At 43.5% G+C, this 144,179-nt stretch overlaps 1 protein-coding gene across 2 annotated transcripts; it reads left to right on the forward strand.

The window, feature by feature from the left end:
- Positions 1-1,458: 1,458 nt before the first annotated feature.
- On the forward strand, positions 1,459-117,216 carry Adcy9 (adenylate cyclase 9). 2 transcript variants are annotated; one of them, XM_076839765.2, is made up of 11 exons: positions 1,459-2,198; positions 2,398-4,132; positions 79,161-79,351; positions 89,057-89,161; positions 90,227-90,444; positions 94,812-94,914; positions 98,355-98,563; positions 102,273-102,432; positions 103,576-103,724; positions 106,799-106,840; positions 112,934-117,216. In XM_076839765.2, exons 2-11 carry the CDS (start codon positions 2,440-2,442, stop codon positions 114,123-114,125), a joined length of 4,062 nt encoding a protein of 1,353 aa, XP_076695880.1. In that variant the 5' UTR covers positions 1,459-2,198; positions 2,398-2,439; the 3' UTR covers positions 114,126-117,216. The 2 variants fall into 2 exon arrangements, with proteins under 2 accessions (XP_076695880.1, XP_076695881.1); XM_076839766.2 differs by having other exon boundaries at positions 1,490-1,556.
- Positions 117,217-144,179: the final 26,963 nt, after the last annotated feature.

Consider the following 144,179-nt stretch of genomic DNA (forward strand, 5'->3'; position numbering starts at 1 on the left):
CTAGTTTCCGCTATTGTTAACATGGTCTTACATAACTGCAGGACAAAGATCCAAACCAGAAAGTTGGCAGCAGCAGGGTGCCCAAACTGCAGACCTGTAGGGGCTCCACCCTCTCCCTTTACTACCCTCTTCTGTTCCCATGTTCCACTTAGTTGTTATATCTCCTTAGTAACAGTTTCTCAGTTTCTGTGTCTCATGACCTTGACAATTTTGATGAGTACGGGTTAATTCCTTGTAGAATATTTGTTAATTTGGGACTGTCTGATGTTTTCTCATGATTAGATTGAGAGTAGGCACTTTTAGCAGGACTACCACAACAATGATGTGTTACTTGTAGTGCCCTCCCCCCATATTGTGGTAAAATACACATAAGATTTACCATTTAAATCATTTTAAAGTGTGTAATTCAAGGCATTAAATATATTCATAATGTTGTCCAACATTTACGAATTCATAATGTTGTGTTACTTCTACTTCCACATTTTTCATCACCCCAAAGGAAATAGCAGTCCCATTAGTAGTCACTCCCCAATTCCTCCTCCAACACTGGCATCTACCAATCTGTGTTCTATCTCTATGGATTTACCTGTTCTGGTCATTTCTATGAATAAAATCAACATGCGACCTTTTGTTTCTGGCTTCTTTCACTTAGCATGTTTTCAAAGTTCATCCACCTTGTAGCATGGGTCACAGCTTCATTTCTTTTTATGGCCAAATAATATTCCATTGTATGAATAGTTCACATTTTACTTTTGTATCCTCTAATTTTTAGTGAGACTTGGTGTGGGCCCTTGGGATGGCCTGGGGGGGTGGGGGAGGGCAAGAAGAGACCCCTGTGACTGGCAGGAAGTGCTGTATAGTATGTGGAAGAAAGGGTCAGGATAGTTCTGGGGAGTACAGGATTGTATTTACACGTGGCAGACAGTGTTTACCTTTGAAAATTTCACTTGTGTAAAGGGAAAAACAGTTCTTCAGGAGGAGCGAGAGAGGCGCCCAACGATGGGAGGCAAGCTCTCTTTGGGACAGTTCTCGGTGGCGGTCACGCGGTGAGCACCAGGTTCAGGGAGGATCTATTGCCACCCGGAGCACGCATTCATGTCTTGTAGAAGGGGAGCCTCCCTTTAGGCAAATTTAGTGAAAACTTCGATGTATCAGAAGGTGACTTCCCCTACGTGGCACCCCCGCAGCTCTCGTCCTCTTCTGGGCAGGTGGTCTCCAGGCATTCTGGGCAGCCCGCAATGGGTGGCCGGGCCGCAACGCCAGCAGCGGGCGGCCTGGGGGCGGTGAGGCCCCGGGCGGGGGGCGGAGCCGAGCGTGCTCCGCCCCGCAGCCCCGAGCCCCGCGCGCGCTCCAAGGCGGGGCGGCGCGCGGCCCGTGCGCGTGCCCGGAGCGGAGGCGTGCGTGGGTCGCGCGTGCGCGCTGCGGCGGGGCGAGGGGCGGCGCGGGCGCGCGTCTGTCAGTGACAGCGGGAGGGGGAGGGGGCCGGAGATGGTGGCGACAGCGGCAGCGGCCGCTCTTCCGACATGAGGCAGCCGCCGCGGGAGGGCTGGAGGCGGGTGCGGCCGCGGCGGCATCTCTAGCTCGGGCAGGGGCCCCCGGGGCGTAGGCGCGGCGGGCGGGCGGGCGTCCTGACCGGCGTCGCGGGAGCTGGGCTCTGCGGCAGCCGCGCCGCTGCCCGCTGAGGGGCCGGTGCGGCGCCCTGTGCTCAGCCCGGCGGCTTGGCCCGGGTCGTTGTCGGCCCCCAAGTGGGGGCCAGGCGCTCTCGGCTGCGGGCAGCAGGCCCGGCTAGACCGGCCGCTCCGACGGGGGCAGCCTGCCTGCCTCCGGCTCCGCAAATTCGCGGGCCGGGACTCGTCCCCTGCCGCGGGCAGAACCCGGAGGAGCGCGGGGGTGGCCACCAGGGGCACGAGACGGGGTCGCCCGCTCGGGCTCGGCCGCTCCGGGAGGGGACGCGGTCTGCGCCGCAGGTCCGGCCCGCGCGCCTTTGACGCACCGGGCGCCGCTGCTGCAGGATGAAGCGCTGTTCGCCGCCGGCGGAGTTGTTTTTGCGAAAGCCGGTCGCCGAGCCGTGAGCGCTCAAGGTCTGAACTTCCCTTCGGAGCCGCAGTTGGAGGCGTACGGCGCGGAGGCCACCAGCTGGCGAGGGCGCCCGAGGGGAGCGCACTGTGTCCGGGACCTGAGACCCTCGGGAGCACCAGGTCCGTCCCGGGCAGTTCTTGCTTCCCGAAGGTGGGGCGGGGGGGCATTGACTGTCCGATAAATCGGCAGTTTTTGTGAGCATATGGTGGCTTCCCCGAGTCGCTTGTTGGAGGCCGCACCCAGGACACGCACAGGTCGCGTGGCCCTCCGGACGTTTGTGTAGTAGGGTCACTCTAACTCTCGTCGTTTTGCCCTCAGGTACCCCTGACCCGGCCAGGGAGGTTCTGAGAACTCGGCAACATGGCTTCCCCGCCCCACCAGCAGCTGCTGCATCACCACAGCACCGAGGTGAGCTGCGACTCGAGCGGAGACAGCAATAGCGTGAGGGTGAAGATCAATCCCAAGCAGCTGTCCTGCAACAGCCACCCCAAGCACTGCAAGTACAGCATTTCATCCAGTTGCAGCAGCTCCGGGGACTCCGGGGGCCTTCCCCGGCGAGTGGGTGGCGGGGGCCGCCTGCGCAGGCAGAAGAAGCTGCCCCAGCTGTTCGAGAGGGCCTCCAGCCGGTGGTGGAACCCCAAGTTCGACTCGGTGAACCTGGAGGAGGCCTGCCTGGAGCGCTGCTTCCCACAGACCCAGCGCCGCTTCCGGTATGCGCTCTTCTATGTTGGCTTCGCCTGCCTTCTCTGGAGCATCTATTTCGCTGTCCACATGAGATCCAAACTGTTCGTCATGGTGGCCCCCACTCTGTGCTTCTTGGTGGTGTGCGTGGGCTTTTTTCTGTTTACCTTCACCAAACTGTACACCCAACATTACCCGTGGACCTCGCTGGCTCTCACCCTGCTGGTATTTGCCCTGACTCTGGCTGCCCAGTTTCAGGTTTTGACACCCCTCTCAGGACGCGTAGACAGCTACAATCATACTCCTGCAACCAAGCCCACAGACACCTGCCTATCCCAAGTGGGGAGCTTTTCAATGTGCGTGGAAGTGCTCCTTTTACTCTACACCGTCATGCACTTACCTTTGTACTTGAGCTTGTTTTTGGGGGTGGCCTATTCAGTCCTTTTTGAGACATTTGGCTATCACTTCCGAGATGAAGACTGCTTCCCCTCCCCCGCAGCCCAGGCCCTGCACTGGGAGCTACTGAGCCGAGCTCTGCTCCACGTCTGCATCCATGCCATTGGGATCCACCTGTTTGTCATGTCTCAGGTGAGGTCCAGGAGCACCTTCCTCAAGGTAGGACAATCCATCATGCACGGAAAAGATCTGGAAGTAGAAAAGGCCCTCAAAGAGAGGATGATTCATTCTGTGATGCCAAGAATCATAGCCGATGACTTAATGAAACAGGGGGATGAGGAAAGTGAGAATTCCATCAAGAGGCATGCTACCTCTAGCCCCAAGAACAGGAAGAAAAAGTTCTCCATACAGAAAGCTCCTATAGCATTCCGCCCTTTTAAAATGCAGCAGATTGAAGAAGTTAGTATTTTATTTGCAGATATTGTAGGCTTCACCAAGATGAGTGCCAACAAGTCTGCTCATGCCTTGGTGGGGCTCCTCAATGACCTGTTTGGTCGCTTTGACCGACTGTGTGAGGAGACCAAGTGTGAGAAGATCAGTACTCTGGGAGACTGTTACTATTGTGTGGCAGGGTGTCCCGAGCCTCGGGCAGACCATGCCTACTGTTGTATTGAAATGGGCCTAGGCATGATAAAAGCTATTGAGCAGTTCTGCCAGGAGAAGAAGGAAATGGTGAACATGCGCGTTGGGGTTCACACCGGGACTGTCTTGTGTGGCATCTTGGGCATGAGGAGGTTCAAGTTTGATGTATGGTCCAATGATGTGAACTTGGCCAATCTCATGGAGCAGCTGGGAGTGGCTGGCAAAGTTCACATTTCTGAGGCCACTGCAAAATACTTAGATGACCGGTACGAAATGGAAGATGGGAAAGTTATTGAACGCCTTGGCCAGAGTGTGGTTGCTGACCAGTTGAAAGGTATGTGCATTTCTTTACTCTGTCATCTTCCTCCCCATCCTGTTTGTATTAAATAATTTTTAAAAAATCTCTTTGCAGCATCAGTGTCTGGAGGCAGCTCAACTGTCTCAGGATACCAACCATGGGGGAATCTCAGGATCAGTGTGACTTTTTCTCCAGTGAGTCAAATATCACAGACCTAGTCATGCTGTGGACATGGACACTGAGACAGTGCTGACCTAGATGAGACCTTTAGAAGGAGGGAGGACCTTGAAAGTGCCTTTACTGCCAGTCAGCTGTTGACATTTCTAAAATTCCAGGGGCCTGTCCCAAGAATATAAGGATTTGGGAGCCCTTTAGCAGTCAGAACTTTTTAGCACTTCTAGAGATTGCCTTTGCAATCTCTAGTCACCTTAATGTCCCATGCCCATCTATATGTTCCTCTATCCCTTTTGACAAAACTATGAAGACTAAAACCTCTCTCCCCTCGAGGTCTTACTTCGCTTATTGTCAAAATAGAGATGGGAAGTCAGCTGTGCCCTTCAAGAATTAGGTGGAATTGCACACCTCTCAGTGCACACCGCTTTTGCCCGCATCTCTTAAAACATTTTTTTCATTTTCAGCTTTCAACTTTTGTTTGTTGAACAATGCTTTGTTATTATGGTACTTGTCTTATCACATAGACCCCAGCATTTTAGACTGTTGAACTTTACCAGCCATCAGATGATTTGAAAGTGAAAAAGGTACCAAGAAGCTCCAGTGCCCCCTCCCTCAGCCCTCAGATTTGTATCTGGTCCCTGTCCCTGGTCCCTGGTCTTATGTTCCTAACTACTGTTCTTATTGTTTTTACTGGGCTGCTTATTTTATTATTTTTTAAAATTTTCTCTGAGGTCTGGGAAGTAGCATATAAATAAGTAGGACCAAAAACAAGAATTCTAAGTCATCTGCTGTGTTTCTTACCCTTACCCTTTCTTGCTCTTTGAAATAGTTCTTATGTTTTACTAAAAGTCTTCTGGATTGAAGGGAACTTCTGTTTTACAAGTATGTAGAGAAAATAACATTGATTTCTAAAAGCCTACATCTGTGAAGCTGTATTATACTTTGTGGTGCCCACATGCTGCATAATTACACAGCTAAAAGCCCCAGGAGAGGGAATCCTCAGAAGGAGAAGGAATATTTCTCAATCATGGGAGAAGCGAGAGTTTAAACCAGAGGCAGCGAAGTGGCTGGGTTGGTCTTGTATAGGTTGTGGGCCTTGCAACACTGCCGTGTGCTGGATGAGCATTTTCCTTCTCTAGTTTGTGATCTGAGCTCCACATTTATTTGTTATCTGGAAAGGTGCTTTATCTTTCTCCTGAAATTTTTTATTGCATTTGTTTTGTTGTTGAAGAATTTATGGGTATAGCAGCAAAATATTTTCACCTGAGAATTGCCTTTGACCTGAAGAGCTTTAATTGTTGTGTTGTTGAGGTCAGAAATGACACTTTCAGTTCACTTGAATGCTTCTGCCATGACAAGTGTCTTTCTGATTATGAGGGTGGCATCTGCTCTTGAGTCCAAAAGTGTCAGTGGAGTTGGGTGTGGATGTAATCCCTCCTTGACATTTTGGCATCTGTAGGATCTAAGAGTTACAGGCTCTGTCGTCAGGGATTATGAGACAGATTCTACACAGGGATGCTGGACTGTATTGCATTGTGGTAATAATCAGATATGTTGGGCCAAAGGACAACAATATCAGTTTTGTAAGTTGTACTTTGTATGGTCTATTTCTGGAATTTCAGAAATAAAAAACAGGTGCAATTATCAAGTGTCAAGCTTGGAAAATTGCCAAGTCCTCAAACCTTTGGTAATATCTACTTTTCTTAATTTATTGGTAATTTTTATTTTCAATGTGTAGACCAAAGACACTGACCAAAGAGTAAAAAAAATTAAAAAGTCTGGAAGGGTTTGCTGACTTAAAAAAAATATCTCAAATAGGGTAAATTAGCTTTTTCTTTAAATTTGTGTACATTGTATATTTATAAAGGAAAAGTTTTAGTACTGTGTGGAGGTAGGAAAACATAGAAGGCTTAGCTAACCCACTGATTTTTTAAATTTAGTATTCCTCCTTTAACTGTTTCCTTGAGACTGTGATTTTTGCTTTCTTCGGCTCATTTTGAAACCTTTGTGGACAGGCCTCCAGTAATAGAATATGTCTACACAACTTCCTGACGCTGATGACTGTCCTGATGTACAAATCTGTTATGTGACATGAGAGCATAACCTATAGAAGCCCTTTCATGTACATGGCTAAACTTAGTGTGTAAGATTTTTCTTAGCATTCCATCTTTGAACTTGTGGCAGGTTTCTCTGTGTAATGTAGGGTGTTATTTTTTATCTCTTACCCCTTTCCTGATAAAAGTCTTGGTAGAGAACTCTAGAAATGAGCACCAGTGGGCCGTGCAGGGATTCTAGAATTGGCCTGGCAGCATGAAGGGAAGCTGCTCCATGCCCTTGATGTGAGAAGGCTGTATGGAAGGTCATTGCATTACTTCTGTGTGCTCACTCACTCTCTCTAAAATCCATGCAGTGCTTCTGCCATATGTGCCTGGCACTGAGGATGTGGAGATGGACCTATGACAGCTCTTGACCTTGGGGAGCTCCAGATTATCAGTCTTATTGTAGACTAGGTCCTTGAGTCAGGGACACTTTAGAGAGGGTCCTGAGATCAAGGTGTGGCTCTCCAGGAGGACAAAGAAGAACCTTAAGTGTGGAATGGACAGTCCTGGGCAGTGGCTTGGAGTGGTGTTTCTTGTTGGCACAGGGCATTTGTCCATATTCATCAGAACAAAGAAGTGTATAGCTTGAGGGGGTTTGGATTTGATTCTGTAGTTGAGGGAAGTCACTGGTCATCACTGAAGCACAAAACAGGTTTAGAAAATTTGCTCTTTCATTTCTAAGGACTGTAGCATGGAAAGGTATGAGATTGAGGATTAATGAGCTGTTTGAGCAAATCCCAGATGGGGTCATGGCCTGAATGAAGGTAACTGACGTGGCATTGGAGATGATGGGGCAGATGTGAGCAATGTGAAGATCAACTGGATGGGACTCCATGCCAGACTTAAACTGGCTGGCAGGAGGAGGGGAGGAGCCTGATGGTCTCAATGGGAGACGGTCTTTTCAGTTTTTGGAGTTGACCTGGAGGTGGTCTGGAGTCAGGAAGGGTTGAGATGCCTTTGGCCATGCCCATGGTGTGAATGGAGCCTGCAGGATAGATTTGCAGAAGGTGAAACAGGCTTGGAACCTCTGTCTTGTTCATTTATTCATTCAACAAATTATTCCATGCTAGGTACAGTGCTAAGTTCTAGGGTACAGCGGTGAACAAAACTGATAAAAATTCCAATAGCAATAAGGAAAAGGAATTTTGAATTAATTGGTCTTCTGTAGAGAATTTCTAATAGTGGAGTTGTTAGGGGAGTCCAACAATGAATAATAAAAATATAGCATTTGTCTTATGATCATTTCTAAGGAGAAAACATAAAGCAGGAAGGGAGCTGTAGAATGCGTGTGTGAAATCCAAGACAGGGAGGCTAGTCACCGAGAGAGAAAGCTGAAGGAATTTTTTGGCACAGAGATAGGGTTTTGGAAATGACCTACAAAGCGAGGAGATAAGGAGGAGCAGGCTGATCTGAGTGATGGAATAAGGGCCCTTTTGCAGCATTTGGGATGAACCCTGAGGCCTGTGGGGGACCTGGCCATTCTTTTCTGCTGTGGGCAGAGACAAGAAAGATGAGTAGTATTATCCAGAGCTGTTGGCTTTTCCTGTTGATGTAGAGTCACAGTGACAGAAAGTGAAACTTAGGAAGCTTCTCCAGCCTTCTTCTCCCTGCATGGATATGAGGGAGCTGGAACCAGGATGCTCAGTTCCTCTGAGTCCACACCACTGATTACATCCTTGTAGAAAGGAGTGTCTGGCAAATTGCATTGTTAGATGTAGAGATTAGAAAAGACAAGACTACCCAGGCCAAATTCTGGGCTATTGGATCCCTTAGGGGAGAGATTTGTATGTATCGTTACCTTTTGCCACCTCAGTGACTAAGGCCTTCGCCTTTTCTGAAGTGGGTACTTAGAAGACTTCCTGCTTAGTTGCTGCCTGGGTGGATTGAAGCACTCTGCTTCATCTTTGGTGGTACCTGTCCCATACTGGGAGTCTGGGCTCCTTGTTGTTTCTTTTTCTTTTTTAGTTGTTGATGGACCTTTATTTAATTTATTTATTTATATGTGGTACTGAGAATTGAACCCAGTGCCTCTCACATGAGAGGCAAGCGCTCTACCACTGAGCTACAACCCCAGCCCATCCTTGTTTCTGACAGCTAAGAGCCCTACCAAGGTCCCAGTTTTGGGTGCCCTTGCATGCGCAGGGCTTTCCTTCCCTCCCTCCAATGTGGGTGGGTGTCTTGTCTCCTCCTAAGCATGTAAGCCTTGTAGCTGTGGTGCGGGCTCCTTAGCTGATGGCTCCACCTTCCCTCTTGGAAATTCTGTGCTTACCCACATTCTTGTTCTGGGTCTCTTGTGCATGTTGAAACACAGTCTCTTAGGCAGCAAGTGGCAGAGATAAGATGAAGCAGAAAATGTAACTCAGTGACTGGGGATGGGGAGATGACAACCACCTGTAGAGTCTATGCTCAAGCAGTACCCATGAGAGCTTTTTCCAGGTCTTTGGGACCAAGTTATATGGCTTCCAGTAAGTTGCATACAGCTTTTGATTCTGAATGCCAGATTTTAAATAGACTCAACGTTTGACAAAGTTAAGGATAAGATTTGCCAAACCGCTGGTGTAATGCAAAAGGAAGGAAAGTCATTTTTTCAAGTAGAGTTATTAAGAAAGGGAAAAGTATAAAAGGAGAAATAGAGTAAGTAAAGAAGTTTCAGGGTTCTCATCTACTAGTTAGCCTGTTTCAAATAGTAATTGTTTCTACATACTGGACAGTATCACCTATCTACTTTGTTGAAGGGAATAATAATCTTGGAAAAAATCCCATCATATTGAATTTTCCCTGTATGAGTGTGATTAAGCCGTACCTGAATTCTCTTTCTGTGAGTTAATGGTCTCAGTATTTTTGTTTCTTTGGGATTTGATGTAGTAATATGATTAAAATTCTGCAGATCCCCTCTCTTGGTGGTGGTAGGAATCTGCTGACCACTGGAAGACCTGGACTGAGTGACATTTCACTCATGTGGCTCTGGCCGCTATTTGTACTTGGTACATGAGACTCCTAAAGACCCATTCCAACAGGCTCTAGCATCATGGAGGGAACTTTATAAGGGGATGTATATTTTTTGAACAGGAAAGAATCTGACATGTGACTTCTAGACTCAGGTGTTGTTCAGAATGGAGGGAAGGAACTGAGTGGCATCAGAGGGAGCCTTCACTTCAGCAGTGGTCAGGCCTGCACAGATAGGGAGACGGGCTTTAGGAAGACTGGTGAAGTCAATGACATTACAGCCAGTTTGCTGATGAACCTAGTGAACTGAGCCATGTGCTAGCCATGCCAACCCAGTCCATGGCTAAGCGGGTCATTTTTTAAAAACATGTTTATTTAGTTGTAGATGAACACACAGTATCTTTATTTATTTTTTATGTGTTGCTGAGGATCGAACCCAGGGCCGCACACGTGAGGCAAGTGCTCTACCGCTGAGCCACAACCCCAGCCCATAAGTGGGTCATTTTTTTGGTGAACAAAGCCATACTTTCTAAAACTTGCTTGCTTTTGGAGGTCAGTTTTTTTTTTTTTTTTTTAGTTTCTCTAGCATTCTCCAGCCTCCTCTCCACAGTTGAGCTCAGTCCCTTAGAACTGGTGGGAACATCAGCTTTGACCCTGAGTCTGGAGCTGGCAGTGGAGGCAGAAGCAGTCCAGGTAGCAATAGTGATGGCAGCAGCTATGGCCTAGAGGGTGGGGTGCTGGAGAGTGGGAAGGGATTTGAAGATCAGGGTCCCAGGCTTATAAGCCTCTTTGTAAGCCAGTGGTTCTCAAACTTTTTGATCTCAGTACTCTTTTGTACTCCTAAAAATTACTAGGGACATGAAAGAGATTTTGTTTGTATAACTTTTCTCTTGATATTTATTATATTAGAAACTGAAACAATCTGAGAAGTTTAAATAAATATTTCTTTAATTCTTTTCAAAATAATAATAAGTGTGTTATATCCATTGCATGTTAATATAAATAACATTTTGATAAAAATGAATGTATATTTCAAAAAGTAACTTATTTCCAAAAAAAAAAAAAATTGGCAAGAAGGGGAAACCACTTTATATTTTTGCATGTTGGTTTAATGTCTGTTTGGATTAATAAAAAACTGAATTAAAAAAATGTAAAATATATATAACAAAAATATCATTTAAACCATTTTTCAGTGGGTAAGCTGGATTTTCTTAGCTGCTTTGGCATTCAGTCTGTACCTGGATGTTGAAAGATGTGAGGAAAATCTGGCTTCATATAGGTGTGTAGCTGGAAAATGGAGGTGCATTTTCATAGCATTTTAGATAATTGTGGGTATATATAATTTTGATACTGCACCAATATTCAACAAGAGGTAGTTTCTTAAAAGATGAGCTGCAACATGGAACCTGAGCACCCGACCATGAGTTTTGGGTCAGCTGAGTTTTGAACAAATCTTCTTCCCAGGTGTGATTTTGTACCATTATGCACTGGTCATTTGGAAATGCTGGTTTCTTGAGTTATGCAGATGTTCCAAGTGCTGATATCAGGAAAGACTTTAGAATACTGGGTGGGTGCCAACTTTAAAGTAGCTGGTATGTTTTCCAAATTCTAGTTTTCATTGACGGTTTGAATTTTATCACTAGCAACAAGTACTGTCAGTACTTTACTTGAAGCGATAGACTTGTTTCGTTCATTTCTCAGGCACAGTCTGCCAGTACTTCAGTCTGAATGACCACATAGGTCAAGTATAGATGATGTCCCATGACAGTGATGCTAGTTCAGCTTGTAGCCCCAGCTGGTTTTCCTGACAGCCATGAGGCTTTGCTGTGCAACCCAACTGCTATGGCCTGTTTCACACTTTATCACAGACTGTTAGAAAGGCACATGCTCAAGGATGAGATATAGCATAGTCATGAATTTATACTGCTTCACTGGGACATACTTTCTTCCTGCAAGCCTACAGTGGTCAAGAACACAGGGCTGGTAAAGTTTGGTGCCTCTTTTTTGACTCACATTCAGGCATTAGCAGTCTCTTCCCGTCCCCTTACACACACACACACACACACACACACACACACACACAAACGTAGCTTTCCTGCCATCATTATGAAAGTCAACCCTGAAAAAAGGAAAATAAGGCCTTAATGTTATTGTGAAAATAGTTTAGACCTCACAGATGCTCTGCAAAGGTGTTAGGGACCCCTAAGGGTCCAGGGATGCCCCTTTGAGAACTGCCTCCCTAAGCTGTGAGATAGGAAGATGGGACACAGTGTATGTGCCACATAGATATGCTGCCTTGGATATGAATCAGCTGAAATTGGGAGTTATGACAGGCATTTTCCATTTATTGTGAAAGTAACAAGTGACTCTAGTTAAAAAATTTGCTTTTTCTTACCTGGTTCCTAAAACTCTTTTGTGAGCCTGCCATACTTTTGTTGCTGGTGTTCAGGGTTTGTGATAAAAAAATGTTGAACCTCAACTTTGTTTTGTAAAGTTTTTTGGAGGGCTCATCCCTTGGCAGTATAACTTGGTGATTAGGTACATGGGGCTTTTTTTCTGACACATTTGGACTAAAATCTCAGTTCTTCAGTTTCTGAGCTGTGGACCTTAGGCTGCCTGGTGGAGGCTCCATGGTTTTAGGAGTGACAGAACCTCTGGCAGAGGGTTGTGGGGAGAATCAAATGAGGTGATTCAAGCAGGGCTCTTGCAGCCACTGCAGTTAGTAAGAACTGACCCAGCCCAGGCAAGCTGCGGTCTGTGCCGCAGGGTGCTTCTTTTCTCCTACCCTCTGTGTGGTGCACCTATTGTATAATGTAGTGTGAAACCCAGAGCACACCAGGGACTGTGATTGTGTCAGTTTCTCAAATTAAGAAGGGCAAGTGTCCAAAATCTGAAACACTGATAGGTTGCCCTGGTTAAACTCTCGCTACTGAGTTTGGCAGCTTCTTTATTGAAACCCTGGAGAGCCCAGGCAGTATTGTTCTTGGGTTGCTTCAGGTCCCCAGAGCTTTGAGGTACTTATGATGATGAGGCCTTTAATAGTTGAGGGATTATGGGAAAATCCCCAGCTTTGTGACCCTGGAGGTATTGGCTGCGGTTTGAACTAGAGCAGTTATTACAATACATACTCACTTATTTATTTATTAAATACTGAAAGAGTTCCTACACTTGGGAGGCCTGGACGAGGTGCTAGAGACAGAGCCGTGGCCCTTCCCCTTGGAATGTATTGCCTAGGAAGGTAAGGAGACACCAGCCAAATCAAAAAATCTAAATGAATATGCACCCACTTTGCTGTATTATGGATACAGCTGGCAGGAAGGCACTCTTATCACCTCCAGTTTATAGGTGAGGAAACTGAGGCACAAAGAGAATCAGTAACTTATGATGGTCTCACAGCCAGAAAAAGATATTAAAGGTGGAACTAGTATTTAAACCCAAAGGACTATATTAGAAAACACTGGTACCCACCTCAAGGAATTTTTGTAGGGATTAAATATTAAGTACATGTTAAGTAGTTGGCACATAGAAACTCTCAACAGAGAATAGATTTACTAGCTAGTGTTATTGAAAATGGGGTGATTTTCTTTGCAGCAGTAGCAGCCAAAAACAACCACACTTTTTTCCAATTCACATGGCACAGTCCTGCACACATCATCATCTCAGCCACTGGGAGATCTTAGGATAGGGACATGTGTGTGCTCAGAGGTTTATATTTCATTGGCTTCTTTGCTTTATAGATCAATTTTCAGACTGGGTTGGTTTCTTAATACCCTCAAACTGACCAGAGCCTTTCTTCAACAGTTAATGTAGACTCTTGAATCTTAGCTTTCCTCCTATGACAGATATTTTACTTTTGATACCAAAATTGCCCTATTTTGGGCCCCTGCAGGCCCCTGCAAGTTGCCCCCTGAGTTCATTTCATATGACCCCAGTGGTCTTCAATAGCTTTTGTACTCAGTAGCATTTTTAAGGAGCAGAGAAATTATAGGTATTAAAATCTCATTAATTCTGTTTTTCTGATATGTTTATTCAGAGACCAAGCTAAAGTTTACCCTCTCCTGTTTTGAAAAGAAAATTAATAGGATATGCTTGTTTATGTGAAAAAAATAAGACATAGAAGCGAGGCTATGTGCATCTTCAAGCTCTCTAGAGGCTTTAATTTTGCATTCTTACAGATTGCAATTATAGAGCAATGTGGTGTTTTTTTCTGTGGTATCTTCCCACTAATCCTGTTGAGTAACAGGTGCCTGTGACTGTAGGTAAATAGTGATAAAGAACAATAAAGGGAAAGAACCCCTAAACCAAAATATAGACGACCTGTGTGCAGACTGAGGAGTGCCCCCAGCCCAGCAAGCTCCATCTCCAGGACAGATGTGGAAGGTATCAGAGGCCCAACTCCAGGATTCTCTTCTGGTAGTCTTGCTTTGAAAATGTCCTTCTGGAAGGAAGGGCTGACCACTCTCCCCTCAGGTACTGTGTGTGTTTGACTGACTGGTTTTTTTCATGTTTTTTCTCCACTCCATTGCAGTGTGTTTTGGGTGGTAATTTCCATGTTTTATGTATGGCTGTATTCCTAGTGCCAGGAATATAAGCTGGCATGTAGTAGATGCTCAGTAATACAATTAGCCCTTCATCTGTGATCTCCACATCTGCAGAACTCAGCCAAATGTAGAGGGAGACATTTAGGAAAAAAAAAATTGTCTCTGTATTGAACCTGTATAGTCTTATCATTATTCCTTAAATAATATAGTTTAACAACTATTTATATAGCACTTTCATTGTATGCAGTATTCAGGGTAGCCTATGGATGATTTGAGATATACAGAAGGGTATGCTCAGGTTATATATAAACATTGATGGCATTTTACACAAGGAATTGGAGTGTCCCTGGATGTTGGTGTCCATTGGGGCTCCTAAAGTCAGTCCCCGCTAAATACTGAGGGAGGTTGGAGTTGGTATGGAATTGATGAAAGAGTGAATCTTCCTTCTCACACTCTATGTTGGGCACTCTGGGATGGGAGACCACACCCCAGACATTGGCACAGAGTAAACTGAAGGTAGAAGATGATGAAGCTTTGCCAGGAATGGTTGAGTGGTTGACTGAGTGGAGCCTGCGGGTCCTGAAAGGAGCTAGGGAAGGCTGTGGAGGAGAGCATTTGGGGACCTGAGGTGGGGCCTGGGCACAGCGAGTTTGCGCTGCAGGGCAAGAAAGCGCAGTCTGAAAACCCCAGCTCACTGAGGGCCCAGAGAGTGTGGGTTGAATGGCTTAGTTTAGGCAATTATTTTTAAGCTTTTTAAAATGGATATTTAGAGAAGTGTATTTATCTTTAATAATAATTCTGGTAATTCTTATTTGATTATCATTTATGCACATTAAAAACCAGCATACCCTTTGTGGGCAAAGCTCCAGGATGGTCTTTGTGCATAATTTCCAGGATTTTTATGTAATGCCATTAAATCCTGTTCAGTTTTTTTCCCCTTCCAGAGAAAAATGTAGTACAGAAAGCAGCTTTTGAATTATTTATTTTCGTGTTTGAATTGTTTGGAAAATTTTAATTTCATTTTTTAACAATATGGTGTGGAGAGAGGAAGAAAATCTACAGGCCTGTGATTCATTTTCTTGTGTGTGGATGTTAAAATACAGCATTCCACTCTGCAGTTTTAAATAAAAGGGGCTTTTGCATATTGATTCAGTTAGTTTTGCCCCAGTAAGTGTTGCTATTTAAAGTATGGATGGCCTGTGTTTTGTAACTTCCAAACTGAATTCTTTTCCCCAAGAGAAAATGCTGCTACTGCTTATGGCCATTAATGTTGATTTTTGTCTTGTAAATGAGCTGTCTAAAAATTGAGGGGAGGGGAGGTTTCTAAAATTTCTGTTATTCTCATAGACTAGCATTCTCTGTTTTCTTCACTGACAAGTTTAGCACACTTGGGCAAAAATCTCTCTGGTTCTGCTAGATCTTGCTGGTTCCCAATTTCCTCATATTTGTAGAATGTGAACTTTGAACTGAATGTGCCTTAAGACCCTACCATTCTCTAAGAAGAGCTGAGATTCTCTCACTACTGAGAAGTAGTACTTTCCTTAAGATGAAGAAGTGGTTTCTCCTGTGTCCATTTGTTTAAACTGCAAACCCTCATTTAGACAAATTTAGCATAGAGAAACTCGGATTTACAGAACCACTAAATTGCAGGGTATGTGTGAGATTCTTTATAAAGGGTTCTTTACTTCCTTTGAATATAAATAAGATTGAATTCTAGAAGTATAATTCTAGAAGTGTGGTTTTTCAGGATCACTGTGTTGTACAAAATATGGTATTGCTAGAGGAACCCCACTTGGTTTTGAAAGTTTGAGAAACACTATTGTAATGGAGAAAATGTGAAGCAAGTTAATTTGTTTAACAAGTGTACTTCAGTTCCTACCTGAACATTACATTGCAGAGAGCAGATGAGGTTAGTTTTCAATACGGTGGGTTTTACTAGTGGGCCTGAACAGGTACTGGACTACTGACATTCTTCCCAGTTACTCTATCAATGGAGGACATACTCGCTCTGGTGGCTGGGGAGCTTTGGGGTCTGCCTACTGTCTGTAGAGCTGGGAGAGGGAACTCAGTGCCCTCTGGTGTCATAAAGGCTTGGTATGGCTTTCTTTGTTTTTCTTTATTAAGATCTCTGATGCAGAACATTTGATTCCCTGTCATTTTCTTCTTATTTGTCGTTGTCTTCTTCTTCTTCTTCTTCTTCTTTTTTTTTTTTTTTTGGTACTAGATTGCACCTAGGAGTACAATGGCTATGCCCCTGCCCGTTTTTGTTTTTCATTTTGGTCAGTGTCTCACTAAGTTGCGCAGGCTGGCCTTGAACTTGGGATCCTCCTGCCTCAGCCTGCCGAGTTTGCTAGGATTACAAGCATGTGCCACCATGCCCAGGTAGCTTTTTTTTTTTTTTTTTTTTTTTTTTTTTTTTAATAGCACTGGGGACAGACTTCCAAGGCCTGCAGGCTGCCCTCATTTCCATTTCCTTTGAGTTTCTCTGTGAGTTCTGTCCATTCTGCTCAAATGATGAACACACAAAAGTGTTTCCTCCTTGAGTCACTTGTGGCCTGGGCGAGAAGGTATCTGGGCATTGTCTGGCTATTGGATTAGATATCTGTCTCCCCATTTTATTTTCTGGTTTGGGTACATATTCCTTCTTCTTCCTTCTCCTCCTTCTTCCTCCTCCTCCTCCTTCTTTTTTTTTTTTTTTAATATGGAGTCTTGCTCAATGGTAGGCTGGCCTCAAACTCATATAATTCTTCTTTGTGAGCCTCCCAAGCAGCTGGGATCACAGACATACATCACTGAGCTGAATTTTCCTCTTTATGATAATTTGAGCATGATCTTTTTTCCTCAGTGGATTCCTTATCTTTTTCTAAAGGAACAATAAAGAGGCTCATGGCAAGTGATGGAACATTTGCTGTGGTTGCAGGGCTGGCAAAATGAAGTAGAAAGGGGAGAAGCTCTACTTGGTCCTGAAAGATGGTGTTGTCATTGGGTATCTGTGTCAACTGACCTGTGTAACTTTCACCTCCACAAAGGCCTAGATCACGAAATGGTAGCTCCCTGGAGAGAATCTGTTACCCAGAGTCTGCTTGCCTGAGCCATGTTTTCCAAGACTAAAGTGACTGACTTGGGGCACACTTAATTGTGGAAGGTTAAAAGCTTTTAGGATGACCATGCAAACAACAACAACAATAGAAAACATTTCAAGGGGCTGGGGTTGTGGCTAAGTGGTAGAGTGCTCGCCTAGCATGTGTGAGGCACTAGGTTCCATTCTCAGCACTGCATATAAATAAATGAATAAAATTAAGGTCCATCAACATTTAAAAGTATATTTAAAAAAATTTCAAGACTTTCCTTGTCTCTCCCACACATACCACAGGGAATTTCTTATCCTGAATAACTTAACATGGTGTTCTCTCTGGTTCCTGAAAGAAAACTGATCATGAGCACTCAGAGAGTTGATGGTTCTAGGATGTCAATTTTGTCCCTCTGCCACTGGAACTTCAAGTGGAAATGTTGGCTTTCCCAGCTCTGGTCATGCTGCTACTTTATTTAGTAGCTATTAAATTTCCAGTTTGTATACCCCCCTTGGAGGTGCTCCAGCTTGCACTGGGGTTTCTGTTTCTTCCAACAGCTCTGTCTGTGGTGTGCAGCGCTTTCTTGAGTAAGAAATATCAGCAAGGTTCTTAGCCTAGGTGAAAATTTTAAGCTATTTTTTGGTTTATTTTATTTCTAGAGCAATGTACTCACTTAAGTTATACAGTTCAGTGGCTTGAAATAGAATGATAGACCTGTGTAAGCATCCTGATGTCAGTTTAGAGCATTTTAATCACCGTTGAAGAAACCCTGTACCCATCAGCAGTCTCTCAATTTCCTCCAAAACATCCAGCTCCTGGCAGCCACTGACGGCCCTGTTTCTGTGGTTGCCTGTTCTGGATAATCCACACTGTGGACTGTGCACCAGGCTTGGCTTCTTTCACTTGCACTGTGTTGTTGTGGTTTCTCCGTGTTGTAGTGTGCGATAGCGCTTCATTCCTCTCTGTGGTCATCTGTTGTGTGGATGGACCACGTTTTATGAATCCGTTCATTGGTTATTGGAAAAGGAACTCTCTTATTGAAACCAAGAATCAAGCAGATTGAAAAGAAGTTGTAATGATATAAAATCCAATTATTTAATAATATACATTATTTAATAATGTATAATATTGTAACAATTTAATAATATACATTAACTAAAATTTAGCCTAGTGTTTATGAGTTTTCCTGAAAGAACTAATGAAATGAGATTTAGTACTGAATTACAATTTGATGTAAAATGTTTCAAGTAACCAGTATAGTTTTCTTTTCTTTCTTTCTTTTTTTTAAATAAAGTATGATTTTTTTTAAAAATATTTATTTTCCACCCATGCTAGGGGAGTGCTCTACCGCTGAGCTATAATCCCAGCCCCTCTTTTCTTTCTTTTTTAAAGAGCTAGGCTCTTTTCTAGGCTTGTTCCAGGTTGATTAAATATTAAATTACCTGATTTTTCCACTTTTCCTAGCCAGTTCCATACTAGAGGGCTTTAGGGGAAGCACATTATTGAATAGGAAACTATGCTTAATAATATGCTGTTATCTATGAACACCAATTCAGTCCTTCTGGATGGCCTAGGATTCGAAGACCTGGGTCCCCTCTAGTAATTAAAGCTGTCCTGTTGTAACTAGTTTTACATATTTGGGTTCACATTTCTGCAATTTATGAAATACTTTCGTACTCTCATAAAAATGAAATATGACAGATAAAATGTAATTTTCTTGATGACTCAGTTACTTTTACTACTGTTATTTGGCTTTTACTAATACAGCAATTTTCCTGTAAAAATAGATTGTTTTTTACTTTGCTTTAAGTAAACCTTGATTGCTCTGTTTTTCCAGTTCTTTTTTAAAAAAATTTTTCAAATTTTTATTCTAATTTGTTATATATGACAGCAGAATGCATCATAATTCATTTTACACATATAGAGCACAATTTTTCATATCTCTGCTTGTATACAAAATATATTCACACCATTCATGTCCTCTTCATACATGTACTTAGGGTAGTGATGTTCATCTCATTCCACCATCTTTTTTTTTTTTTTTTTTAACCCCCTTGCCCCCCTCCCTCCCACTCCCTCTTCTTTGCCCTGTCTAGAGTTTGTCTAATCTTCCCATGCTCCCCCTCCCAACCCCACTAAGAGAAAACATTCAGCGTTTGTTTTTTGGGGATTGGCTAACTTCACTTAGCATTATATTCTCCAACTCCATATACTTACCTGCAAAACTATGATTTTATTTTCTTTTTTTAAAAAATATTTATTTTTTAGTTGTACACAATACCTTTATTTTGTTTATTTATTTTTATGTGGTGCTAAGGATTGTACCAAGGCCTCGCACATGCTAGGCAAGCACTCTGCCACTGAGCCACAACCCCAGCCCATTTTATTCTCTCTTATTGCTGAGTAATAATCCTTTGTGTATATATACCACATTTTCTTTATCCATTCATCTACTGAAGGGTATCTATGTTGGTTCCACAGTTTAGCTATTGTGAATTGTGCTGCAGTAAGCATTGATTTGGCTGTGACCCTGTAGTATTCTGTCCTTTGGGTATAGACCAAGGAGTGGGATAGCTGGGTCAAAAGGTGGTTCCATTCCCAGTTTTCCAAGGAATCTCCACACTGCTTTCCATATTGGCTACACCATTTTGCAGTCCTACCAGCAATGTATGAGTGTTTTTCCAGTTCTTACATTGAAAAAATTAAATTTTCTGCTTGTCCTCTTGCTATTAGCTTATGTAGCTACAAATAGCTACATAAGCTAATCCTAGAATGGATTTGCCTTTGGTTTTTACTTTGTTCCATAAAAACACAACAAAAACAAATAATCAAGAGCATTAACCCTGCAGATACAGTTTGATTGAAAGGACTAAGAATTCAGTCTTTATGAAATATTTTTTGGTTGTTAGCTATGTTCTGAATAAATGAGGTAAATGCTAGTGAGTTCAGGATGAGTAAGATATTATTACAGTTATTTTTTTAAACATGTTTGTAAAGGAGAGAAGGATAAAGAAAAATTTGAATCAAATTTGTGTCTTAGCAAATAGAGTATGTTTTCCACAAGACCAAAATGTTGATTTCTTTTGTGTATGTAGAAATAGAAAATGGGACTGGTAGGTTGGATTCCATAATTGGTAATTAATTAGAATTAATCAATTTCATAATTAGTTATAAAACTAAGATGTGAAGGTTAAATTAGAGAAGTATTGATTTTTATTAAATTATACCAGAATTTTGGGAAAGTACTTTGTGGAGTTTTCCAAGAAACATCTGGAGAACTCTAAAACTCTTCCAGGTCTAGAAATTCGGTGTATTTTTCAATACACTGCAAAGGAAGGACTGGTTATCTTTTTTCCTCTTTGGTTTAAACTGAAAAGGTGAATGTGGATTTTCATCTCAGAAATGTGGTAATCTTTTTTTATTTTTTAAAAAAATTTTGTAGTTGTGTATGGACAGAATCCCTTTATTTTGTTTATTTTATGTGGTGCTGAAGAGCAAACCCAGTTCCTCACACATGCTAGGCAAGTGCGTGGTTACTGAGCTGCAACCCCAGCCCAGAAATTTGGTAATCTGACCTTCAGTAGTGCTAAAATAGTGCTAGTGTGTTGTCAGTGTTTTAGGAAGGCTTGTTCTGCCTGGTGTGGTTGTCAGTGTCTTGATTTTCAAAGTAATCAATATGTAGTTACTTGAAAATGCCATGTAATTTATTTTAAAAATGGCAATTGGAGTCTTTTCTCTTTGGAGAAGTGTCACCCAGTCTGCAGGGTGTGGGTGGGGCGAAATGAGATGTGCACACAAGGGCACCAGGTAGGTGGGCAGTTGTGTTGGTGTTGCTCTGTGGCCTCCCTTCAAGCCTCTTTTCATCAGCACTGAAACCCACATATTTGATGTCACCCATGAGCAGTACTCCATGGAGATGGGGCTTAGACATGTGCTGGCAAAAGGCAGTGTGGAGGCCCCCAGTCTGGCGCTCAGGGGAATGGGAGGGAGGCAGCCCCAACTCGAGTGGAGCTGGCCTCTGTGTCTTTGGCACTCACCTTGCCCTTTGCAGGTGCTTCCTCCAGCCGTGGTCTCAGTGTGTTAGTGTCCAGGACCTCCCTCAGGCTGTGACCCACAGGCACAGGGCTGTTTGCTCTGACTAGCTCAGAGCAAGCACTAAACAGGCGCCACTGGGTTCAGCCTTTTGTTTACAGAATGCACACCAGGTCACATTCTCAGTCCTGGGACAGATGGTGACAAAAGCCCCTGCCCTAGGGAACTTGCCCTGCGGTAAGGGAGGCAGATAAAAAACAGATACACGAGAAGCTGGACACAGTGTCCCTTGGTGATGCCAGCTGTGCAGAAAAATAAAGCAGGACGAGGACTTGGATCCTGCAGTTAATGACTTTGTATCTAGTGGGCAAAAGCTGAGCTAGTCTCTCTCCATAGATGCTGGCTAATGTTATGCAGCACCAGCCCTTGCCTCTCTGCTTTGACACACAGAGATGCCTCCTCAGGTGCCAGGTGATCAGTGCCTTCTTTTCCATGGAGAATCCCTGCTGTTGGGTCAGTCCCCACCCAAGAGGTGGACGCTTCTCAAGCCAGTCTCTGTAGTGCTGTTGGGAAGGCCTGGGCCAGAGCTCCCAGGGCGTCTCCCGCCTTGCCAGCCTGCAGGTGTTCCTTTTTGCTTCCTTAATCTTCCTCTGTTGCTGGACATCTGAAGTCAGGATTTCTGGTGCTATATATAGGTAGAAACTTTTTCAGGGATCATATTCTGCTGCTTCCCCCCTCCCACCCCCGTATTGATATCCTACAGATTCCTGGTGCTCTGTTGCCTTTTTAAAACAAGGAAGGGAAACTCAAATAACATAAATTTAGCTATATAGAAGCAAACACTTCAGTGCCATTAAATACATTCACAGTATTGTGCAACCATCACTTCTCTCTGGTTCCAAAACATTTTCATCATCCCCAAAGAAAAACTCCATCCCATTCCTCATTCTCCAGAGTTCTGTACCTGGCAACCCTAATCTGCTTTCTGTCTGTAGGATTCCCCTGTTCTGGACATCACACAATAGATGTCCTCTAGTGCCTGGCTACTTTAACTTAGCATAATGTTTGAAGATTTTTCTCTGTTGTAGCATCTATCAGTGCTTCCTTTTAAAAAAAAAAACAAAAACTTATTTTTTAGTTTTAGGTCAACACAATATCTTTATTTATTTATTTTTTTATTTGGTGCGGAAGATCGAACCAGTGCTTCATGCATGCTAGGCGAGCACTCTACCACTGAGCCACACCCCAGCCTGCTTCCTTCCTTTTTATGTGTGTATAATACTCCATAATTGCTTTGTTCACTTATGTTGGAATGATGTTGTGATTAGGTTAAAATTTTAACATAGATCTAACAGCTTAGAGATTTTTTGGGTCAACATGGGTTCTGATTGTGTCCTTCAACTTGGCATTGGATTTGACCACTTTGGAATTGTGTATTAGATAAACAGTTTATATCTAGGACAAACTTTTTAAAAAATACTATTAAAATATTGACAGAAAACATCCCAAGCAACTCTAGGAACTTTCTCAGACTGTCTAAATAAGTGTGGTAACACTGGGCTTCCCTTCTGGGAAGGCAGGTCAAGCAGCCCATGAGCCTCTAATGCCCAGTTGGGCGGTCCTCCACTTGCCAGCTGTCTTGGGAGTTGGGATGTGGGATGCTTTCCATGCGGCAGTGTTCCCACACCCTTCCTTAATATAGAATGTTTTCAAAAGAAACATTGGCTAGTGAGACAGCTTCACTCCCAAACATGGTCATTGGTTCATAGTTCATTTTTATTTTGTTTTCATGTAGCTAAAACAAGGAATAATGTGTAAACTTGTCAGTGTAACCAAGTGTCAGTATGGTTTAGGGTAGAAGAGGAGAAAATGGAGGTTCTGATCAGCAGAGGGCTGCAGAGCAAAGGTGTGCCAGACTCCCCTCCTAGCCAGGAGCTTGGCTGCCCACTGGTGTGTCTTGGTCCACCTGCAGATGCGCTCTGGTGGGGCTCTTCAGAGTGGCCAGTAGGGCAACTTGGAGGACGGCTGAAGCTGAAGCTTTTACGTAGCCCTAGGCCTATAGTGGCCCAGTGAAGGCTGGTTAGGAGAGTCGAGCCTGAAGGCAGATAAAGGTGTTCTGGGTAAATGGGAGGAACATGTCCAGGAGAGAGAGGAGTGCGTGATGGACATCAGGCAGAGAATTGTTCTGGAAGGTGACCTGTGACTTTGTGGTCAGGCCTCATTTTGCTGCTTCTTTTAAAGCCACTTTCTTACGCATCCATCAACTGAGCAGAGTTTCTGAGTACATATTAAAGATGAGAACATGAGGATGGACAAACCACAGAACTTGTGTCAAAACCTCCCAGACTTCCCAGCACTGCTGATGGGTGTGAGATGGCATAGCTGCTATGGAAGAGGAGGTCAAGCACAGTTACCACAGTTACCTTTGACTTAGCAGTTTCCCTCCCAGGTGCTTATCCAAGAACACTGAAGACACGTTTACACAGTGACAGAAATGTAGAAACCTCCTAAAGGTTCATTGATGGATGAATGGATAACAATTATGGTGTGTCTGCGTAATAGGACGTGATCCAGCCACAGAAGGGAGGGGAGCACTGACCTGTGCTGGGGCACGATTGACTTCCAGAACTTTATGCTGAGTAAAGCAGGCAGACACAGGCCATCTGTCGGAGACCAGATTATGGTGGGTGGGTGTGGGGTTTGGGGAGAATGGATATGACTGCTTACTGGGGACGGGGTTTTCTTTTGGGGTGGTGAAAAAGTTCTGAAATTAGTTTTGGTGATGGTTGCACAATTCTGAATATACAAAAACCCCACTGAATATATACTTTAAATGAGTGATTGCATGGTTTATGAATTATATTTCAATGGAGTCGTAAAAAACCAAATCTACCATTCTAATGGTAACCATTGATTAGAATTTACTGTAGGACAAGGCAATTATAAAGTTTTTTTTTAATTTTTTTTTTTTTTGTAGCAGCGATTGAACTCATGGGCATTTGACCACTGAGCCACATCCTCAGAAATTATAAAATTTAAAATAAGACTAGAAATAGAGATTCTGAAGATTGTGGTGTGGAGAGGGATGAAGTGCATGGTGCAATTGCAGCTTCCTGGGAGACAGACGTCCTTCAGGGATCAGGCTCACAATTTTGGAGATTCAGACTCTTCATTTCTGTCAGAGTTCAGAGTTGTACAGTTTAGGAGGACTGATTCCTGCCAACCAGAAGAGTAGGTACCAGTGTATTAGGTTACCTTAAGGAATAGGATGTACTTTTCCAGTGGTAAAAAAATATTCCTATCTGCTGCAGGGCAGTTTCTCCATGATGTCAAGGCATCTGGGAGGCCTAATTAATATCAGCATGATTGTTAAGAAGTGTCTTAGGATCTTAATATATTCAGACATGGGGATGTCACAGTCAGCATGTCTCATCAGGGACTGAGAACTGATGCCCACCATGTTGAGTGTCCTGAAGTATGCAGAGAAGCCCTGCCCAGCTCTTACCTGTTTTTTTCCTTAAAGAAGAGATGTTACAGAACAAACAAATCCACATAAAAAACAAAACGTCACCATAAAAGACAAAACTCCCTCCTTCATATGGCACATAAATATATGTGGAAATTTTCACAAATAAAGCCAAGGTGGTTTCGAACCAACAGTGTACAAGTGAAGGTGGTCCCATAATGGAATGTAAGGCAGACAGACCAGACTAGAATGGGGCTGAGCCGTCCAGTTCTTAGGCCTTGAAAGGGGAGAGGCAAGTGGGTTGGGGGAGGATGAGGAAGCATGGAGAGGAACCCCTGTAGAGATGGTGGAGCAGGTGGTGGGTAACTATTGCATCCTGCAGATCTGATCTCCTATTCATGTGGCACAGACATACAGCCATCTGGGTGTAGAGACCGGAGGTGATCTCAGCGAGGAAGTGCTCAGCAGGTGGCTGGCAGTGTTATCTGTCATAGGTACAGAAAAATGATAAAGACGAGTCTTCAAGTTTGGTCAGTCGCCCCTAGAGAGAAAGTTTTGGCTGAGTGATCAGGTGATCAGGTAGATGACAGTGGACAGATAAAACAGGACAGGCCCTGGTGGTTACTATGACCTGGTTGAGAAAGGCAGAACCCCGGAAGGGATGGGCTGTGTAGACAGGGGCATGTCTCCTGGTGCCCCTTTTAAGAATGAACTAGTCCCTTCACTGAGCTTTGGAGAAGGAGACTCCAAGGAGCCCTCTAAGCTCTTCATCCTACCAGGCAGGATCTCTCTCCCGGATTTTCCCTGTCGCTTCCTGGCTGTATTTCTAAACATGGCGCATCACCAGAACCTAACAGATTGATGATATTAAAGAATTATTGCTTATTTACTTTTGATGTAATAAATGGTATTGGCCTATTTTTTAGATATATGTATGGAAATATCAGTGAATAAAATCTGCATCTTGCCCTGGTGCTAAGAATGAGACCTTCTCCCCGGGCGGGCGTGGTGGCACATGCCTATAATCCCAGTGGAATGGGTGTGGCTAGGGCCCCCTTTGGATCTGAGCTTGGGAGGCTGAGGCAGGAGGATCACAAATTCAAAGCCAGCCTTAGAAACTCAGTGAGATCCTGTATCTAAAAGAAATACAAAAAGGAGTAGGAATGTGGCTCCTGGCTTCAACCCTTGGTGCAAAAAAAACCAAAACCAAAACCAAACAAACACACACACACACAAACACACACACAACAAAACAAAACAAAAAAAATGAGACCTTCTCTTAAGTAGATTGAATGTTGTCATTCTAGGAAACTCCCCCTCTCGGCTGATGGGCTTCCTGTGGACCCTAATGTGTCTTTACATACCTTTCTGGGTGTGTCATTCTCAAATGTTGTCTGAGGCAAGCCTTCTTGTTCTCATTAAAATCCTGGCAGTGTGTGGACTCTCAGCCCTGGGGTCTTGAAGCAGCCTTGGTGTGTGTCGTCTTCTGTAGGTTCTTTGACCTCAAGGTTTGCTTCTCTCTCACTCACCTGCCCTTTCCTTGCTCTGAAGCACACAGGGTGCCACTGACTGTTCCTCTGGAAAACACTCCCCTCCCCGAATGTCTGCAGCCTTTAGAATGGAGTGGCTGTCCCCTGCTGCCTCCCGGTGCCTCTTTCAGCTCTTACCCGACATGCTGAGTCCCTTGTCCTCCCCACTCAGCCCTGGATTCCCAGAAGGTGCTGTGACAGTGAGCATGTGGGTGTGGATGAAAGGAAGGGGAGACCTTTGCACTTGATGTGGTGGGGGGCAGAGTCCCTTGAAGGGTTCCGGTGGAGCTGGCAATGTGGAGATGAATGCAGGTTTTAGCACTGGAGAGATCTGTTCCTTGGATAGCCACCTGTACAGTGTCTTTGGTTTCACTGGTGTGTCCTTGTGTAGACATATTTCTTCAGCTTTCACGTGGAGCACTGAGAAGCACCAGCCCTTCTGTAGGAATGGGTGTGGCCAGGGTCCCCTCTGGATCTGAGGAGGCCACAGTGGCAGGGGCCTGGCTTCAGGGTGGGGTGAGCAGTACACAGCTTTTTCTTTTCTTTCTTTCTTCTTCTTCTTCTTCTTTTTTTTTAAAGAGAGAGAGAGAGAGAGAGAGAGAATTTTTTAATATTTATCGGCAGACACAACATCTTTGTTTGTAAGTGGTGCTGAGGATCGAACCCGGGCCGCACGCATGCCAGGCGAGCGCGCTACCGCTTGAGCCACATCCCCAGCCCTACAGCTTTTTCTTTAATGAGCAGTGGAGGGTTTTTTCAGGTGTTCTAGTTCTAATGTGTGTCCCACACGAGGTGACATTCTAGGTGCCCATGGTTTGGGGCAGTGGGAGGCTGTCTCCACTGTTCGGCCCTCCCCAGCCATGCCACCTGCATATGTTCCTTGGTACCCCTGCCTGCCTTCTGCATAAAGCACAGGCCTGTAAATGTTCCTCAGTTTAAAAATAACATTTTCCCTACCAAGAGCAAGACTCCGTTCTTGTCCATCTAATTTTAGTCCCTTGTTTTTATGAACTTGGAAATGTTTTCTTTAAGCAAAAAACAGAAGAGAGCACACAGATGCAGCAGACTCTTGGCCATGTTTCTCAGGAGCTCGGGAGTTTCTGTGTGAGATTTTCTTTCTTGTTGAACAGGTTGCTAAAAAACAAAATTGTGAATCAAGACAGTATAAAAGACACAAAGAGGAAAGCATGACCTTGACTGGTTTGTTACCCTGTGGAATGTTTTCTGAGGGCAAAATTGAAACATAAGACAACGAGAGTTCATGACAGAGGCCAGTGGGGCTCTGATGATTCTGCCTCTGTTCAAACCAGCTTCCCATGAAAAGCTATTGAGAAGGTTGAAATACACGGTTCTGTGAATCCTCTTGCCATAAGTAACCTCTGGCTATAAGACCTTTTACGTTCTTCATATTCTGAGTACAGACATTATTTTTTTCTTGGTTAAAATTGATGTCAACCTCTTTATCTCTAAATTTTTTATTACTATTTTATGTAGATATTTCTGTACGTCTACAGAACTCACAAGTTTTTATTTTTAATGGTTAAACTTTAGTTAAACTAAAGTTTAACCATTTCCTTTGTGAGACTTTAGATTGTTTCAAGGACTTAACATTTTCCCTTGTAAATAGAGTAGCTTTGGGGAATGTAAGACTTTTGAAGCTTTCTATTTAGGAAGGGGCAAGGAAGTGAACACCTAATTTTTACTTATTTTTATTGTAAGAATAAAACAGCTGTATGGTCTAACATTTAGAAAAGACAAGATAAATAAAAACATTTTTAAACAATGTTTACTACTCAGGCCCGGTGCAGTGGCACACGCCTGTAATCCCAGCACCTCGGGAGGCTGAAGTAGGAGTATGGTGAGTTCTAAACCAGCCTCAACAATTCAACAAGGGCTTAAGCAACTTAGACATATCCTTTCTCTATAAAATATAAAAATGGACTGAGTATGAGGCTCAGTGTTAAGTGCCCCTGGGTTCAATCCCCGGTATCAAAAAAAAAAAAAAAAAAAGAAAGAAAAAAGTTTACTTGCTGGGTGCAGTGGTGCCCTGAAATCCCAGAACCTCGGGAGGCTGAGGCAGGAGGATTGTGAGTTCAAAAGTGAGGTGCTAAGCAATTCAGTGAGAACCTGTCTCTAAATAAAATACAAAATAGGGCTGGGGATGTGGCTTAGTACTTGAGTGCTCCTGAGTTCAATGCCCAGTACCAAAAAAACAAACAAACAAACAAAAAACCCCAAAACAAAAAAAGTTCACCACTCAGATAGTCATTATGAATTTTTTTAATGTACATATATATCAATAATTATCTTTTGACAATAGTGTTGTATTAAAGGCACTGTTTTATAATCCTATTTTAACCTAAATAGATTATAATTTTCTTTTACTGTTAATGTATGTATATTTCCATGTCAACATTTATAGAGTCTCCTATTTTTTATAGGGAAATACTACAGTTTATTCAGGAAAGATGCCTTATAGAAGTTTAGATCATTTCCAAATTGTATTTCCATACGTCATCATATATGTTGTCAGATTTCTCCATTTTGCAATTTGCCTTTCAGCCATGAAATTTTTTGATATATGGATATGTAAGAACTTTATATTAGGTTTATTGTCATTGTTTTCTTTTATGGTTTCTACCCTTTTGTAACCTGATTAGAAAAGCCTTCCTGATTCCAGTATTATGTAAAATATTAACTTGTTTTTGTTTTTCTAATACTTCTGGTTTTTTTTCCTGTATTTTGGTATTTTTAATTTTAAACCCATCTAACATTACATTAGTGTGGGGTATGGGTGGTCCAAGAGACTATGCCAATATTATGTACCATTTATTGATAGACTTTGACATATGCTGCTTATGAATATATAGAATTCTGATTTATGTGAGTCTTTTTGTGGTCCTTTTTTTCTGTTTGTATATATTTATTCCTCTGGATTAAAGTCAGGCTTCTTATTTTTTTACCAGCTCCCATTGGCATTTTGATTCAGGTCTGTCAGGTCATGTAGGTTAATGTGACATCTTGACAATCTGGAATCCTGACGTTCAGCAAGCTGGCATACCTCTCCATTTGTGCAAATCTCTCAACATTACTCAGTAAAGATTTGTAGTTTTTATCCTGAGCTTTCACATTTTCTTAAACTTAGGTTTTACTATTTTTCATTGGTGAATATGATCCTTTTTCTATTTTATTTTATATTGTTGATGTTTAGGAACTTTACCAGTTTCCATCAATTGTAGATAATATAATTCACACATAAGTGCACAGTTCTATGAGTTTTAACAAAAGTATGCAATTGTGTAACCACTAGCACATGGGAGATATGCAGCAAGAGGTCCCTTGTGACTGCTGCCATCAGTCCCTCCCCTCCCCTCAGCTCTTAATGACAAAGGTGTGTTTTCTGTTGCTGTAGTTTTGCCTTTTGCAAAATGTCATCGAATTGGAATCACAGTAAATCATCTTTTTTGACTAGTTCCTTTCACTGGGAATGATTCTTTTGAAGCTCATCCTCATTGTTGCTTGTACCAATAGTTTATTCCTTTTATTGCTAAATACTATTCCTTTGTTTAGATATACCACAATTTAGAAAGTCCATTTATCAGTGATGGACATTGGTTGTTCCCAGTTCTTGGCTATTAGGAATAAAGCTGCTGTGAATATCCACAAATCTTTGGTTGACATGTTTTTTCATTTCTTTTGGTTAAATACAGAGGAGTGGTGTGGGTGGGTGTGTTATATGGTGAGCGTATTTTACTTTATAAGAAGTCGTAGGCCAAAAATGGTATTTTTCTTTGTGATTGGCCACTTAATGGAATGCTTATTGGGTCTGATTTTTTAAAAATCGGGTAGTCTAGATTTTCTTGATAGAAAAATCTTAAAAATTTAAAATGCCTTCCTATTTCATTCTTTATATTTCATTAAAAAAAAACAACAACTGAGCTGAAGTGTAAAGGCCCCAAAATACCTTTTCTCTTTAGAGATATAGTGATATTAGGCGTGTGTGCATGTGTTTTTTTTTTCCTTCCAGATGGCTCGCCATTGAATTTTGGGGGAGGGTGTTTGATTTCTCTACAGCTAAAAACGCTACACAGAAATGGGCCTGTGCACCAGTTCTCTCTGTACCCTGTGGCCCAAGGAACTATTCCAGGATGGAATGAGACCATGCTATTCCACTCAGCCTCTTGATCTTGAGCCATTCCCCATGTGACTTTCTTTTTCTCTTTTCTTTTTAAAAACAAAACAGTAACTTCCCTGAAATAGGCTCAGATTTTGGCCTCATTTCATGCCCCTTTATCCAGTCTTTGAAATGGCTTGTTTGCCCCCTAGCCATGGAAAACACGTGCAACAGGAGGTGTGCAGGCTCATTGTCAATGGAATTTGTGTCTCTTTGAATTTTTACTAGTGAACATCTAATTTGTTAATGCAGCTTCTGTCAGTCAAGTGGATGGCAGGCCTCTTGGAGATGGCAGCTGCCAGTTGGGTGCTTGTCTCATTTTCTGGTAACCACTTCAGGTATGCACAAGCTCCCCGGTGCCTCACCTCCTGTCCATCATCACCTGAGGCACTTAGACCCCAGGGCTTGAAAACACTTCATCTGCAAGGGGAGTCATCCATCCCTCTGTGTAAAAAGAATTAGAAGATATAAACAGAACGGGAGATTAAAAGTGAGCGTTTGTTTTTGAACACAAGAGATTCAAAGCCTAACTTTTGTTTTGTTAATTTTTAAAGGTAAGGATATATAGACTTACCACCTTGAATCCTGGATCTGACTTGGATTTTTCTTTTGAGCTCTACCTAGTTTTTCTGGGAGAGATGCTACAGATTAGCAGCTAAACACAAACCCGAGGCACTGGCTTTGATTCTGTTTTGCATTCAATTTGTCATCTGCTGGTGCTTTTGTGCCTTCCTTTTCTCCTCATTAACTGTCCCTTACGAGATGGCATCAATGCATTTTGCAATGAAAGGACCCCAGCCAATGGTTCTAGACTTGGAATTCATCACTTCTTCTCAGATCCCTCCTTGCACTTCTCCCTAGGAGATTGGGCCCTTCTGGGATGCAGTGTCTAGTGCTCCACTCTCTGTTGCTCTCCTCCGCCCCAGTGATTTCACCGTCCCTGACTCTCTTTGCTTCTGTTGCTTTGATGGGTTTCTGGCATTGTCTCTTCTCTGAGCTGGAGTGTGAGCTCATAAGGACACATTTTATGGCCTTTTGTGTCCTTGTTATAGTAGCACCTGCTCTGTACTCACATGTCCACAGGTTGCATGTGGCCAGGTAAATACATCCAGTTTTCCCTCATCACTTTTGCCATAAATCAATGTTCTTCTAGAGTTCAAAAAATTTAGGGATTAAAATGAAGTATTAACAATAGCAAAATATTATAACATTTGCTTTCTTTGAACTCTATGAATAATAAAACAGGTGACAGTATTGCATACCTCTCATGTCTCAATGTGGGCTACTTCCTCACCATTCTGCATAAAATGGCCCTTAAAAGTGTAACAGTGCTACTTGAGTCCTTGTTAGTTTCAAAATAACCTTTTGAATTTTCATATAAAGAAATACTGAATGGGTTTTTTTCCTCTGTCACTTTTTAATTTTCTTCTTTGCAGTTTGCTGCCAGGTCTTCGTGTGTCCTTGGGCAGGCCAGGGTGGTGCACAAGGCAGGGGATCAGCGCCACTCCTTGGTAGGGAGGAGGGGCACCTTCCTTTGTGTCTGGGATTCTGGAGTTGTCCATCTGGCAGGAATTACCCACATGTGCCTGTGTTGACTGTTCCTAATTTCATGTCTTGTTTGTTGAGCTGATAGTAGGGCACCCATTAGGAGGACCAATGCACCAAAAGTGTTGCATTTGGCAAAGTACTCATCGTACCAGCATCTCCAGTGCCAAAAATGGGGCAAAGAATTGTACGAGACCTCTGCCCTATTTTATCAAGAACTGGATCTTAAAGTACACCTGTGATTCAATTCATAAACTTAAATTCAGCACTGTATTTGGATTTAGCATAGTGATGGAAAGGTGGACTCTGGGATAGACACATCAAGTCTTAAACTGCATCTTTATCTCACTGTGCATGAGCCATATGAGCACTAGCCTTGTGGGACTTGCTATCAGTAAGGTAGCCAGTGGCCAGCATTGCTCAGGTCTACAATGCTCATATAGATTGCAAGAAGAAGCTTCAAGTCCTATATGCCTGCTTTGGGCCTGAATTTAACTAGCAGGGTGAATACTCCTTACTTTTTTTTCTGTCATTAAAAATGATGTCAGGGCTGGGATTGTGGCTCAATGGTAGAGCACTCACCTAGCATGTGTGAGGCCTGGGTTCGATTCTCAGCACCACATAAAGATAAATAAAGTTATTTAAAAAATGATGTCAGGTTGTGTGAGGCATGATTGACATACACTAAGATTCAGCCTTGGACTGGTTGTGGCTCAGTGGTAGAGTGCTTGCCTAGCATGTGTAAGACATGGGTTCCATTCTCAGCACTGCATGTAAATAAGCAAAATAAAGGCCCTTTGACAACTAAAACAATATTTTAAAAAAAGTTTTCAGCCTTTTCAGGTGTATATTCTGTGGGGGAACAGGTGTTTTTTTTTTCCTGAACTTTCTGTTCTTTGTTCCTTCTCCTTCCTTTTGGATTTTTAAATTTTCTACCTTTATCTCCTCCTCTTATTATACCATTTTCTAACCTATTCTATCTAGTGATTGACCAAATTTGCAGTGTATGTTTGGCTTTCACAGTCTGCTTCCAATACTGTATCAGTTATTCCATTGTGTAAGAATCTTATAGGAATTCTTTGGGCTACTGTCCTAATGCTGCATTTTATATATGTTACAAACCTCATAATACATTATTTTCACATTAATTTACCTCTGAGAGCAGTGTGGTCCACTTAAACTCCTGAAAGGATGGAAATAGATCTGCACTGTAAAATATGGTAGCCACCAGCCACCTATGGCCAAGGAGTACTTGAAGGGGGATATACTGGGGACTGAAGTGGAGCAAATTATATCCTATCCTGACATGGTTATGTCAAAATGAACCTCAATATTATGTATTATTATAATGCACTAATAAAAACATAAACAAAGAGAAGTGGCTAGTTATGACTGGATAGTTGAGTTTTTTATTTTGTGATACTAGACGTTGAATGCAGGAGTGCGCTACCACTGAACTACATCCCCAGCCCTTATAATTTTTTGTTTTTTTAAGCAGGTTCTTGCTAAGTTGTCTGGGCTGGCCTTGAATTTGTGATCCTCCTGCCTCAGCCCCTTGAGTTGCTGGGATAACAGGTGTGCACCACCATGCCTGGTTTGAATAGCTGAATTTTTTTTTTTTTTTTTTTTTAAAGAAAGAGTGAGAGAGAGAGGGGGAGAGAGAGAGAATTTTTTAACATTTATTTTTTTTTAGTACTTGGCAGACACAACATCTTTCTTTGTACGTGGTGCTGAGGATCGAACCCGGGCCGCATGCATGCCAGGCGAGCGCACTACCACTTGAACCACATCCCCAGCCCCATGAATTTTATATAATTTAAGTAGTTACATGTGAATATTAGACCAGTGTAATTTTAGAACGATTCAAGATTTTAGAAAATAATTTTGTACATACCTTCTTTTCAAACTATTTCAGGAACTCTTAGTTCCGTTATGAAGAGTTTGCTCTGTCTCATCACCTTCTGACTAATGAGCATCCTTTAACATCTCTTAGGTTGCACTTCTCTGGAAGTGAATGCTCTCAGATGTTGCCAGTCTGAAAAAGTCTTACTTGCCAAAGGTATTTTTTCAGGTACATGTAGAATTCTGTGTGGAAACATTTCCATTCCATACTTTGAAGCTGTCATACTACTGCCTCTGGCTGGTGTTATAATGATAAATCTGCCAGGATCTTACCCTTTGTTACCCTGACTGCTTTGTGTCCTCCCATCATACTTCCACCCTGGCAGCTCTTTAAGATTTTTCTTTATTTTAGTTTTAAGCAATTTGAACTTGGTGTGATTTTGGTATATCTCTTATCTGGAGTCTTCTACACTTCTTGGATCTGTGGTTTTATGTCTTTAATCATGTCTGAAATATTTGTGGTTTTTATCTCTTCAAATGGTTCCCACTATTTCATTCTTTCTTTCTCCTGGGATTCTATTGATCCATCTATTCACAACTTCACTGATTATTACTTTGGCTGTGGCAAGTCTATTGTTAAATCTGTTGGATACCATGTTTATTATTTCTGTCATTTCCATTTGATTCTTCCTTGTATTTTCCGTCACCATGCTATAATTTTCAGTCTGTGCATGCATGTTGTCCACCTTTCCCAGTAGGTCCCATCTGTGTGGTGGCCATGTCTTGCCCCTGGGCTTTGCCCCAATTGGGATGGTCAGTGGTTCCTCTTCTCCTGATATGACAGGGATCTAGAACTTCAGGTTGCTTGGTTGCCTTGGAACCCCAGCTCTCTGTTGATTCAAAAAACGTTATTCTATGTCTATCTTGTTGTTAATTTATATGAGGGAAGGTGGTTCTCCAGCTTTCTAAAAATAACTTTGCTTAGTTATTTTCTAAAAACTTGGTGGAGCTTAAACAGTATATGAGATTTATAATATTCTTTTAAATTATTTATTTCCTGTTCTTTACTGGTGAAGAAGAGTCACATAGAAGAAATATGTGTGTCCTTATTCTCTTATAAACATATGTTACCTAGCTTTTTAATTTCTATCAACAACATTTTTTTTCAGGTCATAATTTGGTGAAAATATATATGCAAAATTACACTGATATAGCTTATTATTTCCCAAAGTTTACAAATAGTGATGATATTGAAAATGAATATTCTTGCTAGAAGCTTAAAAAGAACAAATGCAAATGCTTTAAAGGACCACTGTAGCCTTCACACTTGGCCATGTTTTCACATTAGTGCGTCTTCTCAGTTGTTCTGCCATATATGCGCCCTTTTTCTTTCCTGCTTGAAAGCTTTGGCTTTCCGTTCAAGGAACTTTTTGGGATCCTCCTCCAATGATGCCCATTTGCAGGGGCCACCCCTACATGGATGGTTGAGCCATTAACCTCTTCCTGCGGCACCCATTCCATGTGCATGACGCAGCTCTTCCTGTAAGCCAGGACGGCTTTGCCAGCTGCTGACCTTTGCAATGTCCTCATGTCACCTGAACTGCATCATCCCCTTGGATGGGCATGAATCAAGCCTTGTGCTTCTGCTCTTTTGAAAGAGGGGAGGACATACCTTCCTGTGAATTCGAGAAAGTGCGTTGAAATGACTTTTATGGTTCCATCGAAAGTCACGAAGGTATTGAACTTCATTTTGGCCACTGCTGCTTCAGTGATGTCTGCAAAAGGAAAGAGCTGTATTTTTTAAAACCAGAAAAAGAACTGTAAAATTTGGTGGATGGCAGGTTGCTGGATCATTTAAAAACAAACAAACAAACAAACAAACAAAAAACAGAGGAGGAAGAACTATAACATGCTTCAGACAGTGGGAGAAAAGCCTCGGGATATGACCCTGTGGATAGGGATGTGCTTGATAACACTAATTGAACAGCATCCAAAGTCCCATCAGCAGGTGATGAGGTAACAAGAAAGTCACCTTGATGGGGTATTATGCACATTCCTGTTCACAAACCTTTGTTGCATACCTACTGTGTGTCAGCCTTGTACTAGGTGTCCCAGATGCCTTATCTCATCTTACAGTTCCCTCAGGTGGTACCAGATACCCTTGTCCCATTTCACAAAGGAGGGAAGCAAGACACAGAAGATTAAATAACCCCCCTAGGCCATACAGCTACTAAATAGAGAGCTAAAAGGACAGTTATACAATAATAATGATTCTGATAACACAGGTTGAAATAAAAATGAAGAAAACCTTAAACATCTTTGATTTACAAAGATGAAAAAGATGGATTACAGGCAGGCGCAGGGATCCAGGAACTCTGAAACACAATTGGTAAGAATACAAATTGAGAAAGGTTTCTTGGAGGTCTTGAGGCCATCTCTTTCAGAATTTAGCATTTGACCAAGCCATTTGGCTTTTAGGAATTTACCAATGGTAAGGCTTCATAGCGTGCAAAAATGTACTCATAAAGGTCTTCGTTACTATTTTACTTGTAATGGCAGCAAATTGGAAACCATATGAATAACTGAGTAAATGATGGTCTATCCAGAAAGTAGAATTGTAAACATTTGTAAGAGTGGGGTAGGTCCTTTTGTGCTGACATGGGCAAAGCTGCCACCATGAATCGTTAACTGGAAAAACTGTACCACGTGTAAAACAACCTCATTTCCATGAAAAGACACATTTGAAGAGTGTGCATACAGAGATGTTAATGCATTGTTGGGAGGAGTACATAGATCTGTATACAGTGCTTGTCATTGAAAGTAGGATTGGAGGAACATTTACTCTGTATTTTCTACTTTTTGTTGTTTCAGGTTTTGGGGGTTTTTTTCTATTTTTTTCTCACCTCCCCTGCCCTGTCTCATTACTCTAATGGTTTTTAAAACTATCATTTCAGTTCTTAAAACTCTCTCATAAGAGCTGAGCATTAGCAGCAATTTTCTCTAAATCTGTCTCAGATTATGACTTGTGTTTTCATTATGTAAAAGGTAAGGAAATTGAATATGAAACTGCATTTGCTTTGATGTAAGGGGTAGTGAGTGTTCCCTTCATCTAGAAAAAAAAACTGAAACAACATGTGTGTACTACTTTTATTAGTAGAAAAGCAGCTATGTTCTTTGAAAAAAAACATTATAGGAGCTAACCTAATTAATGGAAATGTGTGATTGAAAACTGGTTTAAAGTATGGGCTTTGGATTGTAGCTCAGTGGTAGAGTGCTTCACCAGAAGGTGTGAGGCACTGGATTTGATCCTCAGCACCACAAATAAACAAACAAACAAACAAAAATAAATAAAAATAAAGGTATTATGTCCATCCACAACTAAATATATTAAAAACAACAACAACAATTAAAAAAAAAAAGGTGTAAAATAAATTCAGGATTATACTGGGGGCAGATCAGGTGTGAACCTGTCTTGGTATGAGAGCATAATATTCTATGTATTTGTAATTTCCTAATCTGCTTACATTTTACATCATAACATTAGGGCTGAGGATGTGGCTCAAGTGGTAACGTGCTCACCTGGCATGCTCGGGGCGCTAGGTTCGATCCTCAGCACCACATAAAAATAAAGATGTTGTGTCCACCAAAAACTGAAAAATAAATACTAAAAAAATTCTCTCTCTACCTCCTCTCTCTCTCTTAAAAAAAAAAATCCAAAAATAAAGATATTGTGTCAAAGAAAACAGACCCAAAAAATTAAAAAATAAAATAAATAAATCATAACATTAAAAGACTCTGTTTTCCCCATAGAAAAATTCTTCTTAAAGACCTTCAAACCCAGAAGCAAAAGTTGAAAGAAAAGGTTTCTGCTAGTTTTTTCCCCCTAGCCTGTTAAACTAACAAAGGAATTACTTTTCACCAAAAGTTAAACTATGGAGTTAGTTAAACTGTGGATTTAGTTCAGTCACCAAAAGAGGTTCAGAGATTTGCTTCTGGTGACTTGGTAATGACACACAAATTCATGAAGCAAATATTTGCATACCTGGCTCACAGTAGAAGGTGTGCTGGAGGGGGGCGTGCCACTGCCTTTGGTGAGGGTTCTGGGTCCCCTTGGGTGTGAAAGCCCTGAACTAACCTGCTGCAAGAGTCACCTGGAGGCTGTGCTGGTTTTAGGACTTATCTGTTCAGGACAAACTCTAAAATACAGCCATCTGGATTGTGCAGGGTTACCCCAGAGCAGGCCTTCATTTTTGAAGTTAACTCAGCTGCCTGTGTAGAGTGATTCCATTGAGCTAGAACTATCTTAATTTGATAAGTATCCTAATTGAACGGGGAGTTTTGGGTTTGACCCAGAACCATCCTGGTCTACTGTGGAGCTGTGGGTGTGTAATGCTGTCAGATCATGTTCATTGTTAGAAGCCCAGTAATAGGAAACAACTCACTGGCCAACACAAAACAGCCATAGTATGAGGAAGGAGTCCAAGAATTTGTATTTTACTGTGCTTATGAAGTGAAGTTGGTTATAAATATTATTTCAATCTGTTCCACAAATCCATTTAAAAAAACCTTACACTTTGGGCAGGAGTTCATATTTATAAATTGGTATGAATTTTTTGTCACCTCTTCTGCCCTATCTCATTACTCTAATGGTTTTTAAAACTATCATTTCATTTCTTAAAACTCTCTCATAAGAGCTGGGCATTAGCAGAAATTTTCTCTAAATCTGTCTCAGATGATGACTTGTGGTTTAATTGTATAAAAGGTAAGGAAATTGAATATGAAACTGCATTTGCTTTGATGTAAGGGGTAGTGTTCCCTTCATCTAAAGAACATCTGACATTTATGAAACAGTAAACCCTCTTTAAAAAAAATTCTGTGTAAATGAGAAGGTGGGGATGGGCAAGATTATATTTCACTGGGCATCTTTTAAATCCCAATAGCTCCTACAAGAAGGAATCTCTTAAAGCTAAGCTTTTGGTATGAATTACTCATTATTATAAATAATTATATTCATTTTTCATAGATCTCATGGAACTCTAATCAGGTCATCTGGCCTGTGACATTAAAAAGTAACATTGTTGTTCTGTAGCAGGAGAAAAAAGTAAAGAGAGCTAAGGAGTGGAAGGAATCTTGAAGAGTAGATCAGAAGGATAAGACCAAGTGTGTGTGTGTTGTTTTTTTTAATATTTATTTTTTAGTTATAGTTGGACATAATACCTTTATTTTATTTATTTATTTTTATGTGGTGCTAAGGATCGAACCCAGGGCCTCGCATGTGCTAGGCAAGTGCTCTGAGCCACAACCCCAGCTTCCAAGTGTATTTTTTTAAAATGGAATTCTTTTTTTTATACCTTTATTTATTTATTATTTTTTATTTATTTATTTTTATGTGGTGCTGAGGATCAAACCCAGCACCTTGCACATGCTAGATGAGCGTTCTGCCACTGAGCCACAACCGAGCCCCTCCAAGTGTATTTTTTTTTAAATATTTTGTAGTTGTAGATGGACAGAATGCCTTTATTTTATTTGTTTATTTTTATGTGGTGCTGAGGATCAAACCCAGTGCCTCATGCATGCTAGACAAGCTCTCTGCCACAGAGCTACAGCCCTAGCCCTCTCTCCAAGTATATTTTTAACAAAGATTTACCAGGAAATACACCTTTTTTTTTGAAAAAAAAAATTACTTAGTTTTTAGTTTTAGGTGGACACAATAGCTTTATTTTATTTCTAAGTGATGCTGAGAATCGAACCCAGTGCCTCATGCATGCTAGGTGAGAACTCTACTGCTAAGCCACAACCCCAGCCCCAGGGAAATATATCTTAGGACTATTTAACACTTCTTAAAATTTCAGGACTATATGGTTTTGTAAGGATCTTTGGGGGGAATATTTCATAATGAGATATAGATGTAATTTCCTAATTGCCCATCATAGACAAAATAATTTGTACTAATTTGCATTTTATACCCATTCCTAGAATTTTATACCAGAAAGTACCCCTTGTCTTAAGAGGCAGCAGCAAGAAGTGGGAAACACTCCACTTATTAATGAAGTCATGGGCCTGAGGAGTAGGTTGGATGCTGCCATGTGACATTATTTCAGATTTAACACCTGTCCTAGCTACATCAAGGTGTTGCAATGTAAAGTCTAATTCCACTAGAGAAGAAAAAGTAAAATTGGAAAGTACCAAATATTTAGCAGGAAACAAAAACAGGGCTTCCTTTCCCTCTCAACCTAAGTTGGGAATTGTGCACTTGGGAATTAAAAGTGAAAGAAACGTGCATGCAGGTGTTTGGGACAGGATGGGCAGGGAGTGCTAGGGAGTAAAAATGGCAAATTTAAAGACGTGGGTGCTTTGATCTTAGAACACCACTAAACTGTACTCAGCCTAGATCCCAAAAAATTACTGTACAGATGACATAACAATAAGGGCATTTTCTTAATTCTTTGGCAGTTTCCAGTCTGGCACGTGGTCTGAGATTGACATGTGTAATATGGAGTTGCTGTGTGATGCTATATTAGAGGAACAGCTGTGTCTGGTACCTGAGACCATTTATTCTTCTCCACTTATCTCTGGGTCTTTGCTTTCTTTTATGGGGAGTACTGGAGATTGAACTCAGGTACACTCAACCACTGAGCCACATCCCCAGCCCTATTTTGTATTTTATTTAGAGACAGGGTCTCAGTGAATTGCTTAGCACCTTGCTTTTGCTGAGGCTGGCTTTGAACTCAAGATCCTCCTGCTTCGGCCTCCCAAGCTGCTGGGATTACAGGTGTGCCACCACACCTGGCTCTGCTCTCTTAATTTCCCCTTCCCACCCATTCACTAGCTGTATGTGCAAATGAATTCATGAAGTGGGTTTGGAGTAAGGATCAGTTGGGGGTAAGTGATGTAGGTTGAGGATAAAGAGTGAGGAATAAATATCAAGGCAGCCCTTAAATTGGCTTTTTATTTCCCCTATACTTTCTAAAACAAACAAACAGTAAAAACCCACTTTATTATGGGAAATTTCAAACATATATGAAAGTATAGATGCTGGTAACTGCCCAAGCTTCCAACAGTTACCTCTTCACGGCTTTTCTTGTTATTTCTTTAAAAAGCTTGCTGGATTGTGTTGAATTTGCAGATCAATTTAAGGAGCAATGCCATCTTAACAATATTGGGTCCTTCACACCAAGAACAAAGTATCTCCTTCCATTTATTTAGATGGTATTCAATATCTCAACAGTGTTTTATAATTTTTAGTGTATATCTTTGCATTTCTTTTATTAAATCTGCTCCTAAGTGATTATTCATTTTGATGATTATTACCGATGGAATTATTACTTAATTTCACTTTTGGATTGTTCATTGCTGTATTAAAAATGTTGAAAAAATACAATGGGTTTTTCTTGTATTGGTCTTGCATCTTATGAATATGATAAACATACTTATTAATTCTAATAGTTTTTTGCAGACTCCTCAGGATTTTCTATATGTCAGTTGTATCATCTGTGCAAATGAGCAGTTCTTCCTTTCCAATTTGTTTATTTTTATGCCTTTTCCTGTTTTATTGCACTGGCTAGAACTTCCTGTATAATAAAATGGTAAGAGTGGACATCCTTGCCTTATTCCTGATCAAAGAACCAAGTTTTTGATTTTCTGATTTTCTCTATTCATTGATTTCTATTCTAGATTTTATTATTGCCTTTCCTTCTGCTTGTTTTGGGTTTGGCTTATTTTACTCTCCTATTTAAATTTTCTTTTTTTTAAGTATTTATTTTTTTAGTTGTAATTGGAGACAATACCTTTGTTTTATTTATTTATTTTTATGTGGTGCTGAGAATCAAACCCAGGACCTTGCACATGCTAGGCAAGCACTCTACCACTGAGCCACAACCCCAGCCCGTTTAAATTTTCTTAAGGTAGAAAATAGGTTTTTTAGATCATTGACTTGAGACTTCTCTTTTTATCCTAGTTCAGACACTTAAGGTTAGACACTTAAATTTCTCTCTAAACACTTCCCATAGCTATATCCATAAACTTTGATCTGCTATGTTTTTATATTTGTTTGTGATGTTGGGAATTGATCCCCGGGGGGGATGGAGCATGCTAAACATGTGCTCTACCACTGAGTTACACCCACAGTCCCTGCTGTGTTTTTTATTTTCATCTGGTTTGAAATATTTTCTAACTTCCTTTGTGAGTTCTTCTTTGATCTTTGAATTATTTAGATACATTTTCTAATTTCCAGACATTTGGGGATTCTACAAATTTCTTTCTCTTCTTGATTTCCAGTTTTAATTTTGATAGAGAATGTGCCTTATTGATTTCAATCCCTTTAAATTTATTGATTCTTGTTTTATGGCCTAGCCTATCATTTATTCTGGAGTATGTTGCATGGGTGCTTGAATATATATTTTATTGTTGTTGTTTAAAATGGTCTGTAGATAATTGTTATATCAAATTAGTTAACGGTGCTATTGAAATCTTGTATATTCTTGCTAATTTTGTTTAGCTGGTACATTAATTATAGAGTGAGATAATAAAATCTCCAAATGTTATTTTGAATTGTCTATTTATCTCTTCAGTTTCATCATTTTGGTTTCAGTGTATTTTGGAGCTGTTGTAAAGTTCATGTCTTTATACTATTTATGTCTTCCTGATGAATTAATCCTTTTATCACTGTTAAAATTTCCTCTTTTTTTTTTCTAAAAATATTTTTTGTCCTGAAGTTTATTTATGTCTGATATTAGTATAGCCACTTCAGCTTTCTTATGGTTTTGTTTGCATTTATATCTTTCTTCATTCTTTTGCTTTCAGCCTACTTATGTCTCTTCTAGACAGCAGTTAGTTGGATCTTGTTTTCGATTTTTGTCTAGTGTGATAGTCCTTGACTTTTATTAGAGTGTTTAATCCATTTACATTTAATGTAATTAGGTATGATCGGATTATATCCATCATTGTGCTTTGTTTTTCTGTGTCTCTTCTCTTTTTTCTTTTGTGAATAGACATTTTCTAGTGTTCAATTTTCATTCATTGGATAAGTTGTTTTTGTTTTTTAGTACTGGGAATCAAACACAAGGCCTCACTCATGCTAGGCAGGAACTTTAATACCCACCCATTTGATTTTTTTTTTTTGAACTGTTTCTCTTGAGTTATATTTTTTTTTGTGGTTACTCTAGGGATTGCAATATGTGTCTCATCACAGTCTACTTTAGATTAATAACAAGTCATTTAAAATAAAATGTAGTAACTTTGCAAAATTAGTCTACTTTAGATTAATAACAAGTCATTTCAAAAAAATGTAGTAACTTTGCCAAATTAAATTTCTATATCTTCTTCCTTCCTTTGTGGTATGAAATAATATATATTTCGATCTTTATCAATTATTATGCCTTTATTTTATTAATATTATTATTAGGCCATTATTTTATGTACATGTCTTTTAAATGAGTTCAGTATAAAAAAGAGAAGAAAATATTTATAACTTTTGTTTTACCTATGAAATTACTATTGTAATAATAGTTATACCACCTGGTGTCCCTTCCTTTCAGCCTGAAGGACTTTCTTTAGTATTTCTAATAAGGCAACAAATTATCTCTTTTTTTTTTCATCTAGGATATCTTTCTTTCCATTTCATTTTTAAAGCATACTTTTGTTGAATATAGAATTTTTGGTTGGCAGTTTTATTTTTAGCTCTTTGAATATGTCATTTCCTGCTTTTTAGTCTCCATTTTTTCTAATGTGCAATCAGCTGGTAGTCTTATTGTTCTCCGTTACATTTTCTCTTGATTTCTTTTCTACATTTTTTTGTTTTTGTTTTTCAGCAGTTAAGCTATGATGTATCTTGGTGAATCTCTTTGTGTTTATCTTACATAGGGATTTTTTTAGCTTAATTTTAGCTTATTGAATGTGAATATTAATTTTTTGAAATTAAATATTTTGACCATTAATTTTTCAAAGTTTTTTTCTACTCACTTTTCTTCTTCCTCCTTTTGGGACTTCTTTTACATGTGCACCGGGGTGCTTGATAAATATCTGAGGTTCAGTTCATTTTTCTTCATTGGATAATTAATTGTACATAAGCTATTGGATAATTAATTGTATATAAACTATAAAATTGTATATAAATTAATTGTATATAAATTTGCTAACTCAAATTTCCTGGTAAACCTATCTAGTAAATTTTCCATTACAGTTACTATACTTTTGAACTCCAGAATTTCTGTTTGGTTTCTTTTATTTATTATTTTTCTTATTATTTATTTATTTTTTAGTTGTAGATGGATACAATACCTTCGTTTTGTTTATTTATTTTTATGTGGTGCTGAGGATCGAACCGCCTTGAAAGTGCTAGGCAAGCACTTTACCGCTGAGCTACAATCCCAGCCCTATTTGGTTTCTTTCATAATTTCTCTTTATTAGTATTCTCTATTTGATAAGTCACTGCCATGATATCTTCCTTTAGTTCTTTAAACACAAATTCCTTCAGTTATTTGAAAATATTTGTTATAGCTACTTGGAAATTTTCGTTATATGCAATACATGGACCCCCTCGGTTTCTAGTGATGGCTCATTTTCCTCAGAATACATTGTTTGTTTGTCTTTTTAAAAAATTTTTAAGTTTTTAGATAACACAATGCCTTTATTTTGTTTATTTATTTTTATGTGGTGTTGAGAATTGAACCCAGTGCCTCACACATGCTAGCCAAGTTCTTTATCACTGAACTACAATCACAGCCTTCTTTGTCCGTCCGTCCGTCCGTCCTTCCTTCCTTCCTTCCCTCCTTCCCTCCCTCCCTCCCAGGGATTGAACACAGAAGTGCTTAACCACTGAGCCACATTCCCAGCCCTTTTTTCATTTTTTTTTTTTTTAAATTTGAAATAGGTTCTCTATAAGTTGCTGAGGCTGGCCTTAAACTTGAAATCCTTCTGTCTCAGCCTTCCAAATTGCTGAGATTACAGGCATGTACCACCATATCTGGTTAGATTGCTTTTTATTTTTTCTTGTACCAGGGATTGAACTCAGGGGTGCTGAATCTCCGAGCCATATCCCCAGCCCTTTTTTATATTTTATTAGAGACAGGGTCTCACTTAGTTGGTTAGGGACTTGCTAAGTTGCTGAGGCTGGCTTTGAATTCCCAGTCCTCTTGCCTCGGCCTCTCCAGTTGCTGGGATTACAAGTGTGCACCACCATGCCTGGCCACATTTTTTTTTTTTTAATATTTGTTTTTTAGTTGTAGGTGGACACAATAACCTTTATTTTATTTTTATGTGGTGCCGAGGATCAAACCCAGTGCCTCACGTGTGCTAGGCAAGTGCTTTACTGCTGAGCCATAACCCCAGCCCCCCCACCCCCATATTTCATTTTTTACTGTAGAAATTTTAGTTAATATATTGTAGCAACTTTGGATTAAAAATTGACAAAATTCAATTTTATTGATTGTTTTTATATATTTCTTGCCTGGATTAATTCTGTTGAGAATTAATACCTCAAGGTATTAATTAATTCTCAAAATACCTTGAGGCACTAAGGCTTCTCGTGGTTCATGGAGGCTCTGTGTACAGTCAAGGGAAACTTTCAGAGCTCAGGCATCTAGACATTAGCCTTGGCTTTTATTTTCTGCCAGGCCTTCTTCTGCCTCTGTGTATACAGTAGGTTTCTCTAAACCAAGATGAGGAAGTAGCAAGGGCCTGCTGTAGTCTCCCCTGCAAGTGTGCAGCCTCCTAGAACACTAGGGACACGTGGGACTATACTGTTGGCCACTGTAGGTTCCTTGTTCTCTGAAGCTACCTGTCAGGTTTTTGGCTAGTGTGCTGATCTGTCTCTTGTCAGCATTGCAGATTCGGGCTGGTTGAGATGTTGACCTTCTATAATTTTCCATGATCACTATTGTTGACGACAGTGCCCTTGAGTATGTACTGTGTCCCAAATCAAGTCAACCTCTGCAGCAGCAAACTATCAGTTATCCAGCTCCATCTGCCTGGTAGATCTACTACCCGCTGAAGCCGCGGAGTGAGTGCACTGTTCCAAGTCATGGTTCAGTACTTTTTCCTGAATAAACGATTCTCAATTCATTTTGTGCCTTTGGTAGATTTCCTGCCCTGAAATTATTATTATTATTTTACAAACCTGTCCAGTTTTATAATTACTTTTTGAAGAGGTGTTTTGCCCGATTTTTTATTCTGTCATTCTAGAAGTTTTGTCCCTACCCGCTAACCTTCTGTTTACATCATTGGATTTCCTCCCAGCCTTTTGAGTATTATAAGTACATTGTAAAAATTCAGCAGTATAAAAATATATAAAGTAGAAATGAAAAATCTTTACTAATCCCTTAAAGTCAGGGATGGTACCAAGTCAGTGACTGCTTCTCAGTTGTCCTCTAGTCATTGTGGTTTGGGTTGTGTCCCCTTACCACAAAGCTGTCTAGTACAGAGATTTCTCTTAGCTCCCTCCATTCAAGGAGATAAACTTAATTAGAAATCATTAATTTGAGCTAAAAATTGAGTTCTTTCTTTGTAAGGTAGAATACTATATAGACTATGTTCCGTGTTAACTGTGTTCTGAAGAAGTCAAAAGTGATTGATCTTTCTGGATGATATTACTGATCATACTTATTTTTTCATAATACCATATTTGTGGCTCTTTTAGATAGTTCTAGCAAAAAATATTTGCTGCCTTTATAATAAGAAAACAAACATAGGCTTTTTTTTGAAGATAATATTTTTTTCTCTACCAGGCCTACAATCACCATAACAGAAGAGTGGGACAGAGGTGAGTTTCCTCAGTGCAGATGACCTGGGAGAACCCAATTCCCAGCCAGACCTCTGCTGGGCAGAGCCAGGTGTCAGCAACACATGGGATTGGTGCCTGAGAGATCCTAGGGCTGGAAGCCAGTGGTGGTTGCTGTCATAAGGCCCCTTCAGAGATTACAGCAATTGGGGACTGCAAGCTGGGTGTGGGACCTCATCACTGGTAAAACTGCACATCTCTGGCCAGCAGCTGTCATGTTCAACTACGGCAATAATGTGTGTTTATCAAAGTCCAGTGCTGAGTGCTACTGATGCAGAGGTGAATCTGACTCTCAGCCATTCTGCCCCACAGAACAATGCTGCTTCCCAGAGTTCATTCCCAGGAGACCAGTTGTGAGATCAGGATTCTGCTTTTTACAGTGAGGGCTAATTCTGACTCCTGGGAAGATAACACCCCTTTAGACTTCACTTTGAAGCCACAGCACTTTCGTATAAGTAGGAAAACTTCTAGGCATGTAGCAGATGTTCTGTAAATGTTTTAAAACTTGATTTTGAGAAATAATTCAAGAATCTGGGTGTCGAAGATTTCTCTGAAGACAACCTCTAAAGGAGGAAGGGTTGGTAAGTGAGTTCCACCTGTGCACTTGGTTGTAGGCATTTATATCTTCCCGCCCCATAGGCTGAAAGCTCCCTGCTCTGTTTTAGACATTGTCTAGGGGGTCAAGGAAGTGGTTTCAAAACCATCTGCCAGAGATGTTCAGTGAACCAGTTATGGCATGTCACACATGGAGCTTCATCATTCTCTTAGGTGTCCTTGATGAGGAGTCCCCATGTATAGGAAAACACACTTCCATTCTGCTGGTGAATTTCCCCTGGAATCATCCCAAAGGCTTCTTCCCTTGTGAATCATGCTACAGAGAATAGCATTTGGCTGGATTGGCTGTCCCGTCCAGGTGTGAGAGAACGGCTCTAGGAGTGGGCTTCAACAGCCCAGCCCCAGGCTTACTGTTGTCCTGCCTTTCTGCTTCATGTCCCTCTCCTGCCTTTGCAACCTGTTTTCTGCTTCTTTCTGCCCTTCGAGGTTTTAATTTGTGTGGATATCATTGAATTTTATGTTCTGAAAATAATTTGTTAGGGTTGCCTGGTACACTGATGTAAAACCCTGAAAAAAAAATAAACCTCAAGAGTTGTATGAAGTACAGGGTTGTTTTGCAAAACTTGATGAGTTTTAAAGCTTCAGTTTAATTAGGACTGTACTTTTCATTAGCAGGGATGCTTCCTGTGTCAAATATCTCCAGCAAGAAGATTTGTCAGGGGACAGAGGACAATCTTAAGAGTTGTAGAGACACAATTTGATTGAACATTATTTCAGAATTAAGCTGAAAGAGATCTTAAGTTTTCACATTCTACCACATTTTGAGAAAATCAGGCTTTTAAAAAAAATCTGTTTCCATATTTGTATTCTGTAAATATGTAAACAAAACTGGAATCTTTGTTGGGGTGGAGGAAGGCTGCTACAGAATTCTGGAATCTAGTACTGATCATCAGTATTTCCATGTGTTTCCTAATAACATTGTCTCTGGCTACTTAAATTAATTAATTCCACAAATATGCGCACAGTAAATCTCATGTGGTGGGCACTCTTCTTGGCTTTTTAGGTGTGTCAGTGAACAAAACAGACAAAAAGTCCTGCTCTTGAGGGCCATACATAATAGAATGGGGGAGTGAAAAATTGACACAGGCCAGAAGAACACGTCAGAAGGCAGTGGCAAGTACCTAGGGAAAATAAAGTAGGGAAGGACAAAGCACTGTGGAATGGGTGGACAAGGGCCATAAGAAGTCCAATGGTGGTGGCTACAGTTGTGACTGGAGTAGCCAGTGAAATCCTTGTTCCTTTGGGTATCCCCTGTCAGGGAGGCCCTTGCAAATTTATAAAACACTGCTTTATTCCTGGACAAGAGCTGTTTGTAAGAGCTCTGAAGCAAAGAACTTTTGAAGTTGGCATCGGCAGGATATTGTGCAATTGGGCTCTCTGCCTGTGCCCCAGCCCTCTGCATCTGATGTGAACCATGGCTTGGCAATCATTCCCTGTGCCATCCAAAAATATTTTGTGACCTTGTTGGTTGGCAGTTTTTTAAATGTTATTTTAAATCTCCAAAAAAGGGAAACATCAAAGTGCAGGCTGTCCATTCCTGCCCTTCTTGATACACACACACAGCTGCACAATACAATCAACTATTGTAGTGACATGTGCCCCACTGTTATAAATAGACGGAAGGCCTGCACACGGACTGCTCCAGATGAAGGGCGAGTGTGCTGGGGTGATGCCAACTGCTGTTCCAGTCTAAAGCCCTTCTCAAAGATCAATATTTTTTTATGTTCAGTGCCTGAGTTGAAAAAACAACTTGAAAGTACTGCCTGGCCTAACTGTTCCCACCATTCTAATCCCAGTGTATGTTCTCTCTTTACTATCCATCATGGAGACATCTTGTGCTTACTTAGTAATGGTTGCCTGTGGCCCAGTTCATTGCATTTAAAAAGTTTGCATCACCCACCTTTATACCAGTAAAGTGCTTCGCATATGATATGGTTCATGGCTGGAAATGCATGCCTTCTAAATGCCATGTTCATCCCCTATCTCAACCTCCATTCCTAGAATTGTTTACTGTACTTTATGTGTGACATAAACTACATATAGTCCCTTCAACAAATCAGTTTCTCAAGAAAAAAAATACAGCATACAACTCTTGTTGTCCTCTAACAAGATCTCCCTTATTCCCTGTGCAGTTAAAGAACAGTATACTATCAAAGAGAAGTGGATTATGTAGTATGACTTCAGATGCTAAGCCTGATCCATTCAACTGAAGGAGGAATATATTAAGAGATTTTTATCTCATTAACATGTTAAGGGAGATTTTAGTGTAGCAGAAAAAAGCCATGTTAAATATTTTTGATATATTAGTTTTTGTGACTACTGTGACAAACTACCTGATTCTGGGTGGCTTAAAACAGAAATGTCTCCCTTATAGTTCAGGAGGCCAGAATAAGGAAGTGAAGGAGCTTGGAGGGTTGGTTCCTTCTGGAGCCTTCAAGGGAGACCCTGCCCCAGGCTTCTGTCCTGGCCCCATGAGTTTGCTAGCCATCCTTGGCTTCCCTTCATTGGCCTGTAGTTGTACCGCTCTAGTCTCTGTTTGCACAACCTTCTGCTTTGTGTCCGGGTCCTTTTCTATCTCTTTTAGGACCTGCTCCTATCCAGTAGCATCTTATCTCTGTCCTACATTTGCAAAGACCCTATTTCTAAACAAGGCCTTATTCTGAGGGCCAGGGTAGCCATGAATTTGGGGGAATTCACATTGCTTATATTGAACACGTTTGTTGAGCACCTCTGTTTGAACATTAATAGACACCAACAGTATTCTAGAATTGGGGTGGGGATTCCAAGAAAGTAGCATAGCTTTTTCCAAGAGGTTTTCATTTCCTATATCCTATTCTTTCCTCATGTTGGTGAGCAAATACCATATAGTATTTAAAATAAGGGAGGAATCACTAACACACATCTTTGTCTAGTTGTCTTGCCTGAGCAGATTGTGTAAAGAGTTGTCACTTGGTAGACGTGACCTGCACTGTGTGGGTGGGGTGTTTGGAGGACCAGAAAGTCCTATGTTGGCACTGGGGGATTGGGCAGGAGTATGTTGAATCCCGGCTAATTTTTACACATTCCAAATTATAGTAAAGTTTCAAAATAGCACAAAGAATGCCCAAATACCCTTCACTTGGAATCCCTAAATGACTGCTTTCTCATATTTATCTGTTTGTCTTTCTATAAGCAAGTACTCAGATGCACACACCACACATGAGGGCACATCCTTTTCCCTCTGGATCATTTGGGAATAGATTGCAAACAGTGCCTCTAAACACTTGTCTGTGTATTTACTAAAAACAGGGACGCTTCCCTGTATGGTCCACTCATATCAGGACATACCACCTAATCCACAGACCCCTGAATGTTTTGCCAGTTGTCCCTGCAACATCCTTCAGAAGCCAACATCCAGGAACACATGCCCCACTCATCGTCATGGCTCTTTAGTCTCCTTCAATCTGTGACAGTTCCTTAGTTGTTGTCTTTCATGACCTTGACATTTTTAAAGAGAACAGTTCAGTTACTTTGTAGAATGTCCTTGGGTTTGGATTTGTCTCGTATTCCCTCTTGACTAGATTCAGGTTGTATGTTTGTGGCAGAAGTACTGCAGGAGGCAGCCTTCCAGGTGCATCATTACAGAGAGGCATACAATTTTGATTTGTCCCATTTCCAGAGTTGTTAACTTTTATCATTTGTAGTAGTGTTTACTAGGTTTCCTCACTGTAAAATTATTAGTCGATATTATGTAAATATTGATTAAAGAGTAATAAGTAGGGCTGTCGTGGTGGCTCAGTGGTGGAGCATTTGCCTGGCACATGTGGGGTTTGACCCAGCACCACATGAAAATAAATAAATAAATAAAATAAAGGTATTGTGTCCATCTACAAATTTTAAAAAAGTAGTAAGTATTTAGTGGGAGATATTTTAGACTATGTAAATATCCTGTTTCTCAATAAACTTTTGCCCACTAGTTTCAGTATTCTTTGATGATTCGTACCTGAATCAGTTAGTATGATGGTTGACAAATGGTGATTTTTCTTTTTTAATATTTATTTCTTTTAATTATACACAATACCTTTGTTTTTATTTATTTTTATGTGGTGCTGAGATCGAACCCAGGGCCTTGCACGTGCTAGGTGAGTGCTCTACCACTGAGCCACAACCCCAGCCCATGATTTTCTAATTGTATCTTTTACATTTATCCGTTGGTGTCCCACTGTACCAAAGGTAGCTGACCTTCCTGCCTGCCTTCCTCTCTTCTGTTCATCAGTTGACTCACAGGTGCCTGTTTTATGCTGTGGGCTGTAATCCATTACTGTTATCATTTGCTTTGATGTTCAGATTGCCCCACATTTAGTCAATGGGAGCCCCTTCAGGCTGGCTTTACTGTGTCTAGATTTTTCCTTTACTTTGTGACACAAACTGGGAATAAGGTTTTCCTGATCAGCATTTCTAAGTCAAGCTGGAAGACTTTGATGCTGAAGAACTGGCTGGCTTTGTGGGTGAAGGGACCATAGAGATGAGAGATGTATAGAAAAACTGGATTGGAAGTATGTGGCGAGTTCATTAGAGTATCTCTTACTGAAAGGGTCACTTTTGTTGCTTTGCTTTGTAGCCAGAAGAAAAATCCAGTTTTACTCTGCTTTGACAACACAGGTAGCACAGAGAGATTTAAGTCAACACTGCTTTTGAGCATAATCTGGCAGAAGATGTCCAATATTTGCTTAGCCAGGACCCTTGGTTTGGGTCTGAGCTGGTCAAGGATGTGCTAGCAGCTGTGTTCAGTCCAATGAGGGCACCTGTGCCTGGTGACCTGTGACCAGCCAGGGACGACACTTCCCCCTTCAGACTTTCTTCTTCACAGCGGGGGTGGGGTGGGTGAAGCCTGCAGCTAAGGCTCTTGTGGTCCCCGGTTAGTTTCTGCAGAGCTCCCCCAGGCAGGGGAGGCTCCCTCATTGTCTATGGCTCTTTGAAGCTGGTTAACCACAGCTTCTGGGTGAACTTTGTAGCACTTCTTGAAATTCCCTTTTGTAACACCTGAGTGAGCTTCTGTGAGTCACTAGCTGCAGAGGGTGACCTTGCTCTCCCAGCCCTCTGCTTCTCTGTATTTAAGATCTTCCTGGTCAGGCTGGGCATGGTGGCACAGACCTATAATCTCAGTGATTCAGGAGCCTGAGGCAGGAGGATCATAAGTTCAAGGCCAACCTCAGCAACTTAGTGAGACCTATCTCAAAATAAAAAATTAAAAATCTGGAGGTATAGCTCAGTGGTAAAGTACCCCTGGGTTCAACCCCTAGAACCAGAAACAAACAAAAAAACAATTTCCTGGTAAAGAATTTTTATTTCTTCTCTGAAGTCATGACTGGTCCTTAGTCTTTTCAAGTCTTACTGGATCCAGGAACTCTGCTCACTTGCTTGGGTTTGGACACCAGGGGTTTCTTTTGACCAGGACATTTTTGGATCTTCTTCAATGTGTGACCAGAGGCCCTGGCCAGGTGGCTCCTGAGACACTCTGGAGTAGAAGCAGTCAGGAGCAGCCTGCTAAAGTGTCCTCAGAGGGAACAGTCAACATCTTCCATGTTGACCCCCACTGCACATGCCCTCATGTGAGATACCACATAGCTCCGAGGAAGGAGCGAGAGTCCAGCATGTCAGAAACAGGCCCCTCCTAGTCTGGAGGTGGGGTGAATGCACGATTACTGCAGGTATGTCAGCTTTCCGTTTCACCTCCCTAAACCCTTCTCAAGGACAGGAGCTGTGGGTTGTGTGTTCTCATGTCTTCCTAATGAACTCCACCTTGACATGGACTGCCAACTGTGGAACAAAGAGAAGTTGTATAAACTACTGAAGGGGAAAATGAGACAAAGGGTAAATCATGTTTCACAGTCAGCAGATGGCACAAGTTTAAGATAGGTCCTCACTGCTGAACAAAGAGCTAATTGAAATTTGAACCATACATAGCCACTTTCATTTAATGTTGTTAATGTTTTCTAATTTTCTGGGCTGGGGATGTGGCTCAAGCGGTATTGCGCTCGCCTGGTATGCGTGCGGCCCGGGTTCGATCCTCAGCACCACATACAAACAAAGATGTTGTGTCTGCCGAGAACTAAAAAATAAATATTAAAATTTTCTAAAAAAAAAAAAAAATCTGCCTCCTTTGGTTGCTGCCCCCCTTGCCTGATCTCACAGTATATATATATATATATATATAAAATAAAATTTTTTAAAAAAGTTCCAATATAACTTTAAACCAGTACTAAGGATTGATTTGATTTCTTTGATATCTTTCTGACAATTTCTGATTATTGGGTATTTCCATTTGCCCACAAAATGATAGGGACAAGGAATCAATGTAAAGTTCTCCCTCATGTCTCCTTCCCAAGCTCTGACCAGTTCTGGAGAACTGGTGCCTGGTATCAGGCTGAAGTGTGGTGGTATTGTTTCCCCGTGGTGGGGGGCAGCACCCTGGCAGGGAGGACACCTTCAGAGCCACCGTTTCTGAGAGGCCTCATTGCTGCTGGAAAGAGGTGTAGGGTCAAGTAGGGGAATGTCTGCCATTGAAACAGCAGTAGCAAACCCTGAAGTGGGTGTGAGTTCACCCAGAAACCAGGAGCTTTCCTCTTGCCCTGTCCTCAGAACTCAGCCCGCAGTTTTTAGGCTGTCAGCACAACCTGTAAGTAACCTTGGGGCTCTGGCCTCTTGGAGCCCTGAGCGCTGTCTGCAGGTGTCCGTGTTGTTCTGCTTTCCCTATGGGGTGAATGCCACTGTTCATCAGAGGACCTGCACGTAAGCCACCTGATTTACAGGAATCTTTGTCAATCCACTTGCCCCCCACAGAGAACTGAGTGGTTTTTTTACTTAGTGACTTTGGCAAACTCTTGGTTGTCCATGAAAGAGAAATGTTGTCTTGAAAAGTGAATTGTGTGAGGAGTCCTGGTTTGATGTTATCTACATTGACTAGCAGCCAAAGATTTTTAAAGAATCTTATTTTCTTCAGAACCCTAAAGAGTTGTAATTACTAGGTTTAAATTAAAACAGCCTTGATATTTTTTAATGAAGTATGCACCTTTTTTTTTTTTTTTGGTACCAGGGCTTGAACTCAGGGGTGCTCAAATATTGAGCCACATCCCCAGCACCCCCCCACTTTAAAAAAAATATTTTTTGAGACAGAATTTTGCTGAGTTGCTTAGGGCCTCACTAGGTTACTGAGACTGGCTTTGAACTTGCAATCCTCCTGTCAGCCTCCTGAGCTCTGGGAGCGTGCACCACTGTGCCCAGTAAAGTATGCACATTTAGCCCTCCTTTGGAAATAGTCACTAGCTTGCTGGTTGAATGGATATGTTGGTTTCCCCATTTAAGTTGTTAGTGCTTAGAACACACGCACAGGCAGCACCATTTGCTGGCTGATATGATTTTCCCTTTATATACAAAGCTAATGTGAGGATTGTAGCTGCACTCACACACAGACCGGCATCATATGAATCCGTGGATATACACTGGGCTGTGGTGCTGAGGATCAAACCCAGTACCTCAAGCATGCTAGGTGAGCACTCTATCTGAGCCACAACCTTAGCACCCCCTAGCAAATTTTTAAGGGGTCTAAAATTGGTGTAAGACACTTTCATTCAGGCCTGCGCCAAAGAATTAGTTGTGATGTTTTTGTAATTTGTATTTATATCCATAAATTAAGATTAATTTATGAGTTCATGTTAATAAATGTTTATTGCATGTTTACTTTCTGAGCAATGTAGAGCCAGCCAGCACAATCTCGTCTCTCAAAGAACTTAACAGTTGGGGGGGGGGGGACAGGAGCCAATGGCCAAGAGGCTGGGAAGTGGAATATTTGTCTCAGGAAAGATTTATTGTGGTGGAGGTTAGCAGAGGTAGTGCAAAAGCCCCTTCACCCATCTTGAGTGCTGTGTGGCCTCAGGGCTGTGTCCTGGAAATCTGGTGGGACTGTACCTGTGGGCCCTCAGTCTGGAGACATTCTTCAGATGCATAATGGTTCACAGGTGATATGTTCTTGCTGCTTTCTCTTAAAATAGAGCAGCCTACTATACTGGGAATTACAAGTACCCAGAGCAGAACTGATTTACATTCAAGTGGCTGTAAGCCTTGGCTTTCAAGAGTAGATGCAGTGTGCTTGTTGATTAAACTATGGTTTCCTTGGAAACTCAATTTTGGGTGGTGATTCCATAGGTTTAAACCAAGGAGTCCAGGTCTCCACCATGTAAGTCTTTCTTTGGGAACCCTTCTCCAGATTTCTTCTGGTGTGTATTGGTAAACATCTTGAACAAAGAACACCCCATCAAATCATAGGATTTTATTTATTTTATAAATCCTAATATTTTTAGAATTAACAAGAAGCACTTCATAGTTTATATGATTCTATTTGGCTATTTCATTTTTTAATGAAAAGAAACTGAGGTCTATGGAACTTCAGTGCCCTGCTCAGGGTCACAAAGATGTATTTCGTGACCTTGTTATTTCTTTTCTTTTTCTTTTTTTCTGGTAATGGGGATTGAACTCAGGGGCACTCAACCACTGAGTCACATCCTCAGCCCTAGTTTGTATTTTTATTTAGAGACAGGGTCTCAGTTGCTTAGCGCCTTGCTTTTGCTAAGGCTGGCTTTGAACTGGTGATTTTCCTGCTTCAGCCTCCCCAGCCACTGGATTGCAGACATGTGCCACCGTGCCCAGCTTCTTCTCTTTATTTATTAATGTGTTCTTTAATTTTTTTTACTTGTAGGTAGACACAGTACCTTTATTTTATTTATTTTTATGTGGTGCTGAGGGTCGAACCCAGTGCCTTGCATGTGCTAGGAGAGCGCTCTACAGCTGAGCCACAAACCCAGCCCAAATGTGCTCTTCTTAGTGAGCTATTAATGAACTGGTTCCCACAAAACACAGAAAAACACTAAGCACCCTAATGAGTGCTTTATCAAATCACTTAATAATGGAGGGGAGGAAATCTTACATGCTTTTTCTTTTCCTTATAAATTCAAATATGTCGGAAGCCATTCTCACACGTGACTGGGTGACTCCCGGTTAGGGTCTGAGGCGCTCTGGCTGTGTCGGAGCTTTCCCGGCCCTCTCCTGATGAGAGAACCTGTCCGTGTGGGGGTGTAACTGACCACTGACCCCGGAGGCCCAATCACTGACCCTGACCTTGGAGTGCGGCTCCCCCTTCAACCTTCATTGGATGGAATTATCCCCTGAATTTCTTGCTCCCCAATAAAAGGCTACTCCCTGGCGTGCTCTCTCTCTCTCTCTCCTGCTAGCCCTGAGTAATCCTTGCTGCCCTGCCGGGCGGTTAGAGGAGGGAACCAGAGAGGGGAGCCGTCTCGGACCTGGTCATAGAAAAAGGTAACTGAGTCTGTGTGTTTATTTCGATCTCGCTAGCTAACTTTTATGCCAAGAACCTCATTAATGAAACCATTGCGCTGGCCGCGTGGTAGACAAATAAAAGCAAAAAAGAAACTTTCAGTTTAAGCTTATAAATCAACAACTTTTTTTTAACATGTGATTTTCTTTCTTTTTTTTTTTTTTTTAGTATTAGTATTGACCTTAAAATAGTAGTATAAAAGATGGATTTGCTAGTATTTTGTAATTGCAGTTATAGGCTATTGCAGTCAAATGTTCCTTGAGCTCTGCTGTAGATCTAAACACTTAGGAAAGAGTCCAGTTTTTTAGAAGAAAAAAGTCTGAGTAGAAACAGGAGTAAAAGTGGCAGGGAGCACACTAAAGACCAGATGACAGTTGCTGACTCTTGCCTTTCCTCAGGAAGTCTCAGGTGCTCTGTATGTGACCTTTCTCTCTGATGTTCTGCCTTACTCATGTGGTCTTTTACCTGAAGTTTTGGGTGGATGTTCACCTCTAACTGAGCTGGGGTAAGCACCACTCCTATCCTTTCTACCCCCCCCCCACCACCACCCCTGCCCTACTCCTGGGGCGATTATCTCACCTGTCTTGTCTGAAAACCAGCAGAAGTGATGGGATGAAAAACACTGTTACAGAAGGCATTTCAGTCTGCAGGTGAAGAGACTTATTTTAATACCTAACCTGGAACCTACACCCTGCCCTCGGAAGACACTCCTCAAATGCTTGTTGATGAAGCGTCATCTCTGAAAGCAATTCCTATTCAGGTTAAGAAGGAACCTGGAAATGTCAGTGCTCAGCAACTCACCAAGTGTTTATCTTAAAAGCAGCCATATCCCCAGGCAAAGAAGACTTCCAGAGAGTATTTGTAACTTCCTTCCTTCTATGGAGGCTTTGTGTTTGAAATAAAAATGAAGAAAGGAAAAAAAAAAACTTCAACCACACCATCACAAGCCACAGTCCTTTGAAGTAATCGTCCAGCTTGATGTCTTAGAACCTAAGTTCTTCAAATACTTCAATCCAGGAGCTTTTTTCTTTGAGTATAAATGACCAACAAATTATTACCATCGTTGTATGAAAGGTCACGTTAAACTCGGTTTTATTAAGAGACATCTTACTTTTCATGTGTGCAATCGTGTACTTAAAGCAAATTTTCAGTGTAATTGGCATTCCTAAAATGACAGGACTGGAACACTACTGGAACACCTAAAAGGCCAGGATCCAGCAGAGGGCATGCAAACTTGAAAATGTGTGGGAACGCTTGAGAACCAGCACCTCGCATCCTGGGCATGCAGCTAGGAAAGCAGAGGGCTGGAAAGGCAGCCCCGGCCAGGTGTTGCCAACTGTGCATACTGCGTCAACTCGCTGTATTCTGCCACCAGTCATTTGCAGTGGTGCCCCTTCATAGGACCAGTGTGAGTTAAACACCATAATAATGTATGTATGATGCTTTACCATGTTTGACACATCACAAATGTTCTTCAAATGTTAGCTGCAGTAGTTATTAGTTGTTGCTATTCTTATTACTTTAAAATTTTTTTTTAATTTAAAAGACAGAGTCCCATTATGTTGCTCAAGCTGGCCTCGAACTCCTGGGCTCAAGTAATTCTCTTGCCTCAGCCTCCTGAGCAGCTGGAACTGCAGGTGTGGTATACTGCACCCAGTGCTGCTATTGTTTTTAAAAGAAATAACCATACAGGTTGAAGAGTCAGATCTAGAGGGCAAAAAGGTAGAGAAGGAATTGGAGAAGAGACAGAAACTAGTAGACTAGAAACTAACATTAAAGTGCAGGCAGTGTATGTGGAGAGAAGGTGGTGGGTTCAGCAGGGAGGCGTGCAGGGCTCAATGACTGGGAGAAGGAAGTGACCACAGACTTTGGTTTAGATGACTGGGTAGCCATGATGCGCTGCAAATAGAGTACAGGTTTGTAGGGATAAGAACTATGCTGTCCCTCCTTTCCCAGAGGAATCTATGAGAGCTTTGTACTGAGAAGACTATACAGTCACATGGGTTTCAGAAGTGAGAATTAGCTGCCCCTGACTGTCTCGTTCCTAGTACCAGTTGAGGCCTCACCTCCATATTCATGTGTTCCAGTACTTCTCCCTGATCTTGAATAATCCTCTGCAGTACAGGTATCTCCTCAAAGATAGCTGGCCACATGGCTGAGGTCAACCAGAGCATCAGGCCCAGCCTTCAAGCACTCCTAAGGATGTGAAGTGTATGTGTGTGAGTTCCTAAAGGAATTAAAGGGGACCAGAGTTTATGACATGATCATTAGATACACTGACTCCTGGACCATGTCTCAAACTCATAAGGCCTGAGCCTGAAAAGCCTGTAGGTTTTGAATGACAGGAGGCCCACTGCAGCTCTAATCCTGGAGGCATGATTAATAAGCAACCGACTTATCTTTAATAAGCCACAGTCGCTTGGAATCTTTAAGCCCAAGACCTGGAAAATTGGGAATCTAGTGATGCAGTCATGAAAGCCTGAGCCTGAAAAGCCTGTAGGTTTTGAATGACAGGAGGTCCACTGCAGCTCTAATCCTGGAGGCATGATTAATAAGCAACCGACTTATCTTTAATAAGCCACAGTCGCTTGGAATCTTTAAGCCCAAGACCTGGAAAATTGGGAATCTAGTGATGCAGTCATGAAAGCAAGTTAGAGGAAACCTGGAAAAGTGAGAGTCTCCCTGGGAAGGGAGAGAGGTGCAAAGATTTCTCCCTGACCTCCTGCAGGTGATGGGGTGTGGCACATAGGAGGGCTTTTCAAGGCACAGTGGGTGTGTGTGCACATATGCTTTTGTTTTTGTGTAATGAACGAGTGTGACTAACTTTTGAGGGAGCACAATCACTCAACACGTCAACTACATTAACACTAACATCCATCAACTTCAGAATAATTACTAACTTTTAATGTCCATATATTATTGCAAATTATATGTTAAATAATTACTACAATATATCAACCTATCCTGTTCTCCAGTTCTGGAAGATATAACTGAAATGTACATACTGAACTATGGACAGAATTCTGACCTTGGTTCCCTGGGGTAGAGGGCCATTGTGGAAAGGCCAAGTGGAAGCCACTGGCACTTCCCTCTGCCTACCCACACAGCCAGAGCATTACCATATTTCTAGGATGGCAAAGTTGGCGCCACCAGGAAGCACTTGAAAAGATGCAAGGTGCAAGGGCAGTGGTTCCTGTCACATCTGCACTCAGCCATTGTCTGCCTTGTGTAGAAAATGACAGATCTTGGAGAATGACACTGGGCTATCCTACACTTAACCAGGTGGTGATGCTAGTTGCTGCTGCTGTGTCAGATATCTCTGCTGCTGAATACATCACCATATTTCCTGGCACCTGGTGTGCTGATGAGTGCTTTTGTCGTCTCTTCTGGATAGTGAAGGACAGCAGAAGCACAGCATGCCTGCTGCAGGGTTGACAGTAGTTGTACCTCAGGGGCTCACTCGTCCGCTTGTCTGCTCTTCAGCTACATGTACTAACTTCCCTCATCTACCATGCGGCCAGCACAATGGTTTCATTAATGAGGTTCTTGGCATAAAAGTTAGCTAGCGAGATCGAAATAAACACACAGACTCAGTTACCTTTTTCTATGACCAGGTCCGAGACGGCTCCCCTCTCTGGTTCCCTCCTCTAACCGCCTGGCAGGGCAGCAAGGATTACTCAGGGCTAGCAGGAGAGAGACAGCGAGAGCACGCCAGGGAGTAGCCTTTTATTGGGGAGCAAGAAATTCAGGGGAGAATTCCATCCAATGAAGGTGGAAGGGGGGGCCGCACTCCAAGGTCAGGGTCAGTGATTGGGCCTCCGGGGTCAGTGGTCAGTTACACCCCCACACGGACAGGTTCTCTCAACAGGAGAGGGCCGGGAAAGCTCCGACACAGCCAGAGCGCCTCAGACCCTAACCGGGAGTCACCCAGTCACATGTGAGAATGGCTCCCGACACCCTCAGTCACCTCCTCACTCCACAGGGTGGCTGCCAAGGATGACCAAGTGGAAGGGAAATAGACATAAAGTGATTTGGGTCCTCTTTTGAAGAGAGGGTTAGCAGGCTGTGAGAGGAATTGTAGCCCTGTGTCGGTGGAACCGTTACTGTTGACTTTATTGCATATGCAGATGCCAGCTTGACGAGGGGTGGACTGTGCTGAAGTCAGATTGCTTCATCTTGGCTAAATTGGAACTCCTCATGTAGCCTGAGCTTCCAAAGATGGTTGGCACAGGGTCTCAGAGGTGGGAGAGCAGCAACAGCCCCTCTTCCACCCTCATAGACTCAGTGTATGGCCACAGGAGGGGTTGTGACTGACGCACAGCGCTCAGATCTGCTGGCTTACCTTGCTGGCACCAGCAGCTGTCAGTCCTGAAGCTCCTTTGATACCATAAAGCAGGTTATTCCAGCCATCTGCATCTATGACAAGTGAATTCTCGGTCTTCAGCCAAGATGAATACCAAATAATAATATTTTTGAATAAGCCTGAGGCACAGTTCTAAGCACTTCTAAGCACTTCATGAATATTTATTCATTTAATCCCCCCCCCCAGACCTATACACGCAGTGTTATCAAATCCTTCCAGACTAGGAGACTGAGGAAGAGAGGTTGAGTAACTATTTCAGGCTACACAAGCCATCTGTGGAGGACTGGGATCTAAACCCAGCAGTTTGGCTCTGGACTCCAGGAGCTGATGTTTAACATTAATCCTAATGTCAGCCTGCCAAGGTCACTTATGTGACAGGGTACCAAGGATCCCTCCTTCCTGGACATGGAGAGAACTTGTCTTCAGCTTGGAATCTGGCATATTTAGCTCTGTAGTGAATGAATCTGCTGACCAGCTCAGTTAGGGTTAGCTGTAAATATTAAGTATTTTAATCTCTGTTATCTTCATAGCAATAGCAAGGAGGAAAGAATTAAGGACCAAACCCTATGGAAATTTTAAATATTTTTTGCTAAGCATTTACATATGATTTATAGCAAAATAATTTCTTAGAAAACAACTTTGTTTCACAAAGAGCAACCACCTTGCAGCACCTTTAATATATCAGTCTGAAATGCAAGTTAGGCATGTTTTCATAGCAACTGAGCAGGGAGAGTGCTTGCTGCTCAGTGGGGGTAGCACTGTTGTGATGTCAGTTCCCAGGGATGCGGGGAGGGGGGGCACCCCCCCACCCCATAGCCTCCAGCTGAGAGGCTGACCTGCTCTCTCCTCTGGAGTCAGATTGTAACTTGCTTCTCATGCTCTGGCAGGCAACTCTACTTGCTCAGTCTGTGCTTTTGTGAAACTTTCCTCTTTTTAAAAATAGTGAAATGTGTTATGGATATAGAAGACCACATGAAATAATGTATAGTTTGATTATTGAAAAGGGACCATTCTGTGTCCACTCTTGTCCCCACCTTGCCAAAGGTGGCCTGGTCTTGCCTTGTTGTTAGAGGTGGTCATTCCCTTGCTCTTCTTTCTGGTTTTCTTGCCCAAGTGTGCAACTCCGAGCACGAGGCTCAGGTGGCTTAGTGTGGGGTTACTTTTCAATTTGCTTTTGCTTCTCGGCTAACTTATTCGACCTACAGAAAAGCTGAGAGAATAATATAATGAACACTAGTATGCCACTTTACCTAGATTTACTAATTGTCAGCATTTTGCTGAATTTGTGTACTTTCTCTAAATGTACAGTTATGCACATATATGCATATATCCATACCTCTTTCATATATGTGTGTTTGTGTATTTAAACATATGTACATGTGTATCTGTGTAATATCTCTCTCTCTCTCTCTCTCTCTCTCTCTCTCTCTCTCTCTCTCTTTCTCTCTCTCTCTCTCGAGATGGGTCTGGCTGTGCTGCCCAGGTATCCTGGAACTCCTGGGCTCATGCCTCAGGGCTTCAGACCGGCCATCATGCCTGACTTTCTCTGTCCTCTTTGTACTTTGCTGAGCCATTCAACCATTACAGAGTAAGCTGTAGATGTTGTGGCCCTGCGCCCTTAAATTCCTCAATTTCTATCTTCTTAGAACAAGGACATCGTCCTGTATAGACTAAACAAATTGTCACATTTGAGATAATTAACATTGACAAAATACTCTTCAAATACATGGTTCATGTTAAGATTCTCCATTGTCCAGTGGTGCCTTTTCTATTACTTTCACCCAGGATCCAGTCAGGGTTAATCAGTTGCATCTAATCACCATGATCTATTTTGTCTCCTTTGATCTAAAACAGTGCTCCAGCCTCTTATTTTTTTATTTTTCTTTAATGATGTTGGCAATGTTTTAAATGTTTGGATGCCTGTTTTTTAAAATAATTTTTGTACTGAAGTGTTATATGCATACATAACAAGTAATGAGCTATAAGTGTACAGTTTGAAGAATTATCAGAACATCAACATCACATCCACAACCATCACCGAGATAAAATAGAACATCCCAGAAGGGCCCCATGTGTGTCTACCAGTGCCCCCTCCTTCCTCCTCTTCAAGGAAACTGCTGTCCTGACTTCTAGAACCATAAATGGCTTTTGCCTGTGTTTGAATTCATGCACCATGTATTCTTCTGTGGCTTCTCCTGCTATTTGATATTCTGTTGGGGAGAGTTGTTCCTATTGCTTGTGGTTGTAGATCATTCACTTTTCACTGTGGTGATATGTTCTTTGTATCACAGTATGACTATCCCTCCTACTTGGATTGTTTCCATCTTTGGTTTTTGCAGAGTTCCTGTGAATATTGATGCATTAGCCTGGTGCACACATGCTGGTATTGCCATTGGCTAAACAAATGGCTAGAAAAACAGTCCTTGGCCATGGAGTACAAGTGTCTTCAGTTCTGATAGTTCCAGGTTGTTCTCCCAATACTAGCTATTTTTATTTTCTCACCCTGAGGCTTGAAAGCCCCAGTTGCTGTGCACCCTCTCACCAGCTCTCCTCAGAAAACCTTGGCCACTCTGGTGGGCAGGGGTAGCTTGTTTTAGAAGTTCTAATTTGTAGTACCCGGTTTGGCCTGCATTTCTGTTGTCCAGTTCCTTTCACACATCCATTGGCTGTCTGGTTTTCTCTTTTGTGGAGTACCTATTGGAGTTTCTTGTGCATTTTTCCACCAAAAGCCTTGTTTCTCTTTCTCTCTCTCTCTCTCTCTCTCTCTCTCTCTCTCTCTCTCTCTCTCTCTCTCTCTCGTTTCTCTACTGATTTTAAGGAGTTCTTTATATTTGGACTACCAGCCCTTTATCACTTATATGTGAGGCAGATACTTTCTCCCATGTTGGACTGGCCTTTTTACTATAAACTCTTTTTTTTTTTTTTTTGATCAAAGTGGCCAAATGTTGGCAATGGTATGTGGCGCAACCTACTAGGAGGTTTGTTAGTCTTTTCCTTTGTTAGGCTGGTATAGTTTGTGTTCTATTTCTGTCAAAAACTCTTACATTATTTCCTAAATATTCTGTTGTTTAATATTGTAGATTTCTGTCTATAATCCACATGAATTGATTTTTTATGTGTGTGCACTATAAGGCAGGGGTCAAGTTTTTACCATCACCCGACAGATGTCCAGCTCTTTGTCAGGTGATACCTGCTCTCAGCCCAATCCATGAGCTAACTTTTTGATTCTATAGATTTTCCTTTTCCAGACATTGGCGATAACTGGAGTAATGTAATGTGTGGTCTTTTGCATCTGACTTCTTACAATTAGCATATTTTGCTTGAGGTTCATCTCTACTATAGAATGGATCAAGCATTTGGTTCCTTCTTATAGAGTCAATTCCAGGACATGGATATACCACAGTTTGTTTATCTGTTCACCAGCTGCTCATTTGGGTCATTTCCACATCTTGACTGAAACAAAGCTGCCCTGAACATTGTGTACAAGTCTTCATTTGGAAAGACGTTTTAATTTCTCATGAGTAGAGACTTGGGTTGGAATTGCAAAATTGTTTGGCAATGATTGTATAATTTTGTGAATTATCTTTTGTAAAATGGCTTTTTTCTCATGGTGTTCAGTCTCACAGATTTTACCACATGTATAGATTGTGTAGCCATCAGTACAACCAGGGTACCAAACAGTTCCATCACCCCCTGAAAGGCTTTTCCCTTTGTTTTGACCCACCTCTGGGGCCCACCCTAACCCTGGCAGCAGCAATCCAGAACTCTGTAGATCCTCTCATTAGGACAGAATCATTTGGCCTTCTGGACTGACTTCCTCAGTGAGGTCCTTGGCTGTGCATCCCAGGTGCTGTGTCTGTAGCTCATTCCTTGCAGGGTGGGTGCATGGACCACAGTATGTTCCACTGAAGGACTCTGGGGTTTGTTGCCACGTTTCAGAAGTTCTGAATGGAGTTGCTGTCAACATGCATGTGTAGTGCTCTGTGTGAAGACCAGGTTTCCTTCTGCCCCCTGAATGTCTAGGATTGGGATCGCCAGGCAAGTGGTTATTTAGTGTGCGTCTAAGTAACTGCTGGAGGTTTTCCACACAAGTCCTTCCATTCGAAAGTACTTTCACCAGCAGTGTATGATGAGTTCCTGCTGCTCCTCACCCTCATCAGCCTTGATATTGCCCATTTCCAACATACTGAAAGTTGTATAGTGTTATGTCTTTGTGGTTTTAATTTGCATTTCCTAAAGGACTGATATAGGACATTTTTTCATGCATATATTGGAGTTGGCAACAAAGGGAAGAACAGGTATCTACCCTGAGCTTAATGCTACTTTTTAATATTTTATTAGTTCTTTGTAATTATACAAAATAGTGGAGTTCATTATGATATATTAAAAAATGCATAAAACATAATTTGCTCCATTTCAGTCCTCAATGCTTCCTCTTTCCCTCCCCTCCTTCCTCCCTCTGATCCCCTTCCTCTACTCAACGGGTCTGTTTATGTATTTATATTTAACTAGTACATTATAATTATACATGAAAGTGGGATTGATTGTGATATATTCATATAGTATAATGTACTCATTGGCCATTTTTTATATCTTCTTTGGAGAAATGTCAATTCAGATCCTTTTTTCCTTTTTAAATATATTTTTTTAGTTGTCAATGGACCTTATTTTATGTACTTATATGTGGCACTGAGGAACGAACTCAGGGCCTCACATGTGCAAGGCAAGTGCTCTACCACTGAGCTATAGCCTGGCCCCTTGCCTTTTTTAAAAAAACGAGTTTTCTTTTTATCAGTGCATTACAAGAGTTTTTTTTATACACTTTACTTATAGCATTTTACTCTCCTCTCTTCTCTCCCCTTGACCTTCAAAATAGGCTTAGTTCTTGAATTTTTTCTCCATGCTTCAGCTTACCCATCCGCCAATTTGTATAGTCACTCAGTAAATATTCCCTCTGTCATTGCTGTCCACCTTCTGTGTACTCTTTTGAAAGAGCTAGCTTCCATTGTCCCAGCTGGTAGTTTGACCATCTGGGAGAGTCTTCAGTCTCTCTCTCTTGAGAGCAGCTATAGCAGTCTGAATCTCATGTCACCAGTGCCAAGCCATGCCTCAGTGGTACTGCTTTCAATCCCTACTCCTCCAAACCAAATGCACTCCTTCTCCCTGAAGCCTGAAAATGGATGCATCTGTCTATATTTTCTTTCTTTTTCCATTAAAAAAAAAAAATATATATATATATATATATATATAGTTTTAGGTGGACACAATATCTTTATTTTCTATTTTTATGTGGTGTTGAGGATCAAACCCAGCACCCCGCGCATGCCAGGTGAGCACGCTACCACTTGAGCCACATCCCCAGCCCCATCTTCTTCCGTTTTTGATAGGAGGACGGTGAAGTCTAGTCCCTTCACTTGTGTAACAGATTATCTTTTCTTTCCCCTTTCCAGTAACTTTGCCTGCTAGATGCCTCCTCCTTCCTGCATCTTTAATCTCTCCCCTCCACTGGACCTGCCATCAGCACCCAACACTCACTAGCTCTCCAGCCATACGCAGATTCCCCCGGGCTGCCACACCACCCGGCCCCACTGCTGCACTTCACAGCTGCACTCTCTGAAGGGCCCCCTCACACCTGTTTTCCCCACTTACTCTCACACTGCAGTCCACCCTGTCTGGCCTTCCTGAGGTCTAATCGTACTTCCAAGGTTACCTAGTACTTTCTCATCAGCATTCCATGCAATGATCAGTTTCCTTCTTGACGTTTTCCCTTCTCCTGGCTGCCTTTGAATCCTGTACCCTGACCTCTGCTTCTGCCTATCCCCTGACCTCTCTTGACCCTCCTCAGGCCCACTGCTGCATCTACCTCCCTTGCCACTTCTGAACATTATACTTCCTTAGACCTCATATTCTCTGTGAGGGTAGGATGGACATCCCACCTCTTACCTAGATCTCCCCTGTGGTCTTGATGAAGTGGCCACCTCCTGGATACCTTCACTGGAGGGGGTAATTGGTATCTGCAACTCAAGGCATCCAGAATTAAGTTTCTGATTTTGCCCCCAAATCATTTACCTCCCCCAGTTTGACTCATCTCAATAAATACATCATCCTCCATCCTGAAGACAAAACCTGGGGAGTGTTCCTGTTTCTGTTCCCCACATTCTGTCCATTTTGCCTTGACTTTAAGGAAGAGATGTGGAGACCTGCCTGCTGTGTCCCGCTGATGCTGGGCCAGGCCCTTCCACCCTGGCCTTGCTGCCACAGGGGCAACAGCCTCGCCGTGAACTCCCACTGCTGCACTCCCCCAAAGTCATTTGCCATCTTTAGCTTGAGGAGCTTGTAAAAAGAGCAAGCTACCAGGCTTAGGAGCCTCAATCCCAGCTACTGAGGAGGCAAAGACAGGAGGATGGCAAGTTCAAGGCCAGCCTGGGCAACTCACCAAGACCTGTCTCAAAATAGTAAACACAAGGGGCTGGGGGTATAGCTCAGTGGTAGAGCTCCCTGGGTTCAATCTCTAGTACTGCAAACAAGAGCAACAACAAAACCAAAATTATCGGAATTGTGGGGTCCTGGATAGATGCTGGGGCAGAAAGTTAGTAAAGTTCAAATACAGTCTATAGTTAATAAACTCTTTCCACTGTTAATTTCCTACTTTTTATAGTACAGTAAGACATTCACACAGGAGAAATGGGGTGAGGAATAAGGAGACTCCTTGTGCTACATTTACAGCTGATTTCTATGTCTAAAATTAGTTCAAATGAAAAATTTAAAACGAATTACAATGGGAAAAACAAATTGGATTGTGCCCTCTTAATCTCTGCAGAGGCCTACACAGGCCTAGTGCATGACTCAGGTGCCCCTTGATGGCTCCCAGGGACCTGCCCACCTCTCATTCCTCCCATAGCCTTTCCTCCCCTCCCTCTGCCTCAATGACAAGGGCTTTCAGCTTTCTTTCAAGCTCTGACCATCCCCTGGTCTTTTCCACACTGATCTCTCCAACCAGCAACCAGCGTGTCTTGCCCAGGCCTCCAGGGATGGGATCCTGTCCACTCACTCTCCACCTCGTATCTTTTCCTGAGCAGCTCCTCTGAGCAGTCCCAGCAGTGTTCCACACACTTGCTGTTTCCTATCTCAGAGAGCTTTTGTTTACTTGGTGCCTCTGATTCTGGTGACTTGTGGACTTGTTTATGGTCTTCCCTCCTACTTGTTCCATGGAGATGGGGATAATACATATCATGCTCTCAGTTTTATTACTGGAGTCTGGCCTGGTCCTTAGTGGGCACTCAGAAGCAATAAGCAACTTCCTTTTCCCGACTATGGGAAGAAAGTTGATCTGTTTCCAGAGAAATAATGGACTGTCGATACTGTTTTATTTGTTCTTTGTTTTCAAGCTACTTGCAGATGCAGGGTGGTAGAGATGTGCTTTCGATTCTTTACATATCTGAACATTCTTTGTCTAGGCCTTCAGCTTGTTGTGTAGGGACTGAGATCAGAGAGCTGCAGTTGATGAGAGGCATTGCTATTGTCAGGACTTACAGCAGGCCGAGCCCATTCTTGACGCCTTTCAGGAGCTTATTATTTACTGAAAGAATGAGCAGGATAAAAGTTAAGATATACTCTCCTTTTTAAATTGCTGCAGAGATGCATGCACACAGATGTGTGCACATGCACAGATATTCTCATAAATTTGTGTTATATATTCTCATTTATATACATACAGAACTCTGGAATGCTTAGTCTTCAGAACATCCTGCAGTTCCTCCTGTCTTGGCAGGGAGAAGGGTACAGAGAGCCATGGCCACTTTTAGAGCCTGCAGCTCTTGTGCTACCTACCTTGGGTGAGTACCCATCATTGTGTCCAAAGACAGCTGATAATATCTTCTCAGAGAGTGTTCTGGAAATTTCCTAGAGATGGTCTCAGTTACTAGAGATTGTGTTAACCGTGAATCTAGTTTTATTTCAAGGTGGAAATGAGGACATTATAAATTAAATATGAGGTAAATGTTTAAGAAATGGATGAAAGACGATGTGGGGTCTGCTGGGGCTGAGAAATAGTGGCTTGCCACCTGGTTCCCAGAAGGTGTCAGTATGAGTCCTTAAGGGAATTTGAAGTTTCCAGAGTACCTAACAGATGTTATGGTGAACCCCAGACCAGCAGAGCCTGAAACCTGCTGCTTCAGGGTGGAGGCACCTCTGAGCAGTGCCCTGCAGAGACTGTGACTTGATATCAGTGATCTGGGGATTTCTTGCCTGTGCACTGGCATTGTCACCCACATTCATGTCAGAAAGGTTTAATATGTCAGTCAGCCAGCCGCAGGGGGGTGAATCCTTGGACCAGGTGGAGGTGGCAGGCAGGAGTTTGGTCTCTGGTGCTCATGTAGATCTCTCAGAGCCATTGTGTGGTGTTTGCACAACCTTGGTCCTGGTGGACTCTGCTAGAGGATCACACAGTAGGTTGGAGGAGGGTAGGGCCACCCTGGAGGCAGTAGGTCCCTTGAGAGAGCAAGTAGACAGCAAAGGTTGGCTGAGGTGACCTGGATTGGATTCTGCCGGCTTAGTGAATTTGCCTGGGGCCAAGGCTCATGGGAACTGTAGAGCAAAGCTTTGCCTGAAACACCTGCTCCTAGCCTGGCTGCTTTTACCCAGTCCTGTTCGCATTGTGGCCAGGAGCCCACTTAAGCATTCGGGCCTCATGGCACCAGAGAGCCCCCAGCATGGCCATTTGTGCAGTGGGTTTTTATAATACATGTCTCACTAGCAATGGGTGTGAAAGACCAGAGAGGTGGGGTATTTGATTTATGACCTGTTTTTAAGGATCATGTAGTAAAATTTAAAGTATATAAAAATAGGAAAAGGTGGTATATATTATAAACATTCACATCAAAAACATTTTAGAGAATTATATGTCAAGCAAGATCAAACCACAAGACTCTGAATTAGATTTTTTAATCCATTTCATCCTGTGTTAAGATTTTTTTTAAATATTCAAATGTTTCCAAGCTCTTATTTCTTTATTCTTAAAGATGAACTGCCATTTTCTTTGATTGAGTGTCTGTGTTGTTCTTCTGTTTTTGAGTTGGCTCTTTCTGCTACTAGGGTACAGGGCAGTTTCCCTTAGCATCCATACTGAATGTTCTTGTAATAAGTAAGAATTGATATTTTTTGATTTCACACTCAGTTTGCCTTATTATCCTGCCCATTCTTCTTTGGATAGCTTTTTCAGACCATATCTATTTAATGAAGATGAGAAAAAGCTCTCCATTCGCAGTTATCCCTTTCCACCAGTAAGGAGGAATGTGGGTCTTCATCATGTCGTTCAACGTGTGGTGTTGCCAGCAACATGTAGCTACTTAAATTTAAATTTCGATTCACAAACACAAATTCAAGCAGGGCATGGTGGTGCACGCCTGTAATCCTAGTGGCTTGGGAGGCTGAGGCAGGAGGATTGCGAGTTCAAAGCCAGCCTCAGCAAAAGCGAGGCCCTAAGGAACTTAGTGAGACCTTATCTAAATAAAATACAGAATAGGGCTGGGGATGTGGCTCAGTGATCAAGTGCCCCTGAGTTCAATCCCCGGCAAAATGAAACACATATTCATTTCCTTGTTCATACTAGCCTCATTTTAAATGCCCAGTAGCCACATACTAGAGGCTCCTGAGGTGCATGGCCATAGGGCATGTCTTTCACAGAAGATGCTTCATCCAACCCAGCAACCTGCTCTCACTCCACGTGTGTAGGAGCTTCCAGGGCCTCAACCAGAAGCCTCCCCAGTCTCCTAGGCCCCTCTGACAGTTCTTCTGCTGGTCCCATCTCTCATGGTTCTCTAAGTCCAGTTCCATCTGGTTGAAATATCAGGGCTCTTTTTATCAGCTGTATTGCAGGCCCTGATCTTCCTGAGCAGAGTTGCGCCTGATCCATGGCCATGAGTCAGCCTGGCCTTGTTTTGTTCCTGTGTATGACTCCATCTCCATTTCTTCCATATGGCAGGAGCAGGCACCTTGGTCTGCAGAGAGAGCAGTCTTAACAGTTGTTTATGCTGGGGTTAATGGAGTTGTCGCCTCTCAGCCTAGTTTACTTAGGATTTAAAGAACTCTGTATTCCTTTTATTTATTTCCCTATTATGATTAGGGTTTTTTATACTTTCATGATTTGTGGTACCTCATCTGGTCCTTGCATGTTCTCCAAGTTTGAGTTATTTAACTGTTTTTTTTCCCTTGCAGCTTTACTCTCATTCTTGCTTCTTTCCTGATTTTTTTAAAAAACTTATCTCAAGTTGCATTTATTTCCTTAATTTGTACTTATGACATATCTTTGAATCAATGGTAATTTTGTGTTAAGTATATTTTACCCTATTTGTTATATTTCTTATTTTTAATAGAAAAGACTTTATAGTAGGTGCTAATTTAATGCTTTCAGTTTTTTCTTTTTTAAATTATAGAATATTCAGTAGGGAACTTTTTAATATTGAAAATAAATGAACATGAATCACACATGTAAATATGGAGGGATCTCAAATATAATGCTAAATAACAAAGTCAACTTTCAGAATACTTGTAAAGTGCTGTCATTTAGAAATACCTTCCAGAACATTTTAGTGCTGCACATTAGTGGGCATTACATATGTGCACAGTAGAAACCCAAAAAGTCTTTGGGCTTGAACCATGTGGTGGCATTCTATTTCCCAGATCAGTGGGACCAATTGTCTTAAGTGTATTTTTCCTGACATATTTCTATGTTTAAAAATATTTTGTAATAAGTTCAAATTTTTATAAGCAAAAAAAAATTTCACAATATAAAAAATGAATCTTTTCCATAATCCAGTTATCCTGGTCTATGTTGTATCTATGTTTTTAATTCACTCTAGTGTTGTTCCGAATACCGTGATGCTAGCTGGTTGTCATGTCCCTTCTCTGAGTACTCAACTGTCTTGTGGCCAGCACTTCTCCTGGTGCTTCTGGAACCTTCCTTCCTGGACTTTGGCCCACTTCTATCTCTGCTCTAATATTAACAGTTCTTTCAAGTTCTAGAGCTGAGCTTAACTTTCTACCATGTTATCAGTGAACCTTGAGGATTCCTCCAGCCCCTTTTTGTGAGTGAATGCTATAGATGGCAGCTCCAGGTCACTGTTTTTTGTAAGCAAAGTCTCTGTGTGTCACTGGCCGTGGGACCCATCCCCAGACCTTGACTCTCATACCAGGCCACCCACCACTTGCCACCCTGCTTTCTATTTTTGTTTTGATCATGGCTGAGTCTGTAGCATAGTTGTGATGTCCTTGAGGCTTACTTGCAGATCCCATGCCGTGCATTGTGGGAGCGTATCCCCCAGCTCTGACCTCCCAAGTAGTGGAGTGGGCCCTGCTCATAACCTCTTGCCCAACATGGAGCAACTTTGCAGGTTATTGGAATTACACTTCACAAACACTGCTTTGATTCTCTTGAAAAGGGCTAAAAAAAGAAAAACTACCACTGACAGTGAGATGAAATTAGACCTTGGAGGTATCTACGAAGAAAAAAGTTTTGTGTTTTTCCATTAGGAAGCTAAAGCAAATCTGCCATGTGCCCCTTGAACAAGAAAATGCCGTCTGAGAAACTGCTTCAGTCGCCTTCAGCCAGTATGCAAAACACTTGCTAGGGGAAAGAAAACCTGAATGCAAGTTGAAAAGGGTGATTTGAGAAGTTCAAAATTCACAGCAAGCAGGTGCCTGTGCGGGGCATGCGGCCTGGGAAGAAGCCAGAAGCTGTGGTAAACAGCTTCCATGCAGCGGTAGAAGAACGTTCAGTTGCTTGTCTTTCCCTCTGCATAATCTGAAGCCTATGGGAGAGGTGGTTGGGTGGCTTGAGGTCTGCACTGCTGTCCCTCCCAGCCCACGTGCTCTTCGGGGCCCTGATTGTAGGCAGGTCAGCAGAAAGTGTCTTTGTGGGACCACACTCCCAGAGGCGCTATCACCGTGAGGACAGCCTGCCTTCCTGTTTGTGTGGCCAAGTGTACAGAAGGCAGTGAGGCCAGCAGTGCACACATGCTGTGTGGTGACATGTGGGAAGGTGAGATGCCAGCTGGGGTGAAGGCCCCACCATTCTGGACTATGCTGCAAAAGCAAGAGCTACAGACTTGGTGATACTTGGAGCTATCTTGTGAAGGTCAAATTTTGTTTTGTTTAATTTCTCCAAGACTTCTGAACTCTTGCCATGTACAGTTTTCAGTTTTTCAAGGTGATTTAGCCTTATTTCTTATTTATATCACATTATTTCTAAGCCCTTATTTTTAAATATTTTTCTTTTGCCCTACCCCTACCCACTCCTTTACATTGAATTCTTGGGAGTATGTATTTCTTTCTGGCTTTATTTTATTTCTTCTTGGGGGAAAAAAAAAAAGAAATCTTAAAACTGTTGCATCTTGTTGAAGTTCACATAGCTTTATTTCTTTTCTTTAAATTTTTTTTTCAATTCCCAGTACCACAAAAAAATAAAATTAAAAAATAGTTTTATTGAGGAATAATTCACATACTATGCAATTCACTCCTCTAAAGTGTGCAATTTAATGGTTTTGAGCATTTTCGAGCTGTGAAAACATCATCACAATTTGATTTTATGTGTTCATCACCCCATAAAGTAACCCTGTGCTCATCAGCAGTAGCCACTCCTTCCCCTGCCAGACCTTAGGCAAACGCCAGTTTGCTTTCTGTCTCCACAGATCTCCCTGTTCTCGACATTTCACACAAATGGAATTGCACAGAATGTGGTCCTTTGTGACTGGCTTCTTTCAGTGAGCAACATACCGTTTTATTTCTATTTTCAGTGTATTGTCTTATTTTGATTTTTCCAATTATTTAGCTGCCATCTATGCTTAGATTTTTTTAAAAGAGAGAGAGAATTTTTTTAATATTTATTTTTTAGTTTTTGGCGGACACAACATCTTTGTATGTGGTGCTGAGGATCGAACCTGGGCTGCACGCATGCCAGGCGAGCGCCCTACCGCTTGAGACACATCCCCAGCCCCTATGCTTAGATTTTAAATGTAGTTTTTCATTTCTTTTCTTTCTAGAATCTGTTTTCTATTATGTCTGTTCTGTACTTAAATTTGCACGTCTTTTTTTTTAATATTTATTTTTTAGCTTTTTATGTGGACACAATATCTTTATTTTATTTTTTTATGTGGTGTTGAGGATCGAACCCAGCAGCCCGCGCATGCCAGGCTAGTGCGCTACCGCTTGAGCCACATCCCCAGCCCAAATTTGCACCTCTTAACCCTCAAATTAACTGTCATTTCTTAATTCTCTGGGAAGAGAACTCGGCCTCTGAAGCCCTGGTGCACACTGTGCAGGTGGTCTGGCCCCTCTTCTGCATTCAGTGTCACCACGTGGTGTGTGCCTGTCCCCTGGCTAGCTGTCTGTCTCTCTCAGCTCCTGTGCCTCCTTCCTTGAAGCCTCCTCTGGTCACTGTCATACTGATACACCCAGCACCCCAGAGCCGTCCTGGACCTTCATTTCCCTTTCGTTGTCTGCAGTTCATTGTAAAAGTCCTTCTGAAGAGGCTGTCCGTACGTGACAGGGACTGTGAAGTTTCCTCTTCCTGCCATCCTCCCCTTCACTTGTGTCCCTCACTCAGTTAACTGACTTGCTCCAAAGCATTGCTAGAGACTTTCTCAGGAGAAGCCTGTCTTCACCTTACCTTTCCCTCTGTATATGTACCAACCCACTCAAGGCGCCGCAGCCCTGTGAAGTGGATTAGGACCATGTTATGGTGTTTCTTTTTCAAAGAACATTGAAGTAAAAGTTTTTGTCTGATTCAGTTTCTACAGCTAGAGCACTCTTTGTCCCTGTTCATGTCCAAACCTCAGTAAGGACTAAATACAGATTTAATTTGTTGGGTAAATGAATGAGCAAACAAACAGAAGAGTAGCTGACAGGCAGTTTTCAGTGTGCCACATGTGATCCCAGAGCAGTGGGTCCTGGGCCTCGAGAAGGCACATGGCATTAAAGGGCAGTTCAGGGTTCAGAAGTGGGAGGCATGGCCTGTGAACTCTGGCAGCAGTTGACACCAAGTATAGGCCTCAGGAGGGGGCGGCACAGCATGGTCACTAAGTGGCTGTCTAGTCATCTGCCTTTGGCCATGATGGCTACGTGCTTATGAATGACCAGAAGAGCAGGGGAAACTGGACGTAGAAAGTACCTGTTCAGGAAAGAGAGAGACTTCTAAAAGCTTCATTAGACTGAAGTCTTAATCAAGTCAGGTTAAACAGGTCTGGTGTCTACCCTTTGTTTTTTTACCTTCTTGAGTAAATCTGCCTCCTATTTTATTCTTTGGGATGTCATTTTTAAAAAAGAGGTTAAATTTTACCAGTAGCCATTTGCTGTCCAAACCTGTGACTTATCATCAAATGTTGTACCAGCCAGGACAAATTGGTCTTTGTGATTATCTGTGCCACAGGAGTGGGAGGGCTTTTACCCATTCAGAATATTTTAATGTGAACAGATATTTTTTTTCCACCAAAACTTTTGCTTTTTGCAAGTAGAAACAATAGATAATTATAAAATATAATACCTAACACTTCGTAGGCCCTGGGTATTTGGTAGGTTAAAAGAGCTTTTAATATTTAATTGTCCTTGTTGACTGATTGCATTTAGTTTAAATAATTTTCATGCTACTGGGCCCTTTCATACCTAGTTGTGAGGAAATGTATGACGTGAAATGAAAAGATATTTGTAGAATATTTAAAAACCAGCTCAAATTGATTGGCTCTCTTATGTTGATTGTAAGTCCTTAGTGATGACAGCTTCTAGATACTAGTTGTGTTATGCTTTTAACTCACATTATTCCTTAAGACGGTCTTTGCTTGTTAGTTCCTCTTCTTTTCCTGTTGCCTTGACAGGTCCTTGATTCTTGGTGATTGAGGATTTCTCACTCAAAGCAAGAGTCCCACAGAAAAAAGACCAGGACAAAGAGGCCAGAATCATTTTTATTTTCCAAAATGGACTTTGGTACTCTCAAAAATTCACTTAGCTCACAAAAGTTAATCACCAGTATGCACAGGGCAAAATTTTTGTCTTTAAAGAATTGGTGCAACACAGCTATCCCTCAGTATCAATGAGCGATTATTTCTAGGACCTCCTTCGGACGTCAAAATCTGAGAATACTCAAGTCCCTTAAGCAAAAAAGTATATTTGCAGCCAGGTGTAGTGGCACACACCTGTAATCCCAGAGGCTCATGAGGCTGAGACAGGAGGATCACATGAAGTGCTAAGCAACTCAGTGAGACCCTGTCTCTAATAAAATACAAAATAGGGCTGGGAATGTGGCTCAGTGGTCAAGTGCCCCTGAGTTCAATCCCTGGTGCATATAATCTGTGCAATTCTCTGGTATAGTTTAAAGCATGTCTAGGTTACTTATAATACCTAATTTAATGTAAATGCCATGTACATGTTTGTTACTATTGGAGACATACAGACAAGGGAAAAGTCTGTGCATGTTCATTACAGATGGAGGTTTTTTTTTTTTTCCCAAATGTTTCTGATCCACAGTTGATTGAACCCATGAGTGTGGATAAGGTGGGCTGATTGTATGTAAGAAAGTCAAGGATGTGGTCATGTCTATCTCAACATGCTGCTGTAGATACATCCCTCCCCAGACAGGAACACTAAAGGAAGCACCATCCCTCTCTGCAACCTGTGTAAAATTAAGCTAATAAAAGGTATTAATGTTAGGTTGAAAATCAATTACTAGGAAAAGATATAAAATTTTTTATTTATTATTCTCCTACATATGCTGCATTTAACAAAATAAATCACTTCCCTGCCTTATTTTGACCTTTTCTTCAGAAAAATCATTCTTGTGAACTTGGACCCTGGGGTCCATGTGTGTGCTTACTCATTAAATCATTAACTTTCATGACTTAAGGCATTGGCTAGGCTTGAGCTCGGGAACCGAGTCCTGACACATTTCTTAAGTTATGTCCCAGCAGCAGCTGAGCCCTGCCTTACTGCATCATGCTGCTGTCCCTCCAGTGTGGGCACAGGCTTCACTTTAAATTTAGCTCTCCTTATTGAAGCATAAATAGAAAGATATTAAATTTAGCTTTCCATATTGAAGCATAAATAGAAAGATATTTAATTTACCCACCAAACTTTCTTACTGTGAACATCTACGCTTGACCTTTGTAACACTAGCAGTATTATGTTGTCGCTACAAGTTGGTCATTTAGAACTCCCTAAAGAAAGATAATCCAAGTTAGAAACGAATTTGATTTAACAGTTCTGCATGTGATTTTGTACATAGAAGGAGCATGAGAAAGATTCCTGGTGACAAAAGGTAAAACGCCATGTTGAGCCAGGCATGATGGCACACGCCTATAATCCTAGTAGCTCAAGAGGCTGAGGCAGAAGGATCATGAGTTCAAAGGCAGCCTCAGCAAAAGTGAGGTGCTAAGCAATTCAATGAGACCCTGTCTCTAAACAAAATACAAAATAGGGCTGGGGTATGGTTCAGTGGTCAAGTGCCCCGGAGCTCAATCCCCGATACCCGTGCCCCACCCCCTGCCAAAAAAAAAAAAAAACCCACCATTTTGTTAGTAACAGCTAAAGCTATTGAGTATGTTCCATGTGCCAGGCCCTTCTGGAGAGGCTGTGTGTATGTGTGTGTGTGTGTGTGAACCATCTGAGCCTCACATGAGCTCTGAGGGGAAATCCTGTTCTTAGCTCACCTTAGGGATGAGAAACTGAGTTGCAGAGGAATGAAGTGCCTTACTTAGGCCCCATGGAGGATATGATGGAGCCTGAGAGACTGAGCCCAACTCTTGGGCTTCTCTCTAGAAGCCAGGCCCTTGCCCATTGCAGCAGCTGCTTAGAAAAGAACTGTTGCCTGACTTTACAGACTTGGGAGTAGTTTCCACTTTCACTTCCTGACTTCCATGTCCCCCACTCCCTTCCCACCCCCATGGCTGGAATTTTCACCAGCTCCCTGGTTTGTCCTCAGTCTTATTCCTGTTCATTATTCTCTTCATTGCCCTCCTGCTGCCCCCAGGATGCAGACTCCTGGGAATGTCCCACAGGCATGTTCCCCTCTGGCTGCTCTCACACACACTATGTTCCCAGCCACACTGAGGTCAGCACCATCACTCAGCAGTGCCTGCCACAACTCCTTTGTTGGGGGGACCTCTGTGGACTCTTCTGGTAACACCTGCTGCCTGGTGGTGCTGCCTGGCCCTAACCGTGTAGAGGATGCTTCATCAGGAGGCCTTCTGTCTTGGTCTGTCTGGGCTGCCATAACAGAATGCCACAGTTTGAGTAATCTGTAAAGAACAGAGGTTTATGTCTCACAGTCCTGGAAGGCTGGGAAGCCTGAGGCGAGGCGCTGTCATACAGCCAATAGTCTGTTGAGTGCTGCATCCTCCACGGGGGAGGAACTCTGTGTCTTTGCAGGGTGAAAGGCAGAAGAGTGAGCTGGCCAAGTGCAGCTGATGGGCCTTAGTCCCATCCATGAGGGAGCGCCCTGGTCACCTCACTCCTCTTACAGACCCCCACCTCTTAATACTATCACATTGGCCACCCCCAAATTTTAGAGGGGACACATTTAAGCCACAGCATCTTCTGTGCAGAGTGCTACTCTTTCATGCTTCCCAGAGGATCCCATGTCTCCCAGTGTTCTCAACCTGTGCCTCAGCCACCCAATCACACTCATACCTACTTGTTTTCCTTGCCCCCCTTCAAGTGATGGGCTCTACACAGGGCACAACAGTGGCTGCCATGTTCATTCCTGTCTTCCTCACACCCTTTACAGTGTGTGGTAAACAGAAAGTGCTTAATAAATGTTTGGTGAATGAGTGCAACTTGGTATCTCAATTACCAAGTGACGACAAGCCTCAAGAATGTGTGCAATGAGGCTGGTGTGGGCTCACAGTGACAGACAGGCAGCTGCTGCTCCCTGCCGAGGTGCACTCCACCTGGTGGACAGATGCTTTGCTGTGCTCAGGCTCAGGGCTCCTCACTCAGCCTCCTCTGCTCTAGGTGCCACCCGTCTCTGGGCATATCTGTCTGTGCTTTCTCTTGCAGTGCTGGAACTGCACAGGGAGCAGACAAGCAGTTGTCTGGATAAAGGACCCTCCCTGTGTTTGAGGTCGCCTTGGGCTGGGGACAGTCCCTTACAGATGGCAAGAATGAGTGTTTATCAACCCAAGTGGCATGCCGAGCCACCAATCCAAGAGAGTACATGCCACCTTCAAAAAGAGGTCATTTGACCCCTCCATAGAGGAATTCGTCCTGCTCACTCCAGCCCCCCAAGGTGGAGGCGTGCAGCCATTATTCCAAGAACATGTATCATGAGTAAACAGTTCGTCTATCATGGAGGCTGATGGACTCCCTGAGGCTACATCTGTCTGAGAAGAGCTTGCAATGCAGTCATAATAAATGACCCACTCACATTTTCACTTTACTTCCACCTTTCAGGAGCACGTTCTCTACAGAGAGCAAGATCAAGCTGCGTTTCAGTCAACCGTGGTTTCAACCTGTGCTGATTGTAATTTTTATCCATCATAGGTTTGAAGACATACCTGATATCGGGTCAGAGAGCCAAGGAGTCTCACTGCAGCTGTGCAGAGGCCTTGCTTTCTGGCTTTGAGGTCCTTGACGGCTCACGGGTGTCCTCAGGCCCTAGGGGACAGGGGACAGCATCGTCAGGGAGCGTCAGTGACTTGGCGCAGACTGTCAAAACCTTTGATAACCTTAAGGTTAGTTTTTTTTTTTTTTCCTTCTTCTAAATCTTTATATTAATTCTGCAGTAGAACACATGAAATAATGAACGGCCTTTGGCAAAGGACTCAGAATGCCTTTCGATTTGATTTTCACGATTTTTAAACAGTATAAATAGTTAGCAGCATTGTGCATTTTTAATATCCTTGCTTTTTGACATTTTATGCACCTTTCTGCATTGCATAAAGATGTTCTTTCACCTGAGTTATTAGTTATTTTCTTTTTCTGCAACTATGTTGTCTTTGGGGATTTCTAAAAACTATTGATAAATGACAGTACAGGTAATTTCCTTGCATTTTGCTCAGAGAGCTGGTTTCTGTTTTATTTCAGAGACTACTTTATCAAATATTCCTGTGACTCTTAAAATTCTGTGATTATCTTAAATTTTGTTGGTGTAGGTGAATCTTGCATGTGGCTCACTGAAGAGAGTACATGCTGTTGAGAACATTATGGCATTTCAATGTAGGAAGAGAGGCCTCCGGGTGGCAGTCTAGAAGTGCCTGCTTCTGGACTGATGTTCTGTCTTAATGAACTACCAGGAACTGATACACTTGACCTTGGGCCTATGAAGTCATTCTTATTTATGAGCTATTCCTCAGTTTTCACTTTGGATATAGTTCCCCTGCTGGTACATTCTGTTTATCTTTATAGTTCAAATATTTGCTGTTTCCATTTTTTAAAAGAGAGTGAGATAGTTATAACAGTTCTTCTTCACTATTTGGGCTCTCAGATAACAAAACGATGTTAGTTAGGATGATAGCCTGTTGTACCTGCTTTGAACCAGTATGTTTCTACTTATGCACATGATTAGCAGACTTGAAAGCTAGCTATTGGTCTTTGAGCTTAATGGTCTTCATAATGTAGCAATCCACTGCAGTGTCTGGGTTATCCTACTATGTTGGAAGCTGTCATCCTATCTTCCAGTTACTTCTGGTAATTATTGTGTTCAGGACTATTGACAGTGCTTTTATATTTTTCTCCTTGTGTGCTTCATTAATTTAAAGCACTTTCTTGGTCCTAGCACTGTTGACATTTTGGACCTGATAATCCCATGTCATAGAGCTGTCCTGTCGCTGTCAGATGGCTAACACCATCTATGGCCTCTGGCTACTGGATGCCAGTAACACCTTCTTCCTCCAGTTATACTAACCAAAAATGTCTCCAGACATTGCCCAGGTTCCCTGGGGAGACAGAGCCAGCCCCGGGTGACAACCATGGGGATGGCGGTATTAGATACCCTCTCTCCATGCTCTTTCTTCATATGTAGGGCAGTGTGTCTGAGCTTTCCCACATGCCTGCCCACTCTAGAGATGCCCCCTCTCTTGGGCCAGTGCTTTGCAGTGTCAGACAGAGGAGCTCTCAGCTCACAGACTTACTGAGCCTGCAAGGGAGGAACATGAAAACATGACTTTCCAGATGTGGTCTTATTGTGTGGGGAGAAATGGTTTCCTCCAGGCTTCAAACTGAGCTGCATTTAAGTAGAGAAATAGGGCTCAAAGCCCCAAATAAACAATGTGTTGAATTCTTCTGTCATCTTGGATTATGTGTATTGTGTTTCTCTCCACCAGAGGATGCAGTAGCTGAGTTCACCGTGTCACACACTTCCAGTTTTAGTGACAGCAATTCTATAATAAATTGCCTTATGAGGGATTTTTCTCACCCTGAAAGAATATTTCTTGTTTTAGTTTTAGACGTTTGAACCGGATGGGCAAAAACTATTCAGTATGTTCTGTTGCTATGCCTACATCTTGCAAATAATATAAATGTTGTCTGACAATCTTGTGATCTATTAAGTTGACTGTAATACCAAAAGGAATTTGAGAAAAAAAATAAAAAGATTTTTGTGTTCCTTCCAGGAGGGAAAAATGAATTGGATCACAAAGTATAATTTCTGGGATATTTTAATGGTTTGGGCAAGATGATAGGAGATGAGGGCTGTCCCAGAACATTGAAATAATTTGAATTCCAAGTTGGAGTTGAAAGAACAGGAAGAGATGAAATACCAAGTTCCCTGCAGCATGGCCACCCTGGGAAGTTCTACTCAGCATCCTATCTCCTATGGCTTTGGGAGAGCAGGTATCCAAGCAAGTCATGAATCTCAGGTGCTGGATAACTGAGTGAATTTTGTGTGCAACGTGATCCTAAACTCTAGGGGGAAAAATTTGAGTTCTGCTTCAGAAACAGTGGATTACAATCTGACTTCTAAGACCTTTCCTCATGCGAGGGGTATGGCACAGCAGAGATGGCAAATATCCATTGCTTGCTCCTTCGCTTTTTGGGTGGATTCATCCTGTGATCTGGTCAGTGCCTTGTGTATGGTGCTGATCTGCTGCCATAGTGAGATGACCTGCACTCAGGTCAGCTCTGCCTAACCCTGCCTCCTCCCTCCAAATCCTTCCCAGCATCTGTTGCTCCTCTTGTCAACAAGTTGCTTCTTTGCCTCTGCGGCTCCCTCATTTGAGAGAGTGGACTCCGTGTGAACTTCTGTCCTGGCCCCTGGTCAAGCTGCACTTGACTTCTGCACTAAACTGGGCAGAAAGGATTTCCACGTGGGGCTTTCTTTCTTTTTTTTTAAGAGAGAGAGAACTTTTTTTAATATTTATTTATTTATTTTTTTAGTATTTGGTGGACACAACATCTTTTATTTTTATGTGGTGCTGAGGATCAAACCCAATGCCTCACACATGCCAGGCGGCGTTTGAGCCACATCCCCAGCCCTCCACGTGGGGCTTTCTAATGCGCCTGTGGGCGGTGCAGTCTTGAGGGCTGTCTGAGCACAGGTGTCAGTTTTCAAGTTGTACCTTGCAGGGTAAATGCTCTGGGTGACACTGTTTGGGGGAACATTGGTTTATGTAGTGGAAGGAGTTTTCTGCCAGGGATCAAGAAGTTAGAGCAAGGTGTTGAGTGGATGGGCTCTCAAGGAGTCCACACCTGGCCTCTTATGTGTCCGTCTCCCTTGCCTGTGCCTCTGTACACCTCTCTGATTTCACACTCTGCTTCCTGCATTTTCCATTGCCTCCCTGGCTTGTAGTACCGCCTCCTCCTCTTTGAGTTCTTAGTTCCTTTAGCCTGTTATCTTGGCTCTGACTGTCGTAGTCTTAACCTTTGTCCCCTTTGTGCCTTCCTGTGTGCTTTATGAATGCAGGGACCATGCGTTAAATGACTTAGGCATTTCCCGAATGGCCAGCTGCAGCAATCGGTTATTCACTCTTAGCCATAAGGACAAAGATTCAACTTTGCAGAGCCAATCGCAGGACAGAACTCAAAAGGCCCTGAAGAACTATTTAGAGCCATGGTAGCATCCAGAAAGGGTCTGTTTTCTACTCCCAGCGTATGTCCTGAATGTCTTTAAGTTCTCTTCCAGTTCATCACTGGAAAATTGCTATCTAATGTCTCCTAAAATGCTCTGAATACTGTACAACCTCCTAGGAAATGATGGAGATGTCATAAGTCAAGGGCTTTGATTCTAAGGTCATAGTCAAAGGGAACCCTTCCCACACCCCAGCAGTGAGAGTTCACCAGAAGGACCCTGAAGCCATGACGATAAGTATGGAATTTGGATTGAAAGCTCAGCAGCACTGGGACATGCACACTCTTGTCTATAGGCCAGAGACTGGCCATGGCAGGAGGAGAGAAGCCAGGGAAGAGGCAGAGGTGCTCTTGGGTTTGCCCACAGAAGTCGCAGGATCCCCTGGGAAGGGGCTCTCTGGTACTCTGGGAGATTCTTATAGTAATTGCAGTCGCTTCATTGCTTCGAGGATGGACGCTCTTGATGAAGCCACATCACAGACAGTAGATGGGAACTGGGCACCTTGGCCTGGGGAGTGTGGTGTTATCTCTGCCAGGGGTGTGCCCATTTTATCATGATGGATGGATCAAGACTATACATGTCAATGAAAACTGACACCTTTGTGAAGAAAAGGAAATGAAGACCAAACTTGAATGGTTCACATTAGAATGAATGGTTTGAGCTGTGAGGCATCTTCAGTTTATCTCTGGAAGGCCTGAGAAGCTCCTGCTTGGCTCATCTTTTTGAGATGCCTTCATCTGTTATTCAGAACCCCAGAACTCCATGCTCGCTCGCAGTTCTACACATTTATACTCATTAATGAAGCCAATGATGTGGATGATCCAGAAAGGGTTGGTCCTGTTTCCAGAAGGTTCATACTTGCCCTTTGATGCCATTAGCCTGGGAACCATTGTTTTGTGATAGGCCCTGTAACTTTTTTTAATAATATGAAGTGAATGATGACATCTTTTCCCTCCTTATTATCTGTATGTAAGCCGTCTTGAACAGGTTTAGTTGGCTCAGTTTGAGGAAGTGGAGAGCCTCTTATGTCATTATAGAAATTAAAAAGATAATAGGCTTCATTTTATATACATACACATATACCAAGTTTATACATAGTCTGAGTTAATAATGGTGATGGTTCACAACCCTGTGAGTATACCAGAAGTCTTGAAGTGTACATTTCAAATGGGTGAGTTGTATGGCAGATAAATTTTGTCTAATTTTTTTTTTAAATAAATAGTGGCTGGGGTTGTGGCTCAGTGGTTGAGCACTTGCCTAGCATGTGTGAGGCACTGGGTTCAATCCTAAGCATCACATGAAAAAATTAAAAACAAAAATTTTTAAATAAATGAATAAATAGTAATCTACCTGCTGGCTTTGAAATATAAATGGAAAGTAAGTTGTTGTTGTTTTGGTACTGAGGATTGAACCCAGGGGTGCTTAACCACTGAGCCACATCCCAGCCCTTTTTAGTTTTTATTTTGAGATAGAGTCTCAGTAAGTTGCTTTGGTCTTGATAAATTGCTAAGGCTGGCCTCCAGCTTGCGATTCTCTTGCCTCAGTCTCCTGAGTCAGTGGAATTACAGGTGTTTACCTCCATGCCCGCTGAAAAGTAAGTTTTTTAAAAAAGAATCTCCAGGGGCTGGGGATGTGGCTCAAGCGGTAATGCGCTCACCTGGTATGTGCGGGGCACTGAGTTTGATCCTCAGCACCACATACAAATAAAATAAAGATGTTGTGTCCACCAAAAACTAAAAATAATAAATATTTTAAAATTCTCTCTCTCTTTAAAAAAAAAAGAATCTCCAGGTTTTATCTATAGCTTTAGTCATGTGTGTTCTACTCAGCAAGGAGAAATCATATAAAATATAAATTGACAATACTTGCTCACAGAAGAATTACAGGTCATGGAGGTAGAAGGAATGAAAGTGATAGAAAGTCACCCTTCGGACACCACAGGAGAAACTGCTGCATCCAGAAACTCTGAAATCAGTGGGCAGAAGTTTAAGAAGGAAAGGAGATTTGCTTAGCCTCCAGGCATGTTCCCCTGAAGAAAAGACTCCTGCCTTTACCAAGGACAGGTCTACGGAGCCCCTATACTGGCAGCAAGGGGAGCTGCACTTGATGAGACTTACTGAAACCACACTTGCCTGACATAGTGTGCTGGGAAGACCACCTCCCCTCTTGCAGCCCTGCTTGAAGCCCCAAACCTCAGCTGCTGGTGAGAAAGCATCAGATAGGTCCAAATCCAAGAACGTTCTGCAGAACACAACCAAGATGCTACAGAAGTATCAAGATCATAGGAGACAGGAACAGGTGGAGGGACTGCACATGCTGAAGGAGACTCAGGAGGCATGAGAACTAAATGTGTCTTAGGACCATGGGCAGCCTCCAAGGACAGAAATGTGCATTAGAGGGAAACTGGGACACTTGAAAGAAGTCAGTAGCTCAGTTAATAGCATTGTGCAGTGTTTCTGCGTCTTAGTTTTGATAACTCTACCGTGGTTCTATGCAGTGAAGGGCATTCCCAAGTAATTCCCTTGGAAGTCAAGAATTACTTTTTAAAGGGACCATGTTCGTGAATTGAATGGAAAGGTCTGTGCAGTGCCATCTAATGGCACCATCCAGTAGTGCAGGCTACACACAAGTGAAATCTCCCAAAATACCAAATATTTTTATTTTGGCTTTCTGATGGAATAATATTGCCACAGCACAGTAACAATCTTCTTGGTTTACAGTCTGCTGAATCTAACCTAACATGTTATTGACTTGCATTTTTGTTACCATCCTCAGTTATTGAGCCCAGTGGTCATGTAGGGCTGAGGAGCGGGATGAGAAGTTCAGGGTTCTCGATTCTGTGCAACATGGCTGGGAGATCCTGGGTTAAGTTTTACAGATGTGTGTCTATTTTGCCTCCAGCATTCACAGGCTGCCATTTTCTTTTCTTACAGCTTCGAGGCTTCTAGGATGCCTTTTTTTCTGAGATAATTACTATTTCTGTTTTTTTTTCCTCTAGTATTTTGTTAGCAGAAATCATTGGTTTTGAAGCGTTCACACCTGTACTTAATCCGTTTGCTGAAATGACAGTGCCCTGGCCCACCAGTGGCATAGTTAGGCATGGCATGGGTGGTGGTTGCGACTGAGAGCTCTGGTGCCTCCGCTCTCACTCCCTGCTCTTTTTCTGGTGGTGCGACTCTGGGTGGCCCTGTCTTCTTAGCCTTAACAGTCTCCTGTGTAAAATGGGATTGATCATAGTGCCTGCCTCATGGGTACTTCTGAGGACTAAGTAAACTGTTATGAAAAGCTTAGAGTGGCACTCAGGGACTTGTATTTGTTGTTATTGTTGTCACAATGCTGCTATTATTCTGCCCACCACGTCCAACTTGAGTTTGGATACAAAGGGTGCTTTTTCTAGTACCCGAACTTCTTGTAGCCCATCTTGCTTCGCAGCCTGAATAGATGAAGGGAGGACTTCACTGATGATTCCTTCGGCAAAGAGGCTTCCCTGCTCCATCCTTGACAGTTATGAAAAGGGACAGCTGTTGGCTTCAAAATTATTTACCTCACCACATGAAATAGCCTTGAAGAGAACACTTTTATAGCTTGATGCCATACATTCTGGGATGCAGGGTACATGTATTAAAATGTGTTAAAAACAAATAGAACTGAAAATGAGCCATGCCAGGTATTTGACCAATTGACTGCTGCTGAATAAAGAAAAGCTTGCTGATGGGGGTGGGAGGGATGCAAATATGTCCCCACATGTTGGAGAAATCATTACAGTCATCCCCTCAGAGCCCAAGCCATGAAGGAGGTGAGAGTCCCTGATCTAGGATAACCAGTGTACTCTCTCTGATCTTTCCAAGGACTCCCAGGTTTCCCAGGGAGCAACCAGCAAGCTCTGTGGACTGTAGAAAACCCTGTTTGGGGGACCTTAGAAGCTTCTCTTGTTGTCATGGTGCCTATACAACCACTTAGAAGAATAAGAAAGACAGTCAAGGCAGCTTGGTTCATTTCAGGGATCAAGGTCCAGGAGGTGGAAGTGCCAGGATTATTCCTGGGCCCTCCTTCTGCCATGAAGGGAAGCTAGAGGGAAGCCTCCTGGTGGTCAGGGGCTAGGAGCCCTAGAGGGTGTTGAGGTGCCCTTGTGTCTCAGAAGGCTCGTTTTTGCTCACCCTGGGCTGATCACAAACGAGTCTCAGCCATAGCAGCTGGGGTTAGTACAGCAGTGGCTGTCATCTAGCTCCCCTGCCCATGTGCTCTCCTGGAGCCATCCCCCCAAGGTGGCTGTGCCATGTGGTTCACTGGTGCAGGAATCCTCTTGCCAGTGAGTGCTTCTGGACGGGGATGGGATGCTGGCAGCAACAAGGGAGATGAAAAGACCTTCAATGGGTTGGGAAGTTTCACAGGAGGATCAGTGCTTGGCAGAAAAACAGGTTGTAAAATGTTTTAATCCAGATCAAAATTAAACTAGAAAATAGTTAAGAGGGAAATTGCTTAGGTGGGGGCCATGGGGAAGGAGACAGACCCAACCCACTAAATTGCTGAGGCCCCCATTGTGTGGCAGGACCCTCCTGATGCAGAAGGGGCCTCTTGCTTCCAACCAGGAGAGACTGTGTCTCCACCAGGGATGGTGGATTTCTCTTTTTTTGTTTTGTTTTAAAGTTTGAAGAAAGAATCACACTCACAGTGGACATTGTGGTGCATGCCTATAATCCCAGTGGCTCAGGAGGCTGAGGCAGGAGGATTGCTGGTTCAAAGCCAGCCTCAGCAATTTAGTGACACCCTAAGCAACTCAATGAAGACCCTGTCTCTAAGTAAAATACAAAAGAGAGCTATAGATGTAGCTCAGTGGGTAAGTGCCCCTGGGTTCAATACCCAGTACAAAAAAAAAAAAAAAAAAAAGAATTGTACCCTCCCTCCCAACTATGCCCCTGCCAGGATAGGAGCTAAGAAAGAAAGAGAACAGCAAAGAGCCACACTTTTCAAGTGTAATGAGATGATCTGCTGGTTCCCACCTGGGGCAGCCCTGCCAAGAGGGCCTCTAGTCTGCATCTGCAGCTGGTTCTCCTGCTACCACCCATGTCCTCTCTTGTCCAACCCTTGCCCCACAGCACACAGTACCATGAGTCAGTTCTCCCTACTGGGCCAGGATGTGGCCTCATAATCCTTCTTGACTCAGCATTCTGTGAAGTCCGTACCGTGTGAGTAGAGCTGGGGTACAAAATGAAGCTGCTTTTGAAACACCTCTGACTTGCTTTACATGTAATTCCTTGGTTTTTTTCTCACTTAAAATAATTCCTTGAGGTAGATGTACCCCAATTTACAGATGAGGAAACTGAGGTTCAGAGAAGTCCCATATCTATAAGGTGGTATGAAGAAGGTTCAGTCTGTGGCAGTGTAACTCCAGAGCCAGTGCCTTCAACCACTGGCTGATGTCTGCATGTGTCAAAGTGGTCAGAGAAATAGCTGTTTACTGATTTGCTGTCTTGAGGAGATTGGTTGAAGTCTCTGAATCCAGAGGGTTTGGTTCAGACTAGGTTCTCAAACCCTAACAAAGAAATTAGCTGCTATAACAAAAAAAATCAACCAGGTGACATTAAAAAAAGAAAGAAAGAACAGTGATTTGTTTCCCACAGTTTTAGAGACTGGAAATCCAAGATCAAGGGGCCAGCAAATTCAGTGTCCAGTGAGGGCCTGCTTCCTGGCTCACAGATAAGCTTCCGTCCAGTAGAAGTGATCAGGGAGTTTATAAGGGCACTAATTCCATCGGTGAGGACTCTCCCCTCAGGGCCCAGTCACCTCCAGAGGGCCCTGCCTCCTCACGCTGTCACCTTGGGGATCAGGATTTCAGCATGTGAATCCTGGCTGAGGGCACCGGAGCATTCAAGCTCAGCAGAGTCCGTGTCAGCAATCCTCTCCTGGCCTCTCCCCTACCCCTGGCGGCCATGGTCTGCTCTCAGTCTCTGTAGATCCTCCTTTCTGGGCTTCTCATAGGACGGGATGGCCTCTTTGGTCGGGCTTTCTCAATAAGCACAGTGTCTTCCGGGGTCTTCCTGCTGTCGTCATATCAGTGCCTCCTTCTTTTCTATGGCAGAACAATATCCTTGTTTGTAGAACCCAATTTGCTGGTCCATTCGCCATCAGCAGATGTCTGAGTTTCCGCTCTTTGGCTGTTGTGGACACTGCTGCCACGGGCATCATGCTCAGGTTTCCTGTTTCCGTTTTTACCTGGTTGGTTTGTTTCCAGCTCCTCCGGTGTGGCTCAGGAAGCCTCTCATTTGGGTACAGCCATCTGTGTGATAGCAGATTACAGCAGTGGACTTGTTTGAGTCTCACATCATGATCGTGCTTTCCGGGTATGTTCCCATGCCTTGTGTTTTTCTTGTAGACCTGTCCGTCATGTGGAATTACATTTGTTCCCAAATCTGAAGCTGGTGCGGAAGGAGCAGCTGTGCAAAATGGCTGTCAAGACGAGCCAAAGACCAGCACCAAGGTAACAAGCTCATGCCTGTTGTTCCTGTCAATTCCTCCCCAGTACCTCTCCTAAAGTGATATTCCTGTCTTGTCAACTTCTCAATTCTGAGAATAATTCCTCTTGGGTAATAGCATTCCAGACCTTCTGGTTTTGAGGGTTTTGAGTAACATCAAGAACAGGATGATGGGGCTGGGATGTTCTCAGGGCTGGAGCAAGTGCTTTGCGTGCACAAGTCCCGGGTTCCACCCCAAGCAATATAAAGAACAGAATAGAGCAGAGCTAACCATGTGAAGTAGAGTAACTCCGTGCTGAACCAGATGGGACTCCCTTCAGGGCAGCGAGAGTGTGGGAACACGCAGGCCAGTGTGGTGGGAGGTTGGTGGCTTGGAAGGCCTACTCAACTTCTGGTAGAATACAGATGTGCAAAGGGAAGAAGAGCCTCTGCCAGATGAAGAGCCCACCCAAGAGAAGCTCAGAGGCAGGGTGAGCAGCAGGGAGCTGTGGAAGAACCTTGTCAGGACTGGAGTAGAAAGTAGGTAAATCCCAAAGCTCAGAGGTTTGGGAAGCCTTCTAAAGGCCACTCCCCTAGGAGGTCCTATCTGTCATCCTGCACGCTCCATCATCTACCAAAGGACTTGTGAACACGTCAGTTGCCTCTCTCAGCCACAGAAGCTCCCAAATATAAGTCTTGTTTGTCCAGCTTCTCCTAAGCCCCAGCCCCACAATCCTGGGACTCCTTTCCCTGTACCCATCCTTCATCTCCTCGGAGGCCCCCCAGTCCTTCCACACAGCCTCCTGGATCCCCATTTCTTGGTGAGCAGAATCCCTGAATCTTGGTTCTTGCCTTGGCTTTACAGCTGTCCTCACAGTCTTAGCCTCTGCTCTCTGAACACCTGAACATGCCCTTTGACAGATGTGGGGGGGGGGGAGCAAGGTGGCAGAACGTTGTGTGGGGTGGCAGCAGATTTGCCAGGCACCCAGTGAGGTGCAGGGCTGCAGCTAGCCAAGGGCCAGGTGAGGTGAGCATGCACCCTGGCACCACTTCACCAAGTGCACTCGCTTGTTCCCTCTGTCTTGAGGCAGGCTGCCGGAGGACCGAATTCGAAAGCCCAGAATGGACTTCTGAGCCCTCCCCAAGAGGAGAAGCTCACCAATAGCCAGACCTCCCTGTGCGAGATCCTTCAGGAGAAGGGCAGGTGGGCGGGCGTGAGCCTCGACCAGTCAGCCCTCCTCCCACTGAGGTTCAAGAACATCCGTGAGAAGACAGATGCGCATTTTGTGGACGTTATCAAAGAAGACAGGTGAGAAAGCGTGGCCACCACCCAGGGGGTAGGGTTTTACAGGAGAGGTCGCTCCCTTGTTCTGAGTTGCCCCGTCCGTGCATTTCTCTTCCTTCATCAGTATATTGCTTTGTTTTTATTCTGAAGTAATTTGAAACATAAAAAGTTATACAAATGCCGTTTAGAATTCCATATGCTCTGCCTTAGCATTTTGTGTTAGTTTTGCGGTCCTCCCTCTCCCTACTCTGAAATGTACTCTTCTCCAAAGCATTTGACAGTACGCTGGATGCATTGTGTCCTTTACTCTTTTAGATTGCGTCTCCCAGAATGAGGATGCTGTAGTATACTGTCGAGTTGACAAGGGCAGGGAATTCAGCACGGTGTGACATTCCATCTAGCCTGAAACCCCGGTTCCAGTTCGTCTTTGGCCGCCCTGTTGCCTCCAGTCCAGGATCACGTGTTGTGTCACTTAGTTGTCAGGCCTCTTTGCTCCTAAAATTTGGGGTGCTTTCTTAGCCATGCCTTGTTTTTCATGATGTGACAGTTTTAAAAACAAAACATTCCTGAAATTGGGCTTGTGAGGTATTTCCTTATGGTTAGGTTCATGTTCTGTGTGCCTGGCCAGAGAGCACAGAGGTGGCACCGTCCTTCCAAGGCTCGCATGCAGAGGCCCATGCGGCCCACTGATTCCTCGTTGGTGATGTTCTTTTTGTGTGTGAGTGGTACTGGAGGTTGAATCCAGGGGGGTGTTAACCACTGAGTCACATCCCCAGCCCTTTCTTAAAATATTTTTATTAGTTATTGATGGACCTTTGTTTATTTATATGTGATGCTGAGAATCAAACCCAGTGCCTCTACCACTGAGCCACAACCTCAGCCCTCCCCAGCCCTTTTTGTTCTTTATTTAGAGACAGGGTCTCGCTGAGTTGCTTAGGGCCTCACTAAGTTGCTGAGGCTGACTTTGAACTCGTAATCCTCCTGCCTCAGCCTCCCATGCTGCTGGATTATTGGCGTGTCCCACCACTCCTGGCATGATATTCCTTTTGATCAATCCCACAAGGTGTAGCCAGTTTCTCCAATTTGTGGTTATCATTTTCTCCCTATGATTAATAAGCAATCTGTGGAAAGATACTTTAGTGTCTATTATTCCTATTCCTTATCAGACTTCCCTAGATTTAACATTCATTGAGTCTTGACTGAAACTGTCTTCACTGTGATGTTTCAGTATGGTGGTTTCCGACCTCAGCACTTCCAGCACATTTACCATTTGGTGCTCAGCATCTGCTATAAAGAATGGCCCTCCATTTGCTACCCATCCATCTATTTTTTACTTTTTATTTTTTACAGTACTAGGAAATGAACTCAGGGGCTAGATCCCTAATCAGCTACATCCCCAGCTCTTTTTGTGTTTTATTTTGGAGATATTATCTTGCTAAGACTGGCCTCAAACTTGCTATCTTCCTAAATCACTGGGATAACAGGCATGCACCACCATACCACTGGCCTCAAACTTGCTATCTTCCTAAATCACTGGGATAACAGGCATCCATCCATTGTTAGCCTAAACTCATGCACTCCTGTTTTATTTCATGGACTATAATCCATCTTGGCACTTTTTATGTTGGGATGCCCGATCTGACCAACTAGCGCTCCCTTTGGACCGGTGCCTGGGTCCTTTTGACTCCACCCCTTCATTTGTATGGGGCAGTCACGTTCTAGCAGAGCAGGGTATTCCAAGCCCATTTTCTGCCTCCCCCCGCCCCAGCTCAGGAGCACTGACTCCTTTGAATGAGGAATAGTTTTTACATATATTAGCATTAGTGTCTAATTTAATGTTATAGTCCAGGGACATACTCTGTGATTTCAGTCCTTTTACATTGGTCAGGACATGTTTTATGTCCCCACATGTGATCTGATGGGTGAACTATCATTGCACTCAAAAAGAATGTGAGCTCTGTACTCATGGGATGCTGTGACCCACAGATGTCAGTTAAGTCCTGGTAGTCAGTACAGTGGTTTAGATCATCTGTTTCTTTATTCATTTTCTATTATTCTGTTTTTTTTCTTTTATTGGTGCATTATGGTTGTACATAATACTCAAGTTCATTTTGGCATAATCATACATGCCTGGAGTTTAGTTTATTCCATTTCAGTCCCTGGTGCCCGCCCCCTTACATTCTATCAGTTGTTTAGAGAAATCTATTAAAATTCTAACTGTGGTCTGGGGTTGTAGCTCAGTGGTAGCCACACCCCAGACCACAGTTTAGTGGTTATTCTAGGAATAACAGATATACTTCCTTAAGTGTCTGTGTGATCTTTGTAGAATTACTATTGTATCACTTCATTTTAAATGAAGAAATCTCACAGTGTTATAGGTTCCCATTCTCTCCTTTCTCTCGCTGTAGTTATCACAGGTATCGGTCACACCTGCATTCATCATAACCCTCACCTTGACCCAGCCTCGTGCCCTCAAGCTGCTTTCTCCTGACTGCTTTCCTATTGAGTGCACCCATGTTTTCCTGTCTTCTTCTATGCCTAAAATTTTGGATTGTGTTGTGGACTTTGTGTGTAAAACTTAAGAAACCTGATTTTTGTTAATATTACTCTGAAGATTATCTATTTTTTGTTTCAGCAGTCAGTTAACTTATCTGAATTCAAACTTTAACTACCATCTAGCTGTTCTTTTAGCTGTAAGTGGGCTGCTTGTAGTCTGTCATGCCTCTTCATGACCTACAAGGATCAGCCAGAGATTTGAGCAACTTACATGCAGAATTTGGGGATCTCTTTCCCTAATTCTCTCCCTTCTGATATTAATAACTTCATCTTTGTGGTCTCCCCAAAATTCATTTTCCTTTTTTTTAAGCCAGTAAGACTGGTGATTTTTCTGAGTTTACGCTACCCTACATATGGTGCTGACTAATGTCTGTCTTCAGGCCACACACACAAACACACAACACACACACACACACACACACACCCCAGACATTTACCTGGTATTGTTCCTTTGTTTCAGGAATAACACCCCTCTATTCTGGACCTGCCCCTGGTCCCTCTCTTGTGCTTATCAGCAGTTGTTTTTTGGTGTTGTTGTTGTTGTTGCTGTTGTTGTTTTGTTTTGTTTTTGTCACAGACACAATGCCTTTATTTGTTTTTATGTAGTGCTGAGGATTGAACTCAATGCCTCATACATGCAAGGCAAGTGCTCTACCACTGTGCCCCAGCCCCAGCCCCTGTTTTTGTATTTTTTTCCCAGAGCTGTAGTTGTCTATGAGGGGATTAGTCCAAAATGAGCTACACCCATCCCCAGAGGTGGAGCTTCCCGAATTGATTTAGAAGGAGCAGTACAGCTTACCACAGGGTCATTTCTGCCCCTCAGGGGTCAAAATGTGGCCACCACGCACCCTCCTTACAGCTGCTCTGCTGTCCCTGTCTGTGCTTCCTGACTGGAAGGAAGGAGAGAGAAGCCCACATCAGGGGACAGAGGCTCTCTTCTGAGTCTAAGAAAGGCCCAGGTCATTGAACACTCACAGAAGAGAGGTCCCCTCTGCATCAGGGGAAGGGAGGCTTGCACAGCAGGGCCTCCCAGGTGCCAAGCACATGCCAGGCACTCCTGTGTCCCGCCTGATGTTATGCTAGTGGTTACTGTACGAGGCAGGCTGCTCTCCACAGCTATATTTGCCTTCTGATATCATGTTAACGTTCCCTTTAATTTGTAGTAATTTTCTGCAGTTTAAAAAGGATCTTACTATTTGCTAGCAATTCATAAAAAAATTGAAAGAATCATGTAAAGCATATTTGATTTCTCTGCTATTAAAATCATTGAGCTTTATCATCTTTCAGGTTTAACACACAATCTGCATATGTGACAATAGCACCAAAATTACACTAACTATCAACACCATTTTGTGCTAACAACCTGTTAGCTCTCATAGTCATAATTACTGTCAGTACTCTGGGTGACAGGACAGCTGGTTCTGAATTATATTTTCATTTGAAGCCTCCAAATCAATACAAGTACTCTCAGTACAGGGATCTGCTGGCTCTTCAGAAAAGATCTTTTCACAAGACAAAGAAACCTGTCTTTGTATCTTGTAATCTGGGATATTAGGAATATATGTTCAAAAGCAAGGTACTAATGATGTGTATTATGATTGTGGCCATGGTCACTCTTTAATGGACGTGAAATGGAACATGTGATTATATGTAGGAACACAAAGGACTTCCCAGAGATAAGTTTTAAAGGGGATAGCAGAGCAACACCTATTGCACAGTGGCTCTCAGATGCAGTGTTTGTGATGTGCTCTATGAGTGGTGTTTTCATAGTTGATTGTGATCTGATAGGATGATTGTGCCAGATGTTGATCAATTCCATTTGTTATGTCTTCTAGCCTGATGAAGGATTATTTTTTCAAGCCACCCATTAACCAGTTCAGCCTCAACTTCCTGGATGCGGAGCTGGAGCGCTGCTACAGGACCAGCTATCAGGAGGAGGTGCGCTCTTCATCTCTCCACAGAGCCCGTTGTTCTTGTGGGCAGCTCACCATCCATTCTTGCTTTAGTGAGTGGCAGGAAAATGAAGGCTGGTGTTAATTTCCTGCAGTCTATAAACCCTAAATTGCAGATGTGTGTTAATTTATCTTTGCAAGGGAGAAAAACTTCAACCTTTCTATGGTCCTGTATCTTAAAGACCAAGCTTCATGGTTGCTAGACCCTCTCCTTTGCAGTTTGTGCCTCATGGTGCCTGCCCTGGGCACGCCTGCTCTGGGGTCATGAGCCACACTCCTCTCCCCAGAACTCTGTTTCTTTCTTCCCTGGAGGTGGGCCCAGGAGCTCACAAAGCCTTTTCCTCTTGACACAAAATATGCTCACATCCCTCCTACCCTGGCACTGCCTTAGCCTCTGTTGTCCTCGAATGCTCAGCACACATGTCATTTCTTTAAAAAAACCTTCCCTCACCTTAAACTGGATTTTACTTCCCCTTTATTCTTTTATTTATGTGTATTCCATGTTGGAATTATGATCAGATGCCTCCTCCCTGACAATTCCCTCATTACCCACACTCAGCACAACCCGCCCCACCTCCCCACACACACCTGATTGCTAATAGGGTCCTTGAATAAATGCAAGAATCTGGAGCCTGGTTGGGGTTCTGACAACATGTCCTTGAATTTTTTCTTTTGGGCCAGAACCTGACCTCCCCCAGCATTCAAGTCAAAAGTGCACACTGGCCCAATCCTAGGACCAAAAGGGCTTTTCATTCAAAGTCCATACACTCATTCTGCAAATCTTTATGTCCAGGCACTGGCCCAGACTCCTGAGAAACCATGGGAGCCAGAGAGAGCCAGTTTGTGCCTCATGGGTTTGGAGGCAATACCTTCTATCAGCCTCCAAGGGACAGTGGCTATCAGTTAACATCCCATGCACAGGGTCTGCAGGGCACCCATGAGCTGATCACTTGGTAGCCTGTGAGGCAAAACAGGATCCAGTTTACTCTTCACAAATAGCCCTGTATGGAAACTTGTGAATATTCCTATTTTACCAAAGAGACAGCTAAGGCTGAGAAAGCCTAAGCAGAGGCCCACAATATCACAGGGAGGGTGGACACCTCAAAGCCAGCATCTCAGCCACACCCCATTCTGTGCTGTGGTGACCCCAGATGGAAGGCACATTTATCAGCCATTTCTCTAGGCAATAAACATTTATTGAGCATCCGCTCTGCCTGGTTTGGTTCGTGGTGCTAGAGCATATTGATGCCTGGTAAGAGAGCAGTAATTAGAAATAACAATGCAGAGCCATGGGCCCAGTCGTGCCCTGCAAGGAGACGGTGAGGCAGCCGCCCCAGAGGGAGGCCCAAAGGGAGGAGACTCCGAAGCCCACTCCAGTAGGAAGACCAGGAACTAGCCAGATGAAGGATGAGGGAACATTCCAGAGGGAGGGACCAGCCCCTACAAACCTTAGATAGAAAAGAGCCTGGTGTAGCCAAGGAGTTTCAGGTGCCTCCAAAGGGAGGGCACCTGATGGGCAGGGTCCAGATGATGACTGCCCATGCAATGAGCATTATGCTGAAGGCCAAAGTGGTCACTTGGCCCCATCAGATTGTGTGTCATGAAGATCCTGGGTCATGGAAGGTGATGGAGCTGGGCAAGATGGGTGGGAAGCTGTCACTGAACACAAGGCCTGTCTGAGACCTGCCTTGAGACAGGGTAGAGAGGAGAGAGACACAGGAACAACTGTCTTCCAAACCACAATGGTGTTGGGGAGCTGGCTGTACCCAGTACTCCACATGGATGTTCTCTGTAAGCATCCCCACCACCCATGAGGTGTAGGCACCCATTGTATCCCTGCTTTCAGAAAGGAGACCTGGGCATGGGCAGGTTGGGTAACAGGGACAAGCTGTCACAGCAAGTAGTGGTGAAGGGTTGTGAACACCTAAAGCAAGGAGAGTGGGGCCTTTACCCCCAGGCCCCACACGTGGGGAAGTCAGAAACCTCAGCACTGAGGTGGGAAGAAAGGTCCCCCACACTGTGACTATCCTGCAAGAGCCTCACAGCAGACCCTGAGCCCCTACTGCCCAACCTGGGCCAACTGCAGCAAGCCGTGGCCATTCCCTGGAGCTAGGTAGAGCCCCAGAGAGAACAAAGTCAGGGTAGGCAGCCTCACCCCAGAGACTGGGGGTCTTTTGAGGGCACTTCAGAAATCAAGACCTACTCGCAGAGCCTCTGAGTTTCCTGGAGGGACTTTAGAACCTAGCCCTGCCCTCAGGTTGCTCTTCCCATTCCAAGCCTGGTATCACAGCCAGCCCACAGCCTCAGCCCCAAGCGCTGAACTCCCCTTCTCCAGGCTTGCCCATCTTGGGGTCCTGGGCTGAGGCTGAGGCTCTAGAGCCAGTTTGTCCTAGAGTAATACACAATAGACCTCTGCCTTCCATGGGCTTCAGCCCCTTCTGCCTGGCGCCCTGCTCAGAGTTGCAGCACCCAGTAGAAAGCAACTTTGGTGGTTGGCTGCTCCCTTTCTTCCTACTGTAGCCCCGGCCTTCAGGTTCATCTGGAGAGGGTTACAGGTACACTGGGGAGCCAGCTTGCCTGGTTGAAGCCTGGTTCCTTGTTTGCTGTGTGTCCTTGGAGAGGCAGCCTAGCTCGGCTCCCCATCTGCACAGAGATCAGTAGTATTTCCTTCTCTGTGGCTGTTATGAGCACTGATCAAGATCAGGCCCCTACAGGGCCCACAGTGGGGCTGGAGTAGTCCTCCCATGGACGGTTAGTGCCATTGCTGTTCCTGCCTTCTTAATGTCCTCACAGCACATGCATGTCTCTGTTTTACTTCACACACTCTCCTGCACTTCCTGTCCCCATCCTTTCCCACCACCAGGCTGAGTTACTTGCAGGGATCATTTCATGGCTACAACTGCACCCAGTGCCCAGCCGGGCAGTGCAGGCTCCCAGGGAAGAAGAGGTGCTGCTGGCAGGCACCCCTGTTCAATAGGCAGGAGCTTTCTTCAGCTGCCACCTAAATCCCCGCCTGTTTTCTGTCATGGAGCCACCCTTCCCACCCTCAAACCTGAGGCCCAGCCATTTGCTGGCAGCTTCCAACTCTTGCTTTCATCCAACTGTCCTTACACATGTGGACTCATTAACTCTGCCAGGCAGCATCTCATCTCCCTGACTCAATGTATAATATGTCTGTGAGAGCATGTGGCTTGTTATCAGTCACTGTGTGACCTTAGGAAAGTTCTTAACTTCTCTGTGCCTTAGTTTTCTTATCATTAAGTGGGTCAGTAGCAAAGAGATGTCCCACTTAAAGCTCTTGCCACCTCATGCCTGGTTTGCACTAGGCAGGCTCTCAGTAAACATGAGTGTTTTCCCCTTTGAGTTAGACTCTGTGGCCATCTGTGGCCACATGGACTCACCCCAGTCCCCTCCTGCTCTAAACAGGTCATAAAGAATTCTCCTGTGAAGACTTTTGCCAGTGCTACCTTCAGCTCCCTCCTGGATGTGTTTCTGTCCACAACAGTGTTCCTAATCCTCTCGGTCACCTGCTTCCTCAAGTATGGGGCTGCTGCCACGCCTCCTCCACCTGCCGCTCTGGCCGTCTTCAGTGGGGCCCTGCTGCTGGAGGTGCTGTCCCTTGTGGTCTCCATCAGGTAACCACTGCAGGGCAGTTCTCTAGCCTTTAGCTCCCTCTTCTGGCTCCATGGTTTATGGCGGAACAGGCTGACTGCAGCACAGTGGGTCGGGGTCCTAAGCCAGCTGACCCTCCAAACTTGCTTCTGGGGACTGCCGTTTTTCCCTCCTCTCCCTGTGCCCCCACCCCACTGCACAGCCACCTCCTCGCAGGCGCTGGCACTCCACACGTGTGGGAGCTGCTTAGTGGAGAGGGCTGGTGCCTTCTGCAGCCCCAGCTGCCACCAGCTCATCCCTGGATCTCCTAAATCAGAGAAGTGGGAAGAAACGAGATGGGGCAGGGTCATCAAAGATGACATAGTATGCAATGTGCAGTCCTATTATATGAAATGTCCAGAATAGGGAAACCAGTGGAGACAGAAAGGTTCCCAAATCTCTACTCAGTGGATCGGGAGCAAATGATAGGTGACAGCTGATGGGCAAGTGCCTCTTCTAAATAGGAAAGCCAGAGTGTGAACCCTTTGAAATCACAGACATCAGTCTGCACAAGCTTGGATTTTATATGACACCAAAAGCACACGCAACAAGAAAAAAATAGATAAATTGGAACTTATCAAAATTTAAAACTTTCGTGCTACAAAGAACACCATGGAGGAAGTGAAAGAACTCAGGGAGCAGGAGAAATATTTGCAGGTCACCTGAGTGACTCATATCTAATACCTAGAAACTGTAGTATGTGTTCATACGGCTCAGTAATGAAAAGGTGCATTTCCAAAAGACAAAAAGGGTTTGAGTTGCCTTTCCAGGAAGCTGGCCCAGAGGACCAGCCCAGAGTTTGGGCAGCTCCGCCATTCTGACCAGGTGCAATGCACAGGGCATCCTGCTTAGGCACACGCCGATGGCACCACAGGCCTGCCTGCTGGGCACCTTGACAGCAGGTCCTTGCCCCGCACCCCCATACCCAGCCCCATCACACTCAACAGCACAGCCTCTCGGCAGGGGCAAGCCCACTAGGAGCTAGGGGTAAAATGGATATGGGAGAAAGCCTGACCGTGGTTTTCTGCTAATCTTAGCAATATCCCAATGTGGAAAAAAATAGTTCAGATTTGGTCCTGAGACTTCTACATACTAATCTTTTCTCTTTCAAGTGGGCAGGCTGGGATCCTTGCCTCCTTCTGTCTGGCTACCTAGGACCTCCTACCCCCACCCCAAGTCTTTGCTAGGACTGCAGAGGCCACACCCTCCTCCCTAGAGTGTCTTCACTGTCTCCAAAATTCCCTTCCAAGAACAAGCCCATGGTGCACAGCAAGGACCCTTCCTGACTGTACCCCCACCCCCACCCCCCCCCACCCCCCGGCCTCTGCTGCCATCTCAGCTCCTCCTCTCACTCCCAGAGAAGCTGCTTGCAGTCAAACCCTGCCCAGGGTCTGCTTCTGCCAAACCCAGACCAAGTCAGTTTTTGGCCCCTAGTTTGTTTGTTTTTCCTTTAAAAAAATCAATTTTATTGTGATAATTCACATATAATAAACTCATTCATTCAGGTGTAGAATTCAGTGGTTTTTAGTAAATTTACAGTTGTACAAACATGTAATTTTAGAACATTTCCATCACCCCAAAAGAAACCCTATAGCAGTCACTCACCACCCCCTCTACCCCAAAGCTTCTCTCTAACAGGGTTCTGTGGCTCTTGGCCTCTCTGAATTTAGCATTGTCCCCATGACTTAACTGTATTTAACCATGCAGCCATTGCTCCCTGTCCTGTAGGCCCTGCTCCTCTGAGACACAAAGGGCTGCAGGTGACTGGGCAATCCCTGAGCGACTAGAGAGTAAGGCGCTGATATGCCCCTACAAGAGCTTTGAATTGCTAGAATTCAGTGTGCTAGCAGCTATCAAAGCCCAAGAGAGGGTGGACCTCAAATGGCTTCCCCTGGCCCCTCTAAGGGCCATTTTTAGGATCCTAGATCCCAAAGAACCTGTACTGTAGAGTATGTAGGCACCCCAGGGAGCCAGTTCTGCAGCTTCCTCAGTGAGTGGCCTGGATTGTTACCTGCCTCACCCAAAAGCCTTCCCATATCTCTACTCAGGGTCTCCTTCCTCCAGTTCACCACCAGGCGAGGGTGATACCAGCTGGTCTTGTCCTTGGAACTCTGTGGTTTCAAAGACCATCAGGAAGGGCCTCCAGTGTCATCTCCTAGGAACAACTCAGCTCCCTCTATCCTCCTTCAGGACCTCTGGGTTCTACCTGTGAGCATATTTATTTGTGGTATTCTTGGAGATAATCCAGGACCTCTGTTATCCTTTAGCTATCAGGAAGCCAGAGCTTCCAAGACATGAAAAGGTCCAGAATATGCCTGAGTCCATGTGGGAGATGGCTGGAGAGTCACTAGTTCCTGGCCATGGCTGAGCTCAGCCAAAGCAGCTGACACACTACAGGAGTTCAGGACCGAAGGCTCCAACCACAGGCATGTGGAAAGGCACATATTATTGTCCAGCGGTAGCTCCTGACCTCTCCAGAGCCAAAGGCAGTGGGCCTGTCCTCAGCTCTCTGGAAGCAGGCTTAAAAGGAGGTCTGGTCTCCCCAGAATGTCTGTGAGTCTCTGTCCCAATTGGACCCCCGTACCCTTTCCTTTGCCTCTCACCCACCCCTACCCAGAGAGCCCATCACTCAGCCAAGGCCAGTTTATCCCCTCACCTGACATTGCAGCCCACACTCCACTTCCCCCCGTATAGAAAGTATTTTGTTAATATCACACTCCTGAGATGTACCACACTCAGAAACACAATTGCACAAGGAAGCAGTGGAATGCCTTCACTGCAGTGTGAAGGAGAAACAGAAAGGAAGTCACTTGCGATGGAGCCCTCAGTGCTTTCCCCTCAGGCATGCCAGGGTGCTGCTAACTGGGGAGTAATAGAGCAGTCTACCATTTGCCCTCATGCCCATAATCCCTGCTGCACATGTGACAGTTGGAAACAGACTGTGGGTGTGGAGTTGGGGCCACACACCAGGAGCTGAGGTAGGGGTGTGGGGTTGGGGGCCACACACTATGAGCTGGGTTTGGTCTGAAATGCTGAGTGACCTTTGATGTCCCAAGCAAAATGAAGGACAATTTTCACTTGGTTTGCAGAGGAATTGCATTCTCAGAGATTTGCAGGTTAATATCACCCAGAACTTCCTATTTGTGCATGGAATATAATCAGGTCCCAGGCTGCAACATTTACACCATCAAGGGTATCTGAGGGCATGTGGCAGTTGTGCAGCAGGCAAGGCAGAACCTCCTCTTTGGTTCTCTCCCATGGGTGGCAGGGCATCTCCATCCCTGGCTGTACTCACTGGAGGCCAGTAGCAGCCCTCCACCATTGTGGCAACCAGGAAGGCCCCCAGAACCCCTAGGACCACCCCCATTCTGGATCTTCTGCCCATAGGTGGGCCAGGTGGCAGTGACAGTGCCCACTATAGCCCTCCTTAGGCCTGTAGCTATTCTTACATGCTTCCTTGGGCCCACAGAGGTGCAAGCTTGGCTTCTGACAAGCACATTTTACCCAAATGCAACAGTTGACCTTAAAGTCTGGGATGATGAGCTAAGCAAGGCCAGTTCACTTGCCTTTTACCAAGCGTGAGGGAGGTGGGCAGCAGTAGCATAGGACAGTAAAGGGCAGTGCGGGCTGGGCCCCTGCCAGGCTGACCCACTGGGCCCTCTGATCCTGCTTCCTCACCCCTCCCTGTCCCAGGATGGTGTTCTTCCTGGAGGATGTCATGGCATGCACAAAGCACCTGCTGGAGTGGATTGCTGGCTGGCTCCCTCGCCACTGCATCGGGGCTGTCCTGGTGTCCCTGCCTGCCCTTGCTGTCTACTCACACATCACCTCTGAATTTGAGACAAATATACACGTAAGTAATGGCTAGTAATGTGATTTCCATACCCTGCAAGCTCGCTGACCTTCCGTGATCCCTCAACCTGATTACTTGGGACAGTCACTTAAATATCGGCCCTTAAAGAGGTGTGTTCTGCCACTGCCTGAGCACCTTTTGAAACAGAGCATGCTGGAGAGATTCCCCAATGGGCTCACATCCTCTCCAGCTTTACTCGTGTCAAATTAATTACAAATAGTCCCCACTTACCATAGTTCAGCTCATGATTTTTGATTTCGGAATGGTGTGAAGGCATACCCATATGATCATTCTGATTTTTACTTGCAGTGCAATAGTCAGTAAATCAATGGAAGATGGTCAGCACTTGCTTATCAAACAGGCTTGGAATTGGCTGACTTTGCCTGGCTGAAGGTTCATGGGGCAGTCTGAGCTGTGACATCTTGTAGGTTAGGTGGACTGAATGCATTTTGACTTAACAGTAATTTCCACATGTGAGTCTCATTGGGACTTAGCCTTATTGGAGGTTGAGGAGCATTTGTATTTTTATTATGCTTTACAAAGAAGTGTCTGTCCAACCTTCCAAACGAGGTAAGATAATGTGTGAATCTATAGAACCGGCACAAGTAACTTATGTATGTCTGGATCAGCTGTCCCTGATCAAAAAAGGAGCTTTTGGGTTAAACTCAAAGGGCAAGCTAATATTGTTGGGGAAGATTATGTTTTTGGTTCATGTCAGTGTAACGTGAGCTTCCAGGGCAGGCTGATTGCATTTGGTGCTTTAACACCAAATGACACTTCAGTAAGCTTTGAGCAGGGGCCTGAGGAAGTGTTTGGAAGGTAACTGACCCCATAGTGCTGCCCAGCGGGAGCACTTTCCTTTCTACCATAAAGATGTGTGCCATTTTCACACACCTGGAGGAGAGTCTCTGTGCCAACAAAAACTTGGAACCTAAGCACTGGGTCACAGGTCCAAAGAGGTGTGATCTGTCCTTTAAACCACTGGCTCACCAAAAGTAAGCGCTCTTGCACACAAATAGGCCATCAGCAGTATCAGGGATGCATTGTTGAACAGCTGTGGGCCGGTGGCAGGCTGGCTGTATTGTACGGCCTGGGTGGGACATGAGCGCAACATGGCTGTCCTAACACTGGCTTCTCTTACAGTTCACTGTGTCCACCAGCTCGGCAGTGCTGGTGGCCGTTGTGCACTACTGTAACTTCTGCCAGCTCAGCTCCTGGATGAGGTCCTCCCTTGCTACCATCGTGGGGGCTGGGCCACTGCTCCTGCTCTACATCTCCCTGTGTCCAGACAGGTATGCAATGGTGTCCTCAGCTGTGACCACCTGCCTGATGTCTCTTAGGCTGTGCTTTCACTGTAGTGCTGATGCCCCTCTGCATGGTGGATGTTTTCCACCAAGACCCAGAGTAGCTTCCAACCCATATAGTATCCAAAGAGTAGCGGCAAGGTGCCCTAAGGTAATGTATGAAAGAAAGAACAGTTTATAACAGCGTGCTGCCGGTTGAGCATCAAGATCCAAAGTTCAAAATTCTGAAAAATCTCAAAACTTTTGAGCACCAACTTCATGCCAGAAGTCTGGTAGTTTGATGCACACCAACTATTCATGCACAAAATTATTTAAGATGTTATATGAAATTACCCTCAGTCTATACAACATGTATGTGGAACATGAACAGATTTCCTGTTTAGACTTGGTTCTCATCCCAAAGACACCTTACTATATGTGTGCAAATATTCCAAAATCTGAAATTCTTCTGGCCCCGAGCATTTTGGTAAAGGATACTCAATCAGTGTGTGTTTGGATGTAGATATTCTTGGGTGACTGCCCCATGTAGATAGAATGCAGTGGTAGTGTCTGAACGTACTTGCAGTGAATAAGTTGGAATCTAAGAAAGTCAGACCCAAAGCCATCTCAAAGGAGATGATCAGGACAGTGAAAAAGCAGAGGTCCAGGTGGTGCAGAAATGAAGAGGAAGCAGAATTAACCTGCTCTGAAATAGAGTACACATTCCAAGATAGGTGACAGACTTTGAAGCCTGAGAAATGAAGATGTAGGGTGATTAGAAGGTCACCATGGTTCCTTGTTATAATGTGAGACACAGGAACAACCTCCAGTCACTGCATATGTCTTTGGTCTTGAAGTCCAGCCATGGGCTGAGGAGGATATTAAGTTTCTGCACTCAAGATGACCTTCACTGCTGGGTGCTGAGAAGTAGGGAGCATGGTGTGGACAGAGGCAGGAGTCCTGTGGTGACCTCTGCAGACAGGACCAGTTCTGATGTGCCAGGTTTCTGTTTTCGCGACTAAAAGGCTCAGGGTCACTCCAGTTGAACTAGGCTGACTGGACTGCACAAAATAACCACACAAGAGACACAAATACCTTTTTCTCTGGGGTCACTGTGACGGCTTCTCTGACCTTAAGGGTCCGCAGGAAGAGAGAGAGCAAGAGCACGCGCTGACCCCTTTTATTGAGGAGAAGCTATTCAAATGAGGCAAGGAGTCAGGTTTCAGGGGACTGAGTCTATCTTCATGATGTCCACTGTCAGCAGGTTGACTGACACCTGGGTAGGCCACACCCAAGGACACAGTAAGAGAAGGGGACACACACAAGGCACTTCCAGGGAAGATTCTATCCTAAACAGGGCAAGGGGTTATATTACAAAGGAACAGGTGAGCATAGCTCCACCCATGGGGCTGTAGCAAGACACACCCACGCAGGAGACACCAATCCTCAAACCCAAGAAGGGTGGGGAAAGCTCTGCCATATTTCTGTGACTGAGCACCTCAGCACCCAGCCAGGGAGTGTGACTCAGTCACATGTAAGGTTGGTCTCCCACACTGATGGGGCTGCAAAAATTGAGAAGTATATCCAAGGGTCACCAGAGGGACATTTAAATTACACTGTGCAAGCAGGGGCCAGTGAGGCCCCTCTCTTTGGTGGGTTCTACTGGTTGAATGATGTTTGGGTCTCAGTTTATGAAAACAAGTCTCAAATTGCCTGTTGCACATCTGCAACTGGTTTTGTGGCTTTTACCTTTTGTCAACCAAATATGTACTTTGAAACAATAATACCTCAGTGGGATGCACACAGTGAAGTATTTTATTTTAAAAAATCAATGATCTCTTAAACTAATAAGCTTATTTGTATAACAAACCTCTGCTAAATATTAGACTTCTTCTGTAACTTCTCTTAAAAATGTTTCACTATTAGCATGTATCAAAGAACCATCTGGACATAATCTCAGAGGGTTTAAGAAGCAGGTTATTTAGAAGTGCATGAGCCACTTCATTGTGCTTGGCAAGATATCTAAGCATCCCAGTTCCCCAGTTTCTTAAACTATTATATCCACCACCAGAGAGACCCCACATTTCAAGGTGCCCATCTAGGAGTGGCATATCTGTCGCTGAGGACCACTACTTTAGTCAGTATAAAAGCACACAGTAGGTGGATAGGAATATAGCTCAGTTGGTAGAATGCTTGCCTCACATGCACAAGGCCCTGGGTTTAATCCCCAGCATCTCTCACACACACACACACACATAAAGCGCACAATGGGCCACTTCATCCCAGTATTGTCAAATGTCATATTAGTAGCACACTTTTTGGTATTAACCAAGCAGTGGCCAAAAATGCACAGATTAAATGTCTTTCCTCAATTTACTTAATAGTAATGTTATGAAAGATATTCAAAGTAAGATCAAATAGGGACTTTAAAGTTGAATTGCCTTTTGGTATTTGAAAGGAACTGTAATAAATAGTTAAATTACTTAAAGCAAAGTAAAGCCCGCTTTTACCTTCCTGAAGACATGGTCCATGACAGGCTCTGCACCAAAAGCTAGAAATTTGGCCACCAACTTTTAACCTAAGAGCTGTCACAGAGGCCTCATTGCCATTCATGGTAACATTTAGTCACAGCTGTGGGACTTTTCCCCAGGGGTCCAGGAAGACAATGTGGTAGGGATCACCACATTGCCTTCCTGCCCAGAATCCAGGTGGCAGGTCCTAGATAAGGCTTCGGGGGCTGGAAGGTGAAACACCCCGACCCAGGATGCCTCTGCCCAGAAGATCCTCTGAGCCCTGAGCCCTGCTCAGCCCCTTGTCATTGCCAGGCCTTGCCAGGATGGGGAGCAGGGGAGCAGGTGGGTAGGGAAACAAAAACATAAACTTTCACTGAAGAGGAGGGGCTTCAGAGAGCCAAAGCTCTCCAGCTTCAGGGGACATAGGAGTACAGGAAGGGGCCGTCCCTGGGAGAATAGCCATTCCTTTAGTCCATATCCCACACTGGAAAGTTGCTTCAGCTCTTCTTAGGTGACTTTCTGTAATGCTTTTTGCTTTCTTAACAGTATTTTTCTGCATTTTAATTACAGTTCCATAGTAATTTCACCCCTGGATGCAGCACAGAATTTCAGGTAAGCTTTTAATGTGATGTCTATACCTGGACAAATGAAAGTGACTGTCTCATTACTGCTGATTTCAGAGCTTCCTGAAAGCAGTCATGCCACAAATAAAATAAACAGCATATGCATTCTTTAAAAATAAAGTAAAAATAAGTACTTGTTTAAATATTATATCATAGTTATATGTCTTATTGAAAAAGTAGAAAGACTTTTTTGAGACAGGGTCTCTTTATGTCACCCCAACTGGCCTTGAATTCCTGGGTTCAAGTGATCTTCCTGCTTCAATCTCCAGAGTGCTAAAATAATATTCAGACATGTATTAAAATTTGTTTAATTTTATGTAAGTCTTTACAGAGGAAATTTCACAAGTCAAGGAAAAATAGTTATTTTTCCCCTAAAACAATGTTAGGCCTTGCTTGCTTTACTATAAACATCAAAATAAATTCTATATAAATTGAAAAGTCAAAAATAAAAAGCCTATATAGGGCTGGGGTTTTGGCTCAGCAGTGGAGCACTTGCCTTGTGTGTGCAAGGCCCTGGGTTCGATCCTCAGCACCACATGAAAATAAATAAATAAAAGGTATTGTGTCCAACTACAACATATATATATACGCGTATATAAAATCTAGAAAAAAACAAAATTAGTTTTCAAGCCTCTAAGACAGAGATAATTTTCTAGACTTATTAATAATAAATAGGATCACATGGGCTAGGATTGTGGCTCAGTGGTAGAGTGCTTGCCTAGCACATTTGAGGCCCTGGGTTCAATCCCCAGCATCACATAAAAATAAACAAAATAAAACTATTGTGTCCAACTAAAAAATAAATATTTTTTAAAAATTAAAAATAAATACATAAATAGGATTACAAAGACCAAATGACAAATAAGAAAGAGAAAGAAAAAGTAAACAGAAAAATATTTGTGGAACTATTATATAAAGAGCTAATTAAGGCCTACACAGATAAAAGACAGAACAACAGAAAGTTCATTAAAGAGGAAATGTGAGCAGAAGATAAATACGGATACATTGTCAGTATTGTCAATACTGAAGCCATCTCACATTTATTTTTTTTATTTTTTTTTTAAATATTTTTTTTAGAGAGAGAGAATTTTTTTTAATATTTATTTTTTAGTTTTGGGCGAACACAACATCTTTGTTTGTATGTGGTGCTGAGGATCGAACCCGGGCCTCATGCATGCCAGGCGAGCACGCTACTGCTTGAGCCACATCCCCAGCACCCCCATCTTACATTTAAATACCTGAACAATTCTCTTTGGTCTTTTAAATTAGACTTTTGAAAAGTTGTAAATGAATATCCAGAGTAGGTGATGTTCACTTAATCGTCACCATAACCTGATATGTTAGGTGACTTTGTTTCTGTCCCTGAAGCTGAAGCTCAGAGAAGTTGAGGAACCTGCCCTGCCCACAGTCACACAGTTAGTCATAGGCTCCCTCATTCCTAGGGTATGGCCTTTCTACCATGCCTCATTACTTCTCAGAATGTTACAGCAGTTTCTAGAAGTAATTTGACAATTTTTTTTTTTTTTTTTTATATCCGGGATTGAATTCAGGGGCACTTGACCACTGAGCCACATCCCCAACCCTATTTTGTATTTTGTTAGAGACAGGGTCTCACTGAGTTGCTTAGCACCTCACTTTTGCTAAGGCTGCCTTTGAACTCAGGATCCTCCTGCCTCAGCCTCCCGAACCACTGGGATTACAGGCGTGCGCCACTGTGCCTGGCAACAGTCTTTTTAAAAAGTCTTTAAGGGCTGGGGTTGTGGCTCAGCAGTAGTACGCTTGCCTAGTATGCGTGAGGCACTGGGTTCTATTCTCAGCACCACATACAAATAAATAAAAATAAAGGTCTGTCAACAACTAAAAAAATTTTTTAAAAAAAGTCTTTTAAATGTTTATAGGCCTTAACCTAGCAGTTCTTTCTTGCCTATTTGCTGAGGAAAGAATTCATCGTAGGATAAAGGCTGTATGCCCCCAAATATTAATCACAATGATGGTTAATATTGAAAATTATCAGCAACTTCAGTTCTCAGTACAAAAGAATTAAATTATGATACACCCAAATAGTACAACTGTTAAAATACAGCCAATATGGGAAATGTGTATGATATTTATTATGTGAAATTGTGTATGTACTATAACTATTGCTAGGTATTATATTTTACTATATTTGTTAAAAAATTGTAAGTCATTCATTTATTTATTTTTAATATTTTTTGAGTTGTCAATAGACCTTTATTTATGTGTGGTGCTAAGAATTTGAACCCAGCGCCTCATACATGCAAGGCAAGTGGTCTAGCACTGAGCCACAGACCAGCCCAAGACATAATATTTATGATAAAATAATGAGTGATGATTTACAACTACAGTATTTAAAAACAAAACATCTAGCATCATTTTTAAGTTACTGTTTTAATGACGAGTGACACAGGTACAGGAAAGTCCCCAGGTCCTAACAGTATAACATAGTGCATTTCCCCCAAGTGAACACAGACCAAGAAACAAAACATCACCAACACCCAGGTACCTCTCCAACTCCTCCTGGTGACACCCCGTTCCTCCCCAGGTGCAGATTTTAAAGTGCTCTGAAACACCCTGAAATGTTAGCAAATGCCACATTTAGCTGTTTAGGACAGCAAGTGATCCTGGTTTTCTTTTTTTTTTTTTTTTTCTATTTTTAAATCCCACTTCCCCATGATAATGTATATACTATATTCTACATTAGCTTCCATGAGTTATTTAATGTCACACATGGAAGTATCCAGTCATGAGTTCTCTTGCATTGAATCTCCCCAAATTCCTTTTTTTGAAACCAACCTTTGCTGTTTGAAGTTAGGAGTGGGGTTATTTCCCTGCTCCATCCACCTGGGGGAGGGAGGGAGGTCATACCCTGGCAGTGCCTCTCTTCCCTGCTTGTTTCAGGTGCCCTATATAACACTGGTTCTAGGAGAGGGAAAAATCCAGCAGTGCAGAGTTAGTCCCCAGCTTGCAGCAGCTAAACTTCACTGTTTCTGTGCTTTGAGATGGCAGGAAAGTGAACCCACGCAACCATTCTTATTTTCACTTCCAGCACAATATAAGTTACATGAGGTGTTCAGCCCTGTGTTATAACACAGCCTTTGAGTTAGATGAGTTTGCCCCACTATAGGCCCATGTAAGTGTTCTGAGCACAATGCAGGTACATGAGGCCAAGCTCCGGTTTCAGGAAGCTCAGGGGTATAAAATGTATTTTTGACTTATAGTATTTATGATGATTTGTCAGGACATAGTCCCACTGGAAGTTGAGTAGCATCTGTAGTTCATTTGCCTGTCCTACCTGCCCTGGCCCTGCTCTCCCCCTCTTCTGCCCACAGGGTATTGGCCACACCAATCTCCAGGGTCAGCTACAGCTGGCTTTTCCTGCAGCATAGCAGGAAAAGTTTCGAGAGCAGTACACAAGCGCAGGAGAGGAAACCCATCTTCTCCATGGAGATTTTAAATGTCTCCTTGTACATTCAGGTGATGTTTAACTTCAGTGGCACCTAAACAGGGCCATTCCTCGCTGTCACCACTGTGGAGAACCAAAAGGAAACCCGAATCCTAACCCAATGAGATGAACCATAAGGACAGGAGGCATGTTTCTTCTGATCTCAGGTCTTGGGCTACTCTGCTTAAAAGCCAGCCAGAGGGCATCAGGAGCTGGTCCAGTCCACGTTTTACTCATCTAAAATAAGTAGTCGCTTTGCTGAGCACTTCAGATTCATAGTATATAGTGTCATTTGTGTCAATGACAGTGAGGAGAATGAATAAGTATGGGATAGCTTACTATAGAGGACCTGTGGGCCCCAGTTCATAGGTGTTCAGCCAAAGCCTGTGTCAGGAGCTCCCAAGAGCAGCCCCCAGCTCACAGGACTGAGCACATCCTCATGCTCATGGTTAGAGGCCATTGTAGTGAAAGGACGCAGAGCAAAATCAGCCAGGGGAAAACTGATTCCAGGAGCCCTCTCCTAGTGTCATCACAGGGAATGTGCTCATTCTCCACCACGACTGTGGCTACACTTGGGAAACCCAGGGAGACTTGCCACCAAGGGTTAGTAGGGGTGGTGACATCGGCAGCCTGTGCCCAGCACATACCTAAGGTTCAGGCTTCCACAAAGAGTGCAGGAGTCACCATACCTGCCTATCTGTACACGCACTTATGTGGCACTGCAGCCCAGGAGTGGTGGGACCCCAGATCCAAGCACCCTGAGCCCAGCCTGGGCCACCTTGCAAACAGGCCCTCCTAAGGATTGCAACCTTGCGCCCACTGATCTCTTTTCTGCACAGAACCTCAGGTCAGAAGGGACTTGGCCATACTCCAGTCCATCTTCCCAGTTTCCACACAAAGAAATTGGGACCTGGCAAGGTGGTATGGCTTGCCCAAGGTCCCAGAACTCTCTGAATAGCCCAGGGGTTCCAGTCCAAGTTCAGGGCTTTTGAGACAGTGCTTTGAGGAGGACTTTCATGGCCATGCCAAAGACACTGTTTTAAATAACCTTACGTCACAAGTAGCAGTAAGACTTACTAAATACTTTGACCAAAAAAATGAGATTTCTGTGTCAAAGAGCTATTTAAATTTCAGATGCTTCAGTAACAGATACAGTTATGTATATATAGAGACCAAGCCCATTATTACCTAAAATCTAGTAGTCTACCTTGGGCACTTTACAAATACTTCAAGGTGTAACATTTATTGAACAGAACAATCACAGCATTGTTAATAAAAGGGAGGGAAGGAGGGAAGAGGACATAACGCTGGGGTTACAGGCATATGCTACCACAACTAGTTTATATATGAGTATACTCAATATTAAAGTATATTCATATATTCTATCTATCTATGTATTTATCTATTTATTTTTATTTTTCAGTATGAGGGATTGAACCAGAGGCCCCCTACCACTGAGCCACACCCCCAGCCTAAAAATTTTGAGACAGTTTCTCACTAAGTTACCCAGACTGGCCTTGAACTTGTGATCCTCCTGCCTCAGCCTCCTGAGTAGCTGGGATAACAAGCTGCCATGCCTACCTGTATTCTTGTTTTTGTTTTTGTCTTTTTTGAACTTTTTTTTAGTTCTACATGGACACAATATCTTTGTTTTGTTTATTCGTTTTTATGTGGTGCTGAGGGTTGAACCCAGTGCCCCACACATGCGAGGCAAGCACTCTGCCACTGAGCTACAACCCCGGCCCTATTCTTGTTTCTTTGATGTTGTCTTCAATTACTTTGGCAAAACAGAATTAACCCAGAATAGGGGAAAATATATTTTGCAAAACTTTAATACAAGTAGATAGTAGAGAACTTAAAGAAATTCTTTGTAAATTAAAATTCTGTTGGATCAGAAACCTAAGAAGCACATATATCAGATACTATTAAACTTCCTGGGCATGGTAATGATGTTGTGGTTACACAGGGAAATGCCCTCATCTTGGAAGGTGTTTACCAGAGTAGGACTGGAGTGTCACGTTAGCAGCAACTTACTTTCACAATGCTTAGCAAGGCTGATATTATAGCTCAGTGGTAGAGTATTTGCCTGGTATGATGAGATCTGGGGATTCAACCCAGTGCTGCCAAAGAGAGAGAGAGAGCAAGGGAGAGAGAGAAGGGGAGAGAAGTTTAACAAAACGTGTGTGTGTGTGTGTGTGTGTGTGTGCGCGCACGTGTTAAGAGAGAAAGGCAAAGTGGCAAAATGCTCACAACTGTGGGATCCAGGTGAAGAATATAGGATTCTTTTACTAGATTTTTAACTTTTCTGAAAAGTTGAGATTTTTCAAAAGAAAAAGTTGAGAGAAAGAAAAAGATGTCTAAACAAAGCTAAAGACTTGTGGGACAAAAGTCATCACGCTGTTCTGATTATAAAGACTTAGTTGCTGAAGTCGCTATCTGTAGCTCCATCTCTGCGGCCTGCTGCAGAAGCAGAAGCAGGCTGTCATACAGCAGCTTGAAATTGTTGAGGGTTGAATTCCGCCCCTGCGGTGTAGGGTGCTGGTTAGCTGGGCAGCTTCAGAACTCTCCCTTAACAGATGCACTTAGCAGGATGTCCTTTCTCATCTCTCTGCTCCCCAGTGCCAAGAGGAGCCCATGCAACAGCTCGCTGCCACAGGACAGCAGCGAGCCAGCCAGCCTCGTGGGCAAGGAGCTCATTCTTGCCTTCTTCCTCCTGCTCCTGCTGGTCTGGTTCCTGAACCGAGAGTTCGAGGTCAGCTACCGCCTGCACTACCATGGGGATGTGGAGGCAGATCTCCACCGCACCAAGATCCAGAGCATGAGGGACCAGGCCGACTGGCTGCTGAGGAACATCATCCCCTACCACGTGGCAGAGCAGCTGAAGGTTTCCCAGACCTACTCCAAGAACCACGATAGCGGAGGAGTGATCTTTGCCAGCATCGTCAACTTCAGCGAGTTCTATGAGGAGAACTACGAAGGGGGCAAGGAGTGCTACCGCGTCCTCAATGAGCTCATCGGGGACTTCGATGAGCTCCTGAGCAAGGCAGACTACAGCAGCATTGAGAAGATCAAGACCATTGGGGCCACATACATGGCCGCGTCAGGGCTGAACACTGCCCAGTGCCAGGAGGGCGGCCACCCACAGGAGCACTTGCGGATCCTTTTCGAGTTTGCCAAGGAGATGATGCGTGTGGTAGACGACTTCAACAATAACATGCTCTGGTTCAACTTCAAGCTCAGGGTCGGCTTTAACCATGGCCCCCTCACGGCGGGTGTCATCGGTACCACCAAGTTGCTATATGATATCTGGGGGGACACCGTCAACATTGCCAGCAGGATGGACACCACTGGGGTGGAGTGCCGTATCCAGGTGAGCGAAGAGAGTTACCGCGTGCTGAGCAAGATGGGCTACGACTTCGACTACCGGGGGACGGTGAATGTCAAGGGCAAAGGGCAGATGAAGACCTACCTTTACCCAAAGTGCACGGACAATGGGGTGGTACCCCAGCACCAGCTGTCCATTTCCCCGGACATCCGTGTCCAGGTGGATGGCAGCATCGGGCGATCTCCCACGGACGAGATCGCCAACCTGGTGCCTTCTGTCCAGTACTCAGACAAGACATCCTTGGGCTCTGATGACAACGCACAGGCTAAAGACCTGCACCTGTCTTCTAAGAGACCCTGGAAAGAGCCCATCAAGGCCGAAGAAAGGTGTCGCTTTGGCAAAGCCATAGAGAAGGAGGACTGTGAGGATGTGGGAGTGGAAGAAGCCAACGAGCTCACCAGGCTCAACGTCTCCAAGAGTGTGTGAGGCAGCGCCCAGAGCTGCCTGAGGTGCTCTGTTCGTCGAAACACAATAATATTTGTATTTGGCTGTGGCACTTTCTAAGCGCCACAGTTCCTGTCCCGGATGTGGTGTTATGTGGTCATTTCAGCCCTAATTCTGTGTGGATCACAGTTATTCAGGGTTCGTTTCCATCCATTTCTTCTTTTCTTTGCTCCCTTCCTTGGAAATCACCCCCCTTGGGGATGATCCGTTCAGCTGCTGAAGGAGAACAAGTGCCTTCAGGGTGGGCTTGCCTCCAGGCCAGGACAGCGGCCAGTGGGGTCGTGGTTCTGGGTACTGTTTGACTTTTGAAACAGAAGCTGTGGTTAGATCTCATTTTTATTGCCTTTTCTCACAAGACACTTTTTGTTGTTGTTGGCTCATACAGTGTTTCCAAGTTTATTTTTTTCTGTATACGTGATAGTGTTTCCCAGTAACCTGGCCTTTCTCAGTAAGCACACATAGGCACACACATTTGCATCTATGAATCTGATATAAAGTGCCAGTAATTCGCTGGGATGGGGTAGAGAGGGGAGCATGGGCTGAAAAAGCCCAAAAGCCCCTCCTGCCATGCTCTCCCAAGCACCTGGGCCTTCCCGTGCATGGGCCATGGGTGGACCGCTCCCCACATCAAGTGATTTCAGGGTTCACCCGCATGCAGGCCAAGATTTCAAATGCTCACCGGGCACAAAGCTTGTAAACCCAGGCCTCAGGTATCTCAAAGCCCTTCTTCACCCTGACCCTCCACTGAGGGGTCTTCCAGTGGGAGTGAAGGTGTTTATGTTAGAAGCTGACTCGTCAGAGGGGGAAGCTCAAAATCAATGCCTGAGGGTTGCAGTTATTTATTTATTTATTTATCAGGATGTGTGTCTGGGGAGGGGGTGCTCGTGTTTTGATGGAGGGAAACAGGCCATGGGAGGGCAGGGGGTTCCAAAAGGGCGCAGCAGACCATCAAGGACAAGGTGTCCCTTGTGTTTCCACCACAGGGGGCCAAACTGCAGCCCAGGGTGCTCCCCCTTGTGGAGATTCAGGCCGAAACCAGCTGGGCTTTAGGCAAGCCCGTGCAGGTGGCGCAGGCGCTGTCTTGGCTTCACATGTTCAGGAAGTTCCTCGATCTTTCCCACTCCACAGCTGCTTGGCCGACTTAGTCTGGACTTAATCACAGCAGAATGCAGTCTCCTGCATCCTCTCACACCAAGTACCTAGGGGCAGAGCCATCTGTCCAGCCAGCAGGAGGCAGAAAACCTAAGAAAAGTCGCATCTGTCCTCTTGGGTGCCACCCCAGCTAGTAGTCATGTTTTGCCACATTGAGTCTGAAGTTGATGTTGAATGGAACTCAAGCCACAGTTGCCCTGTCCTGGTCATTTTGCCCAGTGACACTGGCATGTGGTTCATGATGCCACTGAAGACCAGCTTGGCACTTGTCAAGGTCCGCACACCGCACTCTATGTTCTCTCGCTGGTGAACCTCACTGTTAATTCTCACATCACTCCCCCCCAGAGACAGAATCTGCCGCTTCTGGCCTGGTGACATCTCTGTTCTGGTCAGTTACCTTGAGGCGACACCTGGGACGGCCACCCAGCAGTGCCCCAGTCCTGGGACTGTGACTGTGAGAGTTTCCTTCAGGTTTGACTGTCAGTTTGTCTTCCAATTCTAAAGAAAGGATGGTTGTGACAATACCTCTTAATTCTGAAGAATGTATTCTTATAAAACACCGCAGATTTTTTTTTCTTAAGAAACACTACCTGATGCTTTCCTTGCACTAGGGGTGGAAGACACATCAGCCTTTCTCCCATCAGTATTAGGTGTATATCCGAGGGTCATTCTCTTTGCCTTCCACTTATAAGCTGTATAGCTTTGAGGGACTGGCTGGTTGCCAATATTATCTCTCTCAAAATGTGCCCTACCAGCCATGTGTGGTGGCACATGCCTATAATCCCAGCTATTTGGAAGGCTGAGATAGAAAGAATGAAAGTTGAGATCAGCCTCAGCAGCTTAGTGAGACCCTGTCTCAAAATAAAATAGGAGGCTGGGGATGTCGCTCAGTGCTAGAGCAGCCCTGGGTTCACTCCCTAGTACCACCAAATAAAAATATAAACGCTCTACCAGGTTTATCTCTACACACACTTCTTTTCTTCCCTGTCCAACTGTTTCCCTCCCCTGCTACAAAGGTGTTTGTGATTCCTCATCTCCCCTTAACCTCCAAGCTGCAGACCCAGGGGAGAGAATCATTAGCCTCTGGTTCAGCACTGGGCAAATAGAGCCTCTGAGGACAGGCCGCTTACACAAAGAATGAGTGGTCTTTAAAGCACCAGGGCTTCCTAAACCACCCTGCAGACAATCTCTCCTCCTCGATGCCCTGCTCCAAAGCATACCTCAATGCAGAGCCACAGAATCTTTGTGCACACTTGCCATCCACTGGCACTGAACTAGTGGCTGTCTCTGGAGGTGGTGGAGCTTCTGACTGTGGGCTTGGGGGTGGGGGGGGAGGTGTCCTGCAGGTGGCAGTACTTCTTAAGAACTTAGGGTAGGAAGCAATATGTCAGAATTGAATGTGTGTAAATAGTCGCTTTGAGTTGCAAATGCTATTTTCTTCATGGCCCCAGATCAGATCAAATTTTATATGTCTATATGATCAACAAGCACATATGATTTTACCCAGTGCAGACAAAGTAGAGCACCAGTTGTGAGCCCTTAAAAAGCTTGAGAGTCCCTCAGATTGCACCACACCTGCACACAGCTCCCTCAATACTGACTTGACTTCACTTGCGGGGACTGCACCTGCACATTTGCACGTGACATGGAGAGCCAAAGGCAGTGTGCCACCCCTCATCTGGACTGTGATCACTTGCACTTTCCAAAGATACTTCTGCATTTACATTTCAAAGTTTTCAAGGTAAGCATTTTTGTTTGTTTCAAAAATCACATCATGCCTAGAATCTGAAATGAAATCAGCAAGAACCCACTGTTTGCATTTTCCATATTTCCTTTGCTCTGCTCTTTTTAAATTGTTAATTCCAAAAATTTCAAAATGCATCCACTGAAGAAATGGACATTAAAATATTCTAAAATCTAACTTTGGTGCCTGGCATTTCCTCATTGAAAAGATGAGCACCTTTTAGAGACTGGGGCAATCTTCTTTAGACTCATCGTGTTTTCTGCAGTTTATGGCTGAAATGGAAAGATTTGCTTTTCCTTTACAATGTAATTCCAAAAATCAGTCAACTAAAAAAGGGGTGTGTGTGTGTGTGTGCGTGTGTGAGAGAGAGAGAGAGATATCTCTCTCTCTCTCTCTGTGATATGTTCCTTTTTACATGGGATTTAAAAATTAAAATCAAGTTTCAGGACACACTGTGCTTGTGATAATTCCCTACTTCACTGGGACTTTACTTAAAATAGTTGTCCTGCAGCATCTTAAGAAACCAACTGAGAAAACCAAGTAGGTTTTCTGAGATTGCCCCAGCATTCACCCTCATGTTGATCACAGATACCTGCACCATGGTGGGCCTGATGTTTGGGGGAAGCCCCTAACCCATCCAAAAACTGTTTAAAAGCAGAATCTCTTCCTAGAAAAAGCCACCTCCATCTTGCACAGATCTTAGGGGCTCCCAGCACCTCCAATCCATGTATCAATAGGCCCAACGATGGATGTTTTAGGGTTTAGAGTCTCTTCCCCTAAAAGGGCTTCACTGGTGAGTAAAATATTTATGAACAACTCTGGGGACACAAAGATTCTCTTGTGGACTCAAAAGGGAGATGAGGACTCAGCCTCCAGCACTGCTCAGTGGCTCCGGCTCCCAGGGTCCATCTGCTCTGCTAGGGCAGTGCCAAAGAGTGTGGTAAAGTTTGCTCACCTCAGACTGTGCAACGGGCACCCCAGGCTGAGGAATAAGGATCTTTGCTGCATGGAATATCTTGTGGGAAGGTGCTTCCCAGGAACTTGGAGGATTTTTCAGTTAAGCAACCTCCAGTCTTTGCAGTTAACCCCAGAACTTACAGTTTGTGGTTTCTCTTTTGTCGGAGACCTTTTTTGCATGAGTTTTCTTTCCCTGCTCTTGGACTCTACCATTATGGCCATCTGGAATAAATCCCAGGAACCAGGAAAAGGAAGCTAGCAGGAGGGAGAGGAAGTGATTCAGAAAGAGCATTACATATGTACATTCTAAATCTTCCCAAGTATCTTTTTTTTTTTTTTTTTCATGCAATTCCTTTGTAAAAAAGTTTGTTGTTAAAATAACATGACTCCAAAGAGTTGTTACTGAATGTTAGAGTGATACGCTTGGGGAATTCTCATCTTCCTCCAGGTCTAAAAGTCTGCAGGAGAGGTGAATTAAGTGATCCAAGTGCCTGTTGAAATCTCATTCATCAACAGTAGCGATTCTTAACCTTTTTGGGGGGACAAGGGAACTTTCAGAGCCTTTGATAATTTAATGAAAATTGTGGCTTTTTCCTCCAGAAAAAAAAATGCTCATAAATCAACCCTCTTGAAGTTTCATATGATTTCAAGAATTATTCATGGATCCCAATAAAGTCCCCTTGACCTGCAATAACCAGAGGAGTGAGGAGTTTTCATCTTGATCATCTTTAGATGAAGTGTCCAACCATTTTTGGAAACCATTGGAAACTCCATTCAACATGGTGATGTTGCTCAATTATTTCTTTCTTGTTTCTTTTCTTTCTCACTCGTTCTTTTTTTTTTTTTTTTTTTTTTTTCTTGGTACCAGGGATTGAAACCAGGAGTGCTTTAACACTGACTTATACCTTCATCCTTTTTATTTTTTGAGGCTGGATCTCATTAAATTGTGAAGGACCTTACTAAGCTCCTGAGGCTAGCCTTGAACTGGCAATCCTCCTGCCTCAGCCTACTAAGTTGCTGGGATTACAGACATGTGCCATCACATCCAGCTATAGATGCATTTCTTATCAAATTACATGTTTTTATCAAATTATATTACAGAATTTTATGTCTGTGTTGTCTAAGTATATTTAAGGAGCCACTCAAATATCTTTTTAACATATAAATACTAAGTCAAATTACTTTCAACAGATGAGTAAAATTCAGCCAGTATTTATGGAGTGTCTACTGTGTGCCATATAAATCTTTCAAACTCCCTTTATTTAGGTGTTAGATTTGCTGTGACTTGAGCACATTTGAGAAGCAGCTGTGAATAGAAATGCTTTTCATAATTGCTGTCCCACAATGAATTCCAACAGTAAGCTGAAGGGGGCTTTCAAATACCTGGAGTCCCATCATGACATTCTTATGATTGGCATTTTTAAACAGTGGTTCCTAGGTCATCTGTGACCCTCAGATTTCTGTCTTGGTGGTGATTTTGTGGAGTACTGGATCTCTATAGAGAGCAACAGATGGAAGACAGTGGAGCCCATCCCACATACGTTTTACCTTTAAAACAAATGCTTCCCGGGGAGACTGGGGTGCCAGGATGAGAGTCTCCATACTGGGCCAACAAGTCCTGGCTCAGCCTGGCTTGTCCAGAGCGAGTCTTTCAGGAACGACAGCCTACCCTGTGCGGACTCCCCCTCACCCTAAGACGAGCTCTGAAGATCAAAGACCAGATGTCAATGCTGGCTGGCTCAACTCTGCACAGAAGAGGCAGAGCCTCTGACGGGATCTACCTCCTCGCCTCTGACAGGATCTCCTTTGCCCTCGCGGTTGGTTGGGGAGGGTTTGGAGTTGGTGATTCTGGGAAACAGTAGCACGGGGAGGGAATGAAACGGACCCCCATGCTCTGCTTGCAACTCCAGGGCCTCAAGCATCCTTGGGCCTGATGGGCTGCGTAGGCTTTGTCCTGCAGACTGGCCTGCGGGGCACTTCAGGTCTTGGGCCAGCCCAGCTCATATTCTGGTCCTCTGTGTCAAGAATGATTGTTCCTCTCCAAGGACACAGTGGGCTGCGTTGAGCCCTGGGATGTGTCCTGCTCCCCAGGCTGCCTGTCCCCTTGACCTCCCCTGCCATTCTCGTGTTCTGACTTCAGGATCTGGATAAATCTCAGCAATGCAATGAGCAGACACCACGCTGAGGTTAGACACTACTGATTTAAAGAAAATGATTTTTTTCACCTATAAATTCCATTCTTGTATATAAAAATAGGTGTTCTGCAATTAGGTAATAGTTTTTTGGTTTTTGTTTTCCTTGCAGTACTGGGGTTAGAACCCTGGGCCTCAGGCTTGCACAGTAAGCACTCTATCACTGAGCTACACCCTAACACTTTTTATTTTACTTTGAGACAGGGTCTTGCTATGCTGCCCAGGCTCGCCTCAAATTTGGGACAGCCTCTGGAGTAGCTGGGACGACAGCATGTGACACTTTTCTGCCAAGGAATTTAAAACACCCAGAATCTTGCCTGGGCCCTGGCTGCCTGACTGAAGTGGGTGACCAGTGGCACTCCTGCTGAGCAGATCAGGAACCCCAGGACAGAGTAGTTAAGGTGCTTGCCTGTGTCAGCCAAGATCAACCACAATTTCCATCCATACAGCCCGTCCACTGGGAGAAAAAGCAGAAAATAGAGCCTGTGGTCAAATCCAGATAATTTGATTCCTTTTCTCCCCCTCTCTTCCCAAAGAAAGAACAAGGGGTCCAGGTGATGGGATGTGACGTTTTGCATTGACAACTCAAGGCCAGGCAGGAGCTCAGCCAGGGACTCACAAGAATCAGTGTGTTTCCCCCTCCCTCACCCCATCTTTTCCTAAGACTTTTACTTAAGTTATATGTGAAATATTTAAGTTATTATCTCTTTTATGCTTAGAAAGCAGAAGTTTTCAAATTATTCATTTCTGACCTCTGCAACTTGCATCCATGTGGCAACCAAATCATCCCAGCCACCCCAGAGGAGTGGCATGTGTGCCCCTCAGCTGTGCCTTCACAAAGGTCCGTGTGTGGCACAGGTTCTGTTGATATCTTGCATTGCCAGCCAGTTTAACAAAAAGAGACATGGACCTTCAACACAAATCAGAGTTTCTTCCCCTGTTGATTGCATAATAAATACTGTATTATATCAATATTAGATATCAATATGCTTATCACATAGATCTCTGGTATTTTAGGGAGTAGCTAGAGAGAAGGAAAGAAAAGAATATTACTTGGCAGTTTAACTTGAATTCTCTTATAGCATAATTTAAAATTGTCCTGGCAATTTGGAGATCTTGGGTAAATTTGGAGATCTGACCATTGACTATTTGCAAAGGACTGAGGCCCGTAGTTGACTCTCAGAAGGAAGTCTCATGCCAAGGCAGGTCTTGGTTGGTGGGACTGCTCTGTGGAAACTTTGGTATGCTAAAGTGGTGCTCATTCCTCCTTGAGGGTGCCGACTTCCAGAGGCCTCTTAGATGTGTTTTGGATGTTTCTTTCCCCCAGAAATATATGCCAAATGTTGCCTCTGCCCCTGCTTCTGTCATTACCTATGGGATGAAGTACTGTTGAGAATTTCAGTCAAGAACTTCCACAAATGTCTAAAGACCCTAATCTATCATCACAGCACCTGAAGAGTGTTTGAGGTTTTTTTTTTTTTTTTTTTTCTCACATATTGAAAAATGTCATTTATGGGAACTTTGAAGATACTAATTCAATGAAAACCTAAGAAAATAGGTTGCAACTACTTTTTATTTTTTTTTTATTTTTTTTTAATATTTATTTTTTAGTTATTGGCGGACACAACATCTTTGTTTGTATGTGGTGCTGAGGAACGAACCCGGGCCACATGCATGCCAGGCGAGCGCACTTACCGCTTGAGCCACATCCCCAGCCCCGTAAATACTTTTTAAATGATAGACATTTGAAGCAATTATTCAGATGATTTAGAATATAAACATCTTAAAATATTTTAAATGAGACAGAATGAGTTTATTGGGGGCTCACATGGATAGTGATTCAAATTCTTCAAGTCATGTTTCTTACATAGCCAGTACCAAGAGCCACTTTGGATCCTTTTCAGCTCATTTCCAAGTTCACAACTGCTTGTCCAACTGTCCGTCTTGCTGGCAGAGTTCTACAGGCTTAGCCCCGTGTGGTCTGGAAAAACCTAGTGTGACTGGTGAGCTAATAAATATGTCATATTCTATGCTGGGACAAGACTCTAAAAATGTGTCTGTGTTCCAGCCACTGGCTTCTCTCACCACTGCAATCACAAGACCTCGCCACCTGTATGCACAGCAATAGTCCCTTGGGTGACCTTAGGGAGAGCTTTCCAGGGCAACGGCAGACATGCACTGGATAGTCTCTCCCTTCCTCAGGTTCTTCCAAAGTGAGAAGAGCTGTCCCCCCAGCACCACTGTGCAATGCCAGTCCCTACTTCCTGTGGCCTCTTAGTAAGCTCCATGTTCTGTTTGTGACATTCATATCTGAATCTCATGCACTGGCCAGCCAGACACTCCAAGCCCCTCTCCAGGAGCTACCACACATCCTGGGCAAGCTTGTGACACCCACAGCCCTCCTGAAAATCAACTGCAGGTCCCTCTGATTTTTGCCACAGAAAGTCGCCAGAGTATCCAGCGGGAGCTCAGGACCTGGTTCAGAAAGAGGAACGTCATTTCTGCCCTCCTGAGCCAGCCAGGCCCCACCATGTCAGCTCCTCAGGCAGTGAGGAACCCAGGCCGAGAGCCTCCCAATCCCATCCGGGACCCTGGGAGCCTAAAGCTGTCTCTGGAGTTGGGGAGGGTTGGGCAGTAGAAAGCTGGACTGAGAGGGCCCAGAAGAGCCGATGTTGATGAAGAGCAGGACACCGGCATCCAGCGACAACACAGCAGAGCTCCCTGCCACCCTTCGCCAGCCCAGCATCCTGAGTGCTGCAATTTTGGGTGTACTGCAGGCCATCGACTGCATGCCAGGTGGGCTCTGTGTGCACCCTCTTCTCATCACAGCATTCAACTGAAGCACTGATAAAAACACAGCAGAGACCAAGCAGAAAACCAAAGCCTTGACATACCCTTCTGGAATCTTGTCCCTTTCTCATGGCTTAGAACGTTGTCAGGTTTAGTTGTCCCCGAGGTGATCCAGTCAGTAAAATCCAATTCCACATCCACCGTCCTCCCAGCTCTCCTCTACCAAAACAATTCTGAGCCTTGCATGTCCCCAAAGGCCACTTGGTCAAGCCCTGTCCTGATGGGCTGCCATAGACGTCATGGGTGCTGGCAGTCCAAAAATGTCCTGTGAGGGGCTGACAGTGGCACCAATTGCCTTCCGACTAGTGAGCAGCCAGCTATCAGATTCTTAAAATGGGCTGGCGCTCCCCACCTGTGGGCACTGCACCTTGCTTGTCATGATATAGACTGTAGATTACAAACCTGCTCTCTGTACCCAAAACGTGGGTTGCTCTTGCTTAATCATCAGATTTTCTAGAAGTTGCTGGTTTTCCCTTCTTCCCTCCCTCCAATCTTCTTGCCTACACCTTCCCATGTTCTCTTTTCCAGAAGGCAAAAAACAATAGTAAGCAGGAAACTCACAAAGTTTCCTTTCAGTTAAGGGAACAGAGTTGCCTGCTGTTCAAAAGCTTCACTGTAAATAAAATAAATTAATTAATCAAAAAACCTGCTGTGCTCTGTCAACCACAAACAGGAAGAAATGTATTGGAAGTATAAGCTATTTCTGTATATAGATAAAAAAAATTATCTCTAATTCATCACTGGAGGCCTTGTAATCAATCTATTGTATATTCAAATGTTTTACTGTGTCAGAGAAAATTTCACACTACAGATTGAGAAAACCTGGGGAAAGAATTCAAAATATACTATAATTAACTCAAACTTTGTTGTTGGTTTATTGTGGGCTTGGCACAATTTCAAGTGGAAAATAGGCATAATATAAGTTATCTATCAGATAATTGGTCATCCACAAGACTCCAGCAGCCTCTTTTTAACACAACTGTGAATCGCAGAGCTTACCTGCCTGTGGATGCCAGATACCTCTGCAGAAGGGCACAGGCTGGTAGTTGCATTTTAATTCTCCAGCTTGAAGCCCCAGGGCTCTGGGAGGCCACTACAGCCAGATGGCCTGTCCCTGGTGTTTCCAGGAGGCCAGGGTGCAGGCCTCCATCCAGCTGCCTCTGCTGGGCCACACTCCAGTTCCTGACTTGAGTGGGATTGTCCAGCATGCGCGGTGTGGCTCCAGGTTTTCAGAACCTTGAGTGCCACTCCTGGGGCTGGGGTTCAGTAGCCTCTTCCCTCCAGCAGGAACCTGTGCAGAAAGGCAGCTAAAGAGAAAGACGCCTGCTCCCTGGCTCTTTCCCCCACGCCAGGGACAGGGCAACCAGTCGGGGCTGGGATCTGGGACGAACACCGCTCCCAGCTTTGTGCCTGGTTTCCCTGGTGCTCATTCTGCACTGAGATCACGGACAGGAGTGAACCAAAGATTGCTTTTTTTGGACTGCTTTGAGCAAAAATAGAAAAAGCCTCATTTTGTCTCAGTGATTTTTTTTTTCATCAATAGTTCAGATCCAAAGTAAGTATTTATTCTCTGGCCCAATTTCTCAGTCTTTAATTTAGAAGCGTGACTGCAGTTTCCTAGGTTTTAAGAATATGCTGAAAACAAGCAGCAAAGCTCAGGCGCCTTGGAATCACAACCATTCCACATATGCTTGGGTCAGATTCCGGCAGGACGGAATATGAGGTGCTCGGCTCTTCATGGGTCTTCTGTTTGGTTGGCTGTTTTAAATAAACAACTTTGTGGAGCGAGCAGAGCGGGATGCAAAGAGAGGAGCCCTCTCCCTGGGAGGAGACCAGCATGGATTTTTTTGTTTGGTTGCGTTTGTTGTTTTTGTACTGAGGATTGAACCCAGGGGTGCTTTGCCACTGAGCCACATCCCCACTAAGTTGCTTAGGATCTCTCTAAAATTTGCTAAGACTTGAATCCTCCTGTCTGGGCTTCTGGAGTCGCTGGGATTACAGGCCTGTGCCATTGCACCCAGCTGTTTTTTTTTTTTTTGTTTTGTTTTGTTTTGTTTTGTTTTTGTTGTTGTTGTTGTTGTTGTTTAAATTCAGCCCAACTATTTTAGAAAGAGAAAATGTGGCTCTTCCATTTTCATGAGATTCCCCTTCCACCTTTCTTTTCCTTTTCCTTCTCTACCTTCCACATCTGAGGGAAAATATATGACCCTTGAACTTCTGAGTTTGACTTATTACACTTAACATAATTAGTTCCATTCATTTTTTCCGTTGATGACATAATTTCATTTTTGGACTGCTTTGAGCTTCATGGCTGAATAACACTCCTCTGTGTGTATAGACCACATTTTCTTTATCCATTCATCTGTTGAGGAACACCTAGGCTGGTTCCATAAGAACCAATTAATTGGTTGTTGTGAATTGCACTGCTATAAACATATGGGTATGCCTATATCACTGTAATGTGACTTAATTTTTAGGATAAATACCGAGGAGTGGTATAGCTGGGCCATATGGTGGCTCCAGACCTGTCTTTTTTTTTTTTTTTTTTTTTTTTTAAAGAGAATTTTTTTAATATTTATTTTTTAGTTTTCGGCGGACACAACATCTTTGTTTGTATGTGGTGCTGAGGATCGAACCCGGGCTGCACGCATGCCAGGCAAGCGCGCTACTGCTTGAGCCATATCCCCAGCCCCCAGACCTGTCTTTTGAGGAACCTCCATACTGATTTCCACAGTGGTTGTACTAATTCACAATGTAAACGTGTTTCTTTTTCTCCAAATCCTCTCCAGCACTCATTACTGTTGTTTTTAAAATCTTTATTTATTTATTTATTTTGGTACCATGGATTGAACTCAGGGGCACTTAACCATTTAGCCAATCCTCAGCCCTTTTTTGTGTTTTATTTAGAGACAGGGCCTCACTGAGTTGCTAAGGCTGACTTTGAACTTGAGATCCTCCTGCCTCAGCCTCCTGAGCCTCTGGGATTACAGGCATGTGCCACCGAGCCTGGCTATTATTTGTATTCTTAATGTCATAATTTCACCTGCCGTTCTGACTTGTGTGAGATTAAATCTCACTTTAGTTTTGATCTGCATTTCCCTAATTCCTAATAATGTTGATCATATTCATGTACCTGTTGGCTATTTGTATTTCTTCTTTTGAGAATCATCTGTTTAATTCATTTGCTCATTTATTAATTGGGTTATTTGATTTTTTGATGTAAAGTTTTTTGAGCTCTTTATATATTCTATATATATCTATATCTATATCTCTATATATCTAGATATATCAGAAGAGCAAAGATTTTCTGCCTTCTGTGGGTTCTCTCTTCACATTCCTAATTGTTTCCTTTGCTATAAGTGGCTATCCCATTTATTAACTCTTGGCATTATTTCCTGAGTTTAGGGATCTTATTGAGAAAGTCATTGTCTCTGCCTATATGCTGGTGTTTTGACCCTACGTTTTCTTGTAGGGGTTGTATAGTTTCTGGTCTCATTCCTAGATCTTTGATGCATTTTGAGTTGACTTTTGTGCAGGGGAAGAGATAAAGGCCTAATCTCATTTGGTTCTACAGAAAGATATTTATACGTGTGTGTATATTAACAAATGCTCTAATGGTCAGCAACTTCTTTTTTTTTTTTTTCCTGTCAACAAAGAAAATTTGTTCATCTCCTTTTTTACCCAGTATCTCTTTAAATAGTTTGGTGGAAAAAAATAATAATAAATAAATAGTTTGGTGGCTCCCCTAGGATGTAAGCATGCATCTCTGGGGATCCCTCCAGCCGCCACACGCAGCCTGTCCCATATGGTCTGAGAAACATGTGTACTGAGAGCCAGTCTACCCATGCCATGACATTCTTTTGAAAACAAGGGTCTTGTGTGATAAACTTGCACAGCCAGAGGATCTGTGAGCAAATAAGAAAATGCCACAACATCGTTCTCCGTGTGTGTGTGTGTGTGTGTGTGTGTGTGTGTTGCTAGGGATTGAACCCAGGGCCTTGTGCATGCAAGGCAAGCCCTGTACCAACTGAGCCCCAACCTCTTTCATTCTCCATTTTAATTATTTTATTTTATTTTACTTTTTTGTAGTTGTAGGTAGACACAATACCTTTATTTTATTTATTTATTTTTATGTGGTGCTGAGAATGGAACCCAGGGCCTCGCACATGCTAGGCGAGTGCTCTACCACTCAGCCACAACCCCAGCCCTCATTCTCCATTTTTAAAGGGTGTAAGTTTTAGTTTTGATTTACCAGTTTTGCTGGGCAACTCTTTTTTTTTCCCAAATTAAAATAGTCACTTCTGTATTACTGTGAGACACTCATTTTAATTTCATGGCCTTTGACGTTTACAGGAATGTAAAAATTTGATGTTAGTGAAATTCACTCAAAGGCTCTGATGTCCTATGAGTTCAGAGCCCGTGTGTCCTGCAGGTTTCCAGTGGGGGCTAATGCTGGCCCTCCCAACGCACTGGACATGTGCACTCTCACTATACACCCATGCACTGAGGTCCAGGACAGTCGTGTGGCGGGGCTGTCCCCACGAAGGAGAGCTCGGTGTGGGCCCAGGGAAGTGCACTTATGTTGTTGTGCTCAGGAGAGGAGGCTCAGAAAGCAGCCCACCTGGCTCTGCAAAGACCATTTCATTTCTGTCTGCTCACCCCCTCTCATTCGCAATAAAGCTGAAAAAAACTTCCAGAATGAAATCAGAATATTTGTACTTGAAGGACCTGCTGGCAGACAGCCATGGCTTAACTGCTCTTGTTTTTCCCTGGCCCTCCGCATGCTCCACACAGGCGAGGCCCACACACGGATTCTGACCTCCCTGAAAACCTCAGCGCAGAAGCCGTGAATCATGGCAAAGCCAACTTCTCTTGCTCCAGAACGAGTTCTTCCTCCTCACAGCTGACTAGTCTGGTGAAGGCAATGACGCCATCCCGGGCAGTAAACTGGCTCAGCTTGTTTGACACAGAGAAAATGGACCCTTGCCTTGCACCAACTCAGCACAGCCCACTTGATCTGGTTCGCTTTTCCTTTCCTTCTTCCACTTCACCAAGGGAGGAAGGGAGGAAATGAAAGAAGAAACGAAAGAGTGAGGAGGAGGAGGTCGGTGGACTTGATTCTGTACCTGCCTCAATATCACAGCTTCCCAGCCCTCTCCTGTACCCCCCGGGGCTGCAGAGGACTGGCTGTATAGCCTGTTCCCAAGGAGGGGGCTTCCAAAGGGGCCTTCGAGCTGAACCCTGTTTCCTCCACAGCTAACTACGTGGCCAGCCAAGAGGGACAGTGGTGCAGGGGTCGGGTGGGAGAGCTCTAGATTTTTGAAATTAGGAAGAAAAGACTACTTTGAAGCTGAAGGGGGCTTAGAGAAAAGATTCAAGGTTTCCCTGAAGGAAACTGCCACTGGCCCCCGCAGAAGGCCTGTGACGAAGTGAGGATGAGCACAAACCCCTTCTAACCATTGGGGAGGGTGGGCCAGTGCAGAGTGGGAGCCTGGTTCTTAGGGGCCTGTGTCAGGACCAGGAGAAACCAGCTGCTTGGCCTCTGGCCAGAGGTCCCAGGAGACCTCCAGAGGAGAGACCAGAACCAACATCCTGTTCTCAGCAAGGGATGAGATCTCTTTATGATCCTCCCAGGCAGGGGTCAGTCCACCCAAGGAGAAGTCACAGGAGCCCAGCACCAGGAGCTCGGGGCCTGGCTCAGAGTCTGAAGAGAAGCAAGTTTATCCCACCTAGTGCAAAGCCATTTAGAGAGTGGAGGTCACATCAGGAGAGTCCTAGAGGTCAGCCCCAGGAATCAGCTCTGCAGGGGCAGGTCCCTCACCACAGCAATGAATCCTGGAAGTTTCCAGAAACAGTTTTTTTTAAGCTAGAATAGTCAGAACACTCTCTTTTAAAATATATATACATATATATATATGTGTGTGTGTGTGTGTGTGTGTGTGTGTGTGTACATATATATATATTTAACTTATAGGTGGACACAATATCTTTATTTTACTATTATTTTTTTATAAGGTGCTGAGATTCAAACACAGTGCCTCACACATGCTAGGCGAGTGCTCTACCTCTGAGCCACAACCCCAGCTCCCAGAAACAGTTTTACAAATTGTGTTCTAAGATATTTGTCATGAATCAGCCTCCACCGTGCCCACTTATGGTCTCCAGAGCAGCAACCAAGGTGGGAGGAAGAGGCTGATGCATGTGGCTCCAAGTAACCAGGCAGCTTCTTCCCCACTGGCCCAGAGGGCCTAGAGGGGCCCAGAGGGCGTTGGGGTTGAGGGATCCTGAAGCAGGAAAAGGAACTTGGGGCATAAGGGTCTCAGAGCACTCTGGTCCTCCTCCCTCGCAGGTGTGACCAAAACTTTGAGGGTACAGAGGAACCCTGGACAGCCCGAGAGGCTACAGAGTGGGCCGCAGGCTTCACCTCCTTATGCCCAGAACCCACCTCTGGCTCAAGACTGCACAGAAGAGAGAGGCTATCACGTGACCTGTGGAGCTCAAGAAGCTGCCTGCTGCAGGTTGAGACTTACATCAGGGACATGATGTGGTTGGATGAGTGTCCACACATGGACACAATGATGCTCTGTCTATCACTCGGAACAAGGTCTATGACATTTCTCTGAGCCAAGCAGATTCTCTCAGTACCCCACCATCCAGGGACACCGACATCTCTATCTCTTTCAGCATGGATCAGTTGCTTCATGGGAACTTCCTGCTTCCTGGGAACCCTGAAATCACACAGTTCCTATTGTTTTACATTTGGCTCTTCTCTCTCATCTCTTTGAGATTCCTCTGCGCTGAGTGTGGCAGAAACTTGCTCTCTCCACTGCTGCATAATAGTCCACCATATGCCGAGACTAGCACATACTTATCCATTCTGTCCAGGACCCTTAGGGCTGTTTGCAGTTTGGAGTGGTAGTGAATAGAACTGCGAGGCCTTCTTGTCAGTGTGGTGTATTACAAGGTAGGTTTAGGAATAAATTCCAGTGGGGAGCCACATGGGTGTGGTTTCTACAGAGGGTGATTTCATGAAAGCTGTCAAAATTAGAAAAGCACCTGTCCTTTATTCTACAGACCTGCTCAAACATGCAGACTGCCTCACGCCCGGGGTTCCTCATTACAGCCTTTATTTGTAAAAGCTAAACATTGGAGACACCTAGATACCCATCAATAAATACACACCCCTCTGTGGACTAGAATCCCATGCAGACACTAGAAGGAATGAGGAAGGTTGGCTGTGGCGCAAAATGGTCTCCAAGTTGTGTTAAGTGGGAAAAGCAAGGTGACCCTGTCGAGAAAGTAGGGACACACTTGCTATAGTTTCAGAAAATATCTATACAAGTTTAGTCAAGAAATAGAAATCTCAGTTATGGGGTATGGAACGGGAGGAAGATTTTAGCAAATATTCCTTTGTAATCATTGAATCTAAAGCCCTATGGAGGCATTGCCTACTCAAAAATTCAATCTGTGCAAGTGGGGATGGGAGGCAATGGCACACACCTGTAATCCCAGCAGCTCTGGAAGCTGAGACAAGAGAATCTCAAGTTCAAAGCCAGCTTCAGCAACAGTGAAGCACTAAGCAGCTGAGTGAGACCCTGTCTCTGAAAAAAAAGTACAAAATAGGACTTGGGATGTGGCTCAATAGCTGAGTGCCCCTGAGTTCAATCTCTAGTACCCCCTCTGTGTAAAGAGGACAAACAACACTGAACTATTCACATTAAAAGGGCAAATGTCATGTATGTGACGTAGATCTCAACAAAAAACTTAAATTTAAAGAAGCTTGGGCTCAGAGACGCTGGGCTGAGTAGGGCGGTGTGCATGATCTTGAGGAGTCTTGTGGCCTGGGGCTCTCTGGAAGCTTCTCTCTGCATTGTTCATTCATCCTCCATCTGCTCATTCACCAGCTCACCCTTCAGTTGGTTGCCCTGACCTCTGGGCATCTCCCACATGAGCACATCATGGGACGTAGGGAAGACATGGTGGCAGGTGAGCGAGGAAGCCACAGGTGCAGATGGAGACGCAGTGGCTGTGGCCCCTGGGCTCCTCAGGGGCCCACTCAGGCTGTGTGTGCTGATGCAGACTGAGGGACCAAGGGTGGTGTACTTTATTACAGCACCTCCTCCAATACAACTCATTCAGTGTGACACTGCAAGGAACAAACTGCTCATGGTGACACAGTCCTGGTCTTCTAATAACCCTGCAATCAACATGAGAATACCGATAAAACATTTTAAAAGTCAGTAAGATGCAAGGGATCCCATTTTGCAGGAAACCAAATAAAGGATCTGGCCCAGGTAAGGCTCTGTGTGGAGCCGAGACCAGCCTGGGCCTAGATCAGTGGTTCTCCTCTCTATGCCCAGAACTGGGAGAAGGAACAGGGTCCTCTGCTTCTTCACATAGCAAGGACCCTTCACTCCACTTCTCAGGAAGGGCGCAGGCCCAACTTGCCTCTGGAAGCCAATATTCCCAATTGTTATGGTTCCTTGGAAGAAAGCCAGGAATAAGCCTGCAGCTTCAATTCCTTAATGTTCAAGCGCATTCCTTAATGTTCAAGTATACACAGTTGGCTTAAGCGCTAAAGCTTAGAGCTGAGCAGAGTGTTCTGTGGCTTTTCACAGATACCCAGCTAGTGCCGGGGATGCTCTTGCCCCTTCCTCCATTCCCAGCGCTTTTTTAAACTTAAGATGAAATCTGCATAACATAAATTTCATCATTTTAAAGTGAACAATTCTGGGAAATTTTTACATTTACAGTATCTACCTAGTTCTGAAACATTTATGCAGCCACTCTTGAACACCACCCACCATGCCCCGGCAACTACGGATTTGCCTATTCTGGGTATTTCATATATATGGAATTATATAATCCACTACCTTTAGAATGTTTCAATTGGCATGTTTTTAGCTTATGTATCAGTGCTTCATTTTTATGGCTGAATAATGTTCCTACGTTTGTATGTAATGCAACACCATTTGTTTACCCATTCATCCATTGATAGACACTGGCCTGTTTCCACCTTTTGGTTTTTGCAATTAGTGCTGCTATGAGCTTTTCTTTGCATGTATTTTTTTTTTTTTTTTGGTACATGTTTTCAAATATTTGGGACATATACCTAGAAGTGGAATTGCTACTCATACAACAGTTCTGTGTATAAGCCATCCTGATGGGTGTGCAGCATTATCTTGTTGTGATTTATCTTTCCCTAACAGTGAATGACATCGAGCATCTTGTCAAGTGCTTGTTAGCCATTTGTACTTGTTCTTTGTAGAAATGTCTATTTAGAGCCTTCATTCATTTTTTAATTGGATGTTTTGTCTTTGTTGTTGTTGTTGTTACAAGTGCTCTTTTATATTCTGGATCATAACCCTTATCCGTATGTAATTTGAAAATATTTTCTCTCATTTTGTTGATGTTCTTTCCACTTTCTTGATAGTGTCCTTGATACACAGAAGTTTTTCATTTTAATGAGTTATGGTCTGGAGGCGAGGAGCCCCCCCAAAGGTCCTGTGTTAATGCAGAAATGTTCAGAGGTGAAATGATGGAGCCGCGAGAGCCAGAACCTAATCAGTCCGTCTCAGTTTGAGAGGACTGGGCGGTAACCATAGGCAGATGGGGCATGGCAGGAGGAGATGGGTCACTGGAGCATCCCTGGGAGCGTGCCTCTTCCCCGGGGGCCCCTTCCTCTCTGCTCCCTGGATGCTGTGAGGTGAGCAGCTTCCCTCCACACACCCTTCTGCTGTGATGTGCTGCCTCACCTCGAGCCCAGAGCAATGGAGTCAGCAGTCAGTCGTAGACAAATCCCTCAGATACCGTTAGCCAAAATAACCTCTCCTCTAAATTATTCGACAGCTGTTTTGGTCACAGAGACACCAAACCTGACTAAAGCGATGAGGTCCAGTTTATGTGTCCTTTCTCCTTTTTTTGTTTGTGCTTCTAGTATCACATCTAAGCATCAGTTGTCAAATCCAAGCTCATAATGATTCACCTCTTGAGAGTTCAGTGGACCCCAAGTGCCAGCCCTTAGGGGTGGGCTGCACACAGTGTGGTCTCTCCACAGCATGCACTATGAGAGCAGGTGGAGAAACATACAAGTCAACCAGCAGGAAGCAGTGATGAGGCACGTCAGTTGCTTGGGGCCTGATGCGATGAGAATGGCTGGGAAGGACTGAAGAGTGTCCTTCCCAATATTCATGTGCTGAAGTCGTAATTCCTGATGCCTCAGAAAGTGACTGTATTTGGAGACAGGGCCTTTAAAGGGCAATTAAGGTTAAGTAAAGTCATTGCAGGGGACCCTAATCTAACATGAACAGTGTCCTGTTAAGATGAGACTAGAGTGTGGTGGAGAGGTGCACACCTATAATCCCAGCTAATCAGAAGGCTGAGGCAGGAGGCTCACAAGTTTGAGGCCAGCCTCAGCAACTTACTGAGGCCCTAAGTGACTTAGACTCAAGAAGAAATAATTAGGGAGGGGGATATAGCTCAGTAGGTAGAGTACTTGCCTCATATTCACAAGGCCATAGGTTCAATCCCCAGCACCACACACACAAAAAAATAATAAAAATAAAAATAAAAACCCAAATAATTAAAAGGTCTATGGATGTGGTTCAGTGGTAGGGCACTTATCTAGCATGTGCAAGGCTCTGGACTTGATCCCCAGCTCTGAGGGACAAAAAGAGATCGGGACACAGACACCTGAAGACAGGGAGAAGATGGCCTCCACAAGCCAAGGAGAAAAACCTCAGAAGAGACCAACCCTGCCTCCCCTGAATCTTGCACGTCTAGCTTCTGGGGGTCCTGAGAAAGTGAATTTTTATTGTTAAAGCCACCCCATGTGCCATATGTATAGGAGCAGCCCAGTGCTTTACCTCTGAGGCCTTCCTCTCAAAATCCCAAAACCTTACCCGAATCATGAGAAAAATACCAAACAAACCCAATCAGGGGACATTCTACAAAATACCTGACCAGTACTCAAAACTGCTCTGGCTGTCAAAGACCAATATTTTTTTAAATTAAAAAAATTTAGGAAGCCTGAGAATGTGTCACATCCAAGAGGAGCCCAAGAAGACATGAAATTAAATGAGATGGAGAGTCCTGGATGGGACCCTGGGACAGAAAAGGGACAATAGCTAAAAACTAAGGAAAGCTGAACAAAGCCTGGACTTCAGTTAAGTCTCCAATGTGACAGATACACTGTGCTAACATGAGCTGTTAGTGACAGGGACTTGAGGTGGACGGTAAATTTCTGGCTTGTTTCACAATTTTTCTAAAATCAAACTATTCTAAAATTAAAAGTTGATTTTTTAAAATGGAAAAGAAGTTTGATTAGAAATTTCCACAGGGCTGAGGATGTGGCTCAAGCGGTAGCGCGCTTGCCTGGCATGCGTGCGGCCCGGGTTCGATCCTCAGCACCACATACCAACAAAGATGTTGTGTCCGCCAAATACTAAAAAATAAATATTAAAATTCTCTCTCCCTCTCTCTCCTCTCTCTCACTCTTTCTTTAAAAAAAAAAAAAAAGAAAGAAAGAAATTTCCACAAAGATATACAAATGGCCAGTAAGCACATGAAAAGATGCTCAGCATTATTATTCACTAGGCAAATGTAAATTAAAACTGCAATCAGAGGCTACTTTGCTTCCACCAGAATGACTGTGATCAATAGAAGTTGAGTGTCATCAGGGTGTGGAGTAGCCACAATCCTTTTTCATTGATGTTAGGAATTTTATTTTTATATATTTATTTATTATTGTGATGCCAGGTATTGAAAATCGGCCTTGTGCACATACTCCGACACTGAGTTATAATCTCTGGCCCTGTGGAAATTTTAAGTGGTACAGTCACTTTGAAAAGAGTGTTTGTTTAGCAGTTTCTTAAAATGTTCAACATAAATTTATAATAAGACCTGGCAATTCCACACTTAGTTATCAAAAGAAAAAGGAAAATAAATAATATGTCCATACAAAAACATGAATATGAATGTTCATAGATACATGATTTTTATTTTTTAAATATATATATTTATTTTTAGTTGAGCACAATACCTTTATTTCATTTATTTTTATGTGATGTTGAGGATCAAACCCAGTGCCTCACACATGCTAGGCGAGCACTGTACCATTGAGCTACAGTCCCAGCCGAGATACATTATTTTTAACAGCAAAAAGTGGAAATAACCCACATATGTCATAAGCTAATATTGGGTAAATAAAGTGGTATACAGGCAATGACTTTCTCATTAAGACCCCTAAAGCTCAGGAAATAATGACAAGAGTTAAAATGGAGCCAGGCACTGTGGCACACACCTGTAATCCCAGTAGCTCAGGAGGCTGAAGCAGGTGAATCGTGAGTTCAAAGCCAGTCTCAGCAACTTAGCAAGGCCCTAAGCAATCTAGCAAGACTTTGTCTCTAAATAAAATAAAGAAGGGCTGGGGATGTGGTTTAGTGGTTAAGTACACCTGAGTTCAATCCTCACTACAAGTAAATAAATAAATAGGATAGAATCAAATTAAAAAGCTTCTGCTTAGCAAAGGAAACAATTAGGAATGTGAAGAGAGAACCCACAGAATGAGAGAAAATCTTTGCTAGCTACTCTTCTCACAAAGGATTAATATCTAAAGAACTATGTAAAGAGCTCAAAAAGCTTTACACAAAAAATTTAAATAACCCAATTAATAAATAGGCAAATGAATTAAACAGACACTTCTCAAAGAAAATGGCCAACATATACATGAAAAAATGTTCAACATCATTAGCAATTAGGAAAATACAAATTAAAACTAGGTGTCTATCAACGGATGAATGGATAAAGAAAATGTGATATATATACATGGTGGAGTTTTATTCAGGTATAAGGAGAAATTAAATCATGTCATTTGCAGGAAAATGGATGGAACTAGAGACCATTAAGTTAAGTAAAATAAGCCAAACTCAGAAGGTAAAGGGTCAGATGTTTTCTCTAATATGCAGAAGCTAGAGAGGAAGTAGCAAAAGAAAGGTTTGGGCAGAGTTCCTGAAATCAAAGGGAGATTCATAGAGGAAAAGGACCAAGGGGCGGGAGGCAGGGAGGGAGGAGGGAAGTGCTGGGAAGTGATATGGCCAAATTATATTGTCATATTGTGTGTAGTTCAAATATGTGACAACAAATCCCATCACAACGTAAAATGTGGGAAAAAATAAATGTGATGTATTCACCCATGGAATGTTATTCATTAATAAAATGAATGGTACATTGATATAGTCTACCATGTGGGTGAATTTGAAAACATTATTCTAAGTGAAGAAAGTCAAATGCAAAAGACCACATATTATATATTTACAATAACATGAAATGTCCATAAAGGCAAATCCACAGAGGGAAATATCAAGGTTTGCCTCTGGCTGCAAGAAGTCATGGAGTGAAATTTTGGGATGGTGGCAGTGTCCTAAAATTGGAATGTGATGATGATTATAAAATTTACTAAACAACCTCTGAGTTATACTTTCAGAGTGGGCAAATGTTTTTTAGTACACAATCAAACCTTAATAGAGAAATTTACCAGAAAGCTGGTAAGGCACAGATAAAACAGGACTGGCAGTACATTAATAATTTTATAAATTGGGTAATGGGTAATGGATATTCGTTATACTATCTCTTTTACTGTTGTTTATTTTGAAAATTATCATAATACAAAGTTTTAAGCAATCAATGTCTTGCTCCTCTGTGCTCTCATGAAACCCTGGTGTGGGCTATTGGCTTATCTACAAACCTTCCCTTCCCCAGTGTTAGAAGATGAGTTTCCTTAGGACAGCGATGGTTTCTGAATTTTTTTTTTTCAGAGTCTGACTCAGAGGCTGGAAAATACAAGTGGTATTCATTTTTTAAATAAAAGGAGGAGAGAGAGAATCAGATGACATGGAAAAGACTACTTCCCCAAAGCAGCTCATTGGAATAGTCACGACTGCGAAAGAACGTCCTACTCCCAAGTAGGTTCGCCTGTGTCCTGCTGTTGTTGGCGTCTTTCGTTTGTTTGTTTTGTGGTTTGGTTTTGTTAGTGACGTTCTGCTTTAGGGATGATGCTACCATTGGTAGCAGCTCAGTGATGCGTCCGTTTACTAAATCTGTGATAAAATTCGTAAAGCACTCTACGTGGACGTATGGTAGCTGGATTCACCAGGTCTTTCTGCCCGTCGCGTCTCGGCGTCCGCGCGGTGAGTCCCCTCTCGGTCACCCTAGCACAGGAAACACATTCATTTCAGTCGGCTCTGATAATCTCCTGTCCTTAAAGACGGGACCTTCTTGCCACTCGACAGCTGACGCGAGCGTGGAGCGGGACGGCTGGTCAGAGTTTGACAAGGCACTAGCAGGGGAGGCGCGGCGCCCTAACCAGGGGAGGCGACCTGCCAGGGAGGCGACCTGCCAGGGAGGCGAGGTGTGGGTCTGGAGCACGCGTGCCGCCCGCCCGGCTCTGGGCACGGCACAGCCCACCGGCCAGAGTGCTGCGAGGCTGCGAGGCTGCGCGCCTGGGTAGTGGTCCAGGATCCAGCCCTGGAAGCCCCGCCCCAGGCCCCTACCCCGGACCGCGGCCCCAGAACCCCGACCCGGAGCCCCCAGCTCTGGGACCCCTCCCGGGGACCCCCGTGGCCCGAGGCCCAGGCCCCGGGACCCCAGCCCCTGGGCCCCGGGAGCCTTCCCGCGCTCGCGGTCGCCGCCTAGCGCTGGCCAAGCCCGCAGCCTGAGCGCTCAGACCGCGAGCCGCGCGGGCAGCGCCGCACGGGAACCGGCTCCCGGGAGGAGCGAGCGCCGGCGGCAACCGTTGGGTGCCAAAGCCAGCCGCGGACCGCCACTCGAGCTCGTTCCTGCTTGGGGCCCAGGCGCCTCCCTTTGGAGTTCTGGCCGCCTGCGGTGGAGAGCGCCCACCAGGGACACCGCTGGGACCCTGGTCCCGCCTCAGCCCTTCCGCATCCGCTTCTCCCTGCAATAGCAGGGGCGCTGCGGCCGGGTGGGGGCCAGCCCCCGACACCCTGGAAGCCGGCCTGGCCGGCCGTGCAGGTTGTTGGAACCCAGGGGGACTTTTAGAAAGACCCGGACCTCTTCCCAGACCGCTCGATCGGAGTGGGGTGGATGCTGAACATTTGCATTTCTCACGCTCCTCAGATGGTTCCGAAGTTCTGCTAAGTGTCAAGAACGCTACGAAAACTTAAAAGAGCGAGCCCCATCTCTCTTTGCACCTGAATCCTCCTCAATTGCTTGTGTGCCCACTGTGATTGCCTGCCTCCCATCGCCCCTCTTGGAAATAATCCGCCCTAGAAAGCACAGGCACAGGCCTGGACTCCAGCTCTGCCGGGCCCCCTGACATCCTGAGGGGCGGGGGCTCCCTTTGAATCCCAGGCCTGTGCTCCGACCCAGAGCCAGGAGTAGAATCTGAACCCTTGAACTTCCTGCCCAGCAAGGGTAGCCCAAGTTAAATAAAAGTGAAGGCGCTCAGTTAAATAAGAATCTCAGGTCAACAATGAATAATAATCTTTTTTTTATTTGGGCTTTTTAGATATACATGACAGTAGAATGTGTTTTGACATATTATACATACCTGGAGTATAACTTCTAATTAGGACCCATTCTTACAGTTGTACATGATGTGGAGTTACACTGGTGGTGTAGTCATACATGAACGTAGGAAAGCTGTGTTGGATTCATTCTACTCTTTCCCATTCCCACGCCCTTCCCTTTCCTTCATTCCACTCTAATCCAATGAACTTCTATTCTTCCCTAACCCCCTTATTGTGTATTAGTATCTGTAAATCAGAAAGAACATTCGGCCTTTGGTTTTGGGGGATTGTCTTATTTCACTTAGCATGATAATCTCCAGTTCCCTCAGTTTATCAGCAAATGCCATAAAGAATAATAATCTATAGTGTATCTCAATATTACATGTGATGGGACATACTTATAACAAAGTTATTTGCTGTTGACTGAAATGTAAATTTAACAGGGATCCTGTATTTTATCAAGCTCCCTCCTACACTCTGCCTTCCCCAGGAATCATGACTGTCCTAACCCACTGGCCCCTGTTGACTGGGAGGTCCCAGCAGGCGGTTTTGTGTATTGGTGGCATTCCTTTATGATTGGTGGCTTTCCTTTTGATTGCTGAGAGCTTCTGTAGTAGGGATGTAGCCCAATTTGTTTATTCACCCATTGATGGATGGGTTCTTTCCAGTTTGGGATTATTATGAATAGTGCTGCTAGGAGCACTCATGTACAAGTCTTTTGTAGAATGTTTCCACTTCTGGTAGGTTGATGCCTGGTGGTGGGACTGCTGCTCTGGAGAAATTGCCAGACTGTCTTCCAAAATGCTCACTGCATTTTATGCTTCCACAAGAGCATAAATGGTTGCTCTTCACCACCAACACTTGATATTGTGAGTTATTAAAATAAAAGCGTTAGCCACAGCACTGAATCCATATGACAAGTGGTGATGGTTAGCTTTTTCTTTCTTTCTTTCTTTTTTTTTTTCCCTGGTACAGGGAATTGAACCCAATTGAGCTATACCCGCAGCCCTTTTTATTTTTATTTGTTGAGGCTGGCCTTGAACTTTTGAACTTTCTGCCTCAGCCTCCAGAGTAACTGGGATTACAGGCATGCACCACCATGGCCCTTTTGCATCTTTTGCATAGCTATATCCATTGTTCCTGTATCTTTTGTTAAGAGTCTCTTGCCTATTTTTAGAGCATATTTTAAAATTGGATATTCTTTTTTTCTGGTACTGGGGATTGAACCCAAGGACACTTTATCGTGAGCTACATCCCCAGCCCTTTCTATTTTTTATTTTGAGATAGGATCTTGCTGAATTGCTGAGGCTGACTTTGAACCTGAAATCCTCCTGCCACAGCCTCCTAATGGCTGGAATTACAGGTGTGGGCTACAGCTCCTGGCTAAAATTGGAATATTCTTCACAATAAGTCGCCATTTAAAGTATGTACTTCAGTAATTTTCAGTTTGCTCATTATCTTCTGCACTTACCACTAATTCCAGAATATTTTCATCACTTAAAAAAAAAAAAAAAAGGGCTGGGGATGTGGCTCAAGTGGTAGCCTGCTCACCTGGCATGCGTGCGGCCCGGGTTCGATCCTCAGCACCACATACAAACGAAGATGTTGTGTCCGCCAAAAACTAAAAAATAAATATTAAAATTCTCTCTCTCTCTCTCTCTCTTTAAAAAAAAAAACAAAAAAAAAAAAAACACTAGCCAGGCACAGTGGCACATGCCTGTAATCCCAGCGGCTTAGGAGGCTGAGGCAGGAGGATCCTGAGTTCAAAGCCAGCCTCAGCAAAAATGAGCACTAAGCAATTCAGTGAGACCTTGTCTCTAAATAGAATACAAAATAAGGCTGGAATTGTGGCTCAGTGCTTGAGTGCCCCTGAGTTCAATCCCTGGTACCCAAAACAAACAAACAAAAAAAACCTATACCTATTAGCTTTTGTCTGCTTTTAAAATTGGCTGTTAATATTCTATTATTGAGTGGGATGGGATTGTAGCTCAGTGGTAGAGCACTTGCTTTGCACGTGTGAGGCCCTGGGTTTGATCCCCAGCACCACATAAAAATAAACAAATAAAAATAAAGATATTGTGTCCATCTACAACTAAAAAATTTTTAAAATATTCTATTATTGAATATTTTCTCCCAATTTATGGCTTTCCTTTTCATTTTCTCAGTGATGTCCTTTGAAGAGCAAATGATTAAAATTTCAATTAAGCATGAATGGTATGACTCTACGTTGTGCACAACCAGAGATAGGAAAAATTGTGCTATATATGTGTAATATGAATTGAACTGCATTCTGCTGTCATATATAATAAATTAGAGTAAATTTAAAAAGAAAATAGATTCATAGAATTTTCAAAAGTTATTGAGCACTTAAATTTTCCAAATACTTTCCTAGTTAATTTTGCAGAAATTTTAGGAATTTCAAGAATATTTTTTTCAATTTTTCTAATGAACTGGTTTTAAATATGAAATAAATGCTTGTGTTCAAGCATTTATTTCATATTTTTTTTTTTTACTTGTAGGTGGACATAACTTTATTTTTTTAATGTGGTGCTGAGGATCGAACCCAGTGCCTCACATGTGATAGGCAAGTGCTCTACCACTGAGCCACAACCCCAGCCCTACACAACTCTTTTATGTGCAGGATATTTTTTATTTTTTTATTTTTAAATTTTAATTTGTTATAAATGACAGCATAATGCATTACAAATCATATTACACATATAGAGCACAATTTTTCATATCTCTGGTTGTACACCATGTGCAGAATATTAATGAATAGCTTATCTTCCTTTAACTTTTACCTCAAGTTTATTTCTGAACAAATGTAAAAAAGAAAACTTTCCCTTCTTAAAAATTTTAATTAAGTTCATTTTATCTTTATTTTATTTTATGGTGTCCTAGCATACCACTTTTTGTGTTCCAAGAAATCTTTGTTAATCCCCAAGGCCCTGAAGATTTTCTCCTGCATTTTCTCCCACAAGCTTTATAGCTTCATTCAACTTTTATGTTTAGGACTACGATACATTTTGAGTTAATTTTTGTGTGCAGTTCATTCTTTTCTGTACAGAATACAGTTGATTCAGCACTGAGTGTTGAAAAGATCATTCCCCATCCAATTGCTTTATCACTTTTGTAAAAAATTGGTTGGCCACGGACTGTGAGTGTAGCTCAGTGACAGAGCACTCTCCCACCACCCTTGGGTTCAGACCCCAACATTGCAAAAAAATAAAAGAGGGGAAAAAATCAATTAACTGATATCAGTTTCCTGGTTTTGTTATGTTACATGAGATGTAGCCAGGGCTGGGGTTGTGGCTCAATGGTGGACCTCACACGTATGAGGCACTGGGTTTGATCCTCAGCACCACATAAAACAAATAAATAAAATAAAGGTATTGTGTCTGTCTTCAACTAAAAATGTTTATTAAAAAAAAAAAAAAGATGTAGCCATGGTGGAAACCAAGTAAAGGATATTCAGAACCTCTCTGCATTATCTTTGTAGTTTTCTTCCATTCCCATCTGAATGTAGTTTATTTTTATTTTTTTTCCATGCCTTATGTAGTGGTTGGGGCTTCAGCACAGTATTGAAGAGAAGTAGCAAAAGTGAGCATCTTTGCTCTGTTCCCCATGGTAGGAGAAAAGGGTTCAGTCCTTCACCCTAAGAAAACACCATGTGGATTTTCACAGAGGCCCTTCATCATTTTGACAAAATCCTGTCTATTAGTTTGCAGAGAGTTTTTCTTGAAAAACAGGTGTTGAATTTTGTCCAATGCTTTGTCTATGTTGAGATGATCATATGATATTTCTCCTATTCCAATGTGGCAGATTACACTGATTTTCTGTGTTGCTTTATTTTCCTGGGATAAACCTCATGTGCTCATGATCCTTTACAGATATTGCTAGATTTTATTTACTATCATTCTGTTGAAGATTTTTGCATTTATATTTTATTAAGGGTTTGATCTGTAGTTTCTTGTTCATACTATCTTTACTATGAACCCCATATTCCCCCTTACATAAAATTGGAGAGTTGTGAAGGGGTCCTCCCCACAGAGATTATTGCTAAGCCCTAGATTGTCCCCAGGTAGGGCCCCATTCCCAGGTGTGGCCCAGGTGATGAGATGGTATAAGACCAGCCACCCTCAGTCTCTTATAGGAATGTTTGATGTGTAAAATTGGTACCAGGGTCTACTGTAGAGTTTCAACAATTCAGTTTCATCAGATAACTCAATCATGATCATTTCCTGGGGAATCATATCAAACCATTCATACCCATAGAGGCTAAAGGGGTAGACCAGCCTACCATTTTATTAGTTCATAATGGAAATGAGTCTTTGCTGAGGTCTGAATCTTCATTCCTTTTTTTCAAGACACCCTACCTGTCTTGGCCTCAAAAACCAATCTAGGCCTTCCAGAGTTTCTGGGGGAGGCTGGAATACCAGCTAATGCTGGGTTTTATCCAGGCAAAAGTGGAAGTTGGAGCCACCGCTGTTCTCTGCCGTTGTCAGTTCTGAATAAAAGCAGCAAATTTGGAGGCTTCATTTTTTATTTTGAGACAGGATCTCTTCTTCTTCAACTCAGTCCAGCCCACCACCCTCCCTGACGGCCTCGTCAGTCTCTGCTAAGCAGGCTCTTGTTTCCCACGAGCTCTCGTTTTGTCTCCCTGGTGGAGACTCCTGACACCCTGATCTGATGAGTGGAAAACAAATAAATCTTTTAAAAATGCTGTGGACTACGACAGGAAGATAGGGAGGGGCACAGCATGGTGGATCACAGAGCAGACCCTTGCGCAGCCACCACCCAGCAACAAGCGGAGCAGGGCCAGCTGCCCACATCCCACTGTCCGCCTCCTCCCGGCACAAATCTTCTCTCCTCCGTCCTAATTTTCATTAATCCATTCCTTGCTTATGCTTACAATTTCTCCACCAAACATCCCGAGTCTCAGGATCCGTGTGTGGAGCGCCACTGGGGCAGCTGTGTGCGCTCATTGGTTTTCAGTCCTTCCCCCCAGAGGCCGCAGCCTGCTTCTCCATCCTGCCAGTGACAGCCTTTGGCATTGTCTCCACGTCTTTGGACTCAGTTTATCAAGTTTTATTTTTTTAAAAGAGCTACTGGGATTTTTATTAGGAATCTATGGAGCAGTTTGAGAATTGATGTACTTCATTATTGAGTCTTCTTATCCATGAACATATGATTACTTCATTTTATTATATAAAATATGTTATTATGACTAATACACACTAATAATACATATTATGAGTGTATCGTTATATCTCTTTATTTATTTGGGTCATTTAAAATTTCCCGCAGAGGATATATAGACAGAGAGAGAGAGACAGAGAGTGAGTTTGTGTGTGTGGTGCTGGGGATTGAACCCATGGCCTCATGCATGGGAGGGAAGCACTCTACTAACTGAGCTATATCCCCAACCCTCTTGCAATGATACATCTTTAGTTTCTTAGAGCTCTTTGTATGTCTTCTAGTTTTATTCCTAGGCATTACTACTTTTTAAAGCTATTGTAGTTGGTATCTTATTTGTTCTACTTTATTTAAAAGGCTGGGTCTCACTACATTGTCCATGGCTGGCCCCAGACTCCTGGGCTCAAGTGATCCTCCTGCC

The sequence above is a fragment of the Callospermophilus lateralis genome, chromosome 19 (genome assembly GCF_048772815.1).
Source record: "Callospermophilus lateralis isolate mCalLat2 chromosome 19, mCalLat2.hap1, whole genome shotgun sequence".
Taxonomy (NCBI): domain Eukaryota; kingdom Metazoa; phylum Chordata; class Mammalia; order Rodentia; family Sciuridae; genus Callospermophilus; species Callospermophilus lateralis.

Coding starts and splice junctions, on each gene's coding strand:
- Adcy9 (XM_076839765.2), top strand. CDS start 2,440: ATGGCTTCCCCGCCCCACCAGCAGCTGCTGCATCACCACAGCACCGAG. Junction 89,162..90,226: donor AGCCAAAGACCAGCACCAAG/GTAACAAGCTCA, acceptor GTCTTGAGGCAG/GCTGCCGGAGGACCGAATTC. Junction 103,725..106,798: donor ATCTCCCTGTGTCCAGACAG/GTATGCAATGGT, acceptor TTTTAATTACAG/TTCCATAGTAATTTCACCCC.